The sequence below is a fragment of the Xenopus laevis genome, chromosome 3L (assembly GCF_017654675.1).
Source record: "Xenopus laevis strain J_2021 chromosome 3L, Xenopus_laevis_v10.1, whole genome shotgun sequence".
Lineage (NCBI taxonomy): Eukaryota > Metazoa > Chordata > Amphibia > Anura > Pipidae > Xenopus > Xenopus laevis.
In genome coordinates, this window is record NC_054375.1 from 119,034,261 (window position 1) to 119,178,439 (window position 144,179).

A 144,179-nucleotide genomic window follows, 5' to 3' on the forward strand; every position below is an offset into this window, starting at 1 on the left:
TATTTCTCTGTGAGTGATAACTATATAATTACTATGTAATTACTACTACTATGACTGTTGCCTTTAATAATTCTTCTCAATTACCAGCTCCACAGAGAGCAGGAGATTACAAAGAGCAATCATGTTCTTACATGAGCTCTGCTCAATGTTATACAATAAGGCATTATTACGCACACGTGAAAAAAATGGCATGTACAGCCAAGCCTCAAGCTTGTGAATTTCTTTTTATAATAAAGTTTTTATTCTTAAACTTATATTAGTAATTAGCCAAATGTCTTTATCAAAGCTTTATTAGCACTGCTTTGCTTTGCTAAAGTTCTAAACTCTGACCTGTTTAGCGCTGAGATTATTGCGCATTTCTTTTTAAAATTTAAATGAAAAATGTTGTCATGTGATCAGATAGAATAAGAGTGACTGAATTTGGGACCTGTGCCTTTTGTCATTTAGATCTCCATACCTTAATTCTGCCACAAATCATTAAATAAATTTAAATAAACCCAATAGGATTAATTTGCTGCGAATAAGGATGTATACAGCTTAGTTACCATCAAGTATAAAGTCCTGCTTTATTTTTACAGAGAAAAAGGAAATTGTTTTTAAAAATTTGAATTATTTACTTAAAATGGGAGATGTCCTTTCCTTAATTCAGACCATTGTGGATAACCCACATCTGAATGACATGCAAGTTATGTGTTGTGTAGGGGGGATGCCTATGAACCACCACACATGAATACAGAGATGCTGAAATCAGGTGTTGTATTCATGCAGAAAATGAAGGTCTTTGAGCTACATTCTGGGCAGGTTGCAAAACACGCATAACATAGATGCTTGCACCTGTTTTTATGCACTCTTCCAAATAAATGATGTGACCCCTATGTGTACTTTTACTTTTTTGTCTATTTTGTAATTAGAAAAAACACATATGATTTAATTCTGTTTACAACAATGGAGTCAACGTAGCTAAAGAGCTGCATACTGGGTCTCCATTGCTAAATATCTATCTTACATTAAAAAAGTAAAAAGTTGGATCTGGGCTTTACAAATACAAAATGATAAAAAACTTGACCTTTTGGTTTCATAAACCTGGATCTTGGTTTCTATGGCTAGGTAGGTGTCTCATAAAGTCCTTATACAGTATATGGAACTTAAAGGGGTTATTCACCTTTAAATTAACTTTTAACATGATTTAGAGAGTGATATTCGGAGGCAAGTTGTAATTGGTCTTTTTTTTTAATTATTTAGCTTTATATGGAGCAGCCCTCCAGTTTAGAATTTCAGCAGCTATTTGGTTGTTAGGGTCCTAATTATCCTAGCAACCAGACATTCATTTCACTGAGAAACTGGAATATGAATAGGCTAGGTACTGGATAAAAAGGTAAGTAAGAAATAAGGAACAATAACATTGTAGCATCGCTGAGCAGTAGTTTTTGGCTGCCGGGATCAGTGACCCCCATTTAAAAGCTGGAAAGAGACAAAAGAAGAAGGCAAATATTTAAAAAAAAACTAAATGAAAAAGATAAAATGAAGACCAAATATAAAGGTAGTGAAAACTAGTCATTCTATAACATACTATCAGTTAACATAAAGGTGAACTACCCGACTGAAATACTGCTTGCCCACTGCAGTGTTCTAGCAGTTTACTGTGTGTGTGTGCAGGCTCTAATATCGAAGTTGTGTTTATGCATGTATGGAATGAACCAATAACAAAAACATGCTGACACTTGTTAAAATAATTTGGGTACCCCAATTTGGGTACAAAGCTAAGTTATCTTGATCCTGAACTACTTTGTTCTCTGCTGATTGTTACTTCCTGACCTCGGCCTGTCTCACAATTGTGCTTCTTGCTGTCTGCCTTGAACCCCACTGTGATTAGAGAGATTACTGCTGATTTCAATGCCAGTCTCACAGGCTTGCGTGGGTTCCATCAGCATTACTTGTTACAGGCAGAATCATCATATATATATATATATATATATATATAAAACATAACATGCTCTCAGATAAGGAACAACTTATGCTCTTCTGATCATGCCTTACAGAATGCAGAACATTGAGGGTTGTAGATTGATTTTAATGGAAGCAGCTCTATATTGTGAAGCTGATAATGTACAAAACTGACTGCTCAAGCTAAGATCAGATATATGATCAGTTATCTTTTGTTGTCAGACTTCCCACAAGTGCTGGCAAGAATAGACATTTATACCATGCAGACAAGATAAACACAGTAGTCACGTCGGCTCAATTACATTTCCACACTGAAGCTTTCTCTATTGCAGGAGCTTACTTTAATGTTTATGTTCTGTGCTTATATTCCCTGCAAGCATGTACATTACAAAATCCAGTGTTTAATTACAAGATTTAGGTAAGCCCAGTTATTAATTTGTAGTCATATTTCATTAGTTGGAAAGTCCCTGTTTCCCAATCAATGCTTTTGTCCCATAAACCAATGAAACCTCAGAGCACAACACCTATTATTAAAGGCATAAGAGGCTGAGGGGTTCTACTATCATATGGAATTAGCATTTTCTCACTGACTCATACTAATTACTGGCTGTCAGGGTCACTGACCCCACAATTTGAAAGCTGAAACAGGTAAAAAAGGAAGGCAACTAGTTAAAAAAACACTAAAAATTAAAACCACAGACAAACGGAAATAATGTTGAGAGCAGAATGTTCTGCAAAATACTAAAAGTTGGCTTAAAGTTGACCACAGGTTTAATATGTATCCATTCCTATGGTGTACTTTGAACAGAGCAATTAAGAAAGATATATCATGAAGGGGTGCACATATATGTTTATTCCTTCCAACAATTCATTTTTATTGAGGGAATATAATATCTAGAAACCCAAAACAACCACAACATATATGCTTTGCATGTGACCAGTAATCTGTTGATTAACTACTAAAGGCCACTAGACCTGTAGCTAGCGCTGCACCTTTTATTAAATTAAACCTTTCACTAATGAACTACATCAGTAGCTCACAAGCAACATGTTGCTCACCAACCCCTTGGATGTTGCTACCAGTGGCCTTGAATTTCTGGCCTGGAAGAAAGTTTTGGTTACATAAAAAAACAGATTTATTGCCAAACAGAGCCTCCTGGGCTATTTCGATGCCAGATAGCCAATCACAGCCCTTATTTGGCACCCACCCAGGAACATTTTTCATGCTTCTGTTGCTCCCCATCTCTTTTTACATTTCAATGTGTCTCACAGATAAAAAAGGTTTAGCACCCATGAACTACATCTTATGCACCCTTCAAGGAACAGTAACATCAAAACAATTATAGTGTTATATTTTACTGTTGCCCTGTACTGGTAAAACTGGTGAACTTGCTTCAGAAATGCTACTATGGTTAAAATAAATAAGCTGCTGTGTAGCTATGGGAGCAGCCATTTAAGTTGAAATAGGGCTAAATGGTATTGAGCACTGTAGAATGCAAAGGATTTAGTTCTTATATCAAAATATAAACCCATATTACTCAACAGAGTATATCTGCAAGTAACCTGTGCCTATTCTCCTTCTTCAGACTGAATAACTACCCCCTAAAAAAACAGATTACCCCACTAAAAATACAAAATATTCTAATGATAGATTTTCTAGGTGTAATTATTGCAAGAGATACCAGTTTTCATTGTTCTCAATAAAGCACTGTTTTTATTGCCCTTACAGTACATATATATATATATCTCCCACATAACAGGTCTTTCTTTGTCAACAAAATGGTGGATTTATTCAACTTTTCGGCTCTACAACGCAAGCCATCTTCACTTCCTTTATCTTAACTAAAAAAGCTGGCTAGAAATGTTGTACATTATGTTTTAGGTTTTTGTACCAGCCCAAGTAAACCAAAGCCCTTTAGCAGTAAAGATCTGTGCCTCCAAAGATGCCACAGTAGCTCCCCATATTCTTTTCTGCTGATTCACTGCACATGCTCTGTGCTGCTGTCACTTACTGAGTTTAGTGGCCAACTCACAATGTACAGTACACATGGAATATATAAATTTTACAGAATAAGATTGATTAGTAATTAATACAGATAATTACTATGTGGCAGCACAGAAACCAGTGCAGCTAGCACACTCATTTAATAATCAGCCCTGTAGCATAAACTTTTATTACAGACCAACCTCATTTTCTTCTTGATAATTTGCAATAATCCCTAATCTTAGTTTCTCAACAGCTGCTCAGAGCCCACTGAGCATGTGAGTGTCACAGACACTTTCCAAAATGGTGACCCCCTGTGACAAGTTTGAAGTCTTGGACCATTGCTGCTATTGACAAGCTGAAACTTTGGCATTTTTAGCCATATTCATTTTTAGGGTTCTCCTTTTAGCCATATTCATTTTTAGTTCTACTTTAAGTCTACTAAACAAAAGTGAAAACTTTAATAAACCCAATAAGATTGTTTTGCTACTATGCAAATCATGCAGCTACACTAGTTACCATTAAAGACAAGGTACTATTTTATTATTACAGAGGAAAAAGAAGATCATTTTTGAAAATTAGAATTATATACAAAGAGTAGGCAATGGCCTTACCCTAATTTGGAGTTTTCTGGATAATGGGTTTCCAGATAAGGGATCCCATACTGTATTACATGTACTGGGGCAAAATATAAGCAGAAAAAGAAAAACAAAAGAAAATTTTTAAAAAGCTAAAAAACACCCAGCTATACAATATTTAGTCACGGCGCTAAATTGTTATTGTAGTTATAAAGTTTTGTGGTTTTTAATTGACTGTTTTGTGAGCTTGTTACACAACAGACAGTGTTCAGGAAATTCCTGGCCATTCAAAGCTTTCTAAAATGGTCCAACAGGATATAACCGATTATAAACATTCAGTAATTACTGTTAACGTTAGTGAGTGTAGTGAGCACTTGACTACTGGCAAAACACAATATATGATGTCTACAGAACAGATCCATTGTTTTTTTTGTCCAGCTTGTTTGGAGTCTGCTATCAGTGTTTAGGAACTACAGCCTCCAAAAGTATAAATGATTCGTCATGAGTATGGAGTGACCATCTCATGTATGAATAAAGCATGTCTGTCTGCGTATTTGGGTTCTGTATTCCGTGGCCAGGCATTTACCTGTTGGCAGTCACTGAAACCTGGGAACCCTCTGTAATTGTAGTTTGAACAGATAATCATAACAAAATGAATCAAAGCCTACACCTAATAGGGCCCAGCATAGAAATTATAATTGGTAATACTTAGGTTAATAGCTTTTAATACATGAAACATAAACAAAAATCCTGCCATCATTAAATTACTTGTGTAGAACACCCAACTGTTTGACTCCACTATTGGCTTGAGTTCAACTGTGTGCCTTTGACACTTTGAGGCATTTTACAGGGATATTACAATTTCAGAACATTTGTAACAGTGTATTTAAAAACCTATATAAAGTCAATGAAGCTAAAAATTAACAAAGTAGAGTAAATAAAGTATGAAATTTGGTTGATTACTTTGCAGCCACGTGAGAAGGAAATGCAATCTACTGCACGCATGTCAGCACCAATTGGTAACATAGTCACATGAAGCCACAAAGCAAATTAAGTGGATCGTTATTTTGCTTAGTCATTGCCACAGATATCATGAAATGGCTAGAAACTACTGTTTGTCCCTGCCATTATGTATTAGTTTTTAAACCACAACATAGTTTATCGTTTAATAACATTTTGGAACTGGAAAACCTGGGTTGAATTAAGTGCATCAAGTCAGCCAGTCTCCTAGCTCCTCTGGTGCCATAGTTTTAATAGCAGGTTACACAAGACAATGTGAGTCACTAATTAGTCAGCACATTTGACAACAATTTAGATGTATAAATGTTTACATTTGATTGTGTAAACATCCGAAGGGACATTATTATTTAAAAATAATGTCCCTTTAAATCTGCCTGGAAAGGAAAAGCAATTCACTGGCACACAAGGATATTGCTAGCAGGGTAAGTCCTTGTTCATTTGTTGCATGATGCAACGTTTTGGGGAGAACATCCCCTTTGTCAAGCATACAGATCAAAAGTGCACACCACATGTAAAGGATTAGCAATTAACACAATCAGTTGGATTAAACGGATGTGCATGTCATAGGTTAAAGGAACAGTTCAGTGTAAAATTAAAACTGGCTAAATAGATAGGCTGTGCAAAATAAAAAAATATTCTAATATAGTTAGTTAGGCAAAAATGTAATGTATAAAGGCTGGAGTGACTGGATGTCTTAATATATCAGTCAGAACACTACTTCCTGTTTTTCAGTTCTCTAACTTTGAATCAGTCAGCGACTTTAAGGGGGCCCACATGGGACATAACTGTTCAGTGAGTTTGCAATTGATCCTTAGCATTCAGCTCAGATTTAGATGCAACAGTTATGGCCCATGTGGCCCCCCCTCAAGTCTCTGATTGGTTACTGCCTGGTAACCAGCCAGTGTAAACCAAGAGAGCTGAAAAACAGGAAGTAATGTTGTGGCTATTATGTTAGACATACAGTCACTCCAGCCTTTATACATTTTTGGCTAACTAACTATATTGGAAACATTTTTTTTATTTTGCACAGACTATCTATTTACCCAGTTTTTATTTTTACACCAAACAATTACTTTAATTGGAGTTGAACATAGTGAAAAAGGCCAAAAGGAATCCACATTATATAACTTTTTAGATAGTTGCTTTGATTCTTTTTTAGACAATTTTTGAACACTGCACTATTTTGGGCATTTGAACTGGATGTTTTCACATGAACATTATAATCCGGACTCTTAAAACAAAGGGGGTTATTTATCAAAGTCCGAATTCATCGCAATATTTTCTAAAAAAAACAAAAAAAAAAACCTCAGACCAAATCCACTGTTTTTTTCTTCTTATTTATCAATACTTTTTACCGAAAATTTTGTTTGCGGGAAAAAAAAACAAATAAATCATGAAAAAAACTAATCATATGATTTTTTGCCTAAAACCATGAAATCTTCGGATTATTGCATAAAACCCAGCGCAGATCAAGAAATCTTTATTGACTTCAATGTTCATTGAAGTCAATATACATCTGAAGGAATTTGTTCGTCCGGGTAGCCTGAAGAAGCAAATACCAACACAGCGCTTGGTATCACTTAACCCTTTAAGTGCCACAGAACGTAGAATCTACGTTCTGTGGATCAAAGGACCAAAGTGCCACAGATCGTAGATTCTACGTTCTGCAGCACTTCCGGGTTTGCGAGCGGAGGAGCGGCTGTTAGAGCCGCTCGCTCCGCTCCTTCACGATCCCCTGCCCCTAGACAACGAGCAGAGCAGGGGATCGTGTGGCCCCTGGGGCGCGATCGCCCAGGGGCCCCAAAGCAGCAGCAGGGACGCGTTTCCTATGCGTCCTGCTGCTGCCTGCGCTGCACTTCCGCCCAGCTCCGCCCCCACATGGCTGATGACCGTTGGAGCTGCAGATCTGCTGCGTGGAGCCCTCTCTCATCGATCTGAGGCATCTACCCCAGGTAAGTGTAACATTTGCACACACAAAAACACACAAACACACCAACACACACTTATTACAGTAATATACACTTACATTCACACTTACACACACTCACACATAGATTTTTGGGGATTGGGGGGGTCACACACACTCACAGCACCCATGTACACTTGCACACGCGCACACGCGCAAATAACATGCAATTTACCCGTTGTGCACACGCATATGTACATATATGGCTTTGTGGCTTCTTTTTTTTTTTTTTCTTATCGCATCGTCTCTTTTTGGGCTAAAAAAATGTTTTATTGCCGTTCCGAATAGCGTATTCGCTAACCGTACTGTGCAATAGCATTTGTATGTTATTTTGGTGGTTATATTGCAATTTTGGGTATTTTGGTGCATTTTTAGCCATTTTATTGAATTTTTAGCCATTTTATTGCATTTTCAGCTCTGCATTTGTGTTGTTCACTTGTTTCTGTCCGTATAATCGATTTGGCCCAGCTAAAATATTCAAACGGTAATTCTGGTGGCCGATTACACTAGTGTGAAAAAAAAAAAGCATTGATTTTTGTGGTTTTATTAGTTTTTGGTGATTTATTTGCATTTCACACTGTTCTGTGTTATTTTGTTTTGCCTATGTAAATTTTATCTACTATATATCCATTTATGGGTCTCTGTGCGCCACATAGTTTGGTATATCTATGCATATTGGGCATCAAAGTGTTCAGTAGACCCCTGTCGTTCATATTTAGGATGTTTTATGCTGATACGTTACGAAATGTGGGGCACATAATGGGGTAAAATTCAAGCTTTGTGACGATTTTCAGAAATTTGATAAAAACCGTTATGTTCAGCATTGCTTTGCAGTTTGGCAGTTTGCAGTAGAAACACTTATTTACCCATTTTGGATTCGTCAGAATGTGTACTTTCTGAAAATATATGGTTTTCTGGGGTCTCTGTACTGTTAGGGGGGTCTAATGTCGCATATTACACACACCAGGTGCTTATATTGCAGCAGCCAGCGCGTCAGCTGTGAAAATGTCTATACATATTGTCATTTGGGGGTCTCTGTGCGCCACATACTTTGGTATATCTATGCATATTGGGCATCAAAGTGTTCAGTAGACCCCTGGCGCTCATATTTAGGATGTTTTATGCTGATAAGCTACGAAATGTGGGGCATATAATGGGGTAAAATTCAAGCTTTGTGACGATTTTCAGAAATTTGATAAAAACCGTTATGTTCAGCATTGCTTTGCAGTTTGGCAGTTTGCAGTAGAAACACTTATTTACCCATATTGGATTCGTCAAAATGTGTACTTTCTGAAAATATATGGTTTTCTGGGGTCTCTGTGCTGTTAGGTGGTCTAATGTCGCATAATACACACACCGGGTGGTTATATTGCAGCAGCCAGCGCGTCAGCCGTGAAAATGTCTATACATATTGTCATTTGGGGGTCTCTGTGCGCCACATAGTTTGGTATATCTATGCATATTGGGCATCAAAGTGTTCAGTAGACCCCATGCGCTCATATTTAGGATGTTTTATGCTGATAAGTTACGAAATGTGGGGCATATAATGGGGTAAAATTCAAGCTTTGTGACGATGTTCAGAAATTTGATAAAAACCGTTACGTTCAGCATTGCTTTGCAGTTTGACAGTTTGCAGTAGGAACACATATTTACCCATATTGGATTCGTCAAAATGTGTACTTTCTGAAAATATATGGTTTTCTGGGGTCTCTGTACTGTTAGGGGGGTCTAATGTCGCATATTACACACACCAGGTGCTTGTATTGCAGCAGCCAGCACGCATCAGCCGTGAAAATGTATACACTATTGTCATTTGGGGGTCTCTGTGCGCCACATAGTTTGGTATATCTATGCATATTGGGCATCAAAGTGTTTAGTAGACCCCTGGCGTTCATATTCAGGATGTTTTATGCTGATAAGTTACGAAATGTGGGGCATATAATGGGGTAAAATTCAAGCTTTGTGACGATTTTCAGAAATTTGATAAAAACCGTTACGTTCAGCATTGCTTTGCAGTTTGACAGTTTGCAGTAGGAACACATATTTACCCATATTGGATTCGTCAGAATGTGTACTTTCCGAAAATATATGGTTTTCTGGGGTCTCTGTACTGTTAGGGGGGTCTAATGTCGCATATTACACACACCGGGTGCTTATATTGCAGCAGCCAGCGAGCATCAGCCGTGAAAATGTATACACTATTGTCATTTGGGGGTCTCTGTGCGCCACATAGTTTGGTATATCTATGCATATTGGGCATCAAAGTGTTTAGTAGACCCCTGGCGTTCATATTCAGGATGTTTTATGCTGATAAGTTACGAAATGTGGGGCATATAATGGGGTAAAATTCAAGCTTTGTGACGATTTTCAGAAATTTGATAAAAACCGTTATGTTCAGCATTGCTTTGCAGTTTGGCAGTTTGCAGTAGAAACACTTATTTACCCATATTGGATTCGTCAGAATGTGTACTTTCTGAAAATATATGGTTTTCTGGGGTCTCTGTACTGTTAGGTGGTCTAATGTCGCATAATACACACACACCGGGTGGTTATATTGCTGCAGCCAGCGTGTCAGCCGTGAAAATGTCTATACATATTGTCATTTGGGGGTCTCTGTGCGCCACATAGTTTGGTATATCTATGCATTTTGGGCATCAAAGTGTTCAGTAGACCCCTGGCGCTCATATTTAGGATGTTTTATGCTGATAAGTTACGAAATGTGGGGCATATAATGGGATAAAATTCAAGCTTTGTGACGATTTTCAGAAATTTGATAAAAACTGTTACGTTCAGCATTGCTTTGCAGTTTGACAGTTTGCAGTAGGAACACATATTTACCCATATTCGATTCGTCAGAATGTATACTTTCTGAAAATATATGGTTTTCTGGGGTCTCTGTACTGTTAGGGGGGTCTAATGTCGCATATTACACACACCGGGTGCTTATATTGCAGCAGCCAGCGTGCGTCAGCCGTGAAAATGTATATACACTATTGTCATTTGGGGGTCTCTGTGCGCCACATAGTTTGGTATATCTATGCATATTGGGCATCAAAGTGTTTAGTAGACCCCTGGCGTTCATATTCAGGATGATTTATGCTGATAAGTTACGAAATGTGGGGCATATAATGGGGTAAAATTCAAGCTTTGTGACGATTTTCAGAAATTTGATAAAAACCGTTACGTTCAGCATTGCTTTGCAGTTTGACAGTTTGCAGTAGGAACACATATTTACCCATATTGGATTCGTCAGAATGTGTACTTTCCGAAAATATATGGTTTTCTGGGGTCTCTGTACTGTTAGGGGGGTCTAATGTCGCATATTACACACACCGGGTGCTTATATTGCAGCAGCCAGCGCGCGTCAGCCGTGAAAATGTATACACTATTGTCATTTGGGGGTCTCTGTGCGCCACATAGTTTGGTATATCTATGCATATTGGGCATCAAAGTGTTTAGTAGACCCCTGGCGTTCATATTCAGGATGTTTTAGGCTGATAAGTTACGAAATGTGGGGCATATAATGGGGTAAAATTCAAGCTTTGTGACGATTTTCAGAAATTTGATAAAAACCGTTATGTTCAGCATTGCTTTGCAGTTTGGCAGTTTGCAGTAGAAACGCTTATTTACCCATATTGGATTCGTCAGAATGTGTACTTTCTGAAAATATATGGTTTTCTGGGGTCTCTGTACTGTTAGGAGGTCTAATGTCGCATAATACACACACTGGGTGGTTATATTGCAGCAGCCAGCGCGTCAGCCGTGAAAATGTCTATACATATTGTCATTTGGGGGTCTCTGTGCCCCACATAGTTTGGTATATCTATGCACATTGGGCATCAAACTGTTTAGTAGACCCCTATGTTTATATTTAGGATGCTTTATGCTGGTAATGATACATGGACAATACGATGCTGGAAAGTTGAAGCTTTGAGGCAATTTTCAGAATATTTTACCAAAACCGCCAAATTTGGCAAAGCCTTGCGACTCAGTAGTTTGGGGCAGAAAGGCATGGGTACCCATTTTAGATTCTGTATAATGTGTACTTTCCAAAGATATATGGGTTTGGGGGGTAAACATATATTTCTGTGTTTTTACCCCACAAAAATGCAGTCAATGTGTTGATTTTTCATTAGCTGAAGTTACCCACAGGACTATTTGTATGCGCTAACTTCATTTTGGGGCCTCTAACTGCCATATACTTTGGTAAACCTATGCACAGTGGGCACCAAACTGTTTGGAGGACCCCTGGCAATCATATTTAGGGTGTTTTTTTTTGGTGCGTAACGATACATGGGTGATATGGTGCTGAGAAGATGAAGCTTTGAGGCAATTTTCAGATATTTCACCAAAACCGACAATTGTGGGAAAGCCTTGCGACTCAGTAGTTTGGAGCAGAAAGGCATGGGTACCCATTTTAGATTCTGTAGAATGTGTACTTTCCAAAAATATATGGGTTTGGGGGGTAAACATATATTTCTGTGTTTTTACCCCACAAAAATGCAGTCAATGTGTTGATTTTTCATTAGATGAAGTTACCCACAGGACTATTTGTATGCGCTAACTTCATTTTGAGGCCTCTAACTGCCAGATACTTTGGTAAACCTATGAACAATGGCCACCAAACTGTTTGGAGGAACCCTGGCAATCATATTTAGGGTGCTTTTCTTGGTGCGTAACGATACATGGGTGATATGGGGCTGAGAAGTTGAAGCTTTGAGGCAATTTTCAGATATTTCACCAAAACCGACAATTGTGGGAAAGCCTTGCGACTCAGTAGTTTGGAGCAGAAAGGCATGGGTACCCATTTGAGATCCGGTAGAATGTGTACTTTCCAAAAATATATGGGTTTTGGGGGGTAAACATATATTTCTGTGTTTTTACCCCACAAAAATGCAGTCAATGTGTTGATTTTTCATTAGCTGAAGTTACCCACTGGACTTTTTGTATGCACTAACTTCATTTTGGGGCCTCTAACTGCCATATACTTTGGTAAACCTATGCACAGTGGGCACCAAACTGTTTGGAGGTCCCCTGGCAATCATATTTAGGGTGTTTTTTTTTGGTGCGTAACGATACATGGGTGATATGGTGCTGAGAAGTTGAAGCTTTGAGGCAATTTTCAGATATTTCACCAAAACCGACAATTGTGGGAAAGCCTTGCGACTCAGTAGTTTGGAGCAGAAAGGCATGGGTACCCATTTGAGATCCGGTAGAATGTGTACTTTCCAAAAATATATGGGTTTTGGGGGGTAAACATATATTTCTGTGTTTTTACCCCACAAAAATGCAGTCAATGTGTTGATTTTTCATTAGCTGAAGTTACCCACTGGACTTTTTGTATGCACTAACTTCATTTTGGGGCCTCTAACTGCCATATACTTTGGTAAACCTATGCACAGTGGGCACCAAACTGTTTGGAGGTCCCCTGGCAATCATATTTAGGGTGTTTTTTTTTGGTGCGTAACGATACATGGGTGATATGGTGCTGAGAAGTTGAAGCTTTGAGGCAATTTTCAGATATTTCACCAAAACCGACAATTGTGGGAAAGCCTTGCGACTCAGTAGTTTGGAGCAGAAAGGCATGGGTACTCATTTTAGATTCGGTAGAATGTGTACTTTCCAAAATATATGGGTTTTGGGGGGTAAACATATATTTCTGTGTTTTTACCCCACAAAAATGCAGTCAATGTGTTGATTTTTCATTAGCTGAAGTTACCCACGGGACTGTTTGTATGCGCTAACTTCATTTTGGGGCCTCTAAATGCCAGATACTTTGGTAAACTTATGAACAATGGCCACCAAAATGTTCAGAGGAACCCTGGCAATCATATTTAGGGTGCTTTTTCTTAGTACGTAATGATACATGGGTGATATGGTGCTGGGAAGTTGAAGCTTTGAGGCAATTTTCAGATATTTCACCAAAACCGACAATTGTGGGAAAGCCTTGCGACTCAGTAGTTTGGAGCAGAAAGGCATGGGTACCCATTTTAGATTCTGTAGAATGTGTTCTTTCCAAAAATATATGGGTTTGGGGGGTAAACATATATTTCTGTGTTTTTACCCCACTAAATTGCAGTCAATGTGTTGATTTCTCATTAGATGAAGTTACCCACAGGACTATTTGTATGCGCTAACTTCATTTTGAGGCCTCTAACTGCCAGATACTTTGGTAAACCTATGAACAATGGCTACCAAACTGTTTGGAGGAACCCTGGCAATCATATTTAGGGTGTTTTTTCTTGGTGCGTAACGATACATGGGTGATATGGTGCTGAGAAGTTGAAGCTTTGAGGCAATTTTCAGATATTTCACCAAAACCGACAATTGTGGGAAGGCCTTGCGACTCAGTAGTTTGGAGCAGAAAGGCATGGGTACCCATTTTAGATTCGGTAGAATGTGTACTTTCCAAAAATATATGGGTTTTGGGGGGTAAACATATATTTCTGTGTTTTTACCCCACAAAAATGCAGTCAATGTGTTGATTTTTCATTAGCTGAAGTTACTCACGGGACTGTTTGTATGCGCTAACTTCATTTTGGGGCCTCTAAATGCCAGATACTTTGGTAAACTTATGAACAATGGCCACCAAAATGTTCAGAGGAACCCTGGCAATCATATTTAGGGTGCTTTTTCTTAGTACGTAATGATACATGGGTGATATGGTGCTGGGAAGTTGAAGCTTTGAGGCAATTTTCAGATATTTCACCAAAACCGACAATTTTGGGAAAGCCTTGCGACTCAGTAGTTTGGAGCAGAAAGGCATGGGTACCCATTTTAGATTCTGTAGAATGTGTTCTTTCCAAAAATATATGGGTTTGGGGGGTAAACATATATTTCTGTGTTTTTACCCCACAAAAAATGCAGTCAATGTTTTGATTTCTCAGTAGCTGAAGTAAAGTCCTGAACAATTTGGATGCGCTAACTTCATATTTGTGTCTCTAAATGCCAGATACTTTGGTAAACCTATGCATAATGGGTATCAAACTGTTCAGTGGACCCCTGGCAATCATATTTCAGGTGCTTTTTCTTGGTACGTAATATAGTTTGGGATATGCGGAGCAGCAAATAAAACCTTTGAAATGATTTTTCAAAATTTTGAATTTTATTTTGAAAAACCGCTATGTTCAGACAAGCTTTTCTGTTTGGTAGTTGGGAGTAGAGAGACATAGTTACCCATTTTGTAATCGGCAGAATGTGTACTTTTCAAAAATGTATGGTTTTCTGGGGTAAACCTATGGTTTCAGGATTTTTTGCCTTGGAATCTAAAGCATGCCGTTTTCTGCCTTAGTGCTTTCAAAATTCAGTAATATACTGCCGGGAGTTTTTGCTGTACAGAAATCCTAAATCTCCCTAAAACTATACATATCTGGTATTGGCACGTTCGAGAGACATAAGGCTTTCCAAATACGTTGGATTTTTATCTGTAAAATGAAATATTTTTCTGGTATAAATTGATATACGATGAAAAATGGTAATTTTTCATTTTTTTTTGTTATTTAGCACTATAAATTTTTTTGCACAGGTGGAAATACATGAAAACTCAGGCAGATTTAGAAAGCTCAGTTTCTACCGAAAAAAACAATGTATAATTTTCCTAGGTAAACTATAGGTTTCCCCTCAGAAAATGCCCCTAAAGTGAGAGAGCACAAAATGCTTAAAAAACGGCTGGCATTTCGCGTAACCAAAATGTGAAATTCTGCTGGCACTTAAAGGGTTAAAATCCCATGTAAGTACAAAATCAACAAACAAAGTTAGCAAATGTAAAATGCCTGGAAGAAGCATAACGTTATTTGTGCAATACCCTTTTGCTAATGAGCTCAACTGAGTCCATAAATACCTGGAATGAAAACAAACAGCAAAATAAATGTAGTTCAAGTACTTTCTGATATCTTGAAATAGGATGTTTTTATTTATAAAATCACTATACATTAAAGGAGACCTGTTACCCTAAGACATAATTCCAATCTTATTTTATGATGTTAGTTAAGAAAAATAAACTTTACTCACACTATACAAATCACTTAAATCTTGTTTCTTTTGTCTTGCAATACAAAATCATGTGAAACAGGCAGCAGCCATTTTGCGGTCATTGTTATTACAGGAGATTAAACACTAAAAATGAATATGGTTAAAAAGGCCATATTTTATATACTGAACTTATTGCACCAGCCTAAAGTTTCAGCTTCTTAATAGCAGCAATAATCCAGGGCTTGTCACAGGGGGTCACCATCTTGGAAAGTGTCTGTGACACTCACATGCTCAGTGGGTTCTGAGCAGCTGTTGAGAAGCTAAGCTTAGAGGTCATCACAAATTATCAAGCAGAAAATGAAGATGATCACTAATATAAGCTGATGCTACAAGGCTGATTATTAAATTCTAAAGCTAATTGCACTGGACTCCGTGCTGCCATGTCACAATTTCTGTATTAATTACTAATCAGCCTTAAACTGTGAAATTTCTATTCTATGTGTACTGTGTATTGTGAGTCGGTCCCTAAGCTCAGTAAGAGCTGAGATTGCCTTGGACTGGTACAGAAGCTCAAAACATAATGTAGAACATTTCTAGCTACTTCTTTAGTAGCTTTATTTCATTCCAAAACTTTGTTTATTCACCAGAATGGGTCACCTGATGCCCATGCACTGGCTAACCAATTAGATGGTGAGGAGGGAGGGGGATTATGAGGAGTGAAATGAATCAGCCTTGTGAAATATGTTGGCGCCATATAAATATGTGTTAATAATAAAATAATAATAATATCTAGTAAGTGCAGAATGTATAGTGAAAGTAATTGCCTTCCCCGTCTCTATGCCTAAGGCATAGAGGACGGGCAGGCAATATATGATTGACAGCTGGGAGTTTTAAAAGAGTATTTTACAGGTATAGATGTTTTGATAAAAAAAAGAATTTGAGTTTCCTGTTTCATTTTAAGAGGCCTTTTATCATACAGCTTTTCATGTTCGGATGACAGGTCCCCTTTAAATAATCAACATAAACAGTTCACAAATCATGAAACAAAATAATCAAAAAAATCCTACAAACCCACCCATATACCCTTCAGCCTGCAGAATCCATCCCTCTGTCCATTAGCATCTTTCCATCAACACAACTTACTCTTGTTTTGTCACAAATATTTCACAAAAGCAAGTGCACCATCAGGATAAGGTCAATGATTATGTGTTAAGAATGCCAAAACATTGTTTGAACCATGATTTATCCTAAATGTTTACATTATACCTCTGTAAAAGTACAGATTTATTACAGAGTTCTGTAAAATGGTCAGTAATATAGAAGAGTGATCTTGCAACATGTTCATCAGCAGATGACCCAGACCTAGGAAAGAATGAATGTAGGATTCAGGAGAGAAAAAGATAATAGGTTGGGATGTTTACTGCAGTATTACTGTCCATTTTCAATGCCCGTCCTGTCTCTTTCTCCCTTAGGCCTAATGCCAATAGTGTATTTAGGACTGGCCCCTACTGGACCTGGGAGCACCCCTTCTGTGCACTGATTGAAAAATATAAGTAGCCATCCGGTTTTACAGTTTTCTAAATATGCTTGAAGTTTCATCACAAGGCAACATCGTAAAAACAAAGTGCCGAGTATGTTTTCCCACCGGGAACACATCTAATCTCCTAGTGTGCCAGCAGTCTTGTTGGGTAAGATTGTCTGTGTCTGCCACCTACCTTTCCATTTATTTATTGGTCTCTTCAAGGGGGTTATTTATCAAATTTATATATTCTAATTTAAAGAGATGTCAGTGCAGAATTCTCCTGGAGCAGCACTATTAACTGATGCGTTTTGAAAAAAACATGTTTTCCCCTAAGAAAAAACTTGAATGGTAAAAACTCAAATCAGTGAGTTTGGGGTTAACAACCCAAAAACTCAAATGAATCGAGTTGTCCTCTGGAAAATTGCTTGAGTTTTCAAACAAAACTTGAACATCATGAAAGCTATCAACATCTTCAGATGTTTCAAGGGACCTCTTTCATTGACTTCTACATGACCTTGACAGGTTTTCGATGGTGTAATTTCAGATTCAATCTTTTTCCATGGTTGGGGTATAATACATTTTTAACATAAAAAATAGATTTTTGACTCTAAAATCACCTCGAAAACTCAAATTTTTTGTGGAAAACACAACTTGAACCTTAATAAATCCCTAAATGGATTTAATAATACATAAAACGCCACCATTTTCAACTTTTTTTTTAGGTATATATTACACACCTTTATAAATATGGCCCAACGTTTTTAACATGAGTATATTATTATTATTTTTATAGTTCCGACATATTACAGTAATTTACAGTGGCTGATCATTTATTCATTGGCAACAGGCGCCTGTTAACCTACCATTATGTTTTTGGAGTGTGGGAAAAAACCTGAGCACCCAGAAGAAACCCAACAGAAAGACAGGAACATACATGTACAGAGGAACTATGCCCAGGAACCCAGAGCTTCTAGGCAGCAATACTAACTACTAAGCTTTCTTGCCACCCCATCCACAGCAACTCAGTATCAATATGATCAATATGACATTTACAATTATTAGATAAGATTTTAAAAAATGAAACAAAAAAGAGATGGGTATTGTGTTATAGAAGTGTCTTAACAAAAGTATAGCATCATTATACATAAATACATTGTTATTGGTAGAACTCAAGTCATTAAAACTCAGAAGCAACGTTTTGCTTGATGTGCCTCCAATTATAAATGACTCCCATTGCACATAGAATCCAACTGACCTTGCATCCTTCTCTTTTACATTAGCAACTTTACATCTATGTATAATATTTTCATGTAAAGTCCTGGCGGTGCATTCAAGACTTTTTTTTATATAGCCAGCAATTTTTACTATGCAACCCCTTTTTTTTCCCTTGTACAAGCCAGAGGGGATATATTGTGGATGGCAGACATATATCCCCAGTATTTAGGTTTTAAAGTCATTTCTTTAAGAAACACCAACAGGTTAACCAGCCAGAGGTGGGCAGCAGGTGAAGGGTGTGAGTGAGAAGGAGTTCACGTGGTTGTAACTTGTTGTTCACTGAGGAAAGAGATTCCCTGAAAGTGAGACTATTTACTCCATGCATACTGAACACTGTACTTGGCCGAAGTAAGCTATTTTGTATTTTTGGACTTGTGTTGCTGAATTCAAGCATTTTTTCTGCTGCTGGTAAAGCTTGTTTTAGTTGAAAAATAAACGGATTGTTTTTCCTTCACTCTGGAGTGGCCTGAATATATGGTGCATATCCTGGTGTGATCCCCCTAAACTCCACACCCTGAAAATAAGAACAAAGCTCTAGAAATTGTGTGAAGCATCCAGCTTGCCAGGACCCCCTGGAAACCCCAGTACCATCGTTATTTGCAGGAAGTGAGAAAGTTGTTTTGAACAAATCCATCCCATATTCTCATTAAAAAAAAGATATTTGCATCCATATGAACATTTCTGATGCGTGCATCTGTTTTCCAACTTCTGCTGAAGAACTGACAGAACTTGCTTGAAAAAAGATGAATAATGGCTTAATTAGTCCAACGTGCACTAAAATTCATTTTAATTAATGCATTTAATATTTTTTTTAATCTAGCATTCTCTATATCAGCTCATATGTGAGCAAGCAGGAATATGCTAGAGCAGTGTGAGGAACACTACTTGTGATCAACGTGACCCTTTGGATGTTGCTTCCAGTGGCCTCAAAGCTTAGTTTTGAATTCCTGGCTTGGAGCAAGTTTTGGTTACATAAAAACCAGGTGTACTGCCAAACAGAGTCTCCTGTAGGCTGCCAATCCACATGGGGGCTACCAATAGTCAATCACAACCCCTGATTGGCACCCCTAGGAACTTTTTTGCATGCTTGCGTTGCTCTCCAACTTTTATTTACATTTGAATGTGGCTCACGGCTGAAGAAAAGGTTGGGGTTCCCTATTCTAGAGTTCAGAAAGTTAGGGAGTTCTATGGGCAGATCACTGCAAATGAATTGCATATTTCAGAATGGCTTGCTGAAATGGATGACTAAAAAAATTATCTGTTACAGAGCCACATTTACAAATCACGTGGATACTAGGGCTGGAGCCCTAAAGGGTGGGACAATTGCTGAATATTTCTGGAATAGTTATTGACGAATAAATTTGCCGGGCATGGATTTGCGGCAAACTCCCACATTTCATTGCCAGTGAATATTTTTGCGAAACTGCGCCGGGGAAAAATTTGTTGCGCGTCAAAATTATTTTGATCCCCATTGACTTCAATGCATTTCGTGAATTTTTTTGCTGTTACACTAATTATTTGGCCAAGCGAAACTGGACAGATCCGCCCATCACTATTCTGGATCATTGCTGAAGATCTCTCACAAGGGTAAGAGCACAGTTTTGTTGGGCACAAAGCTTCCCTATACCTAATGCCCCCCAAGGGATATCTTGCATAGCTACAGTATGAACTACACCTTGCCCCAGAGTTGCAATAGGACAACCCATACCATACCTTCCAACTGTCCCGATTTTGACAGCCCAGCCCGCATTCCCGGATACTTATTGAAATTTCTCAGTGCAGATCACTGAACACCAGAAAAAGATACAAAGTTACACTGAACACCAAGATAAGGTAAGGTAAGGAGAGTCCAGAATACTCAGCAACTGCACTTAGATTCAATTGTAAGATAAGCAGGTCTCTAGGGAAATTGAGACTAACAGATAAAAGCAGCGGTGCCCATACTTTTAATAGGGATGCACGGAATCCAGGATTCGGCCAGGATTCAGTCTTTTTCAGCAGGATTCAGATTCGGCCGAATCCTTCTGTCCATTTGCATATGCAAATTAGGAGCGTGGAGGGAAATTGTGTCACAAAACAAGGAAGTAAAAATGTTTTCCCCTTCCCATCCCTAATTTGCATATGCAAATTAGGATTCGGTTCTGTATTCGCCCGAATCTTTTGCTAAGGATTCAGGGGTTCAGCCAAATCCAAAATAGTGGATTTGGTGAATCCCTACCTTTTACATACATACTATTGTGGGGTCTACTTCTGGTGATGTTGTCCCATTATGATCTACTTCCATATTAGCATTGTTAGCATTCTGTTCCATGGAAAATATTACTTAAATATTATATTGATTTATGAGAAAATGTATATTGGTATATTTAAAAAAACAACCTCAACATAATAAATATCTAAATGAAAAGCATGAAATAGGAGGGTGATTTAGACAAGCTGTTTGTTGACAGTGTCTAGAGATCTACTCATCAGGCCCGGACTGGCAATCTGTGGGCTCTGGCTAATGCCAGAGGGGTTGCTGTAAGTTGCCATAGACAATCACTATATTTTGGGCTGGTGGGAGGCTGTTTGGGCCTCTGTGTACCTGAAATGCCAGGGCCTTTTTTGAATCTCAGTCCAGGCCTGCTACTCATCACCAGCTAAAGGTCTACTGGTAGATCCTGATTTACATTTTGGGCACATCTGGCTTAAAGGAGAAGGAAAGCCCCAGGGCGCAAAACCCCTCCCCCCCTCCCGTGTATTGCCCCCCCTCCCTCCTCCCCCCTGGCCTACCCCTCCCGCTGGGCAAATGCCCCTAACTTGTTACTCACCCCTCTGCGCAGGTCCTGTCCACGGAGTTCACAGTCGCCATCTTCTCCCACGCGCGTCTTCTTCCTGCTCTGACCGGCGTCTTCTGGCGCATGCGCAGTAGGAACAGGTACCGGTACAGCTCTATTGCGCATGCCGCCGAATGTCACGAAGTGAAATCGGAAAACTTCGTGACATTCGGCGCATGCGCAATAGAGCTGTACCGGTACCTGTTCCTACTGCGCATGCGCCAGAAGACGCCGGTCAGAGCAGGAAGAAGACGCGCGTGGGAGAAGATGGCGACTGTGAACTCCGTGGACAGGACCTGCGCAGAGGGGTGAGTAACAAGTTAGGGGCATTTGCCCAGCGGGAGGGGTAGGCCAGGGGGGAGGAGGGAGGGGGGGCAATACACGGGAGGGGGGGAGGGGTTTTGCGCCCTGGGGCTTTCCTTCTCCTTTAAAGGGCAGCAGTTACTATAAAATATTTCTCCCCACCAAAAGTGCCGGATAATAGAGTCCACACTCTGGTTGGGGGTAATAGTAGTGCTAGGACACCTGCACTGGGGGGGAGCACCAGGTTTGAGCAGCCATTTTGGGGGTACACACAGGGCCGCCATCAGGGGGGGACAAGTGTCCCGGGCCCGGGGCTGAAGGGGGGGCCTGGCAGTGCTGCACTTTTTGAAGAGCCGGGCCCCCCTTGACCGCTCCGCAGCCGTGCCTCTGCTTGCGAAGTCCCGAAGAGGCAGAATGCAGAAGTGCCGAACATACGAAGTCCTGAAGCGGCGAAAAGACCAGAAGTCACGAAAACAGCTATAATTGAAGTCCTGAAGCCACGAGTTCAATTCTACAGACACCAATGTGTTTTTTTTTTTTAATCCCCTGGCCACCAATGTTTTATTTTAATAATCTATAGGACCCTGTAACCAAAATATTTTATGGGGCCCCCATTTTTTTTAACTTGTTAGAGGGCCCTGGCGCAAAGGTTTTTTTGTCTCCTTGTACCAGCAGCACAAATGAGTTCCGTTATGTTGACAAGACTTAAAGCATTACATATGGAAAGCACCTGACTGAATTTCTGTTTGTAGTTCATCCCTGTGCCTCTATGATTTGCCCCCAGGCCGGGGATGTCAGTGACGTTTGTTCTGAATGTAATGAAGGTGGGATACCCCGTGAGTAGATAACTAAGCCCGTGTTACCCTCATTGTACAAAAGGAAGAGCAATGGCGAGGGGCTCTGCGCGTTTAGCAGCTGCTCTTGACAATGACAGAAGCCCCGGGGCTGGAAATACGAATAATTATGAGGAGTTCCTGCTGTCATTTCAGGGAAACTACCTGGTCTAGCCCCGCCCATCGCTTGCCTGTCCTTAGGCCACATCTCAGGCAGGTTGGCCACTCCCCCATTAGGGGCAGGTTTGGGGAGAGGAGGAAGTCAGTGTGTGAGAGAGGAGGTGCCGGCGTGTATTAGCGCAGGAGGCGGACAGTGGTACATTGGAGCGACTGCTGCTACTGACAGGAGATCCAAGGCCTGAGATATGATCGCTGTGCAGCTGCTCAACAGCTGAGACCGGTGCGCGGAGCTGCAGCCTCAGATGCGGGAGTGAGATAAGCGCCTGGCACGGGGATAACAGCGGGGGAGCAGGTATTTGTAGCACCGTCACTTTCCTGAACTTCTGTGCCGGGCAATGAGAGCAGCGGAGTTAGCAAAGCAAACGGCAAATGGCAAGCTGAAAAGTGTCCAGTGTTTTGTACCACAACCAGGCGATGTGTGCGGCTGCTGATGCTCATACATAGTGACTCATAGTGACTGATCAATAGAGATATATGGGTGCACTTTGTAGGGGTTACAGTGTGAGCCTTAGTTGCAAGGGAACGTCGTATGTATAATGATTGTAGCCTCTATGTGACACTGTATTGTCTTACACGCAATATACTTACACTCTCTGCATGTCTAGTGTCTTGTTTTTAGTCTTCTGTCTGCAGTACATGGGTTGTTACTACTACTACCTGATTCCAAGTGCCCAGACTTTCTGTGTGATACACATTGTGCTGTATTAGTTATTATGTGTTCTAACATCTGCAGCTGAACTGTCACTTCCTGAAGAACACAAGCACTGACCTCACTTTACCAGCAGACATATATTTAGGTGGCATAGCAGGTATAGTGGCAGGAAATGGTTCTATAGTAGCAGTGGGTATAATAGTCTCTGGGAAGGGACTGTGGGATAGAAGGTATAGTAGGGAGAGATGGTGCCTATAGTAGCAGTGGGATAATAGTCTCTGGGAAGGGAATGTGGCTGTGGGATAGCAGGTATAGTAGGAAGAGATGGTGCCTATAGTAGCTGAAAAGATAATGGTCTCTGGGAAGGGACTGTGACTATGGGATAGGAGGTATAGTAGGGAGAGATGGTGCCTATAGTAGCAGTGGGGATAATAGACTCTGGGAAGAGACTGTAGCTGAAATTAATTGATACAGAGTGCATGCAGCATCAGTTTTACCTAAAGTGCAGCTTTTGTAGCAGTGTGTGTTTTGCTCCTGGCCCTGCCACCATCTGTTTACTGGTTTGCATGCATTGTTGTTTTTGCTGGGAAAGTAACTGAAGTGATAGTAGGCTTTGCCAAGTATAAAGCACAAATTATATGCTACACCAAAGCAAATTCTGAATTTATTGGGTAAAGGAATCTTCCAAAATATAAGACCAAACCATTTGGTCAGGTATTCCTAACCTATTGGTCAGGAATGCAAAAATGGGCCCCCTATGATCCAGTTAAAGGAGAAGGAAAGGCTTTGTGCACTTGTGATTGTCTTGACTTACCTGAAACCTCGGGTCGGTGCTCCTCTCAGGAGAAAACTGCACCGGCCCGGGCTTATATAAGCGAGCACCACGGATCGATCCTCTTCTGGCTTCCTCTTTCTTCGCGCAGCTGCACATGCGCAGTAGAAAGAAAAGCCGAACTTTAACTAAAAAGTCGGCTATTTCGTTCAACTGCGCATGTGTTCGCTCGGGGAAATCTGAAGAAAGAAGAAGCCGGAAGAGGATCGCTCCATGGTGCTCACTGGTATAATGAACCCCTGGCCCGGTGCAGTTTTCTGCTGATAGGAGCACCGGCCTAGGGTTTCAGGTAAGTCAATACAATCACTTGGGGGTGCCTAACATTTGGCACCCCCAAGTGTATGAAGTCTTTCCTTCTCCTTTAATACCCTAGTTTTTATTTTTTTGAAGCACTTACACTTGCCTTTTCACATTGTATTAAGAAAACCTGCCTCGTCTCTTACAGTGTATATATATATATATATATATATATATATATATATATATATATATATATATATATTATATAAGTGTTGGCAGAAGCCTGTAGATAAGCAACTCCTCTAGTGAGCCATATGGATCATATGCATGGGTGCTTTTGGAATCATCTGTTCATTTTTTTTCATGTTTATAATGTGGAAGCACAGAGCAAAAGCATATTCCTAATCATATAGTTCGTTTGGCTAATAGAAGTGTTATTCTGGATTGCTATTCTCTATTACAGATAACAGTATTAGGCACCTCGCCCCTTGTAAAATGAGATATTCATGGTGCTTGGCAACACAATAATCATTGTAGTCTGCAGTATGACTTTATGATATTTGATTAAAGCCATGCACAGTATGTGTCTTGTTTTTGAAGGGGTGAGTTGGAAATTGTTATTTAATCCTCCCTGCCATAAAGTACTTTGGGTAGCTTTAAGTGTGTAATGTGTCACTGGAAAAAGTCACGTAAGATACCTGCTCTGTGAAATCCGCATTGTGTATGTTTTGTTTTTTACCTTTTTTTTCAGATTTTTTACTTTCATTTGTATAGGTGTGTATCATGCCCAGGATAATATGAATAATATTGGCTTTATTTGCCTTGTTATTCTGGTGTATGCACTTTTTAAAACAGGCAAATTGCAGCTTTTCAATTATAATTTACTTGGATGGGGGTTTGGAGCAAAAGATCAGCATTTGCTGCCAACGCAGTCTCTTCAAGCTGGGCTGGAAGCTAATTGGCAGCAAAACAATCGCTTGGCCGGCCAATATGTGGCCAGGGATTGGCAAGATAAGGTGGTATAGCCCCTTGTTATGATATCATCGGCCCTGATGATCAACCCCATTTGATTCACCCACCAGGATTGTTAACAACATACTTATTTAAATAGGTCCAGTTTTAATTGTGTATTCCCCCCTTTCCTGACAGCAGTGCCATACCCATACAATGATTCTGGGAGTTGTAGTTTAACACAAAGTAGCACAAGAGTTTGTTTATGAGCTCTGAGGTCTCTGTATAGTACTCATAAAAGTATTCATAGCAGCATTGATATAAAGACTCTTTTGTATCCAATTCCTATTTCTAAAGCATAATGAAATACACAGTGTTGTTTGCTATATAAAAACTATATTTGATTGCCGGTTTTTGCAGTTCTGCATGCATGTATCACTCTCCATCTAATGCTTTTTCCCAGCATTGCTCCAGAAAATATTTACAGTGTCCCTCCTGGAAACGTATACTGAGATTAAGTAAATAAAGGTTGCTTGCAGCTATGACTTTGCCTGCTATATAAATATTTGAATACCGATTTCTATTGCAAACCACTTGAATTTGTTGCCTTGAGACACAACCCTTTCAAATGCTAGAAATGCCATATGATCAGAAAATTGGATTTCTCATTTGATGGGGTCTATATATATTTTGTTTCTTATGACAAGGATAAGGGTGTAATTCAGATATGGGAAACTGCCAGTGTTTGGTGTGTGCTTCTTTCTTTACATACTGATGAAGGATATTTTAACAGCTGCTTTATTGTTGTAGAACTCGGACACACACATGGTTAATGCTTACGTACTTGTTTATGTCAATGTGATTAAAGGATGTCAAACACCTGGCAACTGTAGCGAGTTTGTTGAGCTGCTGTGGCTGCTGGGAGATGTAGTTCTTAGCTGTAGGCAGACAAGATGCACAATTATATTCGTACTCAATTAGCCGTGCTTTACCTTGTGTAATCTAAGGGAGAGGTATTTTATACATTCAGGAGGTTAGCATGTACTAGTCTCTACCATTAAATATCATTAAATATTCTTAAAGAGCTAAAATACAGAAGCCGCTGTTGCTTTGCTTGAATCGTTAAGCAAGGAAAGGGATTATTATAATAAACCTAGATTAAAATAAGCCAGGGTACGTTATCTCTAGATTGCGGGCAGGGACTCTTTAGCCTTTGCATCAGTCTGAATGTGTATGCTGTCTTCTGCCCCATTTCTGACGGTATTTGTTTTGATATTACAAGGCCGGAATCACAAAAAGAAAAGTCTTTTAGTCCTTTGTTGTGTCTTTACTTTTATTTTGTAGGGCAAGGGTTTCTTAACCTTTGAGATAGCACTCAAAATCAGACCCCCATAATGTCTAGAGTTGTTCTTTATTATTTTCTTGAATACAGTCGTATTGCTTTTTACACTAAACAGAATTAAAGCATGGTCCTGATAACGTTTAAACTACTTTTATGTGGTTCTGTAGGGAAAAAAAAGCTTTAAAAGTTTAAAATGAATATTGCTATGTCTTATATACTGAATAATCATGAGCGAATCTGTCCCATTTTGCTTCGCCAAAAAATCCGCAAAACTCTGAAAAAATTAATGAAACTGTGAAAAATTTGTGAAACGCATTGAAGTCCAAGGGTATCAAAACAATTTTGACTCACGAGAGACCATTTTTATATGCGCAGCTCTTGTCCAATGATCATTTTTGACGTGTGACAATTTGTATGCATGCGACAATTTTTACAAGCGCAATTCTTTTAAAATTCAATGGGCATCAAAATAATTTTGACGTGCGACAATTGTGACGGGGACAATTATTTTTAGAAAGCAATCCAGCAGCACACTGATTTTTTATGCAATAAGTGATATTATTTATTCAGCCCATATACATACAAGAAAAGGGCCCTTTTCTTGTATGTATATGGGCTGAATAAATAATATCACTTATTGCATAAAAAATCAGTGTGCTGCTGGATTGCTTTCTACATTGTATGCTGGACCCTGTGGGCAGGAAAGGGTCAACCAGAGCAAGCACCTGACACCCTGCATAGGGTTATTGTGAAGGGTCGAGCACTCCGAATTTTGCAAATGGGGACAATTATTTTTGTCACAGTGAATTTTTCCACAGCAAATTTTCTCAGCAGTTTCACGGAAACATTTGCAGTCCACGAAGTGCGGAAATTCACCACAAATCCATGCCTGGCGAATAAATTTGCCCATCACTAATACTGAACTTATTGTACCAGCAGCCCTATAGCAGTAAAAAAAATCCAGGCTTTCAAACTTTTCAAACTTGCCACAGGAGCTTGCCATCTTGTATTTTCTTTGAGTGACAGTGCACATTCTCAGGGTGCTATGGTGGGTGTCAGAAATTTAAATCTGAATTAACGGGGTTGTTCAGATTCCAAACATTTTTTTCAATGTTGGTCTTAATTTTCTTTTGTAGTTTATTTTTTTGCTTTCCAATTCTCCTCGTTCCAGCTTCCACAGAATCTGTAGCTCCCTGCCCCCTACTCTATCACCAGCAATCAGTCTCTGCTGCTCTGGTCTCCAAATACATACATAGGAGCCCTCTGTTTTTGGCTTAAAGGTGACATATTATATAAAAAACAAGAAAATGCCAGTGCAATAAACTCTTAGAAGGAATGTCATATAAAAAGTAGTTTGTGGTTACTTTATTGAAACTTCTGCAAAAACATCCCGCCCATCTGTTCCACTCCTGCTGCCTCCTTTCCCAGGCTGTACAGGGGGCCAGCGGCACTCGGCACACTGCACTGTAGGATAGGAACCAATCAGCAGCTAGGTTGACCTGATAAGGAACTGAAGCCTGTCTTTGCTTGTGTGACCGCAGGACTGTGATTGGCTGTCCCCCTCCTACTGTGCTTCTGGTAAGGACACGCCCACTTTTAATTTGAAACTCAGACAGGGACTGTAGAAGATCTATAGGGAGCTCCAATAAAGGGGCCTTTTTTAAAGAAAATATAAATTTTGCGCCAAAAGTACAACCAGCACCATATAGAATGTATTATTGGCTACAAAATTAGGGGGGGTTAATTTATCCTATATGTCTCCTTTAAAACCTGATTTACTGCGCCGGCAACAAGCAGTACTGCGGAACAGAGTGGGGTTTATGGGATTATAAATTGATATGATTCAAATGTGAAACATTTTTAAATGTATTTTATAAAAATACAATCTAAAAGAATAAAAGTCCATCCTGCACAGTACTAAGCAATCACCAAACACCTTCTTGATGTGTGAAAGGCCTTGTGGGCAGAACTACCGTAACTGTCATGGAACCTGAGGTGAAGAGTGTGAATATCGTGGGATGGTTTCTGCTTGCTAACAGCTACTTATATGCATACTGTATGTGTATAGCACGCTATGCCAATCAGTCTGTAGTTTCACAATTATACTTTTGCACTTGTCTCCTCCTGAGACAGTTTCCTGTGCTTTGTGGAACAGTACAAGGTGGGCATAACCCATGTGTTGATTTCCGTTTTATACATTAAACTTTGGATGACATTAGCATTTTAGGTCACTGTTATATGTCTTCTCCGTATGCATAGGCTGCACATTGTGATTTCACTGCCATACTGTTTTATGGAAGAACCATGGCACCTTAGAGAATCCCGCATAATTTTCAGGGGGATATCTGTCTGTGGCAGACACTGGCAGAGACACAAGTGTAGGCAGTTACATCAGGGATATGTTTACCTTTTTACACCTCTGTTCCAATGTAATATGTTGCCAACAACTCCCCACCCCCTTCCCATGCTGCACCTCACATTGCCTCAGGAGCAGCAGAGACCTGGTGCCTCTCCTAATCATTTTCACTCTTAAGCCCGGGCCTATAGTGCCTTCCCTCTAGTCTAGGACTAAGTAATATATAGAGCCAAGCACATCAATGAGCGGATACCTTTGCTAATGGACATAAGTGGAATTATTGTATAAACACAAATCTCTGGGAAGTCACTGGGAAGGTTATGGGCAACACATACAGATTTTTGCAATGTGTTTGCAAGCAGCCATATGAAGTGAGCCATGTCTGTTCTGTGTGCAGGCCTACACCATTGGTCTTCTTCACAGAGATATCAACCTCCAGATAACCAAATCTGGGCAATTCTTTGCACGTGACATGCTCAGACCATATCCCATATACCGTATATACTCGCGTATAAGCCGAGTTTTTCAGCACCCAAAATAAGCTGAAAAATGCTGCCTCGGCTTATACGCGGGTCAGTAAAAAAATTACCTATTTGGCTGATGCGGTTGATGCGGGTTCTGATGGCTGCGCTTCCGATGGCTGTCCTGGATGGCTGTCCTGGATTGCATGACACAGTCCCGGCTCGTCTCTGCAGGCAGGGGCGCTTCTACGTCCTGCTGCAGTACGCTAAGGTAAATTTACCGTAAATATGCGCCTGCGCCTCTCGCTTCTACGTCCAGTACGTCCAGTACGCTAAGGAAATTTAAATATGCGCAGCTGCGCGCAATGCGCATGCGCCTCTTGCTGACTGCTGCCTGTGATGTGCGGAGTGCGTATAACGCGCTGTGATTCGCTGCTCCCTGCTGTGGTCAAAATTGGTACGGTAATGTGAGAAATGTTGGGTTGTCTTTTTTTTCAGTTGTCACTTGAATTGAGCCCTGATAAAAACTGTAAATGATCTTGAGATGATATAAGGTTCTGTCTCATTTAAGCACCTATTTAGAAATTCGACACATGCCAAAATTTAACAAACTTTATGCAGTTGGCTTCAAAAAGTAACAGAAGCAATTGATTCACAGAAAATGTATTTCATGACACTGTATGATGGCTCTCTCTCAATACAGGAATTCGTTATTTTCCTGAAGCAAACTTTCCTTTTTCTCTATAATAATATGTTGTCATAATATATCACACTTCTATTCTTCCTTGAGGCCATGATCTGAGTGGGTGGGGGAGAGAGTCTGGGTCTGCAGAGCCCACTACCGTAGGTATTTTCCCTGTGTCCCACCAGCCCAGTCCCACACTGAATACTTGTATTATTAAATGCTGCTGCATTTCTCACCCTCGGCTTATACGCGAGTCAATAAGTTTTCCCAGTTTTTGTAGGTAAAATTAGGTACCTCGGCTTATACACGGGTCGGCTTATACACGAGTATATACGGTAGTCCTTTTCAAATTAAACACAAAACCCAATTTTTATTTTTTATTAAAACATTCATAAGCTCAGCTGTCAATCAAATATTGTTTGCCCCTTGCCAGGCGCGATCCTGGCCCTCCACCGCCTGAGGCAGCTTGCAGTTGCTGCTGCCCCCCCTCCCCAGTGCGCTCACATTTTTGTGCCGGAGGGGGCCCACGAGGGCAGAAGAGAGGGCCAGGACGCTAGTGCAGAGAGCATCATTGTGATCTCTTTGAAGTAAGCACCAGGAGCGGCATTTTTGCCGCCCCTGGCACCTAGCGGGGCGCTGCCGCCTGAGGCGAGATTCTCAGGTCGCCTCATTGGCAAAGCGCCCCTGCCCCTTGCAGACAATTACTTTCACTTTCCATTCAGCACTTCCTAGATGTCACTGCTCTCCCCATTCTCTCAGTTCTCTTAACCATTTAATTGTGTAGCCAGTGTATGGGGATGGACATTGGGTCCCCTATTCTGGTGCACAAACAAGATTCTGAGATGATGCAAGGCTTGCCTTAATAACAGTGTCCACAAAATGGCTCCTGCATGCTTGCTATAATTATGAATCCCAGACTGAAGGAAACAAGATTCAAATAATTTATATAGTGTAATTAAAGTTCATTTTGCTTGGCTAACGTGATAAAATAGGATTTTGAATATTTTTTTTTGGGTGACGGGTCCCCCTTAAAAGCAAACTCATATTATGGCAGCTGCTGCCTTAGTGCAGTTCAGCTTATGGCATCATATTAGCAATAATTAAATGTGGATGAAGTGCATTTTCTGTGCTGTTGTAATTAGCAGCTTACTCTAAAAACACTGCCTTATATTCAGTTTCCTGAATATCATTGTGCAAGTCTTTGACAATACAATTTCTGCAACTTTTCGAATGAGGCTTCTGTGCTTTCAGTTTTTCCATTCGACTTCCTGACTGATTCCTAAAACCTAAGAGGAACATGGGCAGGCCACAATTGGGAATTCTTATACTTTTCCTGCACCTTTTGAACTGCTTTGTATTTCTTAAGAAGTTCACTAGAAATATTGTACTGCCTGGGCAGTTCCATGTTTCTAATTAGCTAAGCTCCAGCAGACTTTAAAACTAAACAGTGAAAAAGCAAACATTTCCTGACATTCCTTTAGTTCATGGTTAATCGCTGGATATGTTCAGGCAAATTTGTATATGGGCTGTAGAGACACTTTTGTAAATATAGTTCTCAGCAAGCTTGGTAAATTCAGACTGTTAAAGGGCTAATCGACTATTTCTGGAAGGTGCACAAATTCAGAAATAAGATTGATCATTTTCAGTGATAATAGATCCATTGATGCCTTACACTAGTGCTGCTTGTGTGTGTGTGTGTGTGTGTGTGTATGTATATGTATATGTATATATATATATATATATATATATATATATATATATATATATATATATATATATATATATATATATAATTGATTTATATTTTATGTGATGACTTGTACTTTGTGCAGAGGAATACCTGTGTTATCACAAAACAATCTGTTGCAGGGCTACATATCTCTGTATGGACTATGGGTAAGCTTATGTGTTGTGCACACACCCATGTTGCCAGATCATTTTCTTCTCTGTTTCATGTAAAAGAGAATTATAAAACAGCCTATTTCCAGGGAATAATGGATGCATATGCAAGACTGAGACTGCAAAGCTAAACTAGCTGACACCCTTCTAGAAGACCGAACCATGTTAGGGTCCATGACAATTTCTTGCAGGGCCACATCTGACCCACAGAGCTCCTTTTGTTACAGGTAAGGCAGCTCCAGCAAGCAGATTTAGAAGCCATAGAAGAAGGCCATGTGAAGTGAAGGAATATCTATACAGTGAGTATTCTGAAGGGTGGCTCATGCTTGATTCCACCACTCGTTGTTCCTGCCATGTCTGCAAGTAATACAGTTATGGTACTATGAAGTTGATATATTGGCATTTAAAGCCATAAATTCTGGTGTTAGAGGCATAGCCTAATAACAGGAACATGTGTTAATAAATCCACGACTAATTCCTAATTAGAATACTTGGGGTAAACAATAATAAAAAGAAATTACTAGGGAAAGTCATACCGAGAAAAAGTTCTCTCGATTACTGTTATACTTCCCATTTCTGAGCATGATTTAAACTAAGCTCTTATTAATGTTTCTAAATGATTTAAAGGTTCCTCTTGATAACCCACAAGAGGATCTTGCCAACTTCCTCATATCTTCCTTGTCTTGCTATTCTTACATGTGCTTGTTGTTGCCTTGCAAATATTGTCCTATGCGGTAACTCAATGAGTTCTTTAAACGGCAGAGTGATACTTTTGTGGGCCCAAATAGAAGAAGCAGTGGCAGGTTGGGGTACTTCTCTGCCGGCTTAAATAGGCTGGTGGAGGATACTTTCCACGTGACGTAATTCAAACAAAAGGAGAGTGTATTTACTATTTTAATTTGTCTGTAATACACTGTAATTAAATATAAGAAGGTGGGTGTTAAATATTGGGTATTGGAAAAATGGTTATATTCCAGTATTGATTAAGTTTGAATATGTTTCATTTGTGCACTCATGACTTGTCATTCACACATCTTTCACACAATGGTTCCCATACTCCATTTATTCCTCAAGTCTGGAGGGATTAGTTTACAGTTAACATATGGAATGTGTTATGGGTAGGCTGGGAGAGGTGTACCTCACAGGTTTTGAATATATCCCTGGACAAAGAGAAGTTTGCTCTCTCACACACTGGACACACACACAGACACACACTGACTCTCACACAATACAGACATACACAAAACTTTTATACAACATATTGATACAGTACATACATTATTATTTGTATTATTTTGGTAGGCTGTCAATAGAACATTTGACTGGCTAGATATCTGTTAATTTGTATGTATTTTCTGTAACACATTTTTACACATTAAATATACTTAAATATCACCTTGGTGAGTGGTGTTTGTTGACCATAGAACTTATACAAATTATTAAATAAGACTGTAGTTTCTAACAGTGGGTTTAGCACTCTTTAGGTGTATAATGGCAAAAATGCTTAGATGCTCTTGTAAACAAAGAACGAGGGCCGAGTATACACAGAGTTTGCAAGATTTTAATTTGAGGACGTTCTTGCATTAAATGGGCCAATAGCAAAGGGGAGCTCCTCATGTAATTGAGCAGTGTTACTCACCACAATGATACTGCAAGTTTAGGCGTTTCTCATTCAAATGAATAAGAGCTGTATGGGAAGCTTTTTACTTGGCCAAAATGCACTGGAAAAGGGAACATCTTGTCTGCCGTAGCAGTGTAGCCTTCTTATGTTTTTGCTTTGGAAATGTATGCAGCAGTTGCTCTGTTTGTCACATAATGCCCAAAAGGGCTTAATCACAGAAGCTCTATGATCCTCTGAATGTGAATACCTTCTTGTAAGGTCTCCACCTGGCCAGTAAAAATTATTATTAATGCCAGTGTTATTAATAGGGCAAAAATATAATAATATAGGAAGGCTGCTATTTTCCCAGAAAAGGTGGCAACCCTACCTTCCTGGTACAAAAAAGCAACCTTCTTAGTTTCTCTATGCTATTACAAATCCTTGTCTGAACCTGCTGTAGCTGTCATACATTTTGCAACATTTTCTATTGTGACTCATTGTCCTTAAGTAACAGCATTACATCTAATATGCATTTAGAGCATTTCCTGCTACATAAAAGGAAGTTGTTTTTCCTAAATTTTCCAGTAATTTAGAATTGTCTGGGAAAGATGCAAGCTAGGCATCAATAACAGAGGCCAGAACTCCATTGCTTAATATCTAATTTATATTCATATTGCCAATATTACATTATCATTTGCTTCCTTTGCCTCCACCCATATATGCCGTGAGGCTTTCCTGTAAAAATGTTTTTATAGCGTCACTCAGGAGATCTCTCACACTAACATTCATGAAGAGAAACCATACTAGTAAGAATTATTATTATTAACATGTATTTTTAGAGCACTGTAAAATAAATTGTTTATACAAAGAAATTGCATGAATTACATACATAGTACATATAGAGTTATACATAACGACAAGTACTGGTACAAAAGATTAGGAAGGCCCTGTGCAAAAGACTTTACAATCTAAAGGGAATGAGACACAAGGTGTGGGAGTGGGCAAGATCAGAAATTAGCAGGTGAGAGATGTAGCATATGGTATTGCATTTGGTGAGGGTAGGCTTCTCTAAATAAGTGTGTTTTAAGAGATCTTTTAAAAGCAGAAAGATTGGGAGAAAGTCAGACAGACTGTTGGAGAGAATCCCAGAGGTGTGGCGCAGCCCTTGCAAAGTCCTGAATGCTAGTGTGTGAGGAGTTAACGAGAGAAGAGTTAAGGAGCAGGTCAGTAGAGGAGCCTAGTAAGTGCTTGGGTGAGTATCTAGAGATGAGTTCAGAGATGTAGGGAGATTTATGTAAACGTACCCAGAATGCGTTGCTAAATATATTTGCAACCCTAGTGTTACCTGACAGCAAGCACTGCATTTCCAGTTAGGGTCATTGATAGCCTAGGTCTAAATGAGAGCTGCTGAGCTGACAGCCTGGTAGTACCAGTGTAAAACTGCAAACATCTCAGAAACTTGCAAAAAAAAAAATAGTAAATTAATGTAAACTAAAGATGTTATCAGAGATATACCTTTACATTAGGGTTTAGAGCCCCTTTAAGACTTAGGCTGTTAACGTCTGTTTTTTGTGTGCATTGTATTTATATTTGTTCTTGAATTTTTATTCAACCTGGCCACTTCTACAGACTGTTGCCTTTCCAAATTTGATGCAGTTAATTAAGATCAGATTATGTGCCTTGTGAACAATGCTTTTTATTGTTTCTTCTGATGAATGGATGCATTTTGATTTATTTTAAGTAAGTACTTTGTCATTCTTAAAGGCAGCACATATCCTACGTATACTAAGGGTGTATGTACAGTAACTCAGCTCAAGACACCTTATTTATATGCACATTTGTGATCATATGAATAGGCTGTGCCATACATACAATCACAGTAGCAGCAAGTTCCATGCCAGCAATATCAGATATTATTTTAATATGGTTCAGTTTTTAAAAGAGTATGCTTGCTCTAGTAGTGTAGAGTATAAACTGTATACAGTGTAAAAGAGCAATGCTTCTGGTTCCCTTGTTATGTATTGAATAAGTGCATATATACTTGTATACTTCCTATTTTCCATTTTGAGGGCAAACCTGATTTATTTTTTTAGATTGTAAGCTTTTTTGGGCAGGGCCATCTTCACATTTTATATCTGTTACTGGTTGCTATGTATGTAATTTTGTATGTTCCTTGTATAAACCCATTTATTTTACAGCGCTGTGGAATATTTTAGTGCTCTAAAAATACTTGTTAATAATAAAAATAATAATAAGTAGTAGGCTTAGACAGTTATATGCTGGAAGTTCTGGCCTACAAATTTGAACCATCCTTGTACAGAGCTGTTAGGCCACTCCAAATTAGTAATGCAACTTGTACTAGTTATCTGCCATAGGAAATTGTTTATTGTACAAGCTAATGATACATTGTAATGTTCCCACATGTAGCTGTGGGCTGTATGATTTGTATGGGCATGATTAATCCTTCTGTAATGCAGTTGTTCAGTAGTCTGGTATGTGTAGGCAGGTAGGTATTGCTTACGGTATTTTGCACTGGACAATATCCAGTTTTGTTATTTTAGTTAAATGTAACCATCCCGAATCATATTACCTTTCCTTTGACCTTACACAAAGCATTGACAGGTTATCTGAGGAGGAGGTACAATTTGGTCTTAGTGCAAAGCTGCTGACTGTGCAAGGTAATCAGCTTTACTGCATTAGCCTGCAACTTCCGAAGTAAATACCACTCTACAGCCTTTGCCTCTAACTAGACACGATGGACAGTGATTTTAGCAGGCCTTGGACAGTTATTCAAATTATGCTTTACAAATTATACTGAAATTTTGTTTAGTCTGTGAAGTTTCTGTTTCAAAGCACGGAAACTTTTACTATTTCAAATGTGATGTTGAACCAAAAATGTAATGAAGGAGCCACCCCCCCCTCAGAGGGCAGAACCTGGGACCCCTTTTAAAAAAAAAAGAAGAAACAACAGGATCCAGGAGATGTTTTGCAGAGTTTGCAGCTGCCATCTTTTCTTCTTATTCTCGGAGCAGGGTATCCCTGTTGCACCGCCATATTGCTTACCTTTACAAAATGCTCCTGGAGATGAATTACACTTGCACAGTAGAGTAAAATTGGGATATTATATTGTATTGGGCATACAAAAACCCAAGCCAATAGTGATGTGCAGGTCAACAAAAAGTTGACCCACATCCAACCTTAAGCTGTCTGCTCTGGACCAGACGAGATGTCTCAATTTATATACCAGAGCCCAACCCACAGATCCCTGATGTCACTGAAGGGGGCAGGGCAAAGCAGGCTTGAGTACATAAACACTGACTGCTGCAGGCACAGAAGGGGCTTAAAGACCTCACGAGTGGGTGAAGAGCAGTATTCACCCTGCACCTTCCGTTGCCTATATGTGTTTGCTCGCCCGAACCTACCTGACCCATGGGTCCTGTGAGAAGCAAACCTTAGGGACTGTCACATATCATCAGGCTGTTGATTCATATAAGTTGATGCTACATGGCTGAATATTGAATTCTGAATTATTTACTGATCAGTCTTATTTTGTGACATTTATGTTATATATGTATATTCAGTATATTGTGCGTTAGTCCCTAAGCACAATAACTGACAGCAGCACAGAGCATGTGCAGTGAATCAGCAGAAAAAAAGATGGGGAGCTATTGGGGCATATTTGGAAGCACAGATCTTCTCTGCTAATGTGCTGTGATTGCCTTGGGCAAAACTTAATGAATAATATATATGCCCTACTTCTTTAGTTAAGCTTTAGTTCTCACTGGTGCCTTTCTGCTGCCCCTGTTTAAATGCCAAGTATCTAACCTTGCACCATGGCAAAAAACACCTGTGCAATTGGGATTATAAATGGTAGGTTATGAAGAGTCTATAAATCCATTTGATAAAACCAGTAGAGAAATTGTGTTTACATTGCATTAAGAAGAAAGACAACAAGTTGACTTTAGATTCAGTAGCTCAAACGTTATTGAATGTCACAGCTTTGTACTCTTGCCATTTTGGCTCTGGGCAAAGGCAACAGGTGCTCCAACCCTCCAGGCAGTTACTTGCAGTAATTTAAATGATCTATGTGTCGTACATTAATTTCAAACTAGTTTTTAATTTTTGGGAAAGGTAATAGAAGGCGTAGTACGTGGACATACTTCATGGCTGGTTATCAATCCTTAGAGATACACCAAATCCAGAATTTGGCCAGGATTTGCCCTGGATTCAGCATTCTGCAGCAGGATTTGTCCGAATCCAAGTGCCTGGCCAGACCAAATCTGAATCATGTGACTTTCCGTGCTGTTCTCTTTAACCTTTCCATACCCTAATTTTCATATGACTTGATTTGGTCCGGGATTTGGCCAATCGTTCTCAAAGGATTATGTAGTGTAGACAATGCCAGATGCTGTCATTTGCTCCCAATGTTATATTGGTGTTCCATTATAAATTAAAAGTTTCAGTCCACAGTAGATCCACAATGAATTAAAAATTAACCAGTTAACCATGTAAGCAAGTGGTTTTCAAAGCTGTGCGCAGGTTCCCCCTGATGATAGTCATCAGCAAATTTGGGTTTCCTACAGGAATATTCAACTGCGGTTTGATCTGGCCAGAATCAAATGGACCAAAGTGCTAATTCTGAAGGTCTCCCAAACACATCCAAGTTAGTGTGTGCATGGACACATAAAGCCAGCTATGAGCAGCTTGGATAGGCCGGTGATTATATTGATCCTGTCTTATTATACTGACGTCTGTTTTTCCCTTGCAAAACAAATACAGAGATTAAAATTAAATTGTTTTGTGTGTTCTACAGAAAGTTTTATAGTCACATAGTAGATGAGGTTTAAAAAAAGACATCCATCAAGTACAACATTTTGCCCAAATGGAGCCTGTTACTTTATCCAGATGCAGGTGATGAGGGTGGGCTAAGCTCTGCAAAAATGGTCAGGGAGATGAGTAGGGTATTGCAGCATTACACAGAGAGAGATCTGACCTAACATTTAGTAAATTAGTGATATTGTACTATACTACTTACATAGTTGGTAATTTTAAGGACAGATTTAATCAATGCTCTTGACACTCTCTCTTGACATGTAATACAAACACCTGGTAAAAGGTAAATATTCAGTTGCTGCAGCTCTGCGCCTCGTCTTAAAAACTGCTGTCCCTGGTGGACCCATTATTGTCACTAAGAAGACAATTTGTCACTGTAATATAATTTGCAAGGAAGCCAGGTGCATTGTTAGAACATACTATGTGATATGCACCACCACATACTAAGCCCAATAAGGAAAGGCAAATTTAATTTAATCTACTGATATGTGATGGTTATTTAATGCAATTTGCTGTATACCCAGAGGCCCTAATATTCTAAAAGGTGGATTTTTAGACACACTACAGGAAAGCTGGGGTAGTTTCAGTTCTTGTCTTAAATGGCAGAAATCTGAAAAGAATAACCTGGAAAAAACACAATGTATACATTGTGGTTTCAGATGCCTGTTTTATAAGCGCTTGCATAGGGTTCCCACCCGGCCAGTGAAAATGGATGCCAATATTATTAATATGGAAGAGAGATGAAAATATAGGAAGGCCTTATTTTTTTCAGAAAATATGGTAACCATATGCCTATTCTGCGTTGTGCTATTAATGTTGTTGCTTGGGTTATATGAAGTCCCATAATCACATTCATTTTTAGAATTTCCAAGTTTCAAGAAAATACATCAAATACTCATTTCAAAACTGTGTAGATTCTGGGAAAATTTTAAATCTGGGGAAAGAAAAAAATCTGGACTGTTATAGCTCTCCTACATATAGGCTTAAAGGTATTGTTCCACCTTCCAACACTTTTTTCAGTTTCAGATAGTTCACCAGAAAGAAATAGTTTTTTCAATTACTTTCTATTTTTTATTTGTGATCTTTTTTCTTATATTGAAGTTTAAACTTTCATTTTTTACCTTCTTAATGATCATAAATTATGATGGTTGCAGGCATGAATCATTTTTAGTTCACAACCATTTTTACCCCTATTCTTTAAGTTTCTCCCTCGCTCCCTTTAAGAATTTTTTCCATGTTTCCCATTGACTTTGAAATGTTGGAACATGTTTATCTTCTCTTTCCCAGCTATTTTATAACGAATTGCTTTGCTGAGCCTGGGAGAGGATATGGTTGGCACCAGCAGCGTTGTTAATCACCCATGGCTGCTTTTAGTTATATTAATACTGTGTGCTGTGTGCCCTAGAGATGGAGCAATGGAGCAAAATCTGTTTATTGTTTTCCGAGCTGGCACAATCCTTGCCTTTTCCTGCAGGAGACGGTTTTGAGAAATCCTACCCAGTTGGCAGTTGGCACTGAATTTGCTTTGTTCACTTGTTTCTGGTATTAATCTCTCATTTAAAACTGCTAGTTAAAAAAAGGGAGAAAAGAATGGCATTTAATTTCCTGCATTCTCTGACAAAAGAAACTTGGCTGTGGCTTCTTCTGAATTATGCATGTTACACAATGCCCTTGGTGGTGTTGGTGGTGCTTGACTTGTAGAGGGTGTACACAGCATCTATATTTGCTGTACTGTCCTTTTATAGTTATTTAATCACAGTCATCACAGCTCCCTGGTAGCCAGACCAGCACCAAGTACTTTAGCATGGACAGGACATCTTCAGTAGGTCAGTATTACTTACACCTACTCCTTGTTTAAAGTTAGTTCAATGAATAGGGCTTGTGTTAAGCATATTTTTTGCCTATTGATTTAATGTAGAATTTTCTTTTTCATATTTTTTGCACTAAACGGGGCAAAGATTGAAACTGAAAGTAAAGTCATATTCTATTTCCTTGTTCTGACAAACTTGCTAAAACTAATTTTCAGTCTACTGAGAAGCCCTCTAAAAACATATTCCTCCTCCATGGGAGGTAACTCCCTTTTTGTGCATGGTGTGTTTTCATCTAACAAGATAAATGTGGCCATTTGTGACTACAAGCACAGTTGCATTTGGCCACAGTCATTTGCATAAGTCCCATTCATTAAAGGAACTTGCATACACTCCTTTCCCTTCTGTAAATTTGTGCTCAGTGCCGATCCTGTCTCCTGTTCTGAATATCACTCAGTTAATGATGCAGAGGGACCCTGTGGCTACTGCCCTTCTGAAACAGTCTTATAGACACATGGGCAAATTTGGGGGGAGATTAGTCTCCCCGGCGACAAATCGGCTCTTCTTCTGGGAGACAATCTCCCCGAACTGCCTTCCCCTACCTTCCCGCCGGCTATAATGAAAAATCGGCAGCGGGATGGCACGCGCGGCGATTCATTTTCCGAAGTCTCCCTGAATCTGCCCTTACCCTAAAGTAACAGTTAAGTGTAAAAATAAAAACTGGGCAAATACATAGGCTGTGCAAAATAAAGAATGTTTGCAATATTGTTAGTTAGCCAAAAATGTAATCTATTAAGGCTGGAGTGACTGGATGGCTACCATAACAGAACACCATCTTCCTGCTTTGCAGCTCTCTAACTCTGAGTTAGTCAGCGACTTGAAGGGGGGCCACATGGGACATAACTGTTCAGTGAGTTTGCAATTGATCTTAAGCATGCAACTCAGATTCAAAAGCAACAGTTATGGCCCATGTGAGCCCCCCCCCCTCAAGTCATTGATTGGTTACTGACTGGTAACCAATCAGTGGAAACCAAGGGAGCTGCAAAGCAGGAGGTAGTGTTATGGTTATTATGTTACACATCCAGTCACTCCAGCCTTTATTCATTACATTTTCAGCTAACTAACTATATTAGAAACATTTTTTTTTGCACGGGCTATATATTTACCCAGTTTTTATATTTATACTGAACAATTCCTTTAATCATCACTATACCCCGAAAATGTATTAACTGTTTATATCATATTAAGTGGCTTATTAGAAAATCTTACCAAACTGGAATATAGATAAATCAATAAATATTGCCCTTTTACATCTTTTACATTGAGCCACCATTTTGTTATGGTCTATGTGCTGCCTCAGAGATCATCTGACAGGATATAATGCAACTCTAAAGCTGGCCATAGATGTTGAGATTTTTAAAAGATCCGATCCTCATCGTGAGACCACGATTTTCTCGGAATGATCGTACGAATTGACCATCAACTAAAAAGACCAATTTGCCAGGAAAACAAAGGGGAGCTTCCTGCTTGGCCCTGCAAACATAGATAGATTGCACTTGGACCGAAAAAGATTTTTTGACCTGGCCGATCAATTTCCTGACAGATGTCGGCCAAAAAACGTGAGATGTACGATCGTTCGAATCCCACTAACCGCACGATAATTTCAAAGTATTGGTCGGACTTCCCTAAAATCGGTCGTTCTGCAAGAAGAATTGTCGTGTCTATGGGGACCTTAACTGTAAAAGGAAGAAGTGTGGAAAGCAAATTACAGAATTTTGTCCATTAATCGGCTCATGTGACCTAGAACATATGGTTTGTTTGTGTGCAGTATGGATGGTAGGATCCTAGGGGGATCCCTTAGTTCTTAAAATGGCAATTTTCTATTTGGGATTATCCAATGGCACATACTTCTAGAAAAGTATATTATTATGAAAATTATTTATTTTACACGAAGCAGGGTTTTACACATGAGCCGTATGTTATACCTACATTGTTCAGGGGTATCGTTTTCTATTGTTCTCTAAGGTCTGTATAGATGCATGTGAACAAGGAATCATCTGATAAAATTTTCGGTTAAATAAGATTTTGCACAATCCTGTGCTGCTGCATGAGAAGAGGCTGTGGGACAGATATGTCTGTCGGCTTAAAGTGTCCATTGTAGTTGTGTCTCTATATCTGCAAATGAATAATTAGATTATGATTAAATTAATTATCATGATCAATTATATATATATATCCATGTAGAAAGCTGAAGCACACTGGGATTTGTCAAGATAAAACTTATTTTATTTTATAAGATCGACGTTTCGGTCCACACAGGGACCTTTATCATCTTGATAAAGGTCCCTGTGTGGACCGAAACGTCGATCTTATAAAATAAAATAAGTTTTATCTTGACAAATCCCAGTGTGCTTCAGCTTTCTACATGGATATATAACTATATATATATATATATATATATATATATATATATATATATATATATATATATATATATATATATATATATATATATATATATATAATCTCATGGGGTAATTAACACACATTTTTGCCAAATGAAAAAAAGTTAAGTATTAGAGTTTACTAATACTAGAGCTTATCAGCTTAACTGTCTCTATTCATGGAACTGGAGGTATCTGGGTTGCATGCTGGTGCAAGGCTGACCTAACGTGACAGATAGACATTGCAATCTGTTTGTATGCAGCCATCTTTTCATTCTGTGGTTAAACCCAATATGATCTTGTTGCTATATTCTTCAGTCAATGGCACATACACACACTTTCTAACTTTGTTTAAAATGGTGGGTCACTTTTAGGTTAACTTTAGTATGTTATAGAATGGCTAATTCTAAGCAACTTTTCAATTGGTTTTCATTATCTATATTTTTCAATATTTTTTTGATTTGCCTTCTTTTTCTCATTCTTTTCAGCTTTTAAAAGGGGGTTACTGACCCCAAATTCTCTGTAAGGCTACGAGTGTATTGTTATTGCTACTTTTTATTACTCATCTTTTTATTTAGGCCTCTCCCATTTATATTGCTGTCTCTTATTAAAATCAATGCATGGTTGCAATGTTAATTTGTACCCTAGCAACCACACTGCTGAAGTTATAAACTGGGGAGCTGCTAAATAACTCAAAAGCCACAAATGAAAACCAATTGCAAACTGTCTCAGAATATCATTCCGTATAAGAGATCTTTTTGTAATTTGGATCTCCTTAACTTAAGTCTACGAAAAAACCAGTGAAACATTAAATACACCCAATAGGGTTGTTTTATTTCCAATATGAATTACTTATATCTTAGTTGGGATCAAGTACAAGGTACTGTTTTATTATTACAGAGAAAAAAGGTAATGCATTTTATAAATTGGAGTTATTTGATTATAATGGAGTCTATTGGAGATGGCCTTCCAGTAATTCTGATCTTCCTGGATAATGGGTTTGATGCCATACCTGTACTATAAGTCTCGTTTTTGACCCCAGTGCCCGTTTTTGACACCGGCGCCGGTTTTTTTGACGCCAGCGCCCGTTTTTGACGTCGGCGTCTGTTTTTTCCGGCGCTGGCGAAAAATTTTTTTTTTTTGACTCCGGCGAATTTTTGCAGCGAATTTTCGCGCCTGTTTCGCGAAATTAGTCGCTGGCGCGCAAATTTGCCGCGAATTCGTGCCTGGTGAATAAATTCGCCCATCACTAGTCAAGGTCATGTAGAAGTCAATGGCAGCATTTTTTACCTTCACAATTTTCGGGTTTTTAGTGGTTTGCGCTCGAAAACTCGATCAATTTGAGGTAATCAACGTTTTTAGCCTATAAACTCGATAAGTTCTAGATATTTGAGTTTTTTACATTCAGGTTTTTCATAAATAAGCAAACATTCGAGTTGTGAGTTTATTCGAGGTAGAAAAAACCTCAAAAACTTGATAAATAATCCCTGTGTGTGTGTACACACTTACAAACTCCCCCCCCCATAACAAAGCCTAAGCTTCCTTCCACCAATCTGTCACCACTGCACTTCCTGAGGGCAACTAAAAAGTCTCAAAGAGATCCACAGTCTTTTATGTCTTGATTTGCTTTAATGCCCTTAGAGATGGATAGTGTTCTGTGTTTATCTTAATTAACTGAGCATGCATTCTGTATACAAACCATCCTGTCAAATTTCAACAATTTCTGCAAACTGGTTGCTAGGGTCCAAATTACTATAGCAACAATGCATTGATTTGGATAAGAGACTGGGATATGAATAGAAGAGGGCCTAAATAGAAAGATGAGTAATAAAAAGTTGCAATAGCAATACATTTGTAGCCCTACAGAGCATTTGTTTTTAAATGAGGTCAGTCAGGGCCAGAGCTAGGGGTAGGCAGAAGAGGCAGCTGCCTCAGGCGCTATGAAAGGGGGGTGCTGGGAAGGTACCCGTCTTCTGCCTACCCCATGTTGGCTGTTTTCCTCTGCCCTCCCCTCTGGTGCTCTCTCCCCTCCCCTCCTGCTCTCTTCCCCTCCGGTGCTCTTATACCTGTATATGGGCACCTTAAAGGGGACCTGTCACCCAAAAAAATTATTCAAAATCCTATTTATACAGTTGGTTATCTTTTTTTTTTTTTAATTAGAATTAGATTTTAGAATTTACAATGTGCAGCTCTCCTGATTCTCCTAATATCCTTAACCATCAAGAAAGGGAATAGAAGCAAGAATATCTAGTAATATTGTTATTAATTAAATTATAGTTTACTTTCTTATTTCCGTTTTTGTATTAGTTTATTTCAGACTACAGGTATTAGATTTAAAAAAAAAAGGTTTAGGAGAATTTGGTCTTTAGGAAATAGCTGGGGTTGGGGTTAGCTGTCCCTTTTGTTCCCTTTTGGTGTTAAACATTTTTTATTTTCTTTGCTATAGGTGAAAATTTAATTGCTCGGGGGAAAGAAGTGAGGTCATTACATTTCTCCAGCCATGGAAGTGGATAAACATTCTGTTTGGGATTCCCTAAAAGAAAAGACCCGTCCCTTAATTCAGAACTTGTCCATAAGGAAAAGCAAGAAAAGTTCACTCAAAGTAGATATCAGCAAAAGGCGCAAACTGGGTCAACGGATGAGTTTGTCAGTGCCTAATATGAAGGAGGTTGGATGTACGACTCAAGAAGAGAACGATTACATAGAAACTCAGGTGTCTGCCTGCTCAGTCTCCAACCGGCATTCATCTCCGATGCTCTTTCACAGCAGACAAAGGGAATATGTTAAACAGTCCAAAGAAACCAGCACTTGGGTTCAAGAGGATAGTGTACATATGGAAATCATAGTGACCGAGTATGATGGTCTGGACTGTTCGCAATCGGGACCCAAGGAGGACACTTGTGAGGATAATATATTAGACTTGCTGCAGAAGGAATGCTTAGGCGATGACACATCTGATCAGAAGCCTGAGGTTTGTTACACAGTTTAACGTGTATGGGCTCTAAATCAAACATCTGATACCACTTAGTCCAGTCTGCACATCATTTTTTGCCTAGCCTCTCTCTTTACAATCTTCTGTAAAACTGGTGTGTTTGCTTCAGAAACACAACTATAGTTTAAATAAACAAGCTGCTGGGGAGCTATGGGGCAGCCATTCATGCACAGGATACACAGCAGATAACCGAAAAGTTCTAAAGAATCCCATTCTATACTACAGAGATTTTCTGTTATTTGCTGTGTATCCTGTGCCTTTTCTCTTTTTGCTAACTTTGAATGGCTGCCCCCATGGCTATATGTATAAGTATGGGCACTCCTGATATAAACTATTTTAGAGTTTCTGAAGCAAACACACCAGTTTTACCAGTGCAGCATGACAGTACATTATGTTTTCATTATTTTTCCTTTAATTTAAAATGGGTAAATATATCTTTACTCCAAAATTACGTGATAAATAGTGACTCCAAAAAAATTGTGGAAAAAAAAAATCATATCTGTTTTATATGTGGTAAAAGCTCTTAAAAGTATGGTGACCCCAGAAAAACATTTCGGAACTTAAGCATTCTAACAAATGATAAATGTGTCTTTTAACGCCAAACTACCAAATTGCAGAGCTATGTTAGCAGTTTTAATCATATAGGCATAGAAAGCTTAATAAAAACTTCATCCTAATGTAAAGGCATCCCTATGAGGTATGAGTAATTCCTGTCTGCTCTCTGGAAATGCGCTCTAACTAGCAATCAATTCTTTCGTGACTTCACAAAAATCCTACTGAGCTACTTTCCACCCACCTTGGGCAGACACATTTGAATGCATGTCATCAGTGACTCCCATAGACCTACCTACTGACCAATAGGGATCGACAATGCATGACCATGCTGGATTCCTTCTCCACATTCACATATGGCACAGGTTAAATAGTGCAGAACAGATAACACCATTATGTTCTATAGAGCTTATCTGCTATCTGCTGTGTAACCTGAGTCTTTTCTCATTTGAATGGCTGCCCCATTGCTACACAGCAGCTTATTTATATAAACAATAGTTGTTTCTGAAGCAAACACAGCAGTTTTACCAATGCAGGGCAACACTGAATTATATTTTTGTTACTTTAAAACACTTTTTTTGATGGTACTGTTCCTTTAATCTAGTGGTTTATATACAGAGGAAGGGATTTGTAGTCTGTTTAGACAAAGGCTGCCATTGGCTGCCTCAGACATGTAGACTATGTTAGTGAGAGCTTTGCTGTGTGACAATGTAAAGGGTATGGAGCAATCAAGCTGGGCACAAATAGTTCTTATCCTATAATGAAGACATGGTGCTGGCTGGCCTCTGAAACAATTATAATCTGTCGTCCCTCCAAAGACAAAATGCTTTCTGTAAACACCCAGATTAGGAAACCAGAGCTTGCTGTTCCCCTCACATAGACGTGCATGGCTCAAAAGCAATTTGATGAGAAAATATATTTCTGTGGGTGAGTCCAGCAGACCAGGAAGTTTTGGTTAAGAAATAACATCTAGCAGGATGTGCATTGTCTGAAATCACATGCCTCGGGATTGTTGGGTTTGACTGAATGTATTGCATTTCTGAACAGACTTGCCTAATTTATTTCATCTGAACATCTGGAGGCAGGGCGAGCCTGGATGCTTGAGAATGCCAAAGTGAATTTAATTATTCTGTATTGTCTTGTGCAGTCATTCTCTGGGTGTTTTGCTGTCTAGAACTTTAAGTATTAAGGCATGTCCTCTGTAGTTGAAGGGCTCTTTTAATTTCAGACACAAGTGCTAAGTGTAGAAAACATACGTAGCTCTTATGCTGGAGTATGCCAGCTGAGCTTTACACTCTGGTACCAGTTGCTTCAATTGGGTGCAATTCACAGAGAACAGCTTAAGGTAACTCTGTGCTCAATGCCTGCTCTGAGCATGTTCTGGAGAGCCTTGCACCCCGTGAAAATTAAATGACATCCAAGGAAGTTGTATGCCAGTGATTGGTCTTGTTAGTGGCTCACTTTTTCTCTTCTTAGCGAGTGCAGAAAGTTGCACCTGTGAATGTCAGGCACAATTCTGGGGTCAGCCTATTGCAGTTTTACTTTACTTGTGGAGGTATAGGATCTTGTCTTATCTGGAATGCTTGGAACCTGGGGTATTCCAGATAAGGAATCCATGGCAGTTGTAGTCCAATGGGCTTTTCTAACCTCCACTATATATAGATCTATAGATATCCGACTGTTTTTTACCCAGCTATCAATTGGAAAGGCCTCATACAAGGGTCGATAAGCTGCTGAGCAAACCATACATACCGGTAGTTACATAGATAATTTAGCCAAGTTCCTAAGTTCAACCCCTCCAAATGAACCTCAGTGCACATTAATGCACACACTCATACCAACCTATCTATACACTCACATATATAAACTGTATATACACCAGTATTTATACTAATACTATACTAACAAGCAGACAGCTTTTTTCAGCCTGTGTATGGCCATGATATATAATGTGCAGCCTGGGCCTTTACTGCTTTAAATTCCATCTTCTAAGCAACTTGATATCTTCACAACAAAACTAAAATAGTTAAATTAGGGATGAGTATTTATTTATGAAAGGCTTGTAAAAGGAATAGGGTTCACCCTATATAAAAAGAAAGAATCTTGTATGAACTACTCCCCCATCCCTGGTGAAATTAATGGGAGACGGTAATACTAATGGTGAGTTGCTCTTGGCCAGTTTGAGGATTAAATGGTAAGTATAAACAGAAGATGCCTTTCTCTTCATGTTTTATACCTGTTTCAGACTCCTTCCCCAAAAAACATAAAACTTTTGGGTTAAAGGGCTTGTTCGCCTGTAAATTAACTTTTAGTATGATGCAGAGACAGATATTCTGAGGAAATTTGCAATTGGTTTTCATTTTTTATTGTTTCTGGTTTTTGAGTTATTTAGCTTTTTATTCAGCAGCTCTCCAGTTTGTAATTTCAGCAATCTGGTTAGAAATAATGCATAATAGTAATATGCTGCCATGTGTAATTGCATTTGTGCATGATGGGCAATGATGAATACAGTTCTGGAATCTCTGCAGAGAGTGAGCAGCTTGTTGAATATGGCTTCAGTGCCCACTGCCAAGCTGTCTCAGCATTTGTTACATTATGCCAGGAGATTCTCATGCAGAATAAATATAGCAGATCATCTATTTGTGTGAACACATGCCAGTTAATGAAGAATTCAAAGATTTCCCAGGTACTGTATCTTTCAGCACTGAATGGAAAGATCCCTGCTGTTTGCTGTTAAATGACAATTGTTATGTGAAGGATGCTGGGAATTGTGTATTAATCTTGTTGGATATTCGTGCAGTCTGGGACTTTTTACGGTTTACTCTGTGGGGAAAGAATATCAGTACAAAGGGTTTAACAGTTCAATTGCTATTGAAAGCATGACCTGTCTACTTATATCTTTTTTTACTGCACAGCTGGTTCTGACTAAACAGTCCAGCAGAAGCCAGACCTGACGGTGAACTGACTTCTGCGATATTGTTCAGGAGTGCAGAGAACAAAAATGGATAAACATGTAAATGATGTAAATGTAGACAAGCACAGAAGTTATTTTTCTGCTTTTATTGTTTTATGGAATGACCCATTCTAAAAATGATAACGGGTATAATAATAATATAATAATAGGTGCTCTTTGGCCTGTGAATTAACTTTTTTTTTTTACTCTGTGGGGAAAGAATATCAGTACAAAGGGTTTAACAGTTGTGGCCCTGGGTTATACTTGTAATGAACAAGTGACCATTGTGTGGTAATTCCTAGCCAAGTGGAGTAGAAGTTCAAGACTTTGGGCTATTCTTAAAGGGTAACTATCACAAAAAGTAAATTTAATATAAGCTTCATCATACTGAAATAATCAATTACAAATTCTGAACCGTTTCTGAAAGATTCAAGTTAATCTTCACTCTTCCCCCGCCTCTCTTCATGCAGGAATTGAGAGTGATTTTGAATAACAGTTAAATGCAATATATCTTTTACTTCAAGGCTACTTTTGCCTAGAAGATGCATTAGAGCTCACTCTGTTAAAATTACCGGAAATCCTGTCTCTCTACGTGCAGGATTTGTGCCAAAGGCAGTTATTTTATTCGATTTTGATTATATTGGAATCTGTTATTTGAGTGAGCTATAATACATATGCTAGGAAAGGGTATAAGATATATTGAATTTAACCATCAATGAATATCTGATACCTAACTCCTGCATGAAGTGAGAATGAAGAGAAACAGATGCTGAGAGGAGGATAGTGAAGATAAACTTAAATATTTCAGAAAAGGTACAGAATATTTAATTTATTGCATTTAGAACATTTCTTATTTCAGTGTGATGAAACTTATATTAAATTTTCATTTCCGTGATAGTCAATGATTTTAGGAATGCTTGTTTAATGTCCTTAAATTTAATCCCTCTAATGTTACCTTTTTCTTGCAGGAACGTTCAGGGAGTATTGATCTGAATTCATCACTGGCATCCCAGCTTTCTGCCGAGCTAAGTGTAAGTACAGTTATTCATGTACACATCTCAATGTGATGCCTGAACATCCAAGAGACTGACTTTAAAGGGTCACAAGGGCCAACATTTCAGTTGGCTGGCTTAGAATTCTTACTATAAACATAAGCATCAACCTGGCCTCAGATGCAAAGACCTCCCGACCTGCCACTAACCATTCCGAAAAGAACAGATCAGCCGATGTTCTGCCCCTGACAGCAATCGTACGAAAGTTATGTCCGATCAAAGCTAGTGGTAGTTTCCCTCTGAAGATTCGTACGATCAGATCTTTGCGTCTATGGCCAGCTTTATTGGACTTACAGGGGGATGTAATAAAAGTCGCAAAGAGCAAAACAATTCGCACCAATAAGAGTAAAAATCCACATCTCGCAATTTAATATTGTTCTTTAAACTGTTATTGCATTACGAATTTTAATTGTGCACTCATATGAAGTGCTTGAAGGTGTCGTAATCTTTTGGAGCAAACATAACGACTTTTTCAGGAAGAAGTTTTATTACATTGACTGCGCATTGGCGCAAACGATAAAATTCGCAAACGATCTTTCACTGTCAGAAGTGGTCGCTAAACAGTTGCCGGGCTCGCAAAAGCTATATTAAATTCGCACAAAGCAAAATTTGTTCGCGCAAAGGCATAACTTTTCGCATTGCGATTAGTTTTTCCGTTATCGATTTTTATTACATTCCCCCGTTTGAGTTCTAAGAGACTTTAAAGTGTAATTTGCAGGTTGTGACGGGGGCAAGACTTGTGGGAGAGTGGGCTGAGTTTTAGTATAATGGGCATGATTCATCTTGGGTTTTTTTTTTACCCATTGTCGCTCCATTCTTCTTGTTGGCAGAGCCCTCTCTCTAGGTGAACCATGGATTTATAATTGGGTCCCCCTTAAGAGGGAAAGTCCTGATAAGTTAGTTGTATGAGGCATTGTAATTCCCAGTGGCGGCCTTATCTGGGTGGTGGCAGTTTTAAGCTATGAATGAAGGGCAATGCCTTGGCATCATGTGAATCGTTTCTACACAAGCCAAACTAACTGCCTACCCAATCGACAGCTTAAAGGGGTGGTTCGCCTTTCCACTAACTTTTAGTATGTTATAGAATGGACCATTCTAAGCAACTTCAATTGGTCATCATTGATTTTTTTTTAAATTATTTGTCTTATTTGTGCAATTCAAATCCACAATAAAATGGCTAAGAAACTATATCACTTTTGATACTTAGGGGCAGATTTACTAAGGGTCGAATTTCGAAGTTAAAAAAACTTCGAAATTTGACCCTCGAATTGAAATCCTTCGACTTCGAATATTGAAGTCGAAGGATTTTTAACATATTTGAATTATCGAACAATCGAATAGAAATCGTACGATCGAACGAATTATTAGTTCGAATCGAACGATTTTTAGCGATCGATCGAAGGATTTCTATTCGATCAAAAAAAACTTAGAAAAGTGCTGTGGAAGGTCCCCATAGGCACTTCGATAGCTTAAATTTGGCGAAGTATGAAGTCGAAGTTTTTTTTAAAGAGACAGTATTTTGATTATCGAATGGTCGAATATTCAAACGATTTTTACTTTGAATCGAAGTGTAACTAAATTCGAAGTCGTAGTACCCTATTCGATGGTCAAAGTACCCAAAAAATTACTTTGAAATTCGAACTTTTTTAACTTCAAAAATTCACTCGAGCTTAGTAAATCTGCCCCTTAAAGTTATTCTGGATATGAATGCTGAATGTTGGGTTTGTTTTTGTGGGTGATTAAATTCCGGCAGAATTCGGGTTTTATTGTCCATCCTTTTGATTTCCTGGTAAAGAAGAAGAGACAGAGCTTCCATATTGCTTTGTTATGCACAAAACCATGTAATCTGATTAATTGACTGGTCATTTCAACTTCAATGCAGGGTCTTGAAAACTATGATTGCCTGTCTTATCTCTTGACCATCCACTTGAAAGAGGGACGGAATCTAGTAATCAGAGATCGCTCAGGTAACATCACAAGACTCTCTGCTTTTGCCTTTTGTTTTCCGAAGAAATTGTTTTATTGGCCCTTAATATACAGCATTCATTTTCTGAGCATAAGTTTACAATATGTTCTTTATCCCTCTGGCATTTAAAGTATTCAGAATGTATCTGCACCTGTTGGATTTTCTGGGTGCAAAGCCAAGAACATAACGTTAAGTTAAACAGCCGGAGGGCACTGAGCTGGCTGCCACTAACCTCAACCTATGGGGATATGGCTGGAACACAAAGGACTTTGCATTCTGGCACACACTCTTCAATGTATGAACCAGAAGGGACAATTGAAAATTATACTTTTATTTGATGTGTTTTTCATAAACTATCATTTCCTTCCCCAAACCTTTTAAGATGAAATTCTTAACAATTTTCCAATTTAAATTAATTCAAAAGTTGCAATGGTTTTGATGTTATTTGTAAACGCAATTGCTATTGAAAGCATGACCTGTCTACTTATATCTTTTTTTACTGCACAGTTGGTTCTGACTAAACAGTCCAGCAGAAGCCAGACCTGACGGTGAACTGACTTCTGCGATATTGTTTCAGGAGTGCAGAGAACAAAAATGGATAAATATGTAAATTTATGTAAATGTAGACAAGTACAGAAGTTATTTTTCTGCTTTTATTGTGTTATGGAATGACCCATTCTAAAAATGATAACGGGAATAATAATAATATAATAATAGGTGCTCTTTGGAGGTGATAGGAAAAAAAGAACAAGACATGCTGCTCATTAATCCTGTCTTTTTGGCCATTTAAATCAGCATCAACAGTTACTGCTTAGTCGTATGCTGTTTCTAAAGAACAATCCTATCAGTGACAAACCAGTATGTTTATTTTTGGTTGATATCATGCATAAAAGGAGGCGCTGGTGCCGCCAACAGCTTCATTCTTTCATTTTTGTCTGGTCTGTATGTGCTAAATTACCTGGCCCACAGTTAGACATTGGACAATGCTGTATTTTTGATCAAGAGACTTTGAATGATGTGAAATGTCTCCATCTTGTGGAGGCTGGTGTCTTTGCAACAACCATATTTACTTTTTAAAAGCATAAGACAGATGCTAAAAAATCAATGTGTGTGCATGTTTTAGTGCACTATCCCATTCTTTGAAATTATCCCTTTTCCATCCCCCCCACTGTTATCCTTCTAATCTTTTTTTCCATCAATTACCAACCTATTCTTATCCTGTTGCACACACAAACAGGATCCTCAATTAAAAAACATCCTTGGATTTAGTTAAAAAGGTGCGCAGCCTTGCCTCTTCTCTCATGATTACCTGTATACTCCCTACAGACATAAACTTGTTATTAATAAGTGCAATTGGCATTGCTAAACGAATAGAATACATTGCCTTTTATAACTCGAAAAGATTGGGGGTACTGATACACTTCCCACCCAGTGTAATATACCCAGTACTTACCCTGTTATTTATAAAGGATATTCTTGTAGAATCATTCAGTGATATCACAGGGCACTCATATACAAGGGTAAAGGGTTGCTGTCCCATTCATGTGATGTGCTTATCTGTGTAAAGGTAAGGGATCCGTTATCTGGAAACCCATTATACAGGAAGCTCCGAATTACAGGAAGCCTATCTCCCATACACTCCATTTTAATCATCTAATTCAAATTTTTATTAATGATTAATAATAAAACATTACCTTGTATTTGATCCCAACTAAGATATTATTAATCCTTATTGGAAGCAGCACAATCCGATTGTGCTTAATTAATGTTTAAATTATGTTTTAGTAGACTTAAGGTATGGAGAGCCAAATTATGGAAAGATACCTTAACTGGAAAAGCCCGGGTCCCAAGCATTCTGGGTAATCGCTTTCATACCTGTACCTTTCTTTAAAACTCAATAGAAGCGGAGAAATCAAATTCAGCTTCATTATTGGATCAGGATGTGGGTGCAAGTGGATTAAAAAAAAAAAAACCAAAAGACAACAGTTGCATTTCTAGGTGTGGCATCCAGATTTAGGTTTCAGAAACCGAACTCATGCAGCTTGTGTTCTTTAGGGCTTTTTCTTTATATGAAACAACTTAAATCTAGAAGAAATCTCTTGAAAGGAGGAAATAATTGTGTATATAGCTAGATATTAATGTTATCATATGGACTCATTTACCAAGACTGGGCAAATTTGCACCAGAACAGTAACCAACAGTAATTAATTACATTTTGCTGCAGCTTTATAATGATAACACTGGCGGGTTACTGCCAAGATATACGATTGTCCAGTCTTGATAAATGAGCCCAAAATATTTAGCTGTAGGCACATACATTCACACCTGTCAAAGCACATTTCCTGTGAATTAAAGCTGTTTAATATAAAAGTAAATCCCTACAGACTGAACACAGAATTTTGCACGGGTCTAATTTCTGAAATCTGAACCTGCATTTTTACCCACTTGGACCTGATCCAACCCGTGGCTGATTTACCCTCATCAGTGATGCTATGACTAATAGGAAGTGGAATTATCAGAAGGTGAGGGAGTTGGGGAAAAAATGAGAAAAGGGAGTTAAACTTGCTTATTTGAGACCTACACCCATTGCCAAGCTGCACCCTACCTAAAAACAGAAAAAAAAAAAAAAAAAAAAATATATATATTTTTTTTTTTTGCCATTAAACCCCAGGTACCAAACCTTCTACAGGACTCTAATACAAGAGCCTGGAGCAATACCTACCATTATGTAAATCCATTGTCAAGAGTGCAATACAAAAGGAGTTTGGACGCTTTGTTTTTGAGAAGTCTACTCGTTACTTACTATGTGTTCCTCCATACTAGTTTTTCAGTTGTGTTATGAAATTTTATTTTCCCATTAATGATCGGAGAGGAGAGGAGGAAATCATTAAAAAAACGGGAACCTCATAAAATACTTTCCAGTAATGCAAATGCAAACACAGTTTTGGAAAGAAACTGTTTGCATTCAGCTCTTGGCTGCATAAAGGGATTCAAATATAAAGTTCACAGCATTTATTATACTTAAGTCTCCTGTTCACAAATCTTTCACAAAAGTATATAAGCATATTTTCATATCCAAGATTATTTTACTTAGTCCTTTAGGCGGTGGCCTGATGAGTTGACATTTTCAAAAGTGTATTGACAAACCCTTAAAGGAAATGTCAACCCAAAAAACATTTTTTTTGCCTAATAAAAGAAAACATAAGCAACTTTGCAGTGTACATTTATTATACATGTTCTATGGTTTTTAAGTTATTTGTATATGTATTGCTATTGAAAGCAGTGTTTGTCTGTCCCTGACTATTCAATGAAAAATTCTCTGCCCTGATGTCTTAAGACTGTTGATACAATGTAAGAAAAGGCTGCTGATTAACAGACCTGGGGAACTAAGATTTTGCAACATTGTTTAAAGGAAAACTATACCCCCCCAAACAATGTATGTCTATATTCAAAGATACTGAGTAAAACAGCTCATGTGTAAAAACCCTGCTTCATGTAAATGAACCATTATCATAATAATATACTTTTTTAGTAGTATGTGCCATTGGGTAATCATAAATAGAAAATTGCCATTTTAAAAAATAAGGGCCGCCCCCTGAGATCGTACGATTCACTATGCACACATACAAACCACATGTAAGGTCACATGAGCCAATTAACAGACAGAGTTCTGCCTTTTGCTTCCTCACTTCTTCCTGTTACAGTTAGTATTGTAGTATTTCTGGTCAGTTGATCTCTGAGGCAGCACAGATAGAGTCATGTTGCTTAAGTATTCATTTTGGGGGTATAGTTTTCCTTTAACAAATAAAAAACAGGAATTAAGCAAAGATGCTGCTTTTCAACATCAGTTGTTTTTGCAAATAACTTATAAAACACTGACAATTTCTATTAAATGTATATAGGAAAGTTGCTTAGAATTATGGTTTTCTTTTATTATGCACATTTTTATTTTGGGTTTGACTTGCCCTTTAAGGCTAAAGACTATGGGGGAAATTCAATAACGGGCGAAAAAAATTGCCAGCGACGGCTTTGCCGCCTACGCCAGGTGCAACTTCACACAGACAACGCTAATTCACTAAGTTGCAAAGTTTAGTCGCCGGCGCCGGACGCTTGTGAAGTTTCTCTAGGGTTACTACGGCAGGCATAGTGAAGTTGCGCTAGCGTTGGATAATTTGCATACGGCGGGAAGTTAAATTTCAATGGACTTATATGTGAGCAAATACATTACACTACACAAGCCCAGGGAACCTTAATAAAATAAAATAGAGTTGTTATATTGCCCTAAACATGAGCCCACAGTATAGTTCATGTGCCATATGTAAGGAAATGTAGGGGGGAAGGAGGGTACCCCAAAAAAAAGTACAATCTTTTTCAGTCTATCACCCTGTAAAAAGGAAAAGACGCCATCGTTTTTTGAGACTTAGAAAGTTACGCTAGAGTCTATCTCCTTCGCTAGCATAATTACGCCAGCGCCCGTTAGTAAATCGGCGAAGTGCTGATTTTCGCCAGCGTTAGCCACTTCGCCCTTTTAGAACCCAATCCATGTACCCTAGCACTTATGGTTGTAGACAGAACAGAACTCAGTTTGTTAATGCTCATGTGACCTAACATGTATGGACTGTTTATCTGCACCGTGAATCATATGATCCCAGGGGGCGGCCCTTATTTTTTAAAATGGCAGTTTTCTATTTATGATTACCCAATGGCACATACTACTAGAAAAGTATATTATTATGAAAATGGTTTATTTACATGAAGCAGGGTTTTACATATGAGCTGTTTTATGCAATATCTTTTTATAGAGACCTACATTGTTTGAGGGGTTTCATTTTCCTTTAAGAAGTTATTGTCTTCTCATTAATGTAATGCCATTGTGCTCATATGATAGGAACATTTCATGGAAAGAAGGGCCCCAGTTAAAGCACCCCATTCCGACTATATAAGGTCAGGGGAGAGAGCTGCAGGGTCAACTGTGCTTCCTTTTGTCTGGAAATAGTGCAATCTTTTTATAGGTTGGAGAACCAACATAACAGCACTACAACCTTTATGGGTTTCTTTTTTTAACAAAAAGAAGATTGTGGCTTTTTTTCTCTCCAAGTAATGCTGGTATGTTCCAATCATTTTTCATAGAAACAAGCTGGTATCACTTTAAGCTCGGTGCCTGGAAATGTGGATGACCCAGGGTGCCACATTGTATTCCCATCAGCACACTGATACCATATGGCACTTTTTATATTTAATTGTCTTTGGAGCAGGTTCTATCCAGAATAAGTGCAAGTGATACTGAGCTGAAAGACAGCACTGCTAAGAAAGCAATTTAGACATTTTTAACCTTAAAAGAGGAGCCTAGAGTGCTGAGTGTCTGTGGGTGCCACTATAATAATGATCACACCTACTAAGGCAGCTTACACATATCTGCTTGTCATAACACTTGCGACATTGATCAGGCCATGGCGAGTCTGAAATCCTCTGTCCTTTGGTCACTGCTGCACAATTCATGCTGCAATGGTTTGGTGACATTTTTAGTTAAATACATTTGCAGCAGATAGATCAATAAGGCTTATTTCCTCTCTACATAAAGGGTTCCCACCCATTGAAAACAAGGGGATTTATTGTTTTTTAACAATAATCTCCTATCAACACTGTTCATGGGCACATTATATGGGAGTCACTTCCATATCATACATTAACTCTCCATCATACATTAATCGAGCTGACTGTTCTTCAACCTTCTGTATGGCTGTTTCTAATTTACTGGAACCAGGTTTTCTTTTTCAGATTTTTTTTTTAATGTCCCTTTTTTAGTAAGCGTTGAGTTTGACATAGATTTTACAGAACTTTACATATAAATAGTAGGCCCGTAACTGTAATGGAGTGAACCCTTCAGCAAGGATCCTGTTTCCTGGTCATTTTGTATTAAGATTGATTATTTTTGGGCTGATAGAACTCTAAGCCCTTACTAGTGAGTACTTTATTCTTTTAGAGCAGTATAATACACAAAAGCCATGAATATCTTGTAAATTATATCCTTATAAACGGTGAGTTCTGATGTCATCAGTTATAAACGGTGAGTTCTGATGTCATTTCTGTCACATGACTCAATGAAATTTGTGTATTATAATAAATAACGTACCCCAGTTGCAAAATATGAGGATATTAGAAGTTACCTCGGAGTCCAATGACCTGTATAAAAACACTCGGCCTTCGGCCTCGTGTTTTTATATGGTCATGTAACTCCACGGTAACTTATAATATCCTTATATTTTACCAGAGGGGGTACTTTATTCACTATATAATTAAATGCGCTAATATTCAGCATGTAGCTATATTCAGTCTAATTTACCCAGTACAGATATGGGACCTGTTATCCAGAATGCTCAGGACCGGGTTTTCTGGATAATGGAACTTTCTGTAATTTGGATCTTCATACTTTGTCTACTAGAAAATCACGTAAATATTAATTAAACCCAATAGGATGGTTTTGCTTCCAATTAGAATTAATTATATCTTAGTTTGGATAAAATAAATGGTACTATTTCATTATTGCCGAGAAAAAGAAAATCCTTTTTAAAATCTGAATTATTTGATTATAATGGAGTCTATGGAGCGACAACTTTCTGGATAATGGGTTTCCGGATAACGGATCCCAAACCTGTATAGCACTGAATCTGGTGGCATCAGAAGTAGCATTTCCTTGGCCTCAATTCTAAACTGTGTTGTTGCTGTTAACCTGCAGTTCCTATTCGTTTGGTGGAACATGTAGGGACTTGTTATGAGCGAATCAGTCCCATTTCACTTTGCCAAAAAAGTCACAAAACATTTCGCGAGACTCTGTGAAGTCAATGGGCGTTTTTACTCGTGACACTTTTTTCACTCCAAATGCATTGCCCGTTTTTTCTTATGGCGACTTTTGTTTTCCTAATGCATTAAAGTCAATAGGCGTTTTTTCTTATGGCGACTTTTTTTGTTCTTAATGCATTAAAGTCAGTGGGCGTTTTTTCTTATAATGACTTTTTTCTCCAAGTGCATTAAAGTCAATGGGCATTTTTTCTTATGGCCAAATTTTCCGCAGCAAATTTTCACCTTAAATCCGTCAGTCCATGGCTGGCGAATAAATGCGCTCATCGCTAGTAGGGACCTGCAGTTCTGAATCCCTACACGCTATCTGAGATGTAAAGGGGTTGTGGCTATGTGTGTATTATCTTTGTTCTACATTGCCAGATCTATCTTTCATTCCTTTATAACCTGCAAGATTGTTGCCTAAATATCTGTCTTTATCTATGTCTCTCTGTCTGATTAGAAAAATATATTCAGCAGAGAGCCAAACATGAACAACATATTATACTGCAATTCCTACTGTAGTTGGGTGTAATGTACAGAGAGGCCTACCTATTCCCTTTTTTGAAAATTTGCTAAAACTTCTATAGGGTGCCAGTTTCCAAAATGCCAGCGCTTTGTTATGGACTTATGGATATACTTGCTGAGGGGGGTGTACTCCCAACTTACTTATATTTAAACTTTCCTATCTGAAGATGCAAACTCATGCAGGCAGTCATTTTCAACCCTCTGTGAAACAGTTTCTAATTGATTTGAATTGAATGCCTAAAAATGAGCATGAATTATTATCTTATTATTCCAGCAAATTCTCAGCAAGGATACTTTGCGCAACGCTGAATCCCCTTTGCTTCCCGACAGATCAAAAAAGCACTATGGGCATTAATATGGACTTATCCACCCATCTGCTTTAGCTCTCTGTTAGAGTGGATTCCGCAGGGGGTAATGAAGTGATGAAGAACTGAGACATTCATTTCATAGTGGAACTAAATGAATTGGGCTTATCTCTGCATGAGAACTTTGATGTTCAGCATTGTGCTGTGCCGTAATTCTTATCCATTACTGCAGTGTAACAGGGAAGAGTTGAGGATGATGCTCTCACACTGTTCGCCAAGGGCCAATTATTGGCCTTTCTAATAAACTCTTCAGCTGGGGAACCTGAGATACACTCACACTACTCCTACACAAATTTCTCTGCAATTTGCAATAAAAACATGATGATCATGATGAATTCTGGCACAAACTAAGAGAAAAGTTATTTTATTACTGCTATGAATTTGAGTCACAAAACTGCAGGGGAGATGCTATGGGCAGGTTGTGATGCTTTTCCAATTTGTTACTGTAAATGTAAAACCTTCTAAGGGTTATTTACCAATGCCCCAATTAGGTCCCAGCTGCACCTGGGTATCTCCTGTCTGCACCCTGCACCTTCCTTTCAATTAAAAATTCAACCTTCAGCCTAAAAAATACAGTGTGACATACAATGTGACTAGAAATACAGTGTTTTATATGTTAAAGGAATGGTGTCATGATTTTTATTGTGTAGTTTTTATTACTAAATTACACAGTTTACACTGCAAATAATTGACTCTACCATGTAAAATTTCATTCCTAATCCAACAAGTGTATTTTTTAGTTTTAATATTGGTGTGTAGGCAGCCATCTTAGGTCATTTTGCCTGGTTATGTGCTTTCAGTAAGAGCCAGTGCTGCACTACGGAACTGCTTTCTGACAGGCTATTGTTTCTCCTATTCAGTGTAACTGAATTGGGTCGCAGTGGGACTTGGGTTTTTTCTGTTGAGTGCTGTTCTTATGTCTACCAGGGACCTGTTATCTGGTTACCTTCCCATTGTTCTGCCTTTGGGCTGCTGGGGGGAGAAGGGAGGTGATATCATTCCAACTTGAGAGTGACTGAAGTTTATTTGAGCACAAGTCACTTGACTGGGGGCACTTGGGAAATTAACAATATGTCTAGCCCCAAGTCAGATTTCAAAATGATATATAAAAAAATCTGTTTTCTGAAAGCTCTAAATTATGGAAAGGCTGTCTCTTATAGACTCCATTTTTTCTGAATAATCCACATTTTTAGAAATGATTTCCTTTTTCGATGTAGTATTAAAACAGTACCTTATTCTTGATCCTTATTGGAAGCAAAACCAGCCTATTGGGTTTATTTATTGTTTACATGATTTTCTAGTAGACTTTAGGTATGAAGATCCAAATTACAGAAAGAACCCTTATCTGGAAAACCCCAGGGGGCAAATTCACTAAGCACCAAAAATGCGCTAGCAACGCCTTCACCGCACTTAGTCGCACTTCGCCAGGCGAAGTTTCGACTAAAATCCGAAGTTGCGCTCAGGGAGGCGAAAGGTAGCTACGTTGCACTACAGTTAATTCGTCAAGCAAAGCGAAGTTACACTAACGATGCCTAATTTGCATACGGCGCCAAGTTAAAGTACAATGGACGTATATGTAGCACCAAATACATTACGCTACACAAGCCCAGGAAAGCTTCATAAAATAAAATAGAGTTGTTATTTTGCCCTACACATGTACCCACTGTATAGTTTAGGTGCCATATTTTGGGAAATGTAGGGGGAAAGGAGGGTAGCCCCAAAAAAAAGTAGGATATTTTTCAGCCTATCACCCTTAAAAAAGTAAAAGACGCTGGCGTTTTTTGGGACTTGGAAATAACTTTTTTTTAAGCAAGCCCTATCTACTCTATTGCACTTCGTCTGGTCTGAGGTGGCGAAGGCAAGTCTGGCGCAAGAGGTAACTTTCAGTAAAATGCGCAAGTTGAATTAGCGTAGTTACGTCCCTTCACCATATAACGCAACTTCGTCTGTCGTAACGGTGCGAAATAGCGCTAGAGTAGGTCCACTTCACTAGCGAATTTATGGCAGCACCCGTTAGTAAATCGGCAAAGTAACAAAATTACATCACACTTGCGAATTTGCGCTAGCGTTAGCCACTTCGCGCTTTAGTGAATTTGCCCCCAGGTCCTAAGCGTTCTGGATAACTGGTCCCATGCCTGTACCAAGAATGAGGGTCACAGTACTATAGCAGTAATGATCTAGGTCTTCCTGGATCTTGTAAGTCCATATTTTGACTCTCAGAAGCACCACACATGCTCTGTACGCTCTGGGCTGCTGTTGAGAAGCTAAGCTTTGTTGTCGGAAACCATGAAGTGAAAACGGTTTATCTGTCACAGAAGCTGATGCTACAGGGCTGATTATAACATTTGCGAATCTAAATGCATTACTATTCAGCATTGTATGTGTGTGTGTGTGTGTATATATATATATATATATATATATATATATATATATATATATATATATATAGTCAACTACAAGAGGTCCTCTGCACTCAACCCATTATCAATATATTTAAGACAGCGACATTTTGTGTATGCTGCTACTAAAAAATGCCTTACCCTTTAAACAATGCAGCAAGGATACCAGACACACGATGGCTAGTGAAGCGGGGATAACCCCTGCGTGTTTATTGCGTCAAATGTAACGTTTCGGGGGCGTGCCCCTTCGTCAGACATGCAGAACAATTCACACAGTGTGCTTTATAGCGTAAGTAATTAGCATAATTGTGTCCATACAAAATAATTAAACAAAAACATTATCTCAAACATTTTAGAAGAGGAAAAATTTTTTTTAAAAAACATTTCTATACAAAAGTGTCCAAAATTACTTAAAAATCTTTTTATCGCTTGTAAACTTTGTTACATTTAAGTTATATTTATTTAGCCATCGTGTGTCTGGTATCCTTGCTGCATTCAAGTAGGAGAGGCGCCGACCGCTCCAACCAACACCGGGCTGTTACTTCAATAGAGAGGTGGGGAAAGAGGATCATTGTGTATCGTTACCCTTTAAACAACACAGGGATTGTTTGTCCATATATTGCAATATATTTAAGCTGGCCAACTACGTCAAAGTCATCCCATATCTGGCCAGTCCTATGCTTAATTTTCATCTGATTCATTAAGAATTCAATTGCTTAATTATACATTTTACAAAGGGACTAAGTTTTACCTGCAACTTACTAGCTGCTTTCAAAGTAAAACTCCCATACTTGGCTGCCCTTTTATTAGACACCAGTGGGATCACCTGACTATAGCTGGGAAGGGTGGGAGCTACAACATGGAGCTGGTCACTGCTCCTGTAGAACTATAACAAACAAGGGAAAGTTGTGCTCACCACTATTTTTTAAAACCATTAGACGGGGGTGCAATGAGGGTGTGACCACAAAATACATATAGACAAATACAAGATTCCTCTGCACTCAACCCATTATCAATATATTTAAGACAGCGACATTTTGTGCATACTGCTACTAAAAAATGCCTTACCCCACTGGTGTCTAATAAAAGGGCAGCCAAGTATGGAGGTTTACTTTGAAAGAAAAAATAACACTCAAATTTTTTATTTTATAAGGCTTTTTTTGTATTGGATATATATATATATATATATATATATATATATATATATATATATATATATATATATATATATATATATATACACATATACATATATACATATACATATATACATATACATATATACACACATACACTGTATGCAGGTATGGGATCCGTTATCCAGAAAGCTCTGAATTATGGAATGCTCATCTCCCATAGACTCCATTTTATCCAAACAATCCAAATTTTTAAAAAGATTCATTCCTTTTTCTCTGTAAGAATAAAACAGTACCTTACACTTGATCTAAAGTAAGATATCATTAATCCTTATTGGAGGCAAAGCAATCCTATTGGGTTTATTAAACGTTGATTTTCTAGTGGATGTAAGGCATTAAGATCAAAATTACAGAAAGATCCGTTGGAAAACACCCAGGTCCTGAGCATTCTGGATGAAAGGTCCCCATACCTGTATTATACTTCGGTGCCCAAAACATGTGCTTTGACAATAAGATGAGGAGGTACTGTGGACATTTAACCCTAGCTTATCTTCACTTTGTGGTTGCCTTGAGCTAGTAATTTACAAAACATAATGGGGGTCATTTACAAAGACCCTGGGCAGAAGTGCAAGAACACTAATGGGCACAAGAGCACTTCCCTTGGTAAGATTCCGATAGCACTTCTGGCTGTGCTCTGCACCTCATGGCAGATTATAAAAGATATTGAGCAAGGTGCTGAGTGCAGCACTGTCAAAGTGCAGGTGGTAAGTACTGGGACCCGTTGCAGCCTGTGTAAGCTGCCGCTCCCTTACTTATTCACACAGTATCAGTGTCCCTCAAGACAAAGCAGAATCAGTTAGCCTTTATCTGAATCTCTCCTTACTGTTGCATTTTGTGCGCCGCTAGTGTACTTTGCTGTGCCGATTGAAACAGTAGAAGTGAAAGAGATGAGAAGCTAAGCTGATTTTATAATGCAACTAACAGAATGGAATGAATAAAACTAACATATAAAGGCCCTAATTTACATCTTTGCCCATTAAAGCAGCCCATAGCAGTCATTCAGACATTTACTTTTTAATTTGTTTCTCCGCTCTGTACCAATGCAGTGGAGTTACTAGATAGCTGCTGTTGATTACTCCCTTGGGGTAAAGTTGCAGAACATTGGGTTAGATATCATTCTGTGAGAATTACAGAGGCATGACACTACCCTCTAATACGAAATTCCATGGTTTGTTGATATTTGGCTAAGGTGAGGTGGCATTGCTACCCTTACACATTGCGTTTTCATTATTTCAGCAAAGGATAAAGGGGATGATTCACTGACATTTACCTTGTACTCAAATTGTGTGAGTGGGCGTAAAGCAGGCTAAAGAAATGCACCTTGAAGTATATAAAAGATGCCAGAAGCCTTTCACATAGAAAACAAAAGTCGTTAGGATCTTTCTCGTGATCCTGCTTGTGCTCTTTATAGTGCTCCACCCACAAAAAATGTTTTTATTTTCTTATGCTTTATAAATGAAATAACATATAACAAATGAAATCAAATACCAGTAAACACAAATGTCAAGTGAAAATCAAGTTTTGATAAGCAAAGTTAGTGATTTTGAACATTTCTAGATCTTATCAAAGTGACCATCAAGACAGTTCAAATGTTCCTCTATCTTTTGAGAATAGGAACCATTTTGTCGGTTGACTTCATGTAGGTAGTGAGGCGGGTTACCAGTGTTTTATTGTTACAGTAAAGGACATTTATAACCTAACCATTGTGTCTGTGCTTTCATATGCCATTGAATGATATTTGAAGGGTATTGGAAACAGTAATACACCCATTGTTTATAACTGTGGTGCCTAGAATAGGAAAAACAATGGGATCAACTTACCAATATATAGTGAATAAAGTACCCCCTTTTGTAAAATATAAGGATATTATAAGTTACCGAGGAGTTTCATGACCATATAAAAACACGAGGCCGAAGGCCGAGTGTTTTTATACAGGTCATGGAACTCCGAGGTAACTTCTAATATCCTCATATTTTGCAACTGGGGGTACTTTATTTATTATAATACACAAGTTTGAGTGAGTCATGTGACAGAAATGACATCAGAACTCACCGTTTATAACTGATGGCAGAACTCACCGTTTATAAGGATATAATTTACAAGATATTCATGGCTTTTGTGTATTATATCAAAATATTTAAGGAGGAAGTGCAATTTCCAGTTGTAAAGATTCATTAACAGTAAAAGATGAAAATGATATTTTTGAATTGGCGTGCCAGTCATTCTTATCGGGTTTAAAGTAAACAATTGCAGTTGCAAGTGGAAGACCTGATTTTCTTGCTTTCTATTTTCTGCTCCCTCACATAGAGAGATAAATTGTATACAATATGTTGTATAAACAAGCACCTCTACCCTTTCAGACTTTAAACATCTAAGAACTACAAAATAAAATTTATGGCAAAGGACAAAACAGGGGTTAGAACGTCTGCCTTGCAGAATTATTCATATGTATGCTGGACACTGCACTCCATTTGTTTGAAAGGACAAGGAAAGGAAGGGTACTGTATATCACTGGGGAGGGGGTTCCAATTTCTAGGGGCACCTCAGGTATTTTAGTCGCTAACTTTGGACCCTGGACCCAATGGCGCGAAATGCGTCAGAAGGGAGTGGCTGACACGAGGTATGCAGACAGGGAGGGAGACACTGCCATGTGGTATGCAATGCATGAACACTTGTATTGACTATGCATTTGTATTTCGGTGAATTTGCACAAATAAATGTTTGATTTGAGGTTCTGTGCATTTTTTTAATTTGAGTGTAGAATATAAATTTCTCCTTTAAACCACTGATGGGGTACTATGTGTGCTTCTTTTATTTTACAGATACTGTTTGCTACTTGTATTTGTTGGGTTTTCTCCCGCTGCTTACACATCTGATTATGTGCAGCGAGCCAGTTAGTTAAGATGTTACAGTCGCTGACAGTAAGACAGTATGCCGATAAGCAGAAGCTCTGTGTGTTCTTTCACAATTATTTTCCCCAACAATTAGCTCCGTGCTAACCTGACACTTTTCCTCGTTCATGCTTTGTGTACCACTGCCTCCTCTTCCATTAAATTCCAGACGTTTAATATTTTCTTTCAAGCAACTGCCGCCATTCAGCCGTCAAACAGTGTGAACATTATGTAGCTGTCAAGATGCCTGGGGATTACCCAGCATGCACTGCCTGTGAGAAAGTGACACCATGGAGGCCTACTTTTGAGATGTTTATTTTCAGAGTAAGCTGACAGGCATGAAGCCGCGATCCCAGAGTGGCCATCTCATTTAATTAAAGGGCTCTTTTTATTTGAGGTTTTTTCCCACTGTTTTTATATCGGAAAGATTGCAAAAGCTGGGCTCTCGGCAAAAAAAAAGAAAAAGTGTATTTTGTTTTTGTAACCCACATACCTTGATTAGTGGAAGGATACTGAGCATAATTAATATTTCTGTGAAACAAAAAATGTACATTTCTTGGACAGTTGCAAGGAGATCACAGCCAGCTTTGAAATTTTGTGTTACTTTACTATTTCAGGAGCTTAGTGTGTGCTTTTGTACATAGTGTAACCCATTGCCAGCAGGATTCCTCCTCTGCAGATCTGTATTCATTAAGTTACTTGTCTGTGTGCCTGCCAGGCATTGTATAGTATTGCAGAACATCCTCTCTCTCCAGTTGCACTCTTTATTTTTTCCATTACTCATTCTTCATGGTTAGAGTACTAAATTGGCATCTCGGTTTTAAAAATGGATGCTTTCTTACAATGTACTGTAAAGATATATATATATATATATTTTTTCCCCCATTTGAGTGAAATATTTCCTTTTGTCTTTTTTTAGGTACCAGTGACCCATATGTCAAGTTTAAACTCAATAAGAAGACCTTGTACAAAAGCAAGGTCATCTACAAGAATCTAAATCCAGTTTGGGATGAGACTTTTGTGTTGCCAATCCAGAGCCTTGACCAAAAACTACACATCAAGGTTAATATTTATTCTTTAGTGCTGAAGGGCGCCCTTGTATAAAGAGGTTCTATATCATATCTTGAAGGTCTATATGGCTTTATATTTATGGCCAGTCTATACAATGTGGGTTGTTTACTGAGATATTGTTGTAATTCATCATTAACAAATTTTATTACATTTTATACAGGTGTATGACCGAGACTTGACAACAGATGATTTTATGGGATCTGCTTTTCTAGAACTTCAAGGCCTTGAACTTAACAAGTATGATCAAATTATTTCCGCTAAAGCTACCCCCCATAATAGCTGTGTGTTTACTTAGAGTATAGCCTTTGTGCTGTGCCACAAAGTTATACATACAACAAGAGTATTAATGGCAAATAAGATGGAAAACTATCCATTCATTCATTTTATTGGTCAATTACAATATCTACATTCTGCTGTGGGAGAAGGGGGTTCTAACTACTTTACCATCCCCCTGATTGTCTGTTTTAGTAGTACCAGTAAGTACTATCCGCTGTCTTATTGTTATGGGTTACAAGAGCAGATGCAAAATTTACTCCTATCACACCATCACACCATCCGACCTTAATGTTTTAATCTGTTGTGGCAAAACCAAAAGAAAATGGAGTCCTGAGAAAAATGTTTTCAGTTATTCAACTCATTTATTCAGCATTATTGATTGGGCCTGTAACTCTCATTAGTCCTCTGGGTTCCTGGGACCCAGAGCATTTTTTTATGTGCCCTGTGTATATTGTAACTTTAGCTATGGCTTGGGTATGACCACAAATGGAAAGTTGCCATATAAGTACAGGCGTATAGAACTGTTTCATGATGGGTAACTGACAATGGAGACAGCTGATCTGGCCACATTGTATATTTTGTCATATTGTTCAACAGATTATTTTCTTCCTTCCTAATGTAGAACTACAGAAAAAATATTCCGTCTAGAAGATCCAAATAGCTTGGAGGAAGACATGGGCATAATCTTGGCAGATGTTAGCCTTTCTGTCAGGAGGAGAGACCCCAAAGACACTGTGAGTGCCTTTTAGTTAACTGTCATTATTATTTCTATATCAGTCTCATTGCGCTGCCATTCCATTTCCTCCTCAGTTAGGATCAATTTGGGTCAACTTGATGTGCAAACTAGCTGAACACGACTACTTGGAACAAGCTACTTGATGTGAATGACTGATTTATTGGCAATTAAGATTTTTAGTTATCTGTTTCAGTAAATAAGAAATTCTTGTTTGATGATTTATTGCACGTCTCCCTGTAGTCAACTAGTTCTGTATAGTCATAGATCCCTGGAAGAAACCCATCCACTTAGTTGTAGCTCCGGTACAGGCATTTTCTTGTTGCTATTTGATGCATCTGTTTTATTATTCTATAGCTTAATTTACCAAATGGCATATAAGTGCCAGGTTAGGGCATGCACAACAACTCTCATGTTGTACAGATATGGGATCTGTTATCTAGAATGCTTGGGACCTAGGATTTTCTGCATAATGGATCTTTGCATAATTTGGATCTTCACACTTTAAGTCTGCTATAAAATTATTTAAACATTAAATAAGCACAATAGGCTGGTTTTACTTCCAATAAGGATTAATAATATCTTAGTTTGGATCAAGTACAAGGTACTGTTTTATTATTACAGAGAAAATGGGATTTTTTAAAAGTTAAAAATTTGGAAATAGAGTCTAAGGGGTATGGCCTTTCTGTAATTTGGAGCTTTCTAGATAACACGTTTCAAGATAACGGATCTCACACCTGTGTTTGTATTATTTCGTTACTTGGCTTCAAACTATAATGTGCATTTCTCATTATTTTATCATCTTTGTACAGGGACGATCCTCACGAAGGAGACTTGGTGCTTCTAAGGTAAATCATTTTATTTATGCGCTTGTTATGTGCTCAAATGCAGCACAACACTTGACATGTAGTGGTACAATGATTGGGATACTGCATAAACAAAGGCTGGATTTTATTAAAGCGATAATGTCGTAGAAACAAATTTCTAGCAAGCTAATGGCCATTAATTTTTCTTGGGATAGCTACATCTAGCACTTAGGCTTCCAGTTGGAAGGTTCTAAACTAATGTGCAGACTGCTCCTGAACATCTAAAGGTTGTTTGAGCAGAAAAAGGGATCAGTCAGCTAGCGACATATATTCATATCTCCAACATATTCTACATTGCCTGTATGCTTACTATGGATAGGTAGTTTTAACAGGGACTTGAACTCAACAGGACTCGATTGACCTAAGTATTGGATTCAGTAAATAGAAATTTTTGGAAATCTATGAATTGTTTTGCGATTGGGTTGCTTTCCAACTAATGTTCAGATGAACCTGAATCTATGCAGGAGGAATCAAATAATCGACCAAATGCAGAAATGATAGTTATTCTATATTCCTAATAGTAAAAACCCCAACCAATGCAGTGCACGGTCCTGTCTATACATATAAATTAAAATATGAACTTACAGTTCTCCTTTTGGTTCTGCTACTGCTTAGTTCACTGTTGTAAAAACCATATGAAGTCCTTTCCTCTATATTATAAATGAGATGTATAAAAAATATCAACCATTGTTTCCTCAGTCTGCTCTCTAGGGTCCAAATTAAGCAAAAAGCCTGTCTCTTCATATTGCTGCTTGTCTTGTGTCTCTTGAATCCTGAAAGCTGTTAATAACCAAGATAAGACCGCACATCATGCTGGCACATCATTTAGTTCCCAAGGCTCTGGCTAGCGTCTTTCCATCCCACTAATAAAATCCAAGGGAGGCACAGGGAGTGACATTGGGCAAGCAAAGGAAAGAAGTCATCTTCTGCAACAAATGATTTACTGCAAAATCACTTTATGTTTACTTTTCTTATCGTGTAATTAATATATTGGCATAGATTATTCTGCACAATGAACCCTATATATGTTACACTTTTTCATACTGTATCATTGGGAGCAGCTATGAATCTCATCCACATACTAAGTGCCCTCCTCCTAAAATTGCAAAAAGGGTGCAATTTTACCGTGCTCATAGCTCTTGGGTGAACCTCTCTCAGACATGGGAGTGCAGTTATTTTAAGATAAGTTTGTCAGTGAATGAACGAATGTCAGTAACAGTTGCAGGACTAGTGATATATCATCCCTTCTACAGATATATATTAGTAATTGCTCACTAAACATGTACATGGCAATATTTTATAAAGGTTATGGCCCTCACCATTCCATGACCTGTTGGTGCTGCTAATCAACTTTTTAACAAACATGACATTAAGCCAGTCTGCCAGCAGAGGGGAGAAAAGCTCAGTTTCTGCAGACTGGAACTCTCAGCTCTTGCCTGCAGCGTTGAGTTCACAGTATGAGAGTGTTTGGTGGTTTAGCTCAGTATGGCATTTCCCATAATGCTGTATAAAAACCTAACAAGCAGTTGTATGCTCTAGTTTATTGATTCTGCTGCTGCACTAAAACAGCAGTAGATCAATAAGCATCTTTAGTTAGGAAACCCTGGTCTGTAGAAGACTGCCGGCAGTTAGGAAAACAGCGAGCGGAAAAATGTGAGCGTGGGGAATACTGGTTTGTAGCAGATAAAAGAGAAAGGCAGTGGCGAAACTGTTGGAGAAATGAGTTATATAGACCAGGCAAAGTCATCACTGATGTCATTAAAAACAGAACAGAGAATATAATTTTTTTCAACTATGTTTGACAAATACAGACAGAAGGCTTTCTCTTCTTTGTGAATGCAATTTTTTCCTATTTAAAATACATTAGTTATGTTTTTTTGTCCATTTTGACATTTCTCCTTCCCCTTTTCTCTGTTCTTGGTCTGGGATTTCTTCATGAACATATTCTAATATGTGTTCTATTAAACGTTGGCATACTATATTTATCTGTTTATATCATGCCCATACAAGCTGTATGCAGTAAGCTACAGTTTAACTTACAGAAACAATTATTTAGTCACACTGTGGGTCATCATAGTCAACTGGAAAATGGAGAGCATTTTTTTTGGCATTCTCTGTGTAAATGATGTTGTGCAGAAGCTCCCCGAAATTGACCTGTGTGACTTTGCCCTTATTCTGAGGACTCTTGTCTTACCAGGAGGTTTCAGAATAAGGGGTCATAACATCTACTAAACCTATAATATATGCAGCTAGTTGTTTAACAGTTTAACTTACAGAAACAATTATTTAGTCACACACTACCAGGAGGTTTCAGAAGAAGGGGTCTTTACCTAATTTGGAGCACCAGGTATAACATCTACTAAACCTATGATATATGCAGCTAGGGGTTTCTTCAGTTTGTATCTTGAGTAAGCTTATGATAACCGGTTTCTGGATAATCGATCCCAAGCCTGTACTGACTGAGATGAACGATGAATGCTTCCTGCTAAGCACTGTGTAATATTGTGGCACTATATAGATAAAGGATAAAAAATATTTATAGTGAGTCAGGAAGATGTGTGGCTCTCTCGCTAAGTTACAGCTCCCAGCAAAAAGCTGTTCGGGGACAGTTATAGTTTTGTCTAGCAGCTGGCATGCCACAGGTTGAGGAACACCTGTTGTACATTGCGATGTACCCTGATTGTACAAAATCTCATATAAGGGCATTGATAAACCCGTTTCATCAACTATTCATTTGGTCTCCTTCTTTTAGCATCTTTCTAATTATTTAAGATTAATTCTGCTTTGGTTGTTGGCCATTTAACAGAATAAAGTGTTAATCTACATTTCTGATGGCTGAGAATAATGTAGAAAAGTTATTTTTAGTCCTGTCCTGAGCTCTTTTGGGTTAAACTGTTCAGTAAGATGTACTTTTGGGGAGAAAAAGTGGCAAAAAATGGTATCTGGTGTTTGTTTGGGAAATTACTCAACAGTTACAGAGGGGTTAGGTTGAACATCATTTTAAACATGTCTGTGTTGAACATTTAAATGTTCAAAGTACGACAGCAAAAGATAAAGCCTTTGATGGGAAGTGGATGTTTCCCAGGGACATTACAAGCTATAATCCAGATGTTATGGTGTAATGCAATGAGTGTCCATGGATAGATACAGAGCTCAGCCAAGTACAGCCTGCTGCAGTCCCTACCCCTCTACTCCCATGCTGTTCTGCCATATGGAAGTCATCTCCAGTCCCCTTTTAATAGTCAGATTTGGATTCCGTTTTAACAAGGCTCGTACAGCTAAGTAAGGCTGCTTTATGGACAACTTAGATAGAAGCAATTCCAAGATAAACATTCAGCCTGAAATTAGGACATACCAAGCTGCAACATTATTTCAGGGTATATTTCATGGAAAAGCTACCATTTTCATTCAGCAGCTGCCAGACTGCAGGATGTGTCTTTGATCCCTAGTGGACAATACTCCCAATCATACAAAAAAGATGGAGGAGTTCAGGTTTATAGAAAAGAAAGATGCTCTGACGGAAAGCAGATTTATAGTGGTAGAAATAAGGTTACTCTTCAGTTTCAGGCAAAGTAGCTAAAATAAAATCCCAGTTCCTTTCTACTGCAATTTTGTTTTCTAGCGCCCCTTCTTCGGCTCAGCATCTCGCCATAGGAGAAGTAGCTAAGCAGATCACTTGAAATGTGGTATAAATATCCAGCCACATTTCTACCCTTGCAAAAAGTGAGACAATGACGGCAATGTATTCCAAAAAGATTCTTTTCTATTAACACCATTAGTAAGAAGTCCAAAAAATGGTACCAAACTGCCTCTCATAGACTTGTATTAAAATTATAGTGCATAATATGGCTTTACTGGTCTTTTGGCCAAGCAGTTGCATGAATGCTTCACCTTAAATTCCTCTTCATAGTCATGGTGGCCACGGAATTGTGACTTTGAAATGTCTGTTTTCAGCAAACAGATATTGAAGCTTTAGAGCTTTCCCTGTCTGAGTACAAATGGTTTAATGCATTTGGCATAAGGGCAGCAACCATGTGCTGTGACTGTGCTTGGACAGGGAGCACTCTAAAAATATGTAGTCTTGGAGAAAGGTAGAATATTAAAAGCAAATCATTTCCGGTTGTTTAAAACCTTTGTAAACGTTGTATACTCCATTGCCTTTTTTCGTAGTCCTATTATAACATCTAATTAAATGATAAATATTGGTGGTGTTATTACAGGCAACCTCCTTGCAAGGTGTGCAGTTATCAGAATCCCTTCGCAAGAACCAGCTGTGGAATGGAACATTGAGCATTACTTTGCTAGAAGGTCGAAACCTTTCCGAAGGGCTCACATTAGATTCTTTTGTGAGGTTTAAGCTTGGAGACCAGAAATACAGAAGCAAGGTACATTGTTTATGATTGGTTGGCCGCTGCATTGAGTATTCAAGCTGAACCATTTTGCTGCTGGGGATGACTGGAGCTGACAGGGCCATCCATTGTACTTTGATGCAGGACATTGATTACCTTGGTCAGATGCATAAGAATTAATGCCAATTCATTTTAGCTACTGATACAGTCGGTTTAATTTGGCAGCTGTAAGAAAATAAATATTTCAAGTCATAAACCTATGTTGTGCATACATTGACAGATCTGTCAAGGTCTCCAAGGTGGTGTGTCAGATTTGGGTAATACAATTGTCTGACCTTTAGGCCTGTGATCAAATCACAAAGGGCACGGTCAGGAAATGGCTACATTTATGGCAAGTTGCAGTCTATACCTGAACGATTGATATCTGACCAGGCCCTAATCCGATATAGAGTAGTCAGGGAAGCCATTAGTTTTACCATTAGTTTTACCCCACATGCAGGCCAGTAGGCTTCCAGCTTAGTCAAGGAATGACTGAAATGTCAGACAAGGGTAGCCCATATGGTTATTTATCATATGGTTATTTAGAGACCCATTTCTAACGTGTTTATGAGCAAGAAGATACTAAAGCCACTGAATTATCACCTTGTATTTATGTGTAAATTCCCTTTAGATCTGTCAGTTTTAGTTTTTTAAGGAAAGAAATCCATTCTCCCTTGCTTCCTTTGCAGAAAATGCTATTGCGTGGCAGATTTTGTGTTATGAGTCTCCCTGCCGTGTAAGGCAGCTGTTAAAGTGATGCTGTAATCTGTGAATAACAAGTGCTTTTAAACACACTTTAACCGCCTGTTTTCTAGACTCTTTGTAAGAGTGCACACCCGCAGTGGAGAGAGCGCTTTGACTTCCACTACTTCTCTGAAAGGATGGGCATTTTGGATATTGAAGTATGGGGTAAAGATAACCGCAAACATGAAGAATTGGTGGGGATGTAAGTGTCTCATTTTGGCACATTTGGACTACATATTGTTATATTGTACAAAAACTAGGTTTCAGGACACTGGAGGATCAGTACACCTGATACAGGTAGAGGATGCGTTATCCGGAAACCCATTATTCAGAAAGCTCTGAATTACGGAAATGTCGTCTACCATAGACTCCATTTTATACAAAGAATCCAAATTTCTAAAAATGATTTCCTTTTTCTCTGTAATAATAAAACAGTACCTTGTACTTGATCCCAACTAAGATATAATTAATCCTTATTGGAAGCAGAACCAGCCTATTGTTTATACCTATGTTTATATTAATTTCTAGTAGACTTAAGGTATGAAGATCCAAATTACGGAAAGATCCGTTATCATGTAAGCCCCAGGTCCCGAGCATTTTGGATAACAGTGTCCCATACCTGTATAAGTGGCCTGCAGAATCTTTTTTTTTTTTCCTATTTGCCATAAATAAATAAAATAATATAATTAAAATACTGATATGAATCTCTGTATTAGATAAGATAGCTTGTGTCAATACGGTGAAACATGTGATGCACAGTTTGTGCCCATTAATCTGGCCATTCTTCAAATGCATTTGGCACAATAATCTACATGGTATGTAGTTGATCTATGTAGTTGGATAAGTGGTTTCTAATCAGAGCAACAGTATGTGCTCATTCATTAGGTATTGTTCAAGAAAAAGAAACAAAATGTCATTAAATTAAATTAAATCAGGTTGAAAAAAGACAAAGTCCATCTGTATTGAGATACAGTATGTTAAAGAGTTCCATGTTATTGTTTCAGGTGTAAAGTGGATATTGCTGGGTTACCTCACCAGCAGAACAATCGATTGGTGCTGCCGTTGGAGAATAACCAGGGATCAATACATATGATGATAGCACTTACACCCTGTGACGGAGTCTCCATTTCTGATCTGTGTGTCTGTCCCTTGGTAGATCCAGCGGAAAGGAAGCAAATGGATAAAAAATATGTGAGTATGCTAGTGTGTGTTACAAATATCATCAGAATGGACCATCAGTTTCTGCCATCAAGTAATATAGACTTCAATAAGTCTTCAATTTAACAACCAACTGTGCATTTGCTTTCATCTTTTAACAGCACCATATCCGTCAAATCTAACTTTTAATTTTCTTTGCTTTCCAGAATATAAAAAGCTCCTTCCAGAATCTAAAAGATATTGGTTTTTTGCAAGTTAAAGTACTAAAAGCAGAGGACCTGTTGGCAGCTGATTTTTCAGGTACTGTCAATTCTATTTGTACAATGGATAATGTTATGCCGTTACTTTTGTAAGCTTAAATTGAAGGTTTTAATTTGCTATTTTTCTAAAGCATAAAACGGAAATGTTTATCATTACTGGGAAAGACTGGTAAATTCCTTATCATAAAAAAAAAATAAATGCAGAAAGTTATATAATGTCCCATTTGAATGCAGTAGGTAGTAGGTTGATCAATGGTGCTTTATATCGGCATTGTTTCTATTGACCATATCTGGCTACACAGGGAATCCATAGCTCCTAAGAATTGCATGGGACAGCCTTTTCCTAGGACGTTGGTATTCATTTCATATGGGCTTATCTACCTGGATACACGTCTGCTATCTGAATATTACTCTGAGCCAGTGTATCGTTGCTCCTGTTCCATATATAATATGTATTTAACCACACATGTTTTATATGGAATACTAAACTCCACTCTACCAAAGGCTTTGGGCAACTAGTTGAAGGTTCCAGAAAGATTTGACATCTGAACAATGATAATGAAACTTTCCCTAGATGCAATTTTAAAACCATTACCAGCTGGTAATAGGTTTATTGTACTTTTGCTTTAGCTGGTAACAGAATCAGCCCCAGTAGTCTCTCATTGATACAGTAGGAAGTCCAGATTTTATGCATGTATATTAGCACCTTCTCCATTAAAAATAGCACATCATCAACTCTTGCAGGATAGTGTTTTTGTGCAAATATTTAAAGGCAATAGTGCTTTTTATTGAATGTTACATTTTCCTATATTTAGAGCTGGAGATTTTTGGGGCTGATGTCAGTATTTATAGGAACGGGAACAAGAAGCTCGATGCACATCCACGTTTATTTTCTGAATACGAATTTCACTCACCCTCCCCATAACAAAAGCGCACGGAAGTTCATTTTAAACCACTGCGTGGAGATTGTGATGGTAGAGATAATCATTTTGTAGATGTGAAATGACTTTTCTGCCTGGTTGGGTAGTTTTTTTTTATATATGCGCATGTTATTCTCGCAGATTGCGTTTGCTCACTGACCAAACACAGAACACAAAATTACTGGGTGGGATTTTGTTCCTGTACTCCATTCTGCATTATAAGTAGCTTCTTTGTGGCTGTTAAAGATTTTTTAAGGCCAATAGGGACAACAGTGTAACACAGGCTAATGAATTTTGCTGTCTATATAAGGGGGGTTAATGGCGTGGCGGATTTTATTTTTAATAAGCTTGAATGCATTTCTACGTAATGAATGTTTTAATTACATTGGTAAATTCATGAGAATACACAACTAAAAAGCCGTAAACTTACTAGATGGGCCTGTTTGCCCCTTGGAGCTAATAACGAGGTCAAAACCATTTCCATGTTGAACAAAGAATATAACTCATTCTTGAATTCATATGTTGGCTATTTCATATGTATTATTAACCCTTTAGCTGTTGAAAGAGTCACACTATTTTTTTATTTTTTTTTTGGCCATTACATTTTCATTCACAGGTTTTGTTGAAATGGATGTGTGGCTAAGGCATAATTGATGCTTCTTTATTACAGAGAAGAGTTGTGGGTTTCTTTAGTTGGTCTAGGTGTGTATCTGACTTTTTTAATTGAGTGGAGTACATCAAACTTCACCCTTAAGAAGGACTCAAAGAGAACTATGTAGAAATTAGGGATGCACCGAATCCAGGATTCAGCCTTTTTCAGCAGGATTCGGATTCGACTGAATCCTATTGCCCTGCCGAACCGAACGGTAATTTGCAAATGCAAATTAGGGGCAGGGAGGGAAATCACGTGACTTTTTGTCACAAAACAAGGAAGAAAAAAATGTTTTCCCCTTCCCACCCCTAATTTGCATATTCAAATTAGGATTTGGTTCAGTATTCGGGCAAATCTTTCGCGAAGGATTCGGGGGTTTGGCCACTTGGTTCAAATATTGGATGAATGCCAGAGTGAGACAGAGAGAGGTTTAAAACCATATTGCCAAGAGATCAACAAAAAGTTACTGAAAGGGGTTGTTCACCTATTTTTAATTGTTCATCATTGTTCACCAGAAAAAAATACATTTTTCAATTGCTTTCCACATTATATTTTCGACAGTTTTCCCAAAATGGAAGTTTAAAGTTTCATGTTTCTGTCTCTGGTGTTTCAGTCTGACAGCTCAATAACTCCTGGTGCAGATTTTGAATTGTTACAATTTGCTACATTAGTTGCTAAATTTCTCAGCAGTATCTGTGGAATGTTGGCAAATGTTAAATCAGTTATAACAGCTGCCTTTAAATGGGGTTGTTCATCTTTGAGTTGATTTTAAGTATAATGTAGAAAATGGTATTCTGAGACAATTTGTAATTGGTTTTAATTTTTTATTATTTGTGTTTTTTGAGTTATTTAGCTTTTTTTTATTCACCAGCTCTCCTGGTTGCTAGGGTCCAAATTACCCTAGTAACCATACACAGATTACAATAAGAGACTAAAATATGAATAGGAAAGGCCTGAATAGACGGATGAGTAATAAAAAGTAGCAATAACAATACATTTGAAGCCTTACAGAGAATTTGTTTTTAGCTGGGCATTTGTTTTTAGATGGGGTCAGTGACCCCCATTTGAAAGCTGGAAAAGCATGAACATGTTTACAGGGTATATGGCTGTAGGATATTTTCAATGTTGGTTACAAACAAGGATGAGCAAATTGCATTGAACTGGTTGCTGATAATACCACTGTGGCCCCATTCATTGCAAGCGACCTCTAGAAAGTACTTACAATTAATTTATGTCATGTGCTTTGTCATTCTTAAACCATGATAAAAAGTTTATATCCTTGATGTGTTCATTATTAAAATGAGTAACTGCATTACCATAGAAAGCAGGCCTTGTGCCCAGGGTTAGTAAAACAAAACCTATTTAGAATATGTATTGCCTCGTTTTCGATGCTTCTTCCTAAAAAATATTGGAAAAGTTGTGTTTTAATAAACACATGAGAAATTATAAACAACAGAGCTAATTTATTGAAATAACATAAAGGACCTTTATCCAGAAAACCCCAGGTTCCAAGAATGGTGGATAATAGATCCCCAAATGTTAGTTTATCTTGTGGTTCCCATTCATTTCACAAGCTTTGCAAGTCAGAGAACAAAAAAAAAAGTTAGCTACTGAGATGTTAACATCTAAAGACACAGGTGGATTAGCTGGACAACAAAGGAAAATCAATATCGCAGCTGGAGTCAGCAGAATGAGCAGCCTTCGTAAATGTATCTGAAGCCATGAAGTGCTCATCTCAGAAGCTGAGAGACAACTATTCATGCGTCTATCACCCTAAACCATTAACAGTTCAAAGAAAGTAAGCATTAGTAAAATTATTTAAAGGGGACTTTTCTGCAAACCGAGTATTAAGATGCAGTGCCCAAAATAATTTAAGCCTCCTTAAAAAAAAAAAATGGAGGTGGCTTTTATTACTCTTTCTATACACTTTTAGATTGCTTTAACTGTGAGCAGATTGTAACAGGTATAGTAATCCATTTGCAGCCTCATATTATGTCTACTGGTCTATATAAGAAAATGTAGCACATCATTACCTGGCCTCTTCCTTACCAAAACAAGCTTTGTGTATGCCGAGTTGCAAAAATTGAAGCTTTGGCATAATGTAAGAACAGTGCTATACTGTGGCATTATGCAAGGTTGTTTTTTTATTTTTATAGGATTGAGGACCTCTCAACTAGACCCTTCTCAAGACATTTACTATTTTTATTCATGATAATTATTTTAAGAATATTCAATATGTATCAGTATATTTTATTTCCTTTTTTTTCCTCAGGGAAAAGTGATCCATTTTGTGTCCTGGAGGTGGGAAATGATAGGCTTCAGACTCATACAGTATACAAAAACCTCAACCCAGAATGGAACAAAGTATTCACTTTGTAAGTATATGTGTTTTTTTTTTTTTTTTTTGGGCCCATGGCTGTAAATTAACCCTCTGGAATTTGCCCCATCCCAGCCCTGTTCCCCCTGCACTGTCCCTCCCTTGGAATTAATGGCTCTGGGTGGCCACCTGCATTGCCCCCATATAAATCCGCCACTATCTCTGCTGAGTAACTTAACTGTCTGATGCCTGGTAGACCTTCACAGTGGTTGACGCTTCTGTTTCAAATTCAAACAAATGACTCCGAAGAGCAATTTTGTATTCATTTAGTTTGGGTGTTTGAGGGTACTGGCAGACGAGGAGGTTTGTTGTCCTTAATAAATCTGCACTAATACGGATGGCAAATCTCCTGAAGATGCAATTTCCAGTGATGGAGCTGGTCTGCTCTGAGTAATGTGTTTTACTTGTGGCAATATCCATGGTTAGGCAAGGGGAATGCATTTTCGGGAGATTTTCGCCCATTGTAGCAAAAATTTACTGCGGGTGACAAATCTCCTTAACTGCCAGTACAAATAGGATCTAATTAATCTTTGACAAAGCCCATTAGCATGTTACCGATTCAGTTTTCCAAACAATTTTATAAAAACTTGCTGATGAATATTTGCTTAGCTTTACTACTCCCTTATTTCTCCTACTTTCTGTCTTTGCTACTTAGTGGTTGCCTTCTACACGCAGCTTCCTGTACTGATTCTCAGTTTCCCTGCAGCAGGACATCCATTTTTTAACTTAAAGAAATGTTAAAAAGTGTCCCTATTTATTTATTTTTAATGTTAAATAAGACAGTTCTTTAGAGGAGATGATTCAACCCCAAACACAGGATCATGTTCAGACTGCCTTCTATATGCCTTAACACCTGAGTTGTATCTGTTGAAATGTTTTTCTGTTACATTAGTTTAGCTGCATGAACAAAGTCCCTGTTTTTAATTTGGTAAGTATCTGCTGTGTAGCAGAGATACGTAACATAAGGACCCTCCAACTTCAGTATCTACAGCCAGAAGAACCCATTGAAGGCATTTGGATATGCTTGACATAGAGAGAATCAGTTATAACATTAATTCTTACAGCTGTTCCTCTAGGCACCCACAATGCATGCTTTCTGAATATCAATGCCACTGCACACGTGAATTTGTAGGTAGTATAGGTGAATAGGTAGGTTTCCACACTCCTGCTGTGCTCCTGTACAGATACCCAGATGAAATGCTCTGGTGCTAAGTTACAGACTCATTAAGAAGCTATGTGACACTGACCAAGTCACTAAGCAAGAATACATTAGGCCATGTATAGTTTTTGCCTCTAGGTGGATCCAGCAAGATAGGAAATAAAGCACCATGATTTTTTGAGGAGTCTGTATTTCATTTTTCTGTTTCTCATTTTCAGCCCCATTAAAGATATCCATGATGTTTTGGATGTTACCGTTTTTGATGAAGATGGGGATAAGCCTCCTGATTTTCTGGGGAAAGTAGCAATTCCATTGTTATCTGTAAGTTGAAAGACAAAACTTTATATTCTTTAGTTCAGTATTTTGCGTGCTGTGAGATCAGAACTGCTTTTGAGCTTGAAGTCGTCTCCATACATGGCAGTAGCACTCTTTAGAGCTTCTTTAGAGGTGCAAAGGAAAAAGTAAATGTATAAAACTGGAATTTCTGCAGACACCTAACCCAAATTTTAATTTTGGTTGTGTTATTTCAAAAAGGAAAAATAAATGATGAGGACTTGTTGAAAATGGATGAAAACCCAAAAATATATAATATGTAGTATAACATAATTTCCCCAAGTTTCCATTCCAATAATGGGACATAAGGTGAGAATTAACCTAAGATTCTCCTAAGCTCGGTATTAGTTCTAATAATAGTCCCCACATGTTCTGAGAGAGGAATATTTTGTTTTTCGAGTCCTCACAGTGTACCCAACCACTGAAATAATGTTTTGTATATCAATAAGTAAAAAATACCGGGCAAGAGAGTCCATTTTTCTAATGTAGTACTTTCTCTGAGCTTTTTTCCCTTTTATAACCAAAATAAGAATTGCTGATAACAGTTCCTCTTCCGTAAATGCATTGCCTTTGCTGGGGAATATAATGCAAGTGCTACTGAGCTTTTTTTTTTTTTTTTTCCTGCTGTGCTGCTGCTGAGTATTTGTGCTCCTATATTTCTGCTGTAGTATTTAACACATTCTGTAGTATTTTAACAGTTGCTGAACAATGTAATACTTTGTATACACAGCATACTTCTGTTCCTCATCTATTTCTTCATTCCCCTGGCCACCCTGCTCTCCAAATCTCTCCTCACCAGACTTTTCCCTGTGGGGCTTTCTTAAGAGCGAGCTTTACGAGAACTGCCCTGGATCTGTCGACACGCTAGAAGAGACATCACTGCAGCCATCAGCACAATCAATCAGCATAAAAACATGCTGTTAGCAGCAGTGAACACTGGACTGCTGTTGTGTTTGCAATACATGAACTCTAAGGATAATGGCACACAGGGAGATTTCAGGCTTTTTGGTACCCACAACTATTGGTCCTGCTTACTGACCTACTAAAACACTTCACCTTAATGACAAGCAGCTAAAAGCCATCTGTGAAAGTGCTCCGAAACATTGCTGTCCCTGTTTTCAAGCAACTATCTCTTGACAAGCACGCACTCTTGTAACTAGTGGAGATACTAATGCATGTTTGTGCCCAATGTGTTGGCATTTTAAGCTGCTTATGAGTAACAAACTAGACCTCAGCTGTTTGCATACAATAAACCTGTTAAAATAGTGCACTCTGTGACCACATAATAGATAAGCCCCTCTGTGTTTTTAGGAAATAAGAATATTTCACCTGCCTCAAAATGGGATGAAATACGATGTGGAACACAAAAAAGATGTGAGGACCTCACAAGAAGCCGTTAATTAAAAAATTTGAAAAGTGGGGCACTTACTCATAGGCACAAACCTTGCCATTACATACATTGTTGGCACAAACCTTGCCATTTTATACATTGTTTGGCACAAACCTTGCTATAACATATGATGTGCTCTAGTTCTTATGGACAACAGTTGACTGGAAGTCAGTGTTTGGAACTAGTGGAAGTCAGTTAGTTTAACATCCAGGCCCTGTTTTTTATTATTTAACTTTCATTTGCAACATATACCATACCTTTGGATTGATTGGGTTAAAATGAACAGACTGGGAGAGCCAATGATTGTATCTTTTCAGCAACAGATTATACAGGTGCCCAGCATTCTTGCCGAGTTCTGAGCACAAACTGCGTGGCTCTTAGTCCTTTAGGCTGAGCGCAGTGTAACTGTCAGCTCTGGGTATTACACAGAAGATGAGTTTCATCAGACACCTGATGTTTACAGAGAGATGATTCCGTCTTGCTCTACTCTGTGTGATTTTTTTTTGATCCCCTGTTAATGTCTCCCAGAGTCCTCGTATTCCTGATGTTATTGGAAGAGAGAGAGGTCTGAGCAGATGCTCCGAAACATCACTGTTTTGTACCAAATGTTCCATGGGCTCATTTGTACGAACTGTCGGACTCTCACAGATTGTTATGAGCTTGTGGATAGTCTCTTTATCTACACCTACATCAAGGGAAGGCCTCGTAACTGAAGGGTTATTTGGCAAAGCCAATCACAATGTTTTTAATTCTTTTCTGCTAAATTGCTTTTTTTTAATGTGCTAGGAACACATAGTCCCAGTACAAGCCTATTCTCACCTCCTAAATGACTCGAGCACACTGTGGGCCTGTGTTCAAATTATGAAGTGAGAGGCCACATGAAGAAAAAAAGGGTCATTTGCAAACACAGCTACATGTGTATTTGTGCTCCAATCTGTGTATTGACACCATCCAAGGTACTTGTGTCCAAACACACTCCTTGTGCACAGTGATGAAAGTTTTAGTGCAATTGCCTATGTTGTGACTCATGGGGTGCAACTTGTCATTAATCTGGAATTCTGGGGAGGAAAACTGCTGCATTGGGGGTAAAAAAAACATGGCGATTTGTATCTGAAATTGAACTTTTCACATCACACTGTGTTCATACTGACCCTTATAAAGTCCAGAACCCATATCAGTCTGCATAGTACTGTAAAGGTTTTGTGTTTCATTCATAAAGTATCAGAATAAGCTGATCTCTCTATTGACAGCCTTTAAAGATCCCTGCACCATTATTGTTTTATATTTTCTTCTCTTAAAGGTAAAACATGGGCAGCAGGTAGCTTATCTTCTAAAGAATAAAGACTTGGGCAGCACATCGAAAGGAGTCCTTTATTTAGAAATTGATATCATTTTTAACCCGGTAAGCTTTCTGCTATCAACAAGCATGTGTTTTAATGTGTCATGTACTTAGTTATATGCCTTTGTAGCTTTAATAATGGATGGATGTATTTATTTATTACACCAAAGGTGAGAGCGGGTATTAGGACGTTTATTCCTCGAGAAAGGCGATTTGTGGAAGAGAACCCCAAGTTTTCCAAAAAGGTTTGGCTCATAATCTCATAATAATAAATAGATAAATGTGAATTCATGTGAAAATGTCATTATACAATAGGGGAAATAAGTATTGAACACTTCAACGATTTACACACTAAATATATTTCTAATGGGGCTATTGACTTGAAATATACACCCAATGTCAGTTACATCCCCAAGTTATTCACACAAAGAAATCAAAACTATTACAATTATGTGTAATAAAGCAGAATGACACAGGGAATAAGTATTGAACGCATGAAGAAAAGAAGGTGCAAAAAGGCATGGAAAGCCAAGAAACCTGCTGAAACTGTCAGTATTTAGAAAAAAATCCTGCTCCCTAACAGTGCAAATTAATATCAACTGATTTAGTCCTAATTTATGGCCTATAAAAAGATTTCTCATTGCAAAGGTATCACAAAAGAAGCATCTTATGATTGGTTAAAGCAAGTAGGTACAGCTGTTTCAAAGAAAACAATAAGTAATGCACTGAACTTACACGGCCTCTATGCACGCTCATCGTGCACTCTACTCCACTGCTGAAGAAAAAACATGTTGAAGCTTGTTTAAAGTTTGCTGCACAACATTTGGACAAGCCAATGAAATTCTGAGAGAATATAGTCTGGTCAGATGAGACCAAAATCGAACTCTTTGAATGTCATTGCACACACCATGTTTAGAGGAGAAATGGCACTGCACATCACCCCAAACACAACAAACCAACAGTGAAATTGGGAGGTGGGAACGTCATGGTGTGAAGCTGTTTTTCAGCATATGGTCCTGGAAGACTTCATATAATTGAAGGAAGGATGAATGGAGAAATAAACGGGACATTCTTGATAAGAATCTGCTGCCATCTACCAGGGTGCTGAAGATAAAAGGGGGTGGACATTTCAGCAAGACAATAATACCAAACACACAGCCAAGGAAACTCTCAATTGGTTTCAGAGAAAATAAAGCTGCTAGAATGGCCCAGTCAGTTACTCAACTTGAATCCAATTGAAAATCTATGGAATAGATCTATCGAAGAGGCCTCGGAACCTTCAAGATTTGAACAGTTTGCGTGGAAGAATGGGCTAAAATCATACCCGAGCAATGCATGCGACTAGTTTCTCCATAGTAGGAGTAAAGCTGTCATTACCAACAAAGGCTTTCCTACTAAGAATTAAATACATTTCAGTAAGCTTGTTCAATACTTATTCCCTGCCATTCCACTTTATTACACATAACTTGATTTATGGACTTGTTTGTTTTGAGTAGTTTATTATATGTTGATTAATTGGGTTTTTTACCAACATGTGGTGTAAATTTCATGTCAATAGCCCCATTCAAAATATATTTACTGAGAAAGCCATTGGCGTGTTCAATACTTACAATATATATAATCATCAGAATGTATTATTTTATTATGTATGTCATACAGATTTTTTGTCCCAGTGACACTTAAGCAAATCAATTTCAAAGCGCTACTCCTAATTCTTGATCTAAGATCTGTGAGTATTCTCGACTACGAGGGTAATCCAATTCTCCTTCTCTAGATCTTATCACGAAATATTTACCGTGTCAAAAAAATCACCATGGCAATCTGGAATACAGTCCAGTTTATCAAGAGCTGCTTTCAGTGGGAGTCCAAAAAGAAAAGTTTAATCGCTTTCTTGGTAAGTCCCCTCCTTTATGAGAGAGTATGAATGAAGCTTACACTGATGGGGCATAGATTTCCAGCCTGCTTGGCAGCTGAAAGGGGCACCAAGACTCTGCAATCATCTACTGTATATAAAAGTTTGCAACAAGAAGCTACTGTTTATTTGGGCAGCGTCTTCATTATAGTGCAATGTACATGGTATTGCCCTACTTCAAACAGTTTTATTTACTCTAGACAAAAAAGCATGGCTGCAAGCCAAACCTATTTTCCAGTAACATTCAAGTTGTTAGAATGTTTTTCCTAAATAATTGTCATTAGTAATCAAATAAGGGAGCTGCCACTCTGCAAGCTATAGTTCTTTCATTGTTATGAAAAGGGATATTATTATTAGTCCTATCCATAAGTAAGGGTTGTTGCATAAATCTCATCTAGAGTATATCCCATGTGATCATCAACGCAGCAATGACTCTGCAGTTTGTAACAGAAGTCTAAGTGCATAATTTTATTTTGTATTATTGTTAGCTGACAATCCGAATGTTACACAAGATTATTGTGACTATAATTTAGAAAGCGCCAAGCAGCTGAAACTAAACTGAAATTGGTAGGTGATGCTCTCTATACATTGAACGGCTAGGCATCTTCAACTTGTGGCTAACCATAATACACTTCCCAGCATCCTTCAACAGCCAGGCAGCAATTATTTTTGCTGAAAGCTTTGCAGAGGTCTAGTCCCATTGTCAAAATGGAAGGAATATTTAGATGTGAGGCAACATTGTTTCAAAATGTTCACACGTGGTTTAGGAAAACAGGGAACAGAATACAATCCATTCTATTAATCTGCAATTATCCTACCAGAATTTCTATCTATCTATCTATCTATCTATCTATCTATCTATCTATCTATCTATCCATCCTTAGATACAGAACATAAGCAAGGAACTGGTTAAAGCACTGTGTATTTCTGTGCTGTGTTCCTAAGCTTTATTTTCATTTGTTCCTAAGCTGTCATTTTTATTAGTCTCCCTGGCTGATCCTTGTGGGCTCTCGTCGGGTGGTGTGCATTCTCCATTGTCTGCCTGAACTTGGCAAGCCGCAGGGCTTTTTTATGGCCATATGACGTGGGCGTTCTCAGTGCAGAAGCCTGTAATTATACCCACCACAGGTGACAGTTACAAGTGCAGCTCGGTGATAATTTTAGCCGCCTGATCTGATGTTCATAAAGAGAAGCCCTTGTTGTGGTTTAGTGAGTGTTCCCACTCTGGTGTCAGGCTGCTTTTCCTTCTCATTACATGGTTCTGCTATAGTTCTTTAGCTGTCGTCGGATATCTGGCAGCCTGATCTGACAAGTAGTGGGTGTCAGCGGTCAGCGTGAACTCAGTGTCGACCCTCTCTTATCAGTGGATGCGCCTGGGCCCCTAATTTGTAATTTTTTTACAAGAAGGGGGACTGTCCGGAGGAGGGCTGCCCTCTACTTCATTGCTTCAGTAGTGAAAAGGAGCAAGGAGGGCAGAGAATAGCAAAGGACAGACATGCTACTTTTAATAGCAATTACATTTCCTAATAGCTTTACAGTCGCTGAAATTTTGTATTCATGTCACTTGAAAAGCTGTTTTCTTCCATAGGGCAAAGTGCCTGTGGGCTTCCTGCTGTTGTTGAATTACAACTTCCAGAACCAATGGCTTACTTATCATTAGCCTGTGAATTGGGGGTGAGCAAAACTGTCCCGCAAAACTGTGAAAAAATTACCAAACGCATTAAAGCTAATAGGAGACAATTTTTTTTGACACACAGCAATATTTTTTCTCACTTCAGATGCAGTTAATTGGCATTTTTTCTTGTGCTGACTTTTTTGTCTTGGTCACTTTTTGCATTAAAGTCAATGGGTGTTTTTGCCTCTCTTATTGCGGCAAAGTTTTTTGCTGTGAATTTTTGAAAATTCACAGATGGCGAAATGTGGAATTTCTGCATGAATCCTTGACTGGCGAAAAAGTAACCATAAAAAGAATTTCAGAGATTGGATTTCAGAATGCACTGCCTGATGCTTGAAATGTGCAGCTAAGTTGACTGCACAGAACCGGTATGTTTTAGGAGTGATTCTACTCTGTGCCTGTGTTTTTATTCCAGGACAGAGTTGTGCAACTAAAGGCCAGGATTTCTGGATATAACCTGTGGTAGAGAAGGATACCACTGTTTTGGGCTATCCATATGTTTTTTTAATCTATAACATACAGTACATACAGATCTCTTGGTTATCTCTTAGATGTTGTATCACACAGGTTCTGGAGCACTGAGGGGTGCAAAGTGGTGCCCCTTATTGCTCATACAAAAACACTTGCATCTAGGGGACTATCAGTGATTTGCACCTCGTGCTGGATTAGGAGCAACACAGCACTGTCCTTACCACCTGCCATAGGCAAGGTGTACAAATTAGGGAACAGGTAGGTGGTGGGAGGATGGATGCCTACATAAAGCTGAGTTAGTTGCTGTCCATTCTGGATGGCTAAGAATGCCTAAGGAGGGGTGAGGGGAAATTTATAATTTTTAAGGGCCTTTAAGCCCTTTTCTAAAGCAAAACAACATCAATTTTATGTGTATCTATTGGCAAAGTCTGCCCAACTAATTCAGTGCTTCAGTTAAAGTTAACTGCTGATGTTATGGGCAAGAGACACTTAGACCAGGTTTGAGCCTAACTTTGCTTGGATTTTGTTTGGCCAATTACCTGTATAATTCTACCATTCTTCAGTTATTTTTTAATAGATTTACCCACCCATGTTTATATATTTAATCATCCTACTATCCTGCATTTTGCAGTGATTGGACAATGACTGGCAAATGTTTTTGTACCGTATAAATCTGTATTATTATCTTTTGCATGTAGTCTCCAGTAAATAACTTATCCTGACCAACAGAACCAACAAGGAATGGATGTTCAGTTAGATGAAGTCATAAGGAATGCTACTCCTCGGCTTTTGCAATTCGTACTATAAAGATTCCTCTAGGTGGCACCAAAATTCCATGAATGGTCATGTGTGAATTCCAGGTCTTTGTTTTTAACATCTTCCTTTTTTAATTTTAACTGACTTTGTGGAATTGTTTGCCTGACTGTAACACAGAAACCATATTAACTGTTTTATCACAAGAAAGGTTCTGTTTCCAGCCAATCTCCACTTGCAAGGTCCGGATTATGGGCTCATACACACGCTCATTTCATGCGTTTGAGATGCGTTTTTAATGCTTTTTGAGTGGATTGTAAATCCATAACAAATGATGCAGTGAACATTAAACTAAGCATTGCAAGCATTTAGTCAAATGGTGCACATTTCTGAAGCATTAGGAGTGCTGTAGGTAGCCATACACACATGCTACACAGTTAAATTGTATATATATTCACTCATTTTCCCGTAATGCAGTGCAGGGCTGTCCAATTAGCAGACCTGTAGGTCTGATGTGGCTTTTCAAGGGAGTTTTATTTCCCCTAGTCTGCTCAAAGAAACCATAGACATCTTTTTATAACGTAATCATTTTATGAGGAACCATCCCTGTATAATGCTGTATGACCTGCTACATGTACAAGGTTGCACAGCACTGATGCAGTGTGTCTTCTTCCATAGCAATTTTGTGGTGCCAAAGTTCAGACACTTGGATGGATGCAAGAGATTTCCATTTGCTGTTAGGAGCATTTTAAGATATTTTCCCTGACTATAAACTAAAGACACCCTGTACAGAGTAGATACAATTATGACATGCCGTGGCCTCCAAGACCATGTTGATGACTTCAGTCTAATAGCACACCCCATTTGCTAAAAGAGTTTACACACTTTATATCACTGTGGCCCAATCTGCAGCCCTTCAATTGTGCATTAAAGTAGTATGATATATATGAATGTTTTTATATGTACAGACACACTGGGGTACAGGGAAATGAACATCCTTGCAATTACCTATTAATAGCTTACAAGTGGGGGTTATGTAATAATCAATTATTGGTTGCAACCATCAACCTCAACCAAGCAACACAGGCCATTTACTTGTCACTTCTTTGAAAGTAAACATCCGATTCGTCCTTGCGGGTACCTAGAACTATTTTATACCTAGTGCGTGCCTTACAGATATATAAGAGAAGGGAATAATTGAAGTAGTTTACAATACAGTAAGATAATACAGTCAGATAAGTTTTATCACATCAGAGCAGAATGCAGATGGTGGATAGGGGATGCTGACTGACCGCTCTGTGTTTAAAACCAATCCATGGACACTCCTATCCTTGATATTGTGTTGCCATCAGAATGGTATTTCACTGATCTGGCTAGTAAAATAGTAGCTCAAGTACTGTCTACTATTACAAATTTGGCCGAGTTATGCCCAAAGCCATGCCAAACCCTCCCACTATTCAGCTGATCAGCTAAGCTTTTCCCAGAACCCTCCTATTCCATGCCCTACACCTATCTGACCCTTGATTTATTTTGGAAGGGGGACCCAGGTAAAACACGTGACCCAGTCGGTAAAACACATGACAAGGCAGCAATTACATTGCTAGTAAATTTATAATACCCTTAAAGGAAAACTAACAATGTAGGTCTCTATAAAAAAGATAATGCATAAAACCGCTCATATGTAAAACCCTGCTTCTTGTAAATAAATCATTATCATAATAATATACTTTTCTAGTTGGATGTGCAATTGGGTAATCATAAATAGAAAATTGCCATTTTAAAAAAATAAGGGCCGCCCCCTGAGATCGTACGATTCACTGTGCACACATACATTCTGGTCAGGTGATCTCTGAGGCAGCACACAGACCATCACGAAATGGTGGCTCAAGGCAAGAGATGTAAAAGGGCAAGATTTACTTAAATATATAGACCAGTTTGGTAATATTCTTTAATATGCCACTTAATATGATGTAAACTATCCTTTGCTTAAGTGTTCATTTTGGGGGTATAGTTTTCCTTTAAGTAAAGCCCCTGGCCCACCCAGTCAAGCCTCGATCCATCCCTATCTTTTTTTCTCTTCCTTGATCTCTCTGCAATCCACCCTTGATGGTCCCCTGCGTCATTTCTCCATCCCTCCCCTTTACATCATAGCACCACTGTCTGTATGTCACAGTCCTTTTTATCTCTGCTTCACCACGCTAGCCGGTTAAAAATTTTGGAGAAAGTGGCAACCCTAGTATTAATGTCACCATAAACACTTGTCAATTGAAAGTAAAACATTTTTTTATCAGGTTATGAAATTTTTAGGAAATTTACCTAATTTTTATTTTGTGTCTTAGGATTTAGTTGCTATTCAGCCACATCTTTTCCGGACAGTACAGTATTTAGCCAGCCAAGTGCAAACATTTAGATGCCCGTATATCAAGGGTCGAATTTTGAATTCATGTGAGTTTTTTTTAAACTCCCCTTAATTTACCTAAATTCGAAATTTGACTAGTCGAAATGTATTATCAAATTTCGAACTAATTTAAATGACCCGAAAATCAAATCGAATTTGATTTAAATGATCAAAACTCGATTCAGATTTAAAAAACTTGATACCAGTTTTTTCTTAGAGAAAAACTCAAATGTCAGGAAGGCTACAAACATCACCAAATGTATCCCTTGACCTCTCCCATTAACTTACACAGTAATTCTGCAGGTTTTAGGTGGCAAATAGTCGAATTTGAGTTCTTAAAGAGCCAGAGTATGATATTGAATCGAGTTTGGATAATTCACAATTTGAATTTTGATAAATTCTATTTTGAATTTTTACTTCGACCCTTAATGAATCTGCCCCTTAGTATTCAAAACATCTTTAGCATCCCAACAATTCTGAATGTCTACTCCCATTATTTCTTTTAGGTGAAGAAGTAAAAGGAATTGGAAAACCTTTATCATCATAATCATCATCATCTCTTTCCATAATCATGTCATGTACCAGTGAATTTTGCTACAAACTGTTTGTTTAACAGATTGTAGAATAAACATATAAATATTCATCAGACATATCATTATGCTTTTAGCAAAGTGCGAGTTTATTGTCTACACCATTCCGTCAGGATATAACTAATACACATCTGCTTTGTGCAACTAGGTTAGCCAGCCATAAAGCATTGCCCTTGTCAACAAGGAAAAGGGGTTTGGGGGTGGGAGGTTTTGCACACGACAGTGGTTGTCGATGTGGCGATGGTACTGACCCCTTAGGGCCTGTTAGAGTCCTTCTAGCTGGGAAGTAGACTCAACCTTTATCTGATGGTTATTTCATATTTGCCTCTCAGATATGTGATGTAAAAAAAGTTGTTGATTTGCCATATGTGTGACCTGTATTGATATGTGACAAATGATTTGCTCCTTGATTGTTTCTTACAAACCTGATGCATATAAAAGCTGTTGGTTATGGTGGATATGGGACAGTCGCTATAACTGTCCTTTGGGAAAGGGGGCACTCTTCAGTTTTACATGGTGTAGATCTATCTATGACCTGTCTTTTCCAGGAAGCAGATAGGAGGCTCAGTATTTCTCCATTTTTAAAGCTTCTGTTTATCAAATCAATTATTTTGGTCTTACGGGAGCTGCACGTTTTCATTTTTAAACAGGTAACTGAAATCTTGCCTATATCTGTTTTATCTATATGATAATGATAGCTACAGTAGAACTAACATGAGATGCCTTGCACTGCAAAGACTACATTTTGGACCATTGTGCTCTTTCTATTCTTGTAACAGTTGTTTGGCGGAAAATCCATAATTGTTTCTAAAGCTGTAACATACAAACCTCAACAAACTTGTGTTATGTGTCTAACAGGGTCTTCCAGTAACACACTGGTATGGCATAAAGGCTTTCCATAAAATGTGGGATCGTATACATGTCTGAATCCTTATCTGGTAGTCAAACACTATTAATGGATTTAAGTAATGATTTAAGCTTTTCTTCTCTAATTCCTTGGACACTTTCTTAAAGTTTCTGAACAACTGAGAAAGTTGATGGTGCCTCTGATTTTCTTTAACTGTCAAACTTTATCTGTCTGCCCATGATTGATTAAGTGAAGGTACCCAGAAAGGATTTATTGCACCCATACATTACTCCCTGATATGTATCTCATGTGAAAAGGGAAATTACAGTCTGCTCTGTCATAGAGCCTTTGTGCTCTTATTTCTATAAAAAGGCCAGTTGGGCTGTTGAATCTCATTATCAGGTAATAAGAACAATTTGATGAACAGCCAGTGCTCAAACGGGACATTATTGAGTTAGAAAGGGTGCAGAGAAGGGCAACTAAGCTGGTAAAAGATATGGAAAGTTTCAGCTATGAAGAAAGACTGGCCAAGTGGGGTTGTTCATGCTGGAGAAGAGGCGCTTAAAGGAGCACTAAACCACCCAATAAGAAAAGCCCCTACCTACTACCCTAAATAGTCCCGCTTCCCTGGGGGGGGGTACTATCTAGGGTAGTAGGTAGGAGCTTTTCTTATTGGAGGGGTTTAGTTCTCCTTTAAGGGGGGATACGATAACTATGTATAACTATATAAGGGGATCGTACAATAGCCTCTCAAATACTCTCTAAGGAGGTTCAGTCTAAATTTTTGGAAGGGTTTTTTTATAGTGAGCTTGGGTGGCTTTTTAGCAAATGAGGGAATTCAGGGTTATGGAAGATAGCTCATAGTACAAGTTGATCCAGGGACTGGTCCGATTGGCATCTTGGAGTCAGGAAGGATATTTTTTCATCCTCTGAGGCAAATTGGAGAGACTTCACGTGCTTTTTTTTTTGTCTTCCTCTGGTTCAACTAGCAGTTAGGCAGGTTATACAATATATAGACTTAAAAGGTTGAACTTGATGGACGGGAGTCTTCAACCTGCAAGAAAAAATAAAAGATTTATGTAAAGAAGTGACATGGAACTGAAAAGGGCATCTAGTAGAGCCCAGAGCAGTTGTGGGGACCAATCTGAAGACTATTTAGAGTAAGCAGTATACCTGCTTGTTTTACTACATACTCCTACATCTCAATTAGGGTGAGATTTGGCATGAAAATGTATTTGGTGTCCTAGATATTTTGGAATTATGGCTGATATACCATGATTTCACATATTTTTTAATTGTAGTCAGCTGGAGTGTTATAACTGATGTACAGATTTAACCTGTCACATATAAAATATTGCAATAGGCTTTCTCAGATAAAGATGGGACAGCAGCATCAACATTATTCTGAAAGTGTATTTATACAGAGATCCAACACTTTTTTAAAGTGTCTGTTCTGTGTGTTTCCTAAAAAAAAAAAAATCCAGACAAGATAAAGTTCCTGTTTCAATTCCCTTCCTTGGGTTTGTGCGTGACTTTCTCATTCTTAAAAAGCAATGCCAGGGATTCATGTTCTCTCTTTCCTAGACCAGCAATCAAAATTAAAAGTGAAATCCAATGTAACAGCTATACCTGACATTTACCATGTACAACATCCCTTTATAAGGTCAAGATAGTGTTGCAGCTTTCAAACATTTCATTCTTCAGCCCTGTGTTCTGTTGTTCGGCTATGTTTAATGTACCCTTTCGCTGCTAAAAAAAAAAATGTTCTGTGGATTGTTCTGCAGCAACAGAAATGATTTGAAATATCTTCTTAGGCCTTTGAAACCATTCAATTGCTCTTCTGTAGGATTTGGGTTTTAGGTTTCTATGGAGAATTCTGCGAATAGTGTTTGTTGAATTGAGCCATATGGCAGAGGAAGCATTCACTATGTGCTTCTACTGTGGGCAAGCTGATCTCCATTATTTGTCTACATTCACTTTGGGGACCTCCCCAGCCGTCTCCACACTTATGTCTAAACACATTTACAGGGGTTTTGATAGATAGGATACATGTTCCGTTCAGTAACTGACTTGGATCAGCAGTTTAAAGGAAAACTATACCCCCAAAATGAATACTTAAGCAACAGATAGTTTATATCAAATTGAATGACATATTAAAGAATCTCACCAAACTGGAATATATATTTACATATAAATAAATATTGCCCTTTTACATCTCTTGCCTTGAACCACCATTTCGTGACTCTATTTGTGCTATTTGTAGCCTGCGCTACCTGACCAGAAATACTACAACACTAACTGTAACAGGAAGAAGTGAGGAAGCAAAAGGCAGAACTCTGTCTGTTAATTGGCTCATGTGACCTTACATGTGGTTTGTATGTGTGCACAGTGAATCGTACGATCTCAGGGGGCGGCCCTTATTTTTTAAAATGGCAATTTTCTATTTATGATTACCCAATGGCACATACTACTAAAAATGTATATTATTATGATAATGGTTCATTTACATGAAGCAGGGTTTTACATATGAGCTGTTTTACTCAGTTTCTTTTAATAGAGACCTACATTGTTTTGGGGTATAGTTTTCCTTTAAAGGAATATTTTATAGCCTATATATTAGGGATGCACTGAATCCACTATTTGGGATTCGACTGAATCCCGAATCCTTTGTGAAAGATTCCGGTGAATACAAAGCCGAATCATAATTTGCATATGCAAATTAGGGACGGGAAAGGAAAAAGTGGGGAAAAACGTTTTACTTCCTTATTTTGTGACGAAAATTCACGTGATTTCTCTTCCCATCCCTAATTTACATATGCAAATTAGTCAAAGGTCTCAAGGAAGACCGAAACATTGGAATAACAAATAAATTTTATCTCTTTTTCACCATATTTTAAGACCTGTGAGTGGCTTGCTTTATTTACATGATATTAAAAAAAAAAAAAATATATATATATATATATATATATATATATATATATATATATATATATATATATATATATATATATATATATATATATAATCAGTTTCCATCTTATCTTCTTTGATGGGACAGGAAAGTTATTGCTGTAAACCACTTGCTCTTACTTCCAACTGCATCCCAGCACCAAAACATTCTGCTACATTAGAATACATTCGAGCGCCGAATGTTTCATATTCACAGTGTAAAAAAGTTGGAATATATTACAGCAATGTAGCCCTGTCTCTGTAATAGACTGTGTTTCATCTGAATATAAAAATTAAAAATTCAAGCAAAAATCTGGCCCACATGAAGAGTAAGCCCTTTGGGCATATGGTTCATTATGCATGTTCGTTTAATTACTAAAACACTTGGGATATTTTCTCAGTTGCCCTTGCTTTCAACTTACAAAGTTGGAACTGTTTCCTAGCACAGAATATGTTGAACAGGCTTGCGCAATAAGACTTTCTGGTCTTCCATAAAATGGAAATGATCTTCTGTAAAAATTTACAGCTAACAACCAAATTGTGAAGATGCAAAATGATACGATTACGGCATTTTGTTCTGTTGTTCCTCGTCTTGTCTTCAACTAGCCCGATAGGACAGTTACCTCGGGTATCTTATCTCAGTCTGAGGTCAGCAGTAGGAAAGTTATACTAACAAGTAGCTGCATAAAAGATACAGATGATCAGTTAATAGATGTCCTCTGTTTAAGTAAGATGTTGTTTCATTTGGTGTAAAGTTAAACAGGAAAATAGTACAGTATAGACTGCCTTCAAAGAACAATCCTTCCCTATTTTTAAGTTCTGCTTATGTTGGAGCTGCCTCACTGATGCTCCCTGCTTACCCCAAGTGACTAAAATAATGTGCCCTGTGCTGTTGAAGTCTATGCAAAAGCATGAAGTCTATGCAAAAGTATGTAGATTTGCAGCTCACACTCATCAACTCAATTAATCCTATTTATATATTATCATATTGATTATAGAGTGTTTGTGTCATGGAGGGACGAGGAAACATCCTCCACGGTTTTTGTTTTCAAGTTGCCAACTGATTTGCTGTTCAGAATTCACACCAAATTAATGTTGATTTTGGTGTGACGCTGGAATTTGCTGTAAGTCTCCAGAGGGATAAAGCAGTAAAATGGCACACCATACAGAATATAGATAGCTGAATTTCCATCGGCAATGACACAATGGGCATAAAACATTCGCTCAAGCAGGAGATACCCAAATCTTTAAGATTTGCTGATCTCTGCTACCACCATGCACGTCTTTTTGAGTGAGGCATACGTGGAAGAAGGATGCTAACTGTAGTTTGATTTAATAAACGGAGACCGTTGGAGGAAAGGTGGTTCACCTGCTATATTTTCTTATTTAGCCTGGAAATCAGGAAAACAGAAACTTTGTAAGAATGCACAATAATAAAATGAAAGAGATATGAGTATTTAGGAACAACGTGATGCAGTTTTCTCATCTTCAGAAGAACTTCACCCTCCTCCCCCCCCCAAACCCTGAGAACTGCATTAACAATGATCAGCAGTCTCCTCTCTCACAAACAATAATTTGTGTTCTACCATTGTTTCATTCTCCATAGGTATTTTTGTTAACTGTTTGGAACCTGGAGCTTTACATGGTTCCCCTGTTCCTGCTGATGCTCTTTACTTACAACTTCACCATGATCACAACCGGGAAGGTCAACACTCAGGACAACCTGGTAAGTTAAGCCCAGTATTGATTTCTGTGCCCTGTGCTTTTTCCACTGCAGCCGTAGGATACATATGCTTTGCCTGCTGGAGACACAGACTTGATTAAGTCTCTCCCAAAGCAACACTCTAATTATCTTATAAAACATGTCCCTCGACAGAAGTGTCTCCTTAAGGGATTTATATAATTGCTCACCTCTAATCCCTTTTTAGCTGGAGGAGCCATGATGTTTTTTTTTGTTAGATCCATGCAACCAGTATCTGTTTCACATATAGACATGCAAGCTAGTATAGATTTGTTTAACTACTGCACTCCCACGAGGGTAAAGTGGAATAGTTCCATGTGATTTACCACCCAAAAAAGGAGTGCTTGGGGGTAATAACAAGCCTTGTTTTTTATTTATAGTTAATGGACTTCCTAATAGACAAGCTTACAGCAAGGTTTTGTATATATATTCATAATTTGATCATTTTACAACACTTTTCATTGTTCATGACAGTGTCCGTAATAAAATAATCTCTCACAGATAGAGTTTTCCAACAACTAATGCTGCCCACCTTTTACCCTTGGGAAAACTGCAAGCATTTTATATCTCCCTTGGACTTGGGGTGCTGGTATATATATGTTCATCAGCTTCCATGCTCCCCAGGGAGCCTCTCTGTACATGTGATTTGCCCCATGTTAAGGGTAGGTAGGTAAGAGGGGAGGGGAATTTAAGATGAATAGGACTGTCTGGGAACAGAGACAAATAAGTACAAAGAGCAAAACTTAAAGGGGTGGTTCAGCATTAAGTTAATTTTTAGTATGTTATAGAATGGCCAACTCTAAGAAACTTTTCAATAGGTTTTCATTATTTTGTATAATCTGTAAGGCTACAAATTTATTGTGACATTTTATTACTCATCCTTCTATTCAGGCCTCTCCTTTTCATATCAAATAACTCCACGGTTTCTAGGATAATTTGGACCCTAGCTACCAGATTTCTGAAATTGCAAACTGGAGAGCCGCTGAATAAAAAGCAGCTAACTGAAATTTTCTCAGAATATCCCTCTCTACATCACACTAAAAATTAATTTAAAGGTGAACAACCCTTTCGAATCATTGAAATGAAACGGATAAGATTCTCTTAGGACCCATTCAGGACCCATTCATTTGTTTTATCACATTTAGTTTTTAAATTTGTCATTGTGCAGAGGTGAGCTTCGGGTTTTTTTTTATGTGATCTTAAAGGGATACTGTCATGGGAAAAAAAAAAAAAATTCAAAAGGAATCAGTTAATAGTGCTGCTCCAGCAGAATTCTGCACTGAAATCCATTTCTCATAAGAGCAAACAGATTTTTTTATATTCAATTTTGAAATCTGACATGGGGCTAGACATTTTGTCAATTTCCCAGCTGCCCCTGGTCATGTGACTTGTGCCTGCACTTTAAGAGAGAAATGCTTTTGGCAGGCTGCTGTTTTTCCTTCTCAATGTAACGGAGTGTGTCTCAGTGGGACATGGGTTTTTACTATTGAGTGCTGTTCTTAGATCTACCAAGCAGCTGTTATCTTGTGTTAGGGAGCTACTATCTGGTTACCTTCCCATTTTTCTTCTGTTTGGCTGCTGGGGGGGGGGTGATATCACTCCAACTTGCAGTAGAGCAGTAAAGAGTGATTGAAGTTTATCAGAGCACAAGTCACATGACTTGGGGCAGCTGGGAAATTGACAATATGTCTAGCCCCATATCAGATTTCAAAATTGAATATAAAAAAATCTGTTTTCTCTTTTGAGAAATGGATTTCAGTGCAGAATTCTGCTGGAGCAGCACTATTAACTGATTCATTTTGAAAAAAATTTTTTTCCCATGACAGTATCCCTTTAAGCACACATTTAGATTTTTTGTGTTGTGATCCAGGGAGTCAAAATTCCCTTTCTTACCTGCCAAAATGATGTTTTTTGAGTGATCCTTGTCTGACAGCACTTATGTACTTATGTACGAATGGTATGAGGCTGAAGACAGGCATTTTCACCTCCCATAATTTTTTTCAAGAGCATTGTGCTGGTGAAACAGATGAATGTTTGATAGGCCTTAGAGTTGTATTAATATAAATGTTATTACGAGTTAATTAATCTGTTTTCCTTACCATTTAGGAAGGAATGGACATTGGTGATGATGAAGAAGACGATGAAAAAGTAAGTTAGTGTGACTTGTATCTGATCTTGTATTGCTTACAGTGGCTTGCATTGTCAGAACCGGGGAGTTTTCTGCATTAACCAAGTTATACAGTACTTTAGCCAAGTATTTTGGAGACACATAGGAAGGAATGCAGGGCTTTGTATTAGCAAGCATGGGGATATCTGCGAGACTGTATCATAAGTAAAAATATTTGCTGTACAAGGAATGGGTAACTCACAACCCTCAGATATATGTCAAGAAATTATTGTAAAGGTCAGTTTGGTTGGACTTGTCATTTTGGGTTTTATAGTTTTACAAAGGTCACAAGGATCTGTTATCCTGAAACTTGTTGTACTGGTGTAGTTTATCCAGAAAACCCATCTCCCATAGACTCCATTTTAATCAAATAATTACAATTTTCAAAATTGATTTCTCTTTTCTTTGAAATAATACAGCAGTGCCTTTTACTTTATCCAAACTAAGATATAATCATCTTTGGAGGCAAAACAATCCTATTCAGTTTATTTCATGTTTTTAATATTTTTTTAGTAGACAAAATATGGTGACCCAATTTACAAAAAGACCCCTTATCCAGAAAACCCCAGGTCCCAAGCATTCTGAATAACAGTCCCATACCTGTATAATTGACCATACCCAAAATTAAAGCACATTTTGTACTGTCATTCTGCTGAAATGTGCTTATGCTAGAATAGTTGTCTCCTACGTAGGAGCATTGGTGCTCCTGCTAATGCTGTGCTTAAACTATATAAATTACTTACTGCTTGCCTGGCCATATTCCCTGCTGATTGTAAGGGGCAGATTTACCAAGTGGCCGTCGCTTGCGAAAATTCGCCAAAAAGACATTCCGCAGGGACATCACCAATTTACTAAAAGGCGTAGAGGACAATTCGCTAGTGAAAGAGCTCAGTGCTGACAAAGTTTTGTGTCCTTACGCCAGGTGAATTTTTACTCAGGTTACTCTGCAAATGTGTGAATTTTCCACTACATTATCCTTTTCGCCAAAGTCTGCTTCACCAGCTTATACCTGGCGAACTGATAAGATGAAGCTACATCCTCAAAAATCTTATGTCACATCATATCCTATATGCCGAAAAGTAAAAAAAAAAAAAGAAACTTCACCAGCGTTTGTCTGCCGAGATGTAATTTTGCATTTTGATGAATAAGCGTATGTTCTGTGAATCTGACGAAGTTGCGCGAAGTGTGGCGGAGTCTTTAGTAAATTTCCCCCCTAATATGGGTTTTACAACATAACAGGAGGGTTAAGGAAAGAGATAAAAGTTGTGGCCACCTTGCTTGAGAAAATGAATGTTACAGTACCACCATCAAGAAAGGCAATGCAAGACCTTTTATAAATACAGCTGTTAATATAACCATTAGTAAAAGCAAAATCTAAAAATTAAAGTAATGTGTCTGTTTTTAAATGTTTAAATAGGCCAGAGGCATTAATTATTGTTTGTGCGTTGCCCTTTTCATACTGGAATGATTCTGTCTTGGCTGAGGCCTGTAGACTGCCACATAAATAGCACCAGGGATGGTTTTAAGTCCTTTTGCCAGAAACAGTGGTTTTGTTTTAAAAGCAACAAAAATATCTAATATTTAGACTTCTACCCCCAGAAGGCTTCTGTACATAATCTGTAGCTTCCTAGCACATCCTCCAGCAGACAACAGCAGCTCTCAAGCCTCTAGAACAGTTAAGCAGAGGTTCACTTGGGAAAAGTCTTTGTGAAATTAATGGGAATAATAGAGTTTATTTTATTAATGGTTTTCTCAAGCGAATGTGCGCATGCCAAGCATAGCATAACATCTGGGAATTTGAACGTTCCCTCTGAAAGATAAATCCCTTACTCTCAAGCAGCCCGAGCCATCATTTAGATTTCCTTTATGCACCCCCCCCCCCTCTAGGAAATTGCATCTGTGTGGATGAACTGTGGGAAAATTATTGCACGTTTTTTTTAACTGCAACTTCCAGCATCCGCTCAATACCAGAAATGGTTACAGGGTTCTGAGAGTTATAGTTTACAATAGCGCTGGGATTCTTAACCTAAAGGTCTGGACCTAAAAATGAGTACTTATGGTGTTTGTGGTGGGACCCCATGATTCCCTGAATATATCAAAATGGCCTCCTACAATAGGAGATAATATTAAAGGAGAAGGAAAGGTTAAAACTAAGTAAGCCTTATCAGAAAGGTCCATCTAAATATACCAGTAAACCCCCAAAGTAATGTTGCTTTGAGTCCCCTGTCAAAAGAAACACAACATTTATTTCCTTTTATTGTGTACACATGGGCTTCTCTATCAGACTTCCTGCCTTCAGCTTAAACCTCATTGCCCTGGGCAAGAGCATGCTCAGTTTGCTCCTCTCCCCCCACCCCTCCCTTCTCTACTGTAATCTGAGCCAAGAGCAGGGAGTGACTCAGGCAGGAAGTGATGTCACACCACAAAAATACTGCAGCTCCTATTATAAACAAACAGAGAGTTTCTAGAGCTTTTTACTCAGGTATGGTAAAACATTCTACAGAATAAATATAGCATTCTAGCTTGCACTATTTCAGCTAATCTATTGGCAATAAAATGCCTCCGTAGCTTTCCTTCTCCTTTAAGACAAGGTGGATACCTAGTTCTAAACCATTATGTTGTGAAGCTGATACAAAAATTATTATGGGACCCCTAAGAAAATGGTTAAGAAACTCTGTATTAGGTGGATGTTAGTGATGTGCGGGTTGACCCAGAACCTACGGTGACCTGCGGGTTTGGTTCGAAATTTGTCCAACCATTGTGGGTTAGGGTTGGGTGCAGGTCATACTGGGGAAGTACACTTCTCAAAGATTCCCTTTCTTGGAACCAGAGGCGCTCACGGAAGTAGAATACAGGCCGAGAAGATGCAGGTACGGGTTGGGTGCGAGTCCTACAATGGCAACTTTTTGTTTGTTAGAGTTTGGTGTGGGTTAAGGTTTTACGGCTTAGGGTCGGATGAGGGTTCCGTTTTTCCAGACCCCACACATCACTAGTGGATGGCATCTACAGCCTTCTTTGCTAACTACCTTCATTAAAGTACCTTAATAACTGAACCCTAGTTAGCAGTCTTATTTTAAGGACCGATGCATTTCCTCTTTACACTTTGCAAGCCCAACTTTTTATATTTCTGACGTGCAAACTTCACCCCCCCCCCAACTATGTTATCCTTTCTTAGGGGTTTTAAATCCCTGTGCGGGTGTCATGGGTTCACTCCTTTCTGCACTGTACAAAGAACCGCAGGAAACAGAGAAAGATAAAAGTGCACTTATTTGACGATTTTTCCCCAGCTGAAACTGTCCATTATATGAGTTTTTCTTTCAAGCGCTGAGGGTTCAGATTATATCATGTCAAACTTAAAAGGAGTCTCTGTGGTTGTCTGGGGTGTGATGGGATAATGACATCATAGGGCGCTTTCCTGCACAGTTTGCAACCAGAGAGGGTAACATTCAAACTTCTGATTTTGACATCTGGTCCTGGAAACATTATGCAAAACTCAAATTCTAGATGCTAATTAATTCTGAAGATTCCTTAAGGAACAGACTGCCTTGTGTGTTGCTTTTTTTTTCTCCTATTCTTTTGCCGCTGACTTGCGTTTATTTGCAGATGTACAGTTTTCCATTTTAATCCGAAAAGCACTCACTTCACACGTGACTTTGGAACATTTTTAAATAACTCACAACCTCTTTTTCTGGGTCTTGGTCTTACTTGAATTTTGTTTGACATTGTGCGTGTCTATGGGGCATGGGGGGGGGAAATAAAATGTTACCTCTCCATATTCTGCCTGTTCATTGGTCTTTTTATTAGATATACCTAAAATCTTTTCTCCTGTGGGGCTTTTACAGAAAAGCAACTATTAAAGGCGCACTCAGTATGCCAGAACACCAGGAGATTAAGTGACCTGCCTTGAAAGGAACCAGGGTCTCTAGCATAAGAGCCCACATCACAGGCTGATTACTTAACCTCTAGGCTTTATGTTCTTTTTACTTAAAGGAAAACTATACCCCCCAAACAATGTAGGTCTCTATTAAAATATACTGAGTAAAACAGCTCATGTGTAAAACCCTGCTTCATGTAAATGAACCATTATCATAATAATATACTTTTTTAGTAGTATGTGCCATTGGGTAATCATAAATAGAAAATTGCCATTTTAAAAAATAAGGGCCGCCCCCTGGGATCGTACGATTCACTGTGCACACATACAAACCACATGTAAGGTCACATGAGCCAATTAACAGACAGAGTTCTGCCTTTTGCTTCCTCACTTCTTCCTGTTACAGTTAGTGTTGTAGTATTTCTGGTCAGGTGATCTCTGAGGCAGCACAGATAGAGTCACGAAATGGTGGTTCAAGGCAAGAGATGTAAAAGGGCAATATTTATGTAAATTTATATTCCAGTTTGGTAAGATTCTTTAATATGTCTGTTGCTTAAGTATTCATTTTGGGGGTATAGTTTTCCTTTAAAAGACAAGGAAAGGTTTGACTGGAGGGTGCCAATTTTTTAGGAACCAGCCCCCTAGTGACTTTAATTGCTTACCTTATACCCCGGGCCTGTGCTCCACTTTTTTTTAAAGGGGCAGTTCACCTTTAAGTTAACTTTTAGTATGTTATAAAAAGGCCAACTTTTCAATTTATTTTTTATAGGTTCTTTTTTTAAATTATTTGTTTTTCTTCTTATTCTTTCCAGCTTTCAAATGGGGTTCACCCCATTTAAAAACAAATGCTCTGTGATTTATTGTTATTGCTACTTTTTATTATTCATCTTTCTGTTCAGGTCCTCTCCTATTCATATTAGTCAGTGAATGGCTGCTAGGGTAACTTTGACCCTAGCAACCAGATTGCTGAAACTGCAAACTGGAGAGCTGCTGATTAAAAAGCTAAATAACCAAAAAAAAACAGAAATAATCAAAATGAAAACCATTTGCAAATTATCTTAGAATATCACTCTCATTGTACTAAAAGATGAACAACCCTTTTAAAATCTCACTGGCTAGGGTTATGGCAGGGAGGCAGCCATTATGTTCCAATGAATCCTGTTTGCTAAGCCTGACCTGGCTTGGTAGCCTCCCTCCCTGCCATAAACTACCCGGCGATCACTCCACTTCTTTAGAAATTGTACTTGGATAGTTTATGGCAGGGCAGACAGGCCACAATTTTCCCAAATGAGGTAACTCATTATTCACTGGGGGCTGCCTAACTAATTGACGGCACTAGTGACTTCACCTTTACCTGTCCTTTAAGTATGCGGAGGTACCTGAAAAGTTTTGAAGCTGTTTAGGCTTTATGATGCAGCTCTAATTATTAAATTGTGCCTGGTAATTTTGCTCATGCTTTGTTTTTATTTTAGCTTTTCTTTTCATTTGTACATATTATCAAGTGTATAGTTCTGCTCTGTACATAAGTACATTCTAAAGCTTAATTAATGTAATGTGGGGTGTCTCTACTACTTGTAGTCGAGAAAAAACATTACCGCATTGTGTTATGTTCCTTTATTGCTATTGACACAAGGAACATTGAATGAAAGCAGAATATATCTGCAATATTTGCACTGCTGCCGGGCTTCAGTATCAAATTCTCACTCCGAAGTGGCGGCACCAGCGCAAAATTCATTTCTTCACTTGTGCACGGAGAAAATAAACTCCCAAGTGATTGCCATTATGTTCTTCTTCCAATTGAATCACAGTAACTTTTTTTCTCCCAGCAGCTTGCTAGTTGCAGCCGAAGTAATGTTGTGGTTGTTAAACTGTGTTATCACCACATTTCTTAGTTCAATCTGAAATGTGTAAATAAAGACAGCATGGTGTCTGCGCTGCTGCCAGATGATCTCTCTCTCTCTGTCTGTTTGCCGGAGCAGGAGTAGACTTGTCCCTGGGCTTAAACCTCTGACAGTTGTTTCTTACAGACTTTGTTCAAAGGACATTATCATGTGGGGTAATAGCATGTTTTGGGGGGGTCATCATTAGGTAAATATGTGCCATGATTTGATTCCACTCTTGTGCATTTCACTGGTCATTAGCGAACCGTGTGTATGATATTGGCTCTTTTGTACATGCACTTTAAATCATTTCTGCCAACACCCATTCTGCTAAGAGCAGGCTTGTTTGTTCCCCAGAAAGTCACTGTTGTGTACAGTATTCTTTGGCTTGGACTGCTCACAACAATTCCCATTGAAAGTGTTTTGATTGACACTACTGGAAGCAGCAAAACAAAATTTCAATTTTTTCACAGCCCAAGTCATGATAGTTATTCTAACAGGTAGCTACCGTTAAAGCAACCATGTATTATAGTTCTGACTGAATATATTTTATTGTATCTCCCTGTATTCCAGCAGCCTTATTTTATGTTACTCACTAGTCTAAAAGGTACTTCTGTACATCCACAATTCTGTTTGTTAGCCCATATAACATAATTGGGTACACTACTTTATATATGTGAAAAAAAATCAATTATTTCAAATTAAAATTGGTTTCCATTTTAGGAATCTGAAAGAAAGAGCATCAGAGACCGAATTCAGATGATACAAGACATTGTTATCACCGTTCAAAACGTCTTGGAAGAACTCGCATGCTTTGGTGAACGGATTAAAAAGTATGTGATCGCTGCATCTTTCTTAATGTTCCTTCCTCTTACTGGGGTGCTAAAAGGGGCATTATATCTGTTAAGATATTAAAATATACTGCCTGCTGAGCAACGCCTGATGTTGGCAGTTTATTGACCCTTGTATAGGGGCCTTCTAATAGCCAGACTGAACGCTATCAGGCCAAAATTCAGATATCTATTGGGCAGATTAGAAAATCCCATTGGTGGGGGGCCTTTTCCCAATAGGATTTTGTAATCTGCTCAAGAGATTTCTGGTTGAAATTGTGATTCACTCATTCCTGCTAACTAATAAAATATCAGGTGATAAAATGCCAAGATTTTTATAGTTTACTTCTCCTTTAATCTGGCTGTGAATAAGAGGCTCGTTCACTTTTTATTTCCCTGACAACTGTTCTTAGAAGTTATTACCTGGAAAATAGTATTATTAAATATAGACACGTTTTATTGGCACTTTTAAATGGAATGGAGTGGTGTCAGGTCACTTGAAAAAGTTTACCAAAAGAGAAAAGCCATAGAATTATTTAATGGTTTTTATATACTATTTGAGCAGTAAAGGGTGTGTAATCATATAATGCACAGACATGTTTACATAAACATAAAGTTACTGGCAATAGGGGCTTGTGTGTGTGTGTGGCTCTTAACTGTGGTAGTGCTTTTCATTTGATTTGATTAGATAGATAGATAGATAGATAGATAGATAGATAGATAGATAGATAGATAGATAGATAGATATAGAGAGAGAGAGAGATCGAGAGATAGATAGATATGGATAGCTACAGATAGAGAGATGGGTGGATACATATGGATAGATCTCCTGCATACTATATATCAAAACAAACGTCTGCCCTTGATCTGTACCCTGGTTGGATATAATGCCTCCTTTTTGAATTGCATTAAAAAAATGTTTCCGATGTAGATATGACATTAAAAAAAATTTAGGCTTATACCCATTCTAGAAAAATGACAATGTTATGATTTATAAAAACACTTTTGCATTTGACACCGTTTTTCTACTTGAGGTTATTCTTGCCTTGGAGTCACGCCTTTTAATTGTCAATGCATTTTCCTCTAAGAGGTTTTAAAGTCATTCAAGGAAAAAATACCATCCAACCTTTCTAAACTCCCCAGGAGTCTGACTAAAGTCCCTCCTGATTACACTGTGCCGTGTCTCATGTTCAGCGTGCATCTCGGCCAGGCAGCTATTTCCACTAAAGCATTGTACCAAAGGGCTTAAAATTAGAATTCTGCTAGCAGGCAGAAAGAAAAGTACAGAACACTTAAATGGTTGTACAAGTTAGAGCATCAACCCTCGGTCACTAAAGATGTTCCCCTGCTGATCAGAAAGTGTGTCAGTTATCAGTGTTTATGTGCATGTCTGTGAGCTTTTACATCTACAGGGAAACAAAGAAAGTATTACTGTGTCTGCTACTTGATAAGTATCACATCCACAAGATTTTCATTGTTATACAGACTTTATTTGAAAACATTACACAGGAATGGGACCTGTTATTTAGAATGCTTGGGACCGGGGTTTTAAGATCTTTCCATAATTTAGATCTTCATACTTTAGGTCTACTAAAAAATAATTTAAACATTAAATAAACACAATAGTCTGGTTTTACTTCCAGTAAGGATTCATTATATCTTAGTTTGGATCAAGTACAAGGTACTGTTTTATTGTTACAGAGAAAAATTTTAATTATTTGGATAAAATGGAGTCATTGGGTGACTGCCTTTCCATATTCAGAGCTTTCTGGGTAACAGGTTTCTGGATAATGAACCCCATACCTGTACCTATTTTATTAAATGTACAGTTTAACCTTGAACCTGTATCTAATGAGTAAGGGACCACAAATTAAATGGCCAGAGTAATATAACTGACTATGAGCTTCTGTGATAAAGCCATATATGTATGTCCTTATTTACAATCATCATCCCCAAATTTGATGTGAATTGACACAGAAATGACACAGATTCAGCACAGATTTTTTTTTTAAATCAAAAACAATTGCAAATGAGACCTCCTACCTTATCCATGTTGGGTGATAATGGGTACAAAGGTTTCACCATCTCCTTTAGATGGAATTGCTGGGATGCTCAGTCACATGAATATTTGTACCTGCATCACAACACAGTATTTCGCCCCAGTAATTCCAGTTAAAGGGATATCTAGCCCCAATAAATAAAAAAATTGCATAGTGAAAGAATTTTATTTTCTATCATAGGATATGGGATCCGTTATCTGGAAACCCGTTATCCAGAAAGCTCAGAATTACAGAAAGGTCATCTCCCATACACTCAATTTTATCCAAATAATCTTAATCTTTTTTAAATTATTTCCTTTTTCTCTGTAATAATAAAACAGTACCTTGTACTTGATCCCAAGTAAGATATAATTAATCCTTATTGGAAACAAAAACTAGGCTATTGGGTTTATTTAATGTTTACATGATTTTCTAATAGATTTTGGGTATGAAGGTCCTAATTACCGAAAGATCTGGAAAACCCCACCCTATACCTGTGCAGAGTACATGTTAATTTATAACTTTCAGTGTTATCTGTGAATATAATTTACTGAAAAACATATCTATCCCTCCTATTTCATTCCCACCACTGCTCATCATGACAACATCTACAATTGCAACAATGTAGCAGTAGTCTGCTCTTCTCCTGCCAAGACTCCAGTTCCCAAAATGCCTTGAATGTTTTGTGATTAACAGACTTGTGAAGAAGTAGGCAAAGCATTGTGGGAATTGGAATCTTGGTTCAATGGGTAAATAAATACAAAATATGCAGCTAATTCACTGTTGTTTCTTTAGAAATATTATGATCATCCGTAAACCTTTCAACCCCCCCCCCTTTGAGGCAGGAAATCATTTCTCGAAATGAAATCTGAATACGATGGAGAAAAGTGGTGTGTTTGCCATAACCTAACTAACAGCAATGGCGGTCATGATATCAATCTCCACTAGAGTCCTGCAGCGGGTCGGGTACCCGCGGGTTACTCGCAAAAACCTGCGTCACCCTGTGGGTTGCGGGTAGAAGTTGCGGGTGAGGGTATAAACACGGGTCTTCTCAATAGCGATTTTTACTCTTTTTCTGATCACGCCTACTTCCGATGACGTCACGTCCGGTTTACAATGACAGCACTTCCTGATTCTTGATGGTCAGCGGGTCCGCATTGTGGATAAAGTACTTGTGGGTCGGGTCGTGTAGCGGGTCCAAGTGGGTAAGAATGCAGGTCCGGGTTGCAGGTTGCGGGTATGGGTCCAAAAAAATGGACCCGCGCAGGACTCTAATCTCCACAGCTAGGGATCCCTTCATTTCTGTCACTTAAATGCAGCATTTTTGAGAAGAATCTTATGCCTCTCTGTATTATTCCTGCAGCACCTTTAACTGGAGTGTTCCGTTCCTGTCACTACTTGCCTGCTTTATTTTGTCAACCGCCACAGTGATCCTGTACTTTATTCCATTAAGATACATTGTCCTTATTTGGGGTAAGTAATGGTTTAGAGTGTTGTTATTTTATAACAAGAAGGGATGTCTTTCCTGAGTGCTAAATGCATCATAGGAAGCAGAGACGGCCCTACCTATCAGATTGTAGTGTTGCCGTTATATTGCTAATAGTACTTGCACACACAAAGGAAGTGTGGTATGAGTGATTATTTTAACATTTCGTTTTCTTTTGAGCTGCAGTAACGTGTTCATTAACATATGAAAGCAGATCTATTGTTTGCATTGATGAAATCTGCATATGCTAATTAAACAACATTTTTTCATAATTAAAAGAGGATGAATCAGCCATTCTGAAATTAATCTGGCAAAAGAGAAACCATGAATAACATTTTAAAGGTTTTGCAAACTGTAGGCAAAGAGCTCTGAATCTTGTTTCCTGCAGTCTCTTAGACACAACTAGAATATTTACGTTGTTCTGCAATTTTATAAGGTGTATATATATGTTTTTCTTGTTCCTTTGTAGGCATCAATAAATTTACAAAGAAGCTACGGAATCCTTATGCCTTAGACAACAACGAATTTCTAGATTTCCTCTCCAGGGTACCATCTGATGTCCAAAAGGCAAGTTGCATTTCCAAAATCCAAGTACAACAATGATTTGGGTCTATGAACCCATCTTTCATGTACAGACGCATTTCTCCACCACCAACAACACTTTCAGCTCTTTGTCTGTAATGGTCTTATGATCAGCACATCTAATCTTAAAATCTGCACATGGCAAGAAGCTTATACAGTTAATTGATTTAACAAAATGCGCCTACAAAAGCAGAAACAGTAGCAAAATCGAGAACCTTCAGGTTTGGTTCATGTTCTGTTGCTGCTCCCCAACTTAGGGGTAAATTTATCAAAGAGTGAAGTTCTGCCACTAGAGTGAAATTCCGCAGCTCTCCATTCATTTCTATGGGATTTTGAAAGGCGTATTTATCAATGGGTGAAAGTGAAATTTCACCCTTTGATAAATACGCCTTTAAAAATCCCATAGAAATTAATGGGAAGTGGCGGAATTTCACTCTAGTGGCGGAACTTCACTATTAACTTCACTCTTTGATAATATATATATATATATATATATATAAATATACCCCTTGATGTTCTCTCCAGCATGATGGACACAAGCACGTGACGTGTAAGTTAGAACTTTTTCGTGGATCAGAATTGGTGGGCAAGCCCTTGGCCATCATTTCAAATGATTTGTAACCCACAGCTTTGCTTGAAATCTGCTTTTGTAGATCTATTTCAGATTTAACAAAGTTAGCAGATGACTAAAGAAGTACAATGAGCAATGTAGATACTCGATTCTTGAGATTCTCCTGCCATCAAAAAAAAATATATATATATATAGATATATATATAGATATATATATATATATATAGATATATATAGATATAGATATAGATATAGATATAGATATATATATATATATATATATATATATATATATATATATATATATATATATAGTGAATAAAGTACCCCCTCTTGTAAAATATAAGGATATTATAAGTTACCGAGGAGTTTCATGACCATATAAAAACACGAGGCCGAAGGCCGAGTGTTTTTATACAGGTCATGGAACTCCGAGGTAACTTCTAATATCCTCATATTTTACAACTGGGAGTACTTTATTTATTATAATACACAAATTTTAGTAAGTCATGTGACAGAAATGACATCACTACTCACCGTTTATAACTGATGACATCACTACTCACCGTTTATAAGGATATAATTTACAGGATATTCATGGCTTTTGTGTATTATAGATATATATATATATATATATATATATATATATAGATAGATAGATAGATAGATAGATCTCTATATATATATATATATATATATATATATATATATATATATTTTTTTTTTTTTTCTCATACAAAAAAAAGAGTGTTATGCATTTACGCATAGATTATGCTCTGTAGACATGAAGTTTTTTGTATGATTATGAATATTCACAGTTTAGCAGCTTTGCTTATTGGTCCAGAATGTGTTTTAGTGTTTCTACATTTTACTTTGTTATGGAGCACTACATAATTACTAAGAATTGTTTTTATGAATTATTGTTATTAATTTTTGTTTTTATGAATTATGTTTTTAAGAATTGTTTTTATGGGGCCCAAGAACTGTCCTGTACTTTGCCTAGTCTTGCTTCTAGATAAATTGTTATTATTGAAAAACAATTATTATTAGGCATTTTTATCCAGAAGGCTCAGAACCTGTGGTTTTCTGGATAATGAAAAACCACAGGTTAATGAATATTTCCGTAATTTGGATCTTCATGCCTACTAGAAAATCATTTAAACTTTAAATAAACCCAATAGGCTGCTTTTGCCTCCAATAAGGATTAATTATATCTTAGTTTGGATCAAGTACAAGGTACTGTTTTATTATTACAGAGAAAACGGATTATTTGGATAAAATGGAGTCTGTGGAAGACGGCTTTTCCATAATTCGGATCTTTTTTGATAACAGGTTCCCGGATAATGGATCCCATACCTGCAAATTAAAAAATAAAATTGTGTGTCTATGCATATGCTCTGCTTGAATGCAGAAAGTTATTATGTAATATGCAATTTTTTTTTCTGGAACCTCCTGGGGATTATTAAACCATGTAGTACTTTGTTATAGCTTTAAGGTGCTAAAAATAAACCTGTGTACCTGCAAAAATCATCTAGTAACCCCAGTGTCTCATTAGAAAAGAAGTACGTTTAATATTTGCACATCAAGAAACAAAGTGAGACTTCTCAAATCCTTTTTGCAATTAATTCTCTGCGTTCTTTTGTTTAACTTTAGAAAATGATTCATTACCTTGAATATTCCTTGGTTTCTCCGGGTCTCTCCTTGGGGAGCCATTAACTGACTCTGTAGTAAGCCAGAGTTACTTAATAGCAAACATCATGTCTGTTTATTTTTACAGGTGCAGTATGCAGAATTAAAACCTTGCAGTAACCAAGGTGCCCTCAGGAAGAAGCGGAGTTGATTGTAGACAAGATGACAAGCATTGCCATTTTTTTTTTTTTTAAATCTTTCATTTTTGTAGAATCAGCACTAAATCTTAATGTTGGACTTTTTTTGGAAAAAGCCAATCACAGGGGTACTGGTTATCCCCCCCAATGACAGGGGTACTGGTTATCCCCCTAATTACCTTTTTCTATCCAGTGATATCCAACTCAATGGTGGATTCCAGTTTCAGCTCAAGCACCTTGTATGGGTTTTCCCTGGAAAATAGTTGTAAGGAGAATAGGGTAACACATGAAAGCAACATGTAATGTTTTATATGTTTTGTAACAATGTCTTTTTTTATGTATTTATTTTTGTAAAAGGAAGGCCGATGACTGCACCAGCCAGATGCAACATCATTGCCTTAATATCTTAGGGCTTATTAACTAGTTTCAAGTGCTAAGCACCAATATCTGATGCTGTTTTTTTTATCAACAAAGCACAACTAGAATTCCAAAATTATTGTGAGCACCCATTAAATAGCACGTGCCTCTAGTTTTTGTATGCACTGATTGACCTATTGCATGAGCCTATTAATGTACTTGTGTCAGTGGGGTTTAAGCCCACTAACGGAGCAAGTGAGTTGCATTCATAGGTACAATGCCCAAAGGGAGGCCTGGAAGTATCACCTCTTCATGGGAGATGGTAAATCCAGGTCTTCCATCAATCACAGTGCCCTGCACCATCCACCTTATTCAGGAAATAGGAAGCAACCAGCAGTTTGATGCAAGTCTACTGGATTGACACAAATATTTTTGTACAAAGAATAATGATTTATGCAATTTTGTCTTGCGCCTTTTGTTTGTAGGTGGGCTCTCCTGCCTTTTAGAGTAATTAGTATAAAACTGTACTGCAGCAGTGAGCTGGTTTAATGTTTGGTGGCTGGGTAGTATAACCAAACTTCTTTTGTATCAACAAGCACGAATGCCACTTTCCTACATTGTGCTGAATACTCCCTAAAAGAACACTGCAATCTGCAGGTTTGGAGTGATTCATGATTGACGTTCTCTGGTATTTGTATACAGAATCAATGCATTTGCACCTTATTCAAGGCCAAGTTGTGTATATAGCAATATATTGTAACATAAAGAGGCGCGTGTATAATTATATATTTGTATGAGACTGATCTCCATGATGGTTACCATAGACACTACAAGTATTTATCAAGCCAAAGATGCAGTTAAATTGTGGAACTAGAAGCCATGTTTTTGATCTCTTCATATCTAAACATAAAAGCTTAGTATACATTCCTAATCAAGAAGTATCCCTACAAATCGTATCATTCTAAAGGTTTGGTTTTTTTAGCAAGGTTTTTTAGATTTCTTATCAGGAAATTTCACTTCTGTCGAATCTTCACTAAATGCCAAAGATTTTAATATTTTTGTAATACAAAAATCTTTTTTTTTTAAAAAAAAAACACAAATATCTATCTTAAGTATGTGGCAAAACAGTGGTGTTATTTGGCCGTAATAAAGGCCAAACATGGGGTAGTGTGAGAATTTTCTAAATTTTCAGAACAGCATTAAAAACCAGTCCATTTAGCAGTGAATAAACTGCTTCTGGGTATTACATTTAATAGGACCTGACTAAAAAACGTGTTAATTCCGTGCCATTGTGTGTGTAAATTTTACCTAACGATAAGATTTGTAGTTCTGGGGCAGTAGTTTTATCTACACGACAGGAACACAAAGCAGAAGATTAAAAAACATTGTTAATTTTTTAACTAATGTAAATTATAAAATTTAAAGCATATTGGATTTTTTTCCCGGTGGAAAAAAGATGAAAATCAGCTTTTTGTAAAAGGAATTTAAACCACATTACTACCCTGATTGTACAATTATACCGCCTGGGGCAAACATGTTAATTATATATGTGTCAGTCTTTAAAAGAATGTAATTATTAACTGTAAAGAAAAAAAAATGCTATAAATTTTACATGTATAGTTTTGTCATTAGGACCTGTATTTTTGTACCAAATAAAGATATTTTTATTGTAAAGGAGAATTTAAAGCAACTCAGTAAAAACCTGTATTACAAGGAAAACTTGGTCTGACTTCTCATTGTGCTGACTTTTTTTTACTCTTGTAAGTGGTGTTAATCTTCCATTTCTATTTCTTTGTTTAGACCATAGAATATGAGCATGTGATTTATTGGATTTACAGAATATTTAAATTTTTGGGGGGTTTTGTGTAAGTGAGGGCTTCCTTATTACTTGTCTCTGTTACATACTGTATGTACCAAGAGTGTGGTAAGAACCCACTGCACCTAGTTATTCTCTAGTTATACACTGCAACAGGGACGGGCGCCCTAAGCAACCCGGGCAGCCAAACCCCACCCCCGCGCACATGTGGGTCTGACCACGATGGAGGGGAGGGAGGGGTGAGCAACGGAGAGGCGGGAGCGAGGGGAAGGTGACAGAAGGGTGGGAGGAGCGATGGAGGGTGATGGGAGGGTAGAATGACAGGGGTGGGTGACAGAGTGCAGGAAGGGGAGTAAGACTGAGGGGTGCGAACACGGACTAGGGGTAGGCAGAAGACAATTTTAGAGGTACCTGCCCCTCGCCCTCCTATCTAGGGTTGCCACCTTCTGTCCCGTGGAACACCAGGCAGGGTGGCAGAGCCTCAACGTAATTGAGGAGTCATGACAGGGGCAGACCGATTGGACGATCGTCATGTCAAACCAGACAGTCCTTCAAAACCAGAAAGGTTGCAACCCTACCCCTATCATTGCACCTTACACAGCTGCCTCTTCTGCCTACCCCTAGTTCCGGCCCTGCACTGCAAACAATGTTTCTCTTAGGGATGCACCGAATCCACTTTTTTGGATTCGGCCAAACCCCCGAATCCTTCGTGAAAGATTCGGCCGAATACCGAATCCGAACCCTAATTTGCATATGCAAATATATATACATATATATATATATACATACATACACACACAAAGTGGTGGGAAGCAGGGAGGGAGAAGGGGGGCAATGCCAGGCAGTTAAAGAGGGCTTTTTTGGTATGGGGGGTTAGTTCTCCTTTAATTTCTTTCTATCAACATGGAAAGTACATTGGTGTCAGAGGGTGACAGGAGGGAGGGGAGAACGATGGAGGCATGGGTGACAGAGGGAAGGACAATTTTAGAGGTAGCTTCCAAGAGCCCCCATATCTAGGGTTGCCAACTTCTTGCCAACCCAGGCAGGTGGGGAGGAGCCTTAATGTAATGGGACAGGTCATGATATCAGGGGCAGAGCTATGACTCTGCAATTGGCTGATCGCCATGTCAATCATACGAAATCCTGCCCAGTTTTTCTAATTTACGATTGTATTTGACAGCAATATGCCAGACTGGACTGGGAGTCAAAATAGGCCCTGCCATTCCAAGTACACAGATGCCCAGACAGCTCCCAAACAGCCCACTATATGGTAACTTTCTATGGAACCATACAGCAGCCCCTCTGGCATTTGCCAGAACCCACAGATTGCCACTCCGGGCCTGATGCCAGGTACAATTAATATATACGTTGTTTTAGATTTTTCAATTGTTTTTGCTTTATATAGTGCAAATCGGCTTTGAGTCCAGAAAGAATATAAAGTGGTGGAAGATGGTGCCCTGAAGTTCCGCTGCATTTTAGGGTCAGATTTTTTTTTTAGGCGTTTTTAAAACGAATAAATGGTGTGGGAGGGGGGGCAATGCCAGGCAGTTAAGGAGGGCTTTTTTGGTACGGGGTCTCCTTTAATTTTTTTCAATCAACATGGAAAGTACATTGGTGTAGAGGAGGTCGGAGCTGGAGTCGGAGGTACCATAAACTGAGGAGTTGAAGGATTTATGTACTGACTGCACAGCCCTGCATTTATCACAAACTCTGTCTATGTTCCCATGTCCTCCTTTACCTGTAAGCACTCCAAATGAACTGTTATTCTCTACTGCATCCATTGCAAGAACCTGACTATGGACAAATTCCTCTGTATAAAAACAGTTTTGTGATCTACTGAAGTGCTGCAGATGGTTGCTAGACTATCTGTACAGATTGCAGATGGTCTTAACATGGCTCCCATAGTTAGAAGAGGCAGGTGCAGTGTCATCACCCACCAGACTAAATTAACATTAAAATGACACCCAAGTACCCAAGAGATATAAAATTCATCTCTTATGCCCATCTAATCTTGTCAGTTAATTTTGTAAGCAGTTTTGGTATATTATACACTACTGTGGGTTTTTATGGCTTGGCTAATAAACTCACTTGCTGTAACTAACAGTTTCTGATTGGAAATGACCTTGCAATTGCATTGTTAGTTCTGTTTTTGCTGATGATGATAAATTGTGCAAAACTAGAAGTTCAATGCAGGATGTTTTGGCTTTGTAGAGAGATTTCACTAAAGTGGAGAACTAGGCAGCAAATTCATAAATGAGGTTCAACACTGAAAAATGCAAGTTTAGGCAAACATAACATAAATGCTAACTAAGAAGGACATGTTTTTTTCATGTACAACACTCTGTGCTTCTGTAATTTAGGGGTCTATTGAAGATTGCTTAAAATTTCGAGCTCAAGCTATCTTCAAGGAAATCCCATGTCAGTTAATGAACTCACACTTGGTTTTGGGCCTGATAACCTTGTCAATCTGTGTTTTTCCACAAGATTGAAGCTGCCAAACTTCTTATTCTTAAAAAAACAATATTGCCTCTTTATTGATGCCTGGTCAGACTTACTATACAATGTTTATGTCAATTTTGGGCAGCAGTCCTCATGAAAGATATTAATGCTATAAAGAGTGCAGACATGTCAAACTAAAGTGGTTGTTTTCTCTGGAGAAGAGGCGCCTTCGGGGACATGATTTTTCTTTATAAGTACATTGGAGGGCAATTTAGACTGATAGATCTTTTTCACATGAAAAAGAACCTCCCTTTTAGGGTAAGGGCACACACTAAGATTCGGGGTGATTAAGTCGCCCGCCGACAAATCTTCTCTTCTTTGGACAACTAATCTCCCCGAAAAGCTTTCCCACCGGCTAGAATCTAAATCGCCGGCGAGATGGCACTTGGAGTGCTTCGTTTTCCGAAGTAGCCCAAAGTTGCCTCACGAGGAAACTTCAGACGACTTTGGAAAATGAAGCATTCCGAGTTCCATCCCGCCGGCGATTTAGATTCTAGCCAGAGGGGAGGCAGTTCGGGGAGATTAGTCGCCTGAAGAAGAAGCGGTTTGTCGCTGGGCGACTAATCTCCCCCTGTAGCTTCATGTGCCCCTGCCCTTAAACTTGATAGTCTGAATTTCCACCATGCAAATAGTTCTTCACTGTGCGGACAACTTAGAATGCTGTAATGATGTTGGCAGAGTCCCTTAATTCTTTTCAGAGGGGATTGAATGAAGCCTAAATCCAAGGCTATGTGATGCTAAAATTTAAAGTGTTGGCATATTTATTAAAGGAGTGCTATCCAACTTCTGTGGTACAGAGAGCTGGAATTCTTCTTGCCTACGTGGTGGAGGGTCGTATTAAAACTTACCCTTAGATTCCTACAAATACTAACAAATCCCCAGAACAAATCCTACCAGGCGCATGCACCACAGGCAGTGTGGGGCAAGCAGAGTATGGCACACACAGGGAGCATAGAGCAGGCAGAATACAACAAGAGACAGGGAAACCTATCAGGACCACTCTAAGATGAACATCTAGTAGAGATAAATCTAAAACAACTGGACTTGCTGAGTAATCAATGAAGACTTTTCACTACTCATCTGAGCAGGTTCTTCAGTTTAACTGACTGGTGTGGCAAATTCTAGGCATTTAAACTCTTCCAATAATCCATTCACAATGGTGCAGTGTAACTATATAGAGAGGTGACAACTGAAACTCGCACAGGTTTCACAACCTATGCGAGTTTCAGTTGTCACCTTTCTGGATATTCACACTGCACCTTTGTTTCACTGCTTGGAAGAGTAGTGAAACGTCTTCAATGATTACTCAGCAAGTCCAGTTGCTTCAGATTTACTTTTACTAGATATTCCATGACCTGGATGAATGAAAATCTTCATAGACATCTAACAGTTCATACTGGACTACATACAGTGACACAATGCTGGTGCCCCTCCAGCAGTTTGTATGAGATGTGAACAATGTGGGCACTTTTAGTCTGAGGCATTAGGGAGTGTGAACAATAGAAGTGTTACAAGTGTGAACTACAATGCAGGGGCATTAAAGGTGTGAACAATGCAGGAGTTTACTGTCTGAATTTGAGGTGTAAACAATACAGGGACCAGTTAATCTCAGTATCCTATATACTAACCGAAGGCCTATCTATGTCCCGAGTGGAGGGGAGGCAGATGCGCACGCAACTTCGGTTAGGATCTATGAGATGCGCGCGCAACTTCAGCCGAAAGACATAGATGCGGCCTTCGATTAGCAGATGTGCTGGAAGGTTAGGATCAGAACAGGTTAGGATCGGGGAGGCAGATGCGCTGGAAGGTTAGGATCTAGGGAGGCAGATGCGCTCACCGTCTCCTTCTGCCTCCCGCCGCCTCTTCTTTCCTGCTCACTCAGGCGGCGACCGCTGGAAGGTTAGGATCTAGGGAGGCAGATGCGCTCACCGTCACACTAGGGGAACCGGTTGCGTACCTGCACGAAAGTCTGTATAAGCGTCGGCCATCTTGCTACTCCTCTGCGACTTTGTCATCCGCCCACTGCCAAATCCGCCCACTAAAGTCTGTATAAGCGTCGGCCATCTTGCTACTCCTCTGCGCGTTTGTCATCCGCCCACTAAAGTCTGTATAAGCATCGGCCATCTTGCTACTCCTTTGCAAGTTTGTCTAATGGCGGCGCTAGCGTCACTCTAGGAGGGGAACCGGTTGCGTACCTGCACGAAAGTCTGTATAAGCGTCGGCCATCTTGCTACTCCTCTGCGACTTTGTCATCCGCCCACTGCCAAATCCGCCCACTAAAGTCTGTATAAGCGTCGGCCATCTTGCTACTCCTCTGCGAGTTTGTCATCCGCCCACTAAAGTCTGTATAAGCGTCGGCCATCTTGCTACTCCTTTGCAAGTTTGTCTAATGGCGGCGCTAGCGTCACTCTAGGAGGGGAACCGGTTGCGTACCTGCGTGGGTGGCCATTTTTAGCAAAACGGGCTATATTATCTCCAAAAAATATTGATGTTGACATGATAAACAACCAAGTGATTGCATTACTTCCTGGACAAAGCTGTGTCTTTCTGAGTACTGACTGTATTGATTCTGAAGACGAAAGTGAGAAACTTAACTTCCCATTAGAATATTTAAACACTATCAACAATGCTGGATTACCACAACACAATCTTATACTCAAAGTAGGAACAATAGTCATGCTGTTAAGAAACCTTAAGGGTAGGGGCACACGGCGCGATTTCGCCGCGATTCTGCGCTAAGCGAGTTGTCGCTGCGTTTTTTAAGCCGAAATAGCTTTGCTAACTTTGGCGCTGGCGTCAATGCAAATCGCGGCAAAATCGCTGCGCTAATTCACACGCGGCGATTCGTTTTCTATTGTCGTCCGAAGTTGCCTCGCTGAGCGTTTCCGGGCGACAGTAGAAAAAGAATCGCCGCGTGTGAATTAGCGCAGCGATTTCGCCGCGATTTGCATTGACGCCAGCGCCAAAGTTAGCAAAGCTATTTCGGCTTAAAAAACGCAGCGACAACTCGCCCAGCGCAGAATCGCGGCGAAATCGCGCCGTGTGCCCCTACCCTAACACTAAGCAAGGTTTAAGTAACGGTACACGGTTGGTTGTGAAGAGCATGAGACAAAATGTTATCAAGGCAGAAGTGCTTACAGGATCCCATAGCGGTGATACTGTTTTGATTCCCAGAATTGACCTTACCAGTTCTGACCAGGAATTACCTTTTAAACTTAAACGACGACAATTCCCCATTAAGGCTGCATTTGCCATGACAATCAACAAATCACAAGGACAAACATTGGATAAAGTCGGCATTTACCTATCTGAGCCTGTGTTTGGTCATGGTCAACTTTATGTTGCATTTTCAAGAGTGCAGCGTTCATCTGATGTTAAAGTCAAGATTTTAAGTACAGCTCACCAGGGAGAACTCATTCAAGGACAGGAGAACATTTTCACAAAAAATGTTGTTTATAAAGAAATTTTTCAGTAACACTTTACTACCAATAAACTCAAAATTTAAGAATTCTAATAGCAGATAGGTAATAACAAGCAATAGGCACAGATTCAGTCTACATCCCCACAAATTAGCGTCGTCAGTTGCTGCCTGGGGATGCCGAGTGAATCAGCACCCATCGCATTTTGCTGCCTCACTGTTGTTACCATTCTTTCATTAACGATTCTTTAGAGAATCGGGGGTTTACTGGTTGATACCTTTTAAGTTTACACAAGGTAAACAGTCACAGCAGGCAGACTTTCATGTGGGAGCCACACAAGAGGGGTAGTTGCCCGTAAGACAATAAAAACGTAAGAACGGAAAATTAGCTGAACGATCTGAAAAAAAATATGCATACCTCTAAAACCTCAAAAAATGTGAGTTTTTGGACAATTCCTAGCAGTAAAAAATCCAAAAAACCTCCGATTTGATTCAAAAATGGTCCAATAGGTTCAGCAGAGCTCCCATTGACTTCTATAGGATCTCAACAACTTTTGCCTAGCGAAGTTTTGTATTAGAGGTTTTCGTGAATTTAACAAATCTCAATTTTTTTGAGCTTTTTTTTTTTTAAAAAAAAAAATAGGAACACCACAAATTTTTAGAGATTCATGGAAAAAAATCTAAATTTGTTAATGGACCCCTTAAAATGTAGGGTTATATGTATCCATACATGTGTGTCTTTGTGTACATTTAGATAAATGTTTTTGGAGAGATTGAATCTGATTAACTATTTAGATATAAGTAAAGTTTGAAAAAAAATGACTGGCTTGGTTCTTTTCCTCAGCATGTGATTTCTATCTGAAAGTATGGATCTAAATGGTGTTTAGTGCTGCTGCTGGGCAGAAATGAACGCTACCACCCAATTCAATAAAATGAGTTTCTGCTGCTTAAAGCAGTCAAAAATATTCTGATGAACTGACACAGGTATAAATGCCTTAATACTTTAACAATGGTGCTCACAGGGACATTTTAATAACTGGAAAAGTATCTGACAATCCTTTGTGATTCCCCCAAATGACTCAAAACTATGTTGATATCTCAAAATAATTCATATTATCTTCAGTCATCTTAAGTAATCATTTGGCATAGCCAGTGCTTCATTTGTACATTCAGACAGTTTGGGCCTGGTAATATTTGAGCAATATCTTAAATTGCAACCATTAAGATAGGTTGAACATCTCACTTGAAAAAAGTAGAAGGATAAAAAAAAAAACACAATGTTCTGCCCAACACCACCAAACGTGTATACACACACACACAACCTGCAATTAACATTCCATTCTGTTGTTCTGACTTTCCATATAACACAAAAACATAAGCCCATTATAAACTACTCTTCCAAATGCATTTGATAAACATAGACAAGTTTTGTAGAACGTCGATGCTAGACTTCAGCATTTATCACTGCCAGTTTTGTTGTACATATTTTTGGTATTCCCCGTGCATTGGTAACCGTGATTGTCATCTAATTAAATCATTGCTCATCACAATTGCCTCTCTTTATGCTGAGATAAGCATCCAAAGTCTGCAACCACTTCCCCCTTGATCAATAACCATGTTCCCTCTAGAATTACAGAGTCCGCAGTTGAGTGGGGCTCTAGAATTAATTAGGGAAGCCTTCCCTCTATATTTTATTTTCAGTGCAGATTTGAATGCTTATCTCTTTGATGCATGTAGTCTGTTTAAGAAAAAATAAAATTAGGTTTTACGGCAGGACAAATCTTAACCAGAAAATGCCACTAGATCCAGGGTTATGAGTAGCAATATATGTTATTTTATTCTAATTATGTGTGTTGTGCGAAAGTAATTGGGACTTAAAGCTTCACTGGTAAAGGTACTGATGTGAATAATGTATATTCTCTGTAAAACATCTAACATCAGTGTTGTATAAAAAAAAGTATGCATATATACTTATAGAACTCTATAATAATGGGAGTGTGGTGGTGGTGACAGGTCAATAAAGCCTTATCAGGAAGACAATGGTGACTTCCATATTATTATTAGGATAGAGTCTGTACAGAGGCCTCATTTTCTGAACATGCAATTAAAAATTTGAGAATATGTTACACTTAACTAGTTACGATAAGTAGTACAACTATAAAATAAAGATAGAAGGCGCACACCCTAAAGTTAAACTACAGGGTGCTAAATCCATAGGTGACTCCCCATAAGGGTCTCCATATGAGTTACAAATATAAAGATAATGGATAGCACACCCGATTTGAAAAAGCAATGAATTTATTACAAAAAAGAAAAATATACAAAACATATACAAAAACAATATACAAAAAATTAAATAATAAAGTGAGCCCAACACTTTTTCGACCTAAAGGGGTTTCCTCAGGGGCACAAAATAAACAAAAAATCTAAATTTTTGATTTTTTGTTTATTTTGTGCGCCTGAGGAAGACCCTAAGGTCGAAACGTGTTGGGCTCACTTTATTATTTAATTTTTTGTATATTGTTTTTGTATGTTTTTATTTTTTGTAATAAATGCATTGCTTTTTCAAATCGGGTGTGCTATCCATTATCTTTATATAAGTAGTACAACTATGGCAGTGATGACCCAACAGGCAGCATATTTAAACAACATTAAAATTGGGTATAGTTCTTTAATTAACAGTTACTGTGTTGTTCTAACACCAACAAGAAATGTGCAAATCTGATGAGTCAGACCATATGTATAGCAGCTGAATGATGGCCATTAATGATGATGGTGATCATCTAATAAAAGGGGTTGTTCACCTTTAAATGAACTTTTAGGGGTTATTAACTTACATCTGCATTTATCTCATTTTTTTATTAAACCAAGCTCTACCAAACTCCCATCCATGATTTTGCTTTATTTATCATTAAAATAGCTCAAATAAATCGGATTAGGGAAAAACCCGATTGAATTGTATTCAAACGAATCGAATCGGCCTATTTTTTCAAGCTTTTCTCCCGAATCGCTTTATATTTTTCAGATTATCGTGCTAAACCAGCGCAAACCACGATATCTTCAAATTGGGATAAACCTACACCCACATTAGCCATGGGGTATTACAAGTTTTATGGGCTTCAGTGAAGGATATTGTTACTGGATTTTCGACTGCACTATGGACCTCATTTACAAGTTCTAAACTGAATTCCATTCACATAATATAGATTCATGGATTGACTACTAAGGGGCCGATTCATCAAGAGTCGAATATCGAGGGTTAATTAACCCTCAATATTCGACTAGAAACTAAAATCGTTCGACTTCGAATATCGAAGTTGAACGATTTAGCGCAAATCCTACGATCGAACGATCGAAGGATTATTCGTTCGATCGAACGATTAAATCCTTCGAATCGAACGATTCGAAGGATTTTAATCCAACGATCGAAGGAATATCCTTGGATCAAAAAAAACTCAGGCAAGCCTATGGGGACCTATAGGGGGTCGAAGTTTTTCTTAAAGAGACAGTACTTCGACTATCGAATGGTCGAATAGTCGAACGATTTTTAGTTTGAATCGTTCGATTCGTAGTCGAAGTCGTAGTCGAAGGTCGAAGTAGCCCATTCGATGGTCGAAGTAGCCCAAAAAACACTTCGAAATTCGAAGTTTTTTTAATTCGAATCCTTCACTCGAGCTTTGTAAATGTGCCCCTTAGTGTTCTTTGCATGCTATACCACTGCTTCCAACTCTAAGATAAATAGGAATCACAATTTGTACATGCTTTGTCATAATCACTTGGCAAATTAAATGGTTGAACTGCTTTAGAAACAGTTCATAAGTGATCTTTCAAGCTTTCATAAAAAACCCTCTTCAGGCATATTGATAGTAATCCATTACCTTGAATGCTTGTTGAGTCCTGTAGCTAGTAAAAGTGTCATGTTTTTACTCCAATTATTTTTCTAAATGTGGACAGACCTTGTGATATGAGGTGCCAGATATGGAAATATTGGGAACCCTGTTTTATCAGATACTCTTGAACATTTCTATTGTGGAAAAACGTGATTTCTCCTCACCATTGGATGGATATTTGTACAGTATTACTATTCTTCAATGCAATACATTCCATTGATAGGTAGATAGATGATAGATAGAGATAGATATTAGCGATGGGCGAATAAATCCGCCTGGCACAAATTTGCGGCAAATTCGCCTGGCATGAATTTGTGGTGAATTTCCTGCAAAAATTTGGCGGGGAAAATTCGCCGGTGTCAATTTCCATTTTTTGCAGGGTTTTTTTCATGAAAACCTTTGAATTGCTCGATTTTTTTCGTGATTGCTCAATTTTTTAATGAAAACGTTTGAATTGCTTGATTTATTAGTGAAAACGTTTGAGTTGCTAGATTTTAGTGGAAACGTTCGAATTGCTCTATTTTATCGTGAAAATGTTCAAATTGCTCTCATTTTTAGTGAAAACTTTCGAATTGCTTGATTTTTTAGTATAATCGTTCAAATTGCACTATTTTCTCGTGAAAATGTTAGAATTTCACGGTTTTTTCATGAAAACTTTTGAATTTAATGTTTTTTGTGAACTTCCTGATTTCACAATTTTACGCGTATTTTTCGCGGTTTCTTGAATTTTGCAGTAAATTTATATATATATATATATATAGAGAGAGAGAGAGAGAGAGAGAGAGAGAGAGCGAGAGAGAGAGAGAGAGAGAGAGAGAGAGAGAAAATGGAGTGCACAACCATGAGAATAAACAAAAAACCTGGGTGCTAGTCCGAAATATATAGACACATACTGCAGGTATTGACAGCACTCCAAGGATATTCACAACTCAGCGATAGTTATACATCAGTGAAGGTTTATTGAATATATATATTAGTGATGTGTGAATAGAGAGAGAGAGAGAGAGAGAGAGAGAGAGAGAGAGAGAGAAAGAGATAGAGAGAGATAGAGAGAGATACAGTAGATAAATAGATGATGCTAGATAGATAGATAGATAGATAGATAGATAGATAGATAGATAGATAGATAGATAGATAGATAGATAGATAGATAGATAGATAGAAAATAAACACTGGGAGGCTTATTTATTAAATGTCAAATTTTAGTGGTATAAGAGCTTTTTGAAACCTCTATTTCTCTAAAACCACAAATGGCATGAAAGTTATTAAAATATAAAAAGTATGAATGGAAAAAATCCTTGAATGATCCAGAACAAAAAAACAAATATCTCTAACTAAAACCTCTAAAAATGTTAGGGTTTTTTTTGGACAATTACAAGCAAAATAAAAAAAAACCTGAAACCTCTAAGGGGCCAATTTACTAACAATCGAATTTCTATTTTTTCCATGAATCTCCAAAAATATGTGTTTTTCCTATTTTTCTTAAAAGCTCTAACAATTCAAGATGTATTAAGGGGCAGATTCATTAAGGGTCGAATTTCGAAGTTAAAAATACTTCGAAATTCGACCCTCGAATTGAAATCCTTCGACTTCGAATATCGAAGTCGAAGGATTTAGCGCTAATCCTGCGATCGATCGATCGAAGGATTTTTCGTTCGATCGAACGATTAAATCCTTCGAATCGAACGATTCGAAGGATTTTAATCTAACGATCGAAGGAAAATCCTTCGATCAAAAAATCACAGGCAAGCCTATGGGGACCTTCCCCATAGGCTAACATTGACTTCGGTAGGTTTTACCTGCCGAAGTAAAGGGTCGAAGTTTTTTTTAAAGGGGAAGTACTTCGACTATCGAATGGTCGAATAGTCGAACGATTTTTCGTTCGATTCGTTCGATTTCGTTCGAATTCGAACGAATTTAACCAATTCAATGGTCGAAGTACCAAAAAAATACTTCGAAATTCGATTTTTTTTCATTCGAATCCTTCACTCGAGCTTCATGAATCGGCCCCTAAGTGTAAAAACTAAGAAAAACCAGGTAAACGTTGTCAGGGTCCTATAGAAGTCAATAGGGTTTACATTTTTTTATTAGAGGTATTCATATTTTTTTTCAGATCGTACAGTGTAATTTTCTGTTTGTACTTTTTTGTATTCAGATCTTTTTATATAAATGCAGTGACATTTGTGATTTTAGAGAAAGTGAGTTTAGTCATGGTTTCAAAAACATTTAAAACCGCTAATATGAGACTGTTGATAAATAGGCCTCCACAAGTCTAAATGGCTAACAACAAAAAAAAGGTCTAATAGGATCGGTGCAGCTCGCATTGACTTCTATAGGACAGTAACTGTTCTGAATGCAATTGGGAAAAAACCTTGATTAACTTGAATTTATCGAGTTTATAGGCTTAAATAACTTTGAATACCTAGTATTTATCAGGTTTTCGAGCACAAACCAGCGTAAAACCCCAGAAAATCTTCAAATAGTTAAAGAGACCTCTGCCATTGACTTCTGCATGAATTTGACACATTTTTGCTGGGGTATTTTCAGATTCAGACTTTAAGCAGCTTCAGGGCATACTAAATACCATTTTTTGGTGAAACAATACTCCAAAAATTTGAATTTTTCAAGAAAACACAACTTGACCTTTAATATATATATGACCCCATATGACAGGTTCCCACAGAGTAAGCGTCAGGACAGCAAAAGTCTCTTAAAGCAAAATTGCCTTTCATTTCAGCCGTCAGCAAACAGGTATAAAATAAAGGCAGTTCTTCTTTCCAAACAACAAAAATAGCTTTCAGCAGCAGTATCAGTTCAATAACAACAAAAAAACAGCACAATTACTGACCTTCCTGTGAGTGTCCGTGTGTGTTTACAGGCACTTAGTATCCTTAAAGGAGAACCAAACCCTTTATATTAAAATTCACTACCTCCATACCCTACATAGATCCCCCTCCCTGCTCCCTCCCAGCCTAGGTGTTACCCTGTCTCTTTACTTACCCCTCGTTGCAAATTCAGCCCATTAGAGTTCACAGCCTCCATCTTCTTCTCTTCAGTAATCTTCAGGTCTTCTTCCAGCACTTCGGCAATTTAAAAAAAAGGCAGGAGTAGTAAAGCTCATTCACAAAGTTTTGTGAACTATAAGTGATCCGAATGGCCACTATCTTATATTAGAAGGTACTTTAAGGGATATTTCTTTGCTGGTGGCAAATGTATATGCCCCCAATAAGGGACAGGTTAATTTTTTTAGAAAACTATGCAATAAACTCTCCTCTTTTCAAGCTGCATATACCATTTTTGGAGGGGATTTTAGTATTCCCCTGATACAATTGGAAGATCACACCCATCCCCCGACCCATATTCTCACTGCAGGTATCCTTCCAATAACCTGGTCGGATCATGCGCCTATACAGCTTACGTTAGACTTGACGGGCTCTCCTATAAAAGTATCTCACTGAGACTTAATGAAACATTACTCAATGATAAAGATTCCTTTAGTTCTATCAAACAAGCATTAAATGAGTACTTTCAGCTCAATATTGGTTCAATGGAGGATATATCCACATTGTGGGAGGCTCATAAAGCATCAATGAGAGGGAATATTATTGCTATAACAACAGCAAAGAAAAAAGCTATGAGGCAACAACTACAATCCCTCCTAACTCAGCTAAAACAGTATGAAGAACAGTATTGCAAGGATAACTCTAGCACCGTATTAGATAAAATTGTATCCATCCATAGTGAGTTGCATGAACTGAAATTGAAAGAAGCAGCTTTTTTATGGACCAAGCAGTTTTTCTATGAAAAAGGCAATAAAACAACATACCTTGTTGGCTAGGAAGCTAAAAGAGCAGAAAGCCCAAATGAGGATTAAGTCCATTAAAAATAGCCTAGGTCAATCTATCTATAACCCAGATGAAATAACAAAGCAATTTCATACATATTATAGCAATTTATATAATCTCACAGCAGTCCCAACAAACTCTCCACAGTTGCTGGAGACCTTTTTCCAAAAAACAAATCTGCCAAAGTTACGAGATGAAGATCTCCAAGCCTTGAAAAGAAATATTATGCTAGAAGAGGTTTCTACTACCCTGAAAAATCTCCCAAGCGTAAGGCTCCATGCCCGGATGGCTACAAGTTGTACTTAAAGACTTTAGCACCCCATATGGTGGAACTTTTTAATACATTTATGAAAGGCTCTTCGATCCCATCTTCCATGCTTACTTCCTATTTGACCCTGATACCGAAGGAGGGCAATTGTTCAAATTACAGGCCAATTTCGCTTCTAAAGTCCGATTTCAAATTATACTCCAAAATCTTAGCAAATTGATTAGCACCTATTTTACCTAGTTTAATTGATATGGATCAAGTTGGGTTTATTCAAGGTCGACATGCGGGGGATAATACGCGGAGAGTGATTAATATAATTGATATATTACAGAAAAAAGGCCAAGAAGCCCTGATTTTAAGTTTGGATGCAGAGAAAGCTTTCGATCGCCTAAGTTGGTCGTTCATGTTTGCTTTACTCTCGCATCTAAATTTTGCAGGCCTGTATTTGACTGCATTAAAAGAACTCTATAATACCCCTAGCACTTATTTGAAGATGCCTGCCAGACAAAGATCACCAATAATGATTTCAAATGGGACAAGGCAAGGCTGTCCTCTCTCTCCCTTGCTGTATGCATTAAGCATAGAACCGTTAGCAGCCAACATTAGGAATGACTTAAATATAAGGGGTGTCGAAATAGAATCATCTCAAAGTAAAATAGCGCTTTATGCAGATGATGTGATTCTAACACTCCTCTTTCCTCTCTCCCTGCACTTCATGACCTGTTAGATCAATATGGTAGGCTATCTGGTTATAAGCTGAATATGTCAAAAACAGAAGCCCTTCCAATGTCATTATCTACTTCTACAATAGCAACTTTACGTTCACAATATAAATATAACTGGAAAAGTGCAGGGGCCTTGTTTTTGATGCATTAAATGTACTAGAGTCTAACCTTTTTTCTATTTGTTTTTCTATTTGTTTTTTTTGTTAATCTGTTTTTTTTTATTTTACTAGTATTTTTTCTCTTTATATCAGGCATTGAAGCTTTTATGATTTCAACTCTGCTTTGTCATGTATATTGATGTTATATGCTACTGCAGGGCATGTAATGGCTTTGTGATGCGACAAGAGACAATACATGTGTTGCTATTTTTTCCTTATACTATGCCTGTAATTTATATGAAAATTTTAAGTTACAAAAAAAACAAAAAACAAAGTGTAAGGCAGGGATACGTCACTTTTGGACCCACACATTTTGATGAAGTGAAATTCCCAGCCTTACATCAGTGCTTGAGATTGGGACAAAAATGAACAGAGGAAAGTTTACAGGCCATGTTAAAATTGTGGACAATCTGGGTAAAAACCAATATAAAAATGCAATTCTAAGATACACTTTGGCAAAAGGACTGATATTTATCTGTCCGGAACAACTCCAAGTTCTCAGCATTCAGGCTTGAAGCTTGAGAGAGGTCCTACGTCTGTCAGATGTACCTAGGTGTGACAATCTCCCCTGAGAACGGCAAAGTGGCAACAGAAAAATAAGGAAAAGCCATTATAAAACAGTTGTCCAAAAATGTAAGCAACAGCACAGGGGAGAGATCGATGCAGTGTGAAGGTTAAATCTATTCTCACACTGTGTTCTTTCTGCAGTTTAATGGCGTTTTAATGTGTCTGTCACCATACACCCTTCATATCGCACAGGTAGAGCATTTTCAAACCAGTAAGAAGCTGGACGTTACATGCTTCACAGTAACATTTGATTTTCTGACTGCCACAAACCTTTTCTTCTTCCTAAATGCCAGATTCTAATTTAGACTTTGTTTTAATGTAATAATTTAACCCCATGTTGTTCTCCAATATTGAATATAACCGCAGCACCCATGAGACGCCCACTTTACTAAACCATAACAATTGTTATATTAATATTGGAGAAGGTCACAGCATAGTTAGTGATTGTATATTGTTGGGTCTAATTATATAAATGTAACTATCCTCATGACAGCTTGCAATTCATCCCTACTGTACCGAGGCCCTAATTCTCAGAAAATCTATCCTTACTGGATTTTAATCTGATTTGAGTGTCTGAACTCCCATGGCTCTCTGCCAGTATTACTATCTGCTACTTGTTGGAATGAGATAAGAAGACCCAATATATTCAGCGTCGCATTTCAAGCATTCCAGGCAACTCTGGACTTTATGACAGGAGAGGGGGAAAAAATAGCTGTAGATATTATCAAGAAAATCAAATCCCCAAACAAACAGAACATGCATAAATGAAGATGTCTTTATATCTCCTGAACAATGTTTCAAGATCTCTCTTACCTTCACAGAGCAGAGGAGTGAGCCATAAACATGGTTACAAACATATACACGTTAACTGCAGTCAAACAGTAGCTCTCTCCAATCCTTCCTAAAATTGTTGTTGTTCAACACATTGCCCCATCACAGAAACGTTAAGGGGTCTATGTATTATGCTGTGAAAAACAAAATACACCAAAAAAAACAGAGTAAAAAGCTGTAAAAAAAAAATCGAATTTCTAGCCATTTTTGTGTAGTTCAACTTTGGAATAGTCCAAATTCGATTCGAATTTGAAAAAAATTGGAATATCTAAATTTATCATGTAATGTCTCTTTAAAAATCTAAAACCTGCCGAATTGCCGTTTTAGCCTATGGGGGACCTCCTAGAACCCATTTGGAGTCCATTGGTGGATTTTAAAAAATCAAAGTTTTTTTCGATGTTACTTTGACTCATACGATTCGAATACAGCCTATTCATGCGAAGTTAAAAAATTTGATTTTTTTTATAAATTTTGGTTGGTCTTTTTTTATTTCAAGTTCTACGTCTTTTATTAGAAATTCTAACCTTGATAAATCTGCCCCTAAATGTCAGATTTGCCTCCGCTATTTTACAAGAAAAAACGTGTACAAAATTTATGCTGTTGTTTAAACGGCAAAGCCTGGTGATGTGTTTTGTATTATCCCTCTGTTTTTTTACACAACATTATAAATATGCCCCTATGGGTGAATAGATAATAGTGATAATAGACAATGGTGATAATTGGGATTGCTAAGACACTACTGGGGAATGCAATATGTTTTGTAAGCGCCAAAAACATTCACAAATAACATTGCCAATGTCAGCGACCATGTTTGTGTTCTTTTTGACTGATTTCAAACATCATCGTTGCAAAGTTTGCGACCAAATGGCATTTGCATCATGCACAGTGTATGCAATACAGTTTAGTTGCATGTTTCTGCACTCTCTCCAATTCATTTATAGCATTCTTAAAGGGGAATGAAAGCTACGGAGGCAGTTTATTGCCAATAGATTAGCTGCAATAGTGCAAACTAGAATGTTATATTTATTCTGTAGAATGTTTTTAGAGTAAAAAGCTCTAGAAACTCTCTTTGTTTAGGATTGCAGCTGCAGTATTAGCTTGGTGTGACATCACTTCCTGCCTGAGTCTCTCCCTGCTCACTTATAGCTCTAGGCTCAGATTACAGCATAAAAGGGAGGGGAAGAGGAGCAAACTGAGCATGCTCACGCCTGGGGCAAGGAGGTTTAAGCTGAAGGCAAGAAGTCTGATACAGAAGCCCATGTGTACACAATAGAAGGAAAGAAATGCAGTGTTTCTTTTGACAGAGAACTCAGAGCAGCATTACTTTGAGGGTTTACTGGTATATTAAGCTTTCTGAAAGGCTTACTTAGTTTAACCTTTCCTTCTACTTTAAGTACTGGAGCCCAAAACTGCACTGCATACTCCAGATGAGGCCTTACCAGGGACCTATAAAGAGGCATAATTATGTTTTCATTCTTTGAGTAAATTCCCTTTTTATGAAAGACAGAACTTTATTTGCTTTAGTAGTCACAGAATGACACTACCTGGAATTGGACAACGTGTTACAGTATCTACAAAAAACCCAAATCCTTCTCATTTAAGGAAACTCCCAACACACTGGCATTTAGTGTATAACTTGTATTTATATTATTTTTTCCAAAGTGCATAACCTGCATTTATCAACATTGAACCTCATTTTCCACTTCGCTGCCCAGTTTTCTAAACTAGTCAAATCACTCTGCAAAGTGGCAGCATCCTGCATGGACTCTATAGTTCTGCACAATTTAGTATCATCTGCAAAAATAGAAACTTTCAATGCCCACCTCCAGGTCACACTTAATCCTCATAAGTCAGTTGAAATGCTATTCCAAACCATTTGCCTGAAATTCTTAAATAAATAATTTGCTTAATACCTAACTATGCCCTTGCTTCAGTTTTTTTTCTTTTGCATTGTTCTCTTAGGGGCCTTAAGGTAATGCTTCTGAAGGCATCCAGTGTTCCCGTAGTTGCCTGAACATGTTCCATTGGTATCAATTTGCAGATACAAGATTTGGTACGAAAACACAGTTAGTGGCTTCTTTTATTTCTCACACTGGAAATATCCTTCTGAGTTACAGTAGAGAATTCCAGATCAGCAAAAAAATTACCTTGTGCAAGAAATAGTGAAGACCTTGAATGCAGCAAATAAACTACTTGGTTTGCTTTGGGAGATAATAGCTCTATAAAATAAGATTTTTGTCATTTTGCTCAGCCATGTAAGCAATTAGTTATGGTTCCATCCACACAATGTAGACTGCAGAACAGATTAAGGGGATGATTTATCAACTTTCAAATTAAAATTTTTGCCATGATTCAAATTTTTTGCACTGAAACCAACAAATTTAAATTAGATTTTTTAAAACTTGAATGTTTGGTATTTATTATGCACAAATAACTTGATTGAAAAACGTCAGCATCTAAAAGCTTGCAAGTTCATGTAGGAGTCGGTAAGAGTTGTCCTAGGCTGTTTTTTAATTTGAGATTTCAACGTTTTTCGAGTTTTTTTGAGCTTGTAAAGATCTTTATGTTTTTGGGGGTTTTTTGAGTCACAAATTCAAGGTATTTGAGTTTTTTTCCCCACAATTGTATTGTATATTTGCATTTTTTTAATAAATATGCAAACATTTTTTCACATTGTGAGTTTATTTGACATAGAAAAAAACTCTAATACCTCACAAATTTGATTTTTGATAATTAAGCCCATAAATCATGCATTAAGCCATCCATGTAAGTACTGTAAATGTTAACAGGATGCATGCAGAATATTTTCTGTTTACCTTACACACATCAGGTGGATGGGCCTGAGACCCATGAGTCCCCTTCACACATATCTAAGATGTATGTATGTATGTATGTATATTTTTATTTGTAAAGCGCTCCTTGAGGGCAAAGCACTGTACAACAAAACAATAAATTAGTAGTAACAAACAAGGGGTCATTGGAAGATTACGACTTTTGTGTTGTGTTGGTTGAGGTCTTGTTGAAATGAGGAGTATCTGTTTGTCTTTCATCTCCACTTATGAGTACCACCATTCTGTATAAATCTTCTAACAGTAAGGGGCAGATTTATCAAGGGTCAAAGTGAAATTCAAATTCCAAATTTGATTTTGTTATGGCCAAAACTGTGAAATTCAACTCGGGAATTGTTAAAATTCGATTTGAGTTTTTTTTAAAAAAAAATTTAATTTGATTTTCGAGATTCATCATACACTAGCCCTTTAAGAACTCAAATTTGACTATTCGCCACCTTAAACCTGCCAAATTGCTGTTTTAGCCCATGGAAGACAACCTGGAATCAATTTGGAGTTTGCAGCCTTCCTGACATTCAAGTTTTTTTCGGAGAAAAAACTCAAATCGAATTTCATTTGAATTTTTGTGCCGATCCTTTCCACCTGAGTTTTGCCAAATTTAATTTTCATGGGCGTTTCAAATAACTCTCATAAATTTGACCCTTGATAAATCTGCCCCTAAAGTTCAAGATTTTTCTTTTCATTAAAAATCTTTCTTCCACATTGGAGTCAACTTGCAGTCTTCTTTACTTTTTTGGAATTATAACATCTATTTATATACCTGACCACATCACAGTTGCTAATCATTTCTAATTTAACCAATTATTATAAAAATTAAAATGTTCTTGCTTTGTTAAAGAAATGTATGTTTGTATGTCTTTGTCTTCTGAAGTTGTCTAATTGGATGATATTAGGCTCAGATAAATGCATAGTAAAAATATATATACAGCTATGGGACATGTTATCCAGAATGCGCAGGACCTGGGGTTTTCTGGATAAAGGATCTTTCCATAATTTGGATCTTTATACCTTACATTTACCAGAAAATCATTAAAACATTAAATAAACCCAATAGGCTGGTTTTGCTTCGAATAAGGATTAATTATATCTTAGTCAAGTGCAAGGTACTGTTTTATTATTACAGAGAAAAAGGAAATCATTTTTAAAAACGTGAATTATTTGAATAAAATTAAGTCTATGGGGCAAATTTACTAAAGGGCGAAGTGGCTAACGCTGGCGAAAATTCGCCAGCGTGACGTCATTTTGGCACTTCTCAGATTTACTAACGGGCACTGGCGTAATTACGCTAGCGAAGGAGATAGACTCTGGTGCAACTTCGCATCTCTAATGCAAATTTTCGCTCTGAAAGAGTTTTACTACGCAAATTCACTACGTTTTTGATTTTATCTATCGCCAGACTTGCCTTTGCCACCTCAGGCCTGGCGAAGTGCAATGGAGTAGATAGGAGTTTGTCAAAAAAAAGTTGTCATTTTTTCTAAGTCCCAAAAAAACGCTGGGTTCTTTTTCTTTTTACAGGGTGATAGGCTGAAAAAGATCGAAACATTTTTTTGGGGTACCCTCCTTCCCCCCCTACATTTCCTAACACATGGCACCTAAAATATACTGTGGGCACATGTGTAGGGCATTATAACAACTCTATATAATTTTATTAAGGTTCCCTGGCCTTGTGTAGTATAATGTATTTGCTGCAACATATACGTCCATTGTAGTTTAACTGCACGCCATATGCAAATTAGCCAACGCTAGTGTAACTTCGAACTGCTGATCGTACTTTCACTAGCGCAACTTTGCAAGCGTTTGGTAACCTTGCGCAACTTCGGATCTTAATGATTTAGTGTAGATCAGGCGAATTTACGCCTGGCAAAGTGTTGCGATGTGCGCAAAGTCAACACTGGTGGATTTTCAGAGGTAAGTAAATTTGCCCCAAAGGCAGATGGCCTTTCCGTACTTCTGAGATAACGGGTTTCCAGATAATGGATCCCATACCTGTATATATTTGTTGTCTGACCTAAAACAAAGCCTACAAAAAATCTAAGGGGCCGATTCACTAAGCTCGAGTGAAGGATTCGAATGAAAAATACTTCGAATTTCGAAGTATTTTTTGGGTACTTCGACCTTCGACTACGACCTTCGACTTCGATTCGAACGTTTCGAACGAAAAATCGTTCGACTATTCGACCATTCGATAGTCGAAGTACTTTCCCTTTAAAAAAAACTTCGACCCCCTACTTCGGCAGATAAAACCTACCGAAGTCAATGTTAGCCTATGGGGAAGGTCCCCATAGGTTTGCTAACCTTTTTTTGATCGAAGGATTTTCCTTCGATCGTTGGATTAAAATCCTTCGAATCGTTCGATTCGAAGGATTTAATCGTTCGATCGAACGAAAAATCCTTCGATCGATCGAACGAAAGTTTAGCGCTAAATCCTTCGACTTCGATATTCGAGGTCGAAGGATTTCAATTCGAGGGTCGAATTTCGAAGTATTTTTTACTTCGAAATTCGACCCTTAGTGAATCTGCCCCTAAGTGTCAGAAGCAGAGCTGTCTGGTTGATGGCAGAAATGCAGAGGTCAATGGGTATTTTATATGGCACGCCATGCATGCAATCCACCAATGGTCAACTGAAGACATTTCCTGATGATGTGTTCTTCTTGCAGGATGATGCCAACGTGGAATAAGAATTATCACTGAATTATCACTGAATGTATGCAGCAGATTTATGGATCCCTCTCATCACATTACTCATCTTCTTTTCACCAAAGCAAGCACAAAAATACACAACCAGCCGACTGTGCAGAACATTTGCAGTTTATGATTTCATGCGTCATGTTAAAGTTGCTGTCTTACAGACAATAGTTTGTTTTCTTCTGCTTCCTAACAAGCATCAGGAATTAATGTTTCCTGTCATTTTCAATAATGTGACAGCAAAATCCCATATTTAATGCAATGGCATTTAGCATGCCACAATATTTGAGTTATTTTACATTCGTCCTGCTGCTGTCCTGTTATTACAGCTGTTATGAAGTTCTGACAAAAGGGCACATTTCTTCCTCTGTTTCTCCATAATTGCTTTTTACCGTATCTCTGAATCGTAACCATGGTGATGCGCAACAGTCATCACAAGAACCTTTGTTGTTTCCCTTGTGTGAATGAAAAACAAAGTGGCAGAAATATCTTGTAAATTCAAAAAGGAACAAAGATACAAATCCTACATTCTTTGTGCAAGTGGGAAAAAATTTAAGATTTTTTTTTTTTTTTAAATGCTCATTAATGGAGAGAGAGACAAATTCATTCTGATCAATTTTATTTCTGTGGGGCCAAAGGGGAGCAAGAGAAAACTGGAACTGCAGTCACTGACCTTGGGAGAAAAAGGTCCTGTTGTTATCACAAAAACTAGCAAAAGAAAAGGCTCAGTCATTCCCATCTTGGTTTGTGCTGTGTACAAGATTCCTATTGTAAGGATGCTGAATAAGGGACACCATTATTAAATTAAAGTCATGTAAATTATTGCTGGGAGAGAGAAATTCTCACTTGTTGTAAAATATTGTATTTTAAAAGATTTGGCTTTTATTATACACCCCAGTTTCCAAAAGAGCTTGAGAAATAGCAGTGCTAGTTACATATAGTATGAACCATACGTATACCCACACTTGTTATTAAATGTTTGAATTTTTTTAAACTAATTTAAAATGTTTGACTTAATGAGAACTTAGTATTTATTATAATACAGCAGTAAAACAATCCAGTTAAAAGAACATTAACTACCTCATTAATTAAAGTGCTAATTTATTATGTAGGCATAGTTAAAACTATTGACAAAATAAAGTTATTTGTTTAAAAGTGTACGAGTTTAACCAAATGGAAGTCCCTTATCTGTAACCTATAACCTGTGTGATGGTTGCCACCTGGCTGGAATTTTAGGGGGTTGTTTATCAAAGTCTGAATTTATCTCAATATTTTCTGAAAAAAAAATCCACATGGGTTTTTTGGACTTATTTATTAATACACTTTCCCGAAAATTTTGTTTGTGGGAAAAAATCCTACAAAAATCATGAAAAATCAGATTTTCACGATTTGTTTTGATTTTTCATCTGATTTTCATGATTTTTTCGGATTTTGCCCAAAGACCCATGGCACATCAAAAAATCATTGAGACTTCTCCCATTGACTTTCATGCAACCTCGAAAGGTCTGAGATGCCGGATTTTCAGATTCTGACTTTTCCCATACTAGGGGTTTAATAAATTCTGAAAAAATTTTGATTTTTTTTTAGAAGTCCAATTTTATTTAAAAAAAAGTCACAAACTTTTTGTGATTTTTGCATTCGGAGTTTATTAAAACCCCCCTTAATGTAGATTAATATTTTCATAAGAATATTTTTAGTGTTAGTATCACTTTAAGTCATTGGCTGATAAAGTGCAACCTTACCTGTGGGAGGGAGGTATCCCAGCCTGCCCAGGACTTGTTTGACCTGTTGGAGGGATAATATAGTTCTGTTTTGTTAGGCTGGAGGTACTAGGGTTACTGGATCAGAAGGCACCAGTACCACATTGTGAACCCTAAGGTGGATAAAGACATTAACAAAGTTGGGGAGCAGGGACCCCATTAAAAAGGTAAATATTGCAGTAGACAACTCTTTTCTCAGCACACTCATAGGATTTGTAAAATGGACAAGGCAGTTTACTGTAAAAACCACAGTCGGAAAAGGTACTATAAGTCCCTGAGAGGCTTACATTGATTAATGTCACTGTGGAACTCCTAATTGGTGACACCATCCGTCCACTTTCTTCTATCTCCTACAGAAAATGGTTTATGAGTTTCTGTGAAACTGCTTTTATTAAGCTATACCACTAAGAACTCAATTACTTCACTACTATTGTACTCAGAAGAGTCATTTTCTTTGATTTTGATGCTCTATGTTTAACAACCACTGGCACCTAAACTTTTCTTTCTTTTCATGTTGATTTTTACAGTTTAAAAAAAATGTTCCTCCATCATCTCTACAAAGGGGTTGAGCTGAAAAAAGGAGTCACAGTGTAACAGCGCTCTACCATCCTGCAGTTGGAGTAAGTAGGGATTTCTTGTGACCCTCCTCCTGCTACCAAGTTACAAAAGCAACTATGGTTCTTGCAATCAACCAATATGGATAATTCATATTAGACGTGTGTTGAATCCATGACAAAAGACTTGCTTGAATGCTAAATCTAATCTGAACTTTAATTTATATATTCAGATTGGAGGAAAATCACAAATCATGTATTAATTGTGAACAAAATATTGTGATGTTCAATTGTCCAGAGCTTTAAAACCTTACTTTAAGGGTTCCGATTTATTTTGTCAGAATGATTAAAATTAGACCAAACCTAAAATCCGGATAAAGAGCTAGGATTTAGCTAAATCCTTTACCAAACTCTGTTTTCACATTGCTGATATATTGTCTCTTAATGAGATAAATACACAATCCCCCCAAATTCATAGGTTTCATGGTTGTGTCTAAGTTGATTCATTTTCTCTAGTGATCTGGTTTCTCTAAATCTATGATTTAAATAGCATTGAGTCCTAACAAATCTCATCCACCTTTGGTCACCCGCTTTCCATCCCCAGATACAATGAGTTCCCACATGATTGCTCTTGGCTTGGAGTGTGGAAGCTCAACTGGAACGAGTTGCTTGTCTCAGTTCCAAAGTGTTTAATAGATAATGTTCTTTTCCCTCAGGGAATGACAAGCATGTCACCGTGTCCTTTAAAGAGTATTACATGCAGCAACTTTGTTTAACTATCTTAAATAAACATGGACAACATTATGCTAATCACAATATTCAATTCAATGTAAAATATGTCAAAAATATATATAGCAAAAAAACAGGTATACGAGGAAGAAGATATTAAGTTAGAATTTATTGTAGAAGACCTCTAGGACAAGATTAAAACACTACTTAAATTACCATAATATAAAACAAAAAAACACAATAGGTCCTCATCCCCCAAAAGGCAGATAATAAGATACTTGATTGGTAATATTGACTCTTACAGGAGTCTTAGGGTTTTAATGTGTTTTTACAATGTATGTGTTGGCATGGTTGGCTAATATGGAGACACAAAATGTTGGAGCAAGACACTCAGGTAGGTCACGCATAGACCAGACTAGTAATAAGTAAAGATAGAAATATTTAATTTGTATAAACAACTCATGCTTGACGTGTTTATTGTCACTAGGGCACTTAGTCATAGGCTTGAATAATGACAGAGATGGGATGGTATTTAAGGAACAAACCACCAATCACAAATCACAAATAGGGATGGGCAAATTTTTTTGATGCCCATAGACTTTAATGGGCGTCCACGACATTTCGCCGGTGGCAAATTCTTGACGAAACGGGTCAAATTTGCCCATCCCTAATCACAAAGTCATTAGCCTATGACTAAGTGTCCTAGTGAAACGAAATGCGTTAGGCATGAGTTGTTTATACAAATAAAATATTTTTATTTTTACTAGTCTGATCTATGCATGACCTACCCGAGTGCCTTGCTCCAACATTTTGTTTCTCCATATGCGGATTGATCGCTCCCTTGAGCTGAGGGCCTGGGGCAGGGACCTAGGCCACCCATTTAATTTGGTGAGTTATTCTACTTGCAAAGTGTTTATGCTTATACATATTTGTGTGATGGTTGGCTAATAAACATTGTCATTTAAATTATATTCAATATTACTAATCAAGTATCTTATTATCTGGGTTTTGGGGGATAACGTCCTATTGTATTTTTTGTTTATATATTATGTCTAAAGAAAGAAGCTTTAAGGTTCACAACTTGTTATTAATTTCTATCCAAAAACGTTGCAAGCATAAACCTTCTTACTCCCTGTGCCGTTAAGTATTTGTATGTAATTTGTGTACATACCTCTTTCTATTGTACACAGCTGACAAATATGTTGGAGCTTTGTCAATATGTGTTACCATACCATTAATAACTATTATAACTATCCATCATAACAAAATAAAAATGAATGGGATATACTCCAGTATACAGTGCATTGAAAATGTAGTAATTCAGCATTTCCTTTGAAGCAAAGCATCCTCTGTATACAAGAGAAGAGAAAGGGTTTCAGTAGAGCGGAGAACTTATTTACCTTCACTAATAAATATGTACAATATCCATTTATAAAGCACCTTTAGTTGCCGAGTAAACTGTGAAAGGGAAGCAGCCCTCGAGGGTCACCTGACTGTGTATTTTAATGCACATGGAACATTGCTTTATGATGGAGCTCCTTTGATAGGAGATGCTTTAACTGCGATGTGTTAATAACGACGGATAATGAGGCCCATTGTTCTATGTCTCTGTAACAAAATGTATGCATTTACATTGCTTCAAGCCTATCACCGTTTCTAATAACTTTTTATATTCAGTTCAACAAACTCCGCCATCTCCTCCTGATTTAATTACAAGTGTTATTGTTATTTGAGGCATAGAATTTCCCAGCAGGGTCACAGTGTAGAATTCACATTGCAAGGTTCTTTTATTTTGACTTTGTATGCAAATTTTCCTTCCCTCTTGTTTATTAGATTTCTGATATAATTTGCGCATCGTCTTATGGATTTTTGACCTTGAACAGAAAAGTCTGTTGCCGTTAAGAGGTTCGCCATTAATCAAACAAAAACATTTTTTTCTCTCATTTTTTTTTTTTTTCAAATTTGAGCTGGCATTTAACTACACTTGATACACAGTGAAGTGCAAATACCATGCATGTTTATCTGTATTTTTTTTTTTTGCATTGAAGGATAGGGCTCTTTATTCAATTATCCAAGTACACAGGCGTGCTAATGTGAGACCTCTTGGCTCGTAAAAAGTCCTTGGAGTAGTTTGATGCTATTATTGAATAAATGGGTTTATGGCACGACAATGAAGTTTTAAAAGCCTGCTTCTGAAAGCCTCCATTCTGCAATAGCAAACGCTTTCTTAAATTGCTCGGCGCTCACAAGTCACAGTGGCTTTGTCAGGAGTAGTAGCTGGTGTTGTGCTGGATTCTCTTCTGCAACTTGAGCGGGAGAATGTTCTTTGACACTGACATATTACTGCCCTGAGCTCTTTGTATGGAAATCAGCAATAATACACCTCCTTCCATAATGTGCAAAGTGTTTTTTTTTTTGCCCACCCTGATAATGACCTGGTAACATCATACATAAAGAACAAATGCGATTCATCAGGATGAATGCATTTCTTTTCATACAACTAAGATGTTTGTTAAACTAAAAGATGTTCTAATGTATCCTTCATGGTGTTGCTGTAATGGCCACATAGATATGAGCTAATATCTCCTCAGAAAGGAGTATTTTTTTGTAAATAACATGTATTGATGCTTCACATAGCAGTTTAAGGGGGTTGTTTATCAAAGGGAGCTTTGCGAGGTTTCTTATAACTCACAACGCGAATGTTTTCTAATTTATGAAAAAAACTTGAATGTAAAAAACCTGAATACTCAAATGAATTGAGTTTTCCGCAGAAAAAACTTTAATCGCTCGAATTAATCGAGTTTTCAAGCAAACCTGAACATCATGAAGGCTATTATCATCTTCAAATGGAGCAAGGAGCCTCTGCCATTGACTTGTACATGACTAGTGATGGGTGAATTTGCGCCGTTTCGCTTGGCCGAAAAATTTGCGAATTTCCTGCGAAATTTGCGAAACGGGGAAAAATTCTATACACAGAGCCATTGTCTCGTTTTTGTCGCCGGCGTTTATTTGGACGCTGGCGACATTTTTTTTTGACACCGGCGAATTTTTCGCCTAGCGAATAAATTCGCCCATCACTATACATGACCATGACATGTTTTAGCTGGAGTATTTTCAGATTCAGGCTATTTCCAACTTCAGGGCTCTCTATCTCCCTCCCAGTTTCTTCTGAATACAAGCTAGAATTTAAAGGCTAGGTTTACTAAAGGGCGAAGTGGCTAACGCTAGTGACTTTTCGCCAGCGTTGCCACCCGCAGAGACATCGCCAATTTACTGAGAGGGGCAGGCACCAATTGGCTACTGAACGGGACCATCGCTAGCGTTCATTCACACTCGTTCACCAGGCGAGGTTTTCGATCTGTCGAGCGATTGTTACTCCGCAGATTCACCAAGTGCGGATTTTACTGAGCGTTACCTCTTTCGCCAGAGTTGACTTTGCCACCTCAGACCAGGCGAAGTGCTAAAAAGAAGCCAGATCTTCCTCAATCTTCTGACACATAACCTGTGTGCCAAAAAAGTATTAAAGTTCCAAAAACACTGTCGACTTTTCCTTTTTTTAAAGCAGGATTTGCTGCAAAAGTCCTGACTGGTTTTCTCCACACATATTATAGCAACATTAATTTTACAGTAGGCTCATGTGTAGGGCATTATATTAACTCTCTTGTCTTTATTAAGGTTCCCTGGACATTTGTAATAAAAAGTAGTAACTTGAAGCATTTGCACCAACATTTACAATAAAGAGCTTCATACAACTTTAAATTTCCAGCCGTATGCAAATTGACCTAAGCGGTCAATTTTCGGTAGGCACAAGTGAACGCTAGCGCTTCTTTGCTATGAAATGCTCGCACAGCCGAAGTAACTCTAATGAAAAGTCACCAGCATTCAACATCTTGGACAAAACTTTGAATTTTAGTGCTTTAGCGTACTCATAGAGCATTTGTGCCTGGTGAAGTGGTGCGAGGGGTGCAAAGCTGACACTGGTGAAAATCAGAGGGGTTTCTTAAGGAAGGGTATATATAAATATAACAAAAGATATACTATGTTGTGTAAGAAGTCTTGAACATTCTCAGTCGGTACTGGAAGTCAGGTACCAGGGGGGGAGTGTATGGTCATGACACAATGGGAAACATTCCCAAGTTTTCACCATTTGTGAAAAAAAATACCCAAAAATACCCAAAGCCACCCAACAAACATTTGTTTTCATCAGGTCAGAAATTATTCAAAGTGACCATGCATCTGATCGCTAATATTGCACCGGAAACTGAGCCACAAACTGGAAAATGAGGTTCAATGTTGATAAACGCTAGGTTATACACTTTGGTGAAAATAAATGGCGTAAATGTGTTGGGGGTTTTCTATTGACGTTGCATAGTGTTCATCCACTGTATGTATATTTCTTTAAGGGGGCCCCCATAGCTGCAAGTATCATACAGATCAGTAGGAAATCAACTGAATAAAATATTGGTGTATGTGCATACACTTGGCATTAGACAATTTTTTTCTTTGAATCCTCCATTATCTAAAAATACATAGCAGGGAAAAAGTTTAAATATAATAAAATGAAAATGAAAAAATACAATAAAAAGCTTTGTGTCTCAGAGGCTAACTTTGTGCCAGGACCACCTGCCATGAAACATTTTGTCTGTTCATAAATCTCAGAGTGTGAACCAGTATTTCATCCAGTTATTTCATTTTTAATGCACTCTTTCTGCTCCCACAGGTAGTTATTAAAGAAACCAGCTCTC

The 144,179-nt window shown here is 38.1% G+C and overlaps 1 protein-coding gene across 2 annotated transcripts; it reads left to right on the forward strand.

Moving 5' to 3' along the window:
- Positions 1-22,431: 22,431 nt before the first annotated feature.
- mctp2.L (multiple C2 domains, transmembrane 2 L homeolog) lies at positions 22,432-114,559 on the forward strand. 2 transcript variants are annotated; one of them, XM_018253253.2, is made up of 24 exons: positions 22,432-22,684; positions 34,562-34,662; positions 44,942-45,466; positions 49,961-50,023; positions 51,927-52,011; positions 67,146-67,288; positions 67,458-67,534; positions 68,196-68,307; positions 69,119-69,154; positions 73,393-73,557; positions 74,376-74,506; positions 75,309-75,495; positions 75,669-75,762; positions 79,567-79,669; positions 81,049-81,151; positions 83,854-83,955; positions 84,063-84,137; positions 85,667-85,786; positions 97,094-97,213; positions 99,335-99,376; positions 105,873-105,982; positions 109,382-109,491; positions 109,974-110,071; positions 112,435-114,559. In XM_018253253.2, exons 3-24 carry the CDS (start codon positions 44,996-44,998, stop codon positions 112,495-112,497), a joined length of 2,610 nt encoding a protein of 869 aa, XP_018108742.1. In that variant the 5' UTR covers positions 22,432-22,684; positions 34,562-34,662; positions 44,942-44,995; the 3' UTR covers positions 112,498-114,559. The 2 variants fall into 2 exon arrangements, with proteins under 2 accessions (XP_018108742.1, XP_018108741.1); XM_018253252.2 differs by lacking the exon at positions 34,562-34,662.
- The last annotated feature ends 29,620 nt before the right edge of the window (positions 114,560-144,179 follow it).

Bases quoted from the DNA above. Each gene is read 5' to 3' on its own strand.
- mctp2.L (XM_018253253.2), top strand. From the start codon at position 44,996: ATGGAAGTGGATAAACATTCTGTTTGGGATTCCCTAAAAGAAAAGACC. The intron at 45,467-49,960 runs GTTTGTTACACA...TTTTTCTTGCAG, and splicing joins CATCTGATCAGAAGCCTGAG to GAACGTTCAGGGAGTATTGA. The intron at 69,155-73,392 runs GTAAATCATTTT...GTGTTATTACAG, and splicing joins GGAGACTTGGTGCTTCTAAG to GCAACCTCCTTGCAAGGTGT.